The 144,179-nt window shown below is 35.2% G+C and overlaps 1 protein-coding gene across 3 annotated transcripts; it reads right to left on the bottom strand.

The window, feature by feature from the left end:
• Nucleotides 1–78,434: 78,434 nt before the first annotated feature.
• Vgll3 (vestigial like family member 3) lies at nucleotides 78,435–126,187 on the bottom strand. 3 transcript variants are annotated; one of them, XM_047565078.1, is made up of 4 exons: nucleotides 125,678–126,187; nucleotides 114,431–114,713; nucleotides 105,110–105,643; nucleotides 78,435–84,555 (listed from the first exon to the last, which is right to left on the bottom strand). In XM_047565078.1, exons 1-4 carry the CDS (start codon nucleotides 125,801–125,803, stop codon nucleotides 84,512–84,514), a joined length of 987 nt encoding a protein of 328 aa, XP_047421034.1. In that variant the 5' UTR covers nucleotides 125,804–126,187; the 3' UTR covers nucleotides 78,435–84,511. The 3 variants fall into 3 exon arrangements, with proteins under 3 accessions (XP_047421034.1, XP_047421033.1, XP_047421035.1); XM_047565077.1 differs by having other exon boundaries at nucleotides 114,431–114,716; nucleotides 125,678–126,184; XM_047565079.1 differs by having other exon boundaries at nucleotides 78,436–84,555; nucleotides 114,431–114,548; nucleotides 125,678–126,185.
• Nucleotides 126,188–144,179: the final 17,992 nt, after the last annotated feature.

Here is a 144,179-nt window from a genome sequence, read left to right as displayed (position 1 = left end):
TAGGAAATCTTTTTTGTCAACCTTGTAATTGATTTTCCAAGGTCAACCCAAATTCAATTAGTCTTATAAAATGTGAGTTATTCATATTCATCCAATTTCTAACCTATGTTGATCCAGAAGCATCTAGAACTGATGACAGGTTTGTAGAAAACAGCAACTACGCCTCAGGTTTTCCCAGCCCATTCCAGTTAATGAACTTCAATTACTGCAAGAAGAATTTGCTCTTCTAGAGAAAATTTTAGCAACTGCCAAAATAAAATAGTATTACCCCTTAAATCATGTTGGAAGAATAATCAGTGTTTATTTGTACTTGAAGACAAACTTTATAACATTATTTTCATTGGGGTTTTTATAAATTATGAATAGAAAAAAAACAGTGCAGAAATTAGAACAAAAAATTCCCAAATTCGAAATAAACCATTATTTTTCTTATTTTGTATTTAGATACTTTTAAAACAATAGTTTTAGACATTATTTTTCCTTACACAATCAAATACTCTAGAAATACTGAAAAAATTCTTTATGATTTATTGTGCTTTCACATTTGAAATAAAAAATCTTCTAAATGAGAAAAAAACTACAAGTAGCCTCAAAATCTTCTTGGAAATGTAAGGTACTTTTTGGTGAAACTTAATTAATTAGTATTTTATAATAAAAATTATATTTCATGCTATTCCCTGAATTGAATTCCCTTCCATAAAGATTTATAGGAAGCTATAACTACAAAAAAATCAGCAAGGAGGTCTTTATGGTAGGAAATTGCAGAGACTTTTTTTTTCTACTAAGTCAAGCTGATTAAGAAAGTAAAAACAAAGAGAGTTTCTTGTTCATGTTCCCACTAACAGTTTTACGTAGGCTGAAAAATGGACTCTAATGCTGTGACTGTGCAAGGCACTTTTGTTTCTGGTTGCTCTCCCTCCCAGCCCTGCTGGAAAATACACACGGTTGGACAAAATGCTCACAAACAGTGATCTCATTGTGATGTCCCTAACTCGGGCATTAGTACAGTTAGATGATTGAGAAGCACAACATGCTCTGCACATGTGCATACCGTGTAATTCTGAGCTTCCTCCAGGAAAGAATAGGCTTTGATAGGCTGGAACTAAAGCTCTTCTAAAGGTGTAAAATAACCATGAATTTCCTATTACTATGGACAACTATTTCAGATATTCACAGCCAATTTAAGCACTGTGGTAGCTAACAGCTGTTCTAGGATCGTGGCCTTATAGTACATGTATCTTTTAATAAGAGTCAGGGGAACATTCCTCACTCTGCCCATAAGAAGTTATAATCAGGCTACTCGTGCTTCATATCTATCTGGTGCTCTTGATTTGCTGAAATTTGAAATTTATATAAATGTTTTATAAATTATATGAAGAAACATTCTTTTGTGAAAATTTGAATTAGTTTCTCTAAATTGCATTTTTTTTTTAGAAAATTTCTAGAAATATAAGACAAATTTGTATTATTTACAAAGTTTGTGAAGGTAGCTTTCTAATTTTTCCTAATTCTTCTAAGAAAAATCATTTCAACTGTATAGGTCCCTATCCCCAAAGATGCAACCCACATATATTAGGGTACTTGCCAAATTTCCTTTTAATTATTATAATTTATGGAATATTAGTTCAAAGATAAAATTGAATGCAATGGAAAGGAAAAGTACTTCTAGACATAGTGTTTGAAGATCTAGTTTTTTTTTTTACTGAATACATAAAATTTTCATTATTTACATATGAACTTTCTCTTTTGACCAAGAGGCAACTTTGATAATAAGCATAATAAATTCTAAAATGAATTAAAATCTGAAAAATTGGATTCAATCTGGGAAATTTCAATACCATAGATAACAAAAGTTTAGGATTACAATGTTCTGAACATATTACTCAATGAGAATCAGCAGAAGATGATGGGAGGGAGTAGTAAGATTTGATTGCTGGTTATAACTCTAATGTGAATTTCTGGAAATAGAAGTCATGCAATACTAGTGGGTATTTTTCCTCTCCAACATATTAATCTTTCAATGTGGAAATGAATTGCCTTGGTTTCAGGTATGATTTGTACCCATACCTGCTGTACATTGGAAAAATACTTGTATACTTAACTACATGACTAAGTCCATTTGCATATTCTGCAAATTATTTCATTATCAACCCTTCAGTTAATTACTCTTTACAACTAATTGAGAGAAAATACGAAAACTGGGGCACTGTAAGTACTTAAGGTAGTCTTTTATTTGGAAGCCTTTTCACTGGCTTTCTTTGGGAACTCAAATTGATGAAATTAAAAACTGCTATTGTTTCTTGGATGATCATATTTTCATGTTATGATCAAGAATTATTACCATCTCATAAAACACACCTAATTACATGATGCAACAAAATACAAAATGCAAACTTAGATTCAATGTACTTCTATTCATAATACCATTTTCAAAAAAGTGGATTTGTTTTTGTTTTGTTTTCTTTCTCAAGAGAGAAGACTATGATAATGGAAGGAAGACTACCTTTAAAGTATTTTAGCAATGATGTTGATACAAAATGTTGATAAATTTTAATTTTAAAAATCATTAATTATAATTAATATTGAAGTATAATTTTTGTAGAAAACTATAAATGCTCATCAATGTTACTATAACTCATTTGTATGTTTCCAAAATTAGCTATTTCTCCTAGAATATTTACCTTTGGGGTTATCTGAATTTTAACTCACCTCAAATTTAATGTTACATATTTAATGTTATTCAACTATATGTTTCAGAGTTTTGCATATTGCTAATAGTATATTAATGAATAATATTTTGTTTCATTTTGATATGCAAACTTTGGTGAGATTAAATTATATATAAAATTATCAAGCTATTTAGAACTAGGCAAGGTTATGTTGATTTCTTCAAATGTCAATGACATCACTCCCCTTTAAAAACATTAAATTTATAATAACAGACAATTTTAAAAGTTTTAAATATTTATAATTGAGTTTAAGTATAAAAATGTTTTGTTTGTTCTCAGATAAATGAACAAAATTAAGCCTTCATACAGCAATAAATTCAAACACTGTAAGAAGAATCATAATGTCAAATACTACTTTCCCATACCAATGATAATAATAATAACTAATACTGATATAATTTAGTACTTATTCTGTACCATACATTAATCTCTATTTACCATATGTGCATATGCACATAACCTAATTCTTACTACATCCCTGTGAAAAGCCCTAATATTGGTCTCATTTTATAGATGAGGAAACTGAAGCAAAAGAAAATTAAGTACCTTGTTCAAAGTGGCACAGCTGGTAAGGGACAGGGCCAGGATTCATAATCAGTATGAATTGCAGAGTTCATGTTCTTAGTCATCGCTTTGTTCTACTGCCTCTAGCTATGCATTATATTGCTGATGTAACTAGTAAATTTCTCGAACAGAAAACAGCCCTCTTATATTTTGCAAATTAGACAGTTGAAAAAAAATCTGGATTTCCCATTTTTTACATCAGGGAACTAGTCAGTGGAAAGGAATGCTTTGTAGCTTATATGTGTGTCCTTGTATTTGCACAGATTTCATTGCAATCAAATTTACTTGCTCATAGCAGCTACCTTTCTCTTTGGGGGCATCACTTGGTTTATTTTTCTGATAGAAGTACAGGAAATGAAAACATTAAATGGGCCTCAATTCTCTTGCACTGCCCTTTCAAATATATCCTTTAAATAGCTTGGTTAAGTCCCTCTCCTGTCCTTCTGTGACTATACTCTTCAAGACCACATTCTTGATAAGGACAAAAAGCTTTTAAAAATTGAAGCATTTTGGATGTTTTGGGTAAAGGAAAAGAAGGAATAAAGATAGACATAACCAGGGGAAGAAACTGAACATTGTAATGCTTGTTTAAAGAATCTAGATTCCATTAATAATCAAGCATTGTAGAAATAAAGTGCTTTCAATGCCAACTAGGCCTTCTTTATTTGTTAACCAACAAGGTAAATGTAGCTTTCACCTGGAGGCCATTTTTATTTCCCACCAAATTTAAACCTAAATAAAGAATCTCTGTGTTTAAGAAAGGAAAGAAAATGATTATAACAAAATCTTCACAAGGAATTACAATCTGTTTCCTTTGTAAATGAATATAGTAATTTCAAATATTCTTTCTAGATATGAAATTTTTCCAGATTTGTTTTACACTGTTTCAGATCCACCTGAGAGCTATAGATCATTAATCTGGTTTGGATACCCTTTACATGATGCAATTCTTTCATGTTGATTTAGAATGCTTTATTCAATATCTCTCCAAAATTGTAGAAACTTGCCTAATATCACTAAATGCTTGCTATTTAGATCAGTTAAAATTTTTATTTCTCTCCATATTGTTCCTCTTAACATAGGAACCAGAGCTGTGTGGATATTATATTTGTAATTTCGATTCAACCAATAATTATTTCATATATTGTAGGAATTGTGGGGAATAACAAAACACACTCACACACAAAAATACAACTTCTTCACCTTCACCTTGATGGCAGAAAGGTAACACCCCTTTAAAGAAATACAAGATAATGTATTATCAATTAATGGGCTGTTGGAGACAAATATAAGTACTATGCGAACTGAAAGTTTGAAATGTCCCTGAGGTTGACCATGAGTATTCTTCAAGGAGAAAGTTGTTGTAGAACAAATCACATAATAGTGACAGAAGGATAAGAGGAGAATATACAATGACAATCATGCAATGGAAAATGTGGTTCTTGGGAAGTGAAAAAGGAAAACAAAGGAGAGAGGGGCAATGGCAGAGGTCATCTTACACAATAGTATGATATAAAGCACTATTAAGGACTGAATGCCTTGTCTCTTCCCCTAATTCATATGTTGAAACTTAAGTCAGGATTCCATAATGTCTGAAGATGGGCCCCCTGGTTATGATGGAGTCATGAAAGTAGAGCCCTATTCATGGATAAGTAACCTTATAAGAAGACACACAAAGCTGGGCTTGGTGGCTGTAATGGTTAATTTGAATTGTCAGCTTGATTGGATTAAGAGATGCCAATGATTGAGAAGCTTCTGGGTGTGTCAGTGAGGGTGTGTTGAGGAATGATTGGAATGTGGGACAGCCACTGAAATGGAGACCCTTCTGAGCATGGACAGCACTGCCCAATAGGATGGTGACTTGGATGAAATAAAAGTGGGAAGAACAAGGAAGCAGATGCAGGTGCAAGATCGACTCTTCTTGACTGAGTTATTGATTGCTGCTTCAATCATCTAAGCATGTTGGACTCTTGTTTCTTCACTCTTTCAAGGCAGACACTGCCAGTGATTCTTCAGGTAATTTCCAGAAGCCTTGGTCTCCGACTAGGATAGCACTGTTGATCCCTCTTGTTCTGGGATTCCGTCTCTTGGACTACACCGCTACTGGTTCTTCAGGCTCTACAGCCTGCAGATGACCATTGTGGATTATCCAGCTTCTGGTCATGTAAGACAATCTAATAAACCCCTTTTTTATAATCTTACTTTCTGTTGATTCTGTTCCTCTCGAGACCCTGACTAATACAGTGGCAGACACCTGAAATCCCAGCAACTCAGGAGGCTAAGGTAAGAAGATCATAAACTTGGGACCAGCCTGGGTAACTCAGCAAGGCCCTGTCTCAAAATGAAATTTAAAAAGACCTGGGTGTGTACCTCAGTGATGGAGCACCCCTAGGTTCAATCCCTGGTGCCAAGGGAGAAAAGAGAAAGAGAATGTGTTTGTATGCTCTTTCTTCTGGCTGAAAATGTGAGGATGCAAGGGGAAAACAGAAAGAGAGCCCACACCAGACAGCACATCTGCTGATGCCTTTGCCTTGGACTTGTTAATCTTCAGAATATGAGAAATCAGAGTTCATTGTTCAAGTCACCCAGTTTATGGTAATTTGTTATAACAGCCTAAAGAAAGACAAGTATGTTAGGAGTAACTAATAGATGGCCTGGTCTGTCCGATAGTACAGAGATCCTGTCCTCAACAAACTTTTACTCCTTACATTCTAAGAAAAAAGTATATTTTAAAGTTTCTCATTTGCTCATTTTAAAGAGTATTACCTTATTTACTGCCTTACAGATTTCCCCTTGTCAAGTTGCTATTGACATGCATTTCATTAATATTTTTAATTAATTATGGAAAATTCAAAATAAAAAAACTCACAAGAATCAGGTTACAATGGGATCTGACAAGGCATTATTCAAAGTAAAAGGGGATGTCTCTCTTTGAGCCCCTAATGTTTCTTTTTCTATGACTTGTATGATTCTGTAAGTTTCCTTGTGCCTCAGTAGTCTAATACCCTTTTGCTTCCCCATCTCTGAGATCCCAGAGGGAACTGAAGGGTTATGGAAAATAATATTACTACAAGACAGCCCCCAGGAAGAAGAGAAAGATGATGTGGCTCGGGAGGAGGGAGGGAAATTAGCTAAACATTAAACCTCTTCCAGTAAATCCTTTCCCAGTAACAGTAGGCCCTTAGGGAAAGAAACCAAACTTTCATCCCTTCACTGGTTCATCCTCAGCATTTCCACCAAAAGCAAACATCCATCCCTCCCCAAGTACAAATGGGTCCTGAAGGAAGGAGGCAGGTACTGAAACACAGGGCCCTGAACTTTTACCTTTTCCCATTGCGATGAGTCCTAGAAGAAGAAAAGCTTATAGTGAAGCTCTGGGTAACAATGGGTCCCAGAGAAAGTAAATAAGTAATGAACTCTGAGTTGTGAGCTTTTCCCAGTGACAGTGAGTTCTGGGCTTTTTACAACTTTTATCCTGACTGCCCAAATCAACACATTCTGCCTCAGTCTCCAATAATTAAACCACCCTCATTGTAAACTATAAAACTCAGACTCCTTCTATAACCAACTGCCATTTTTGTGCCCAGAAAAATGAGCCCTTCCAGTGCCTGACTGATTGACTTTGCTGCAGAATAAAGGAAGGCTTGCTGATTCATTCAAGGTGTGCTTCTTCCTGGTTATTTGTGTTTTCATAATGGTGCTGAAACCGTGTTGGTTTTTTTTTGCTTTCAGGAACTAACTGATAAATTGTTACAGACTTAATGTCGTTTCTCCCTGGAGTACATTATAGCCCACATATAAAGAAATTCATATAATTTCCTAAATTTCCCAATACTGCCACTATAGAAAGACAAAAATGATGAAATTGAAATGAAAATAATTTTGCTAAAATATTTATGCTTGGTAATCAACTATACTCTCTCCTTCGCTCTCTCTTTCTTTCTCTCTCTCTGTTTTGAGTAATTTGTACATAGCCACATGATATATAGTCATGAATTATTTAAACTTTTAACTGTCACAGGTGTTGAACTCTTGGAGTCACTTGCTGGTATACAGAATACAGAGACACTATTGCATTTTTATTGTATATGTGGTCTCTGAAGAAGTTATATTAAGAAAAAGGGGAAAAACAGAGTAGGGAGAAAAGAAGTTTTTATCTTCCCTTAAAAATACTGTTATTGTGATGAATCACAATATTATCTTTCATAATAGCTCAGAGGATGTTATCATAGGAAAGAAAAATCTCAGGAGCTTGAACAATTTTTTCAAAATTTAGATTATTTTTAGGAGAGCATCTATTTAAATCAGACCATAGATTGGCATGTAAGCCAGTTTCTACCAAAAGAATCTGTTTACTAGACAATACTAACTTTGTGAAATCAGTATTATTTTGAAAATTATACAGTAAATCTAAAAACCATTAAAAACAGAGATAGCCTAATTTATCTCCCAAAGAACCCCTTTTTTAGAAACAAGTTATTGTTTATTATTTTATTAATTAATATACATTAGGAATGCCCTCCTTCTTCCTTATCACACTAGTGTCAATACAGGAAGGTTCAGAGGAGAAATGATTGACTGAAAGAGTCTTAACCCAATCAGTGAATTAATCCCTGATGGGATTAATTGAAGTGGTAGGGTATGGCTGGAGGAAACTGAGATTGGGGCATGGCTTGGGGTATATATTTTGTATCTGGAGACTGGAATCTCTTTCTCTCTCTCTGCTTCCTGATGATGCAAGCTGCTTCCCTCTGCAGCACTCTTCTGCAGTGATGTTGTGCCTCAGCTGGAGCCCTGAGGAATGGAGTGGGCCTTCTATGGACCTTATAAGACCTCTGAAATCTTGAGACTTCAAATAAACCTTTCATCCTCTATAATTGTGCTGGTCAGATCATTTAGTCACAGCATCAAAAAAGCTGACTAAAACAAGGAGTGTTCCTATATCACCCAACCTGACCTCATACTCCCAGGTTCAAGGAATCCTTATGCCTTCACCACCCAACTAGCTGAAATTGCAGACATGTACCACCGTGTGAGCTACAGCAAACTAATTCAATATGCATATACAGTAATAGTAAGTAACCCTGATGTAGACATATTTTCATTGGTATAAGTCATAGTTGTTAGTAAGAAACATCATGATATGATCCTCAAAAGAATTAAGTGCTATTTTATGTTAATTTTATAAAGAGGAAACTATCATAGAGGGTCTCAATAAATTCAGTCCCAGAGATAGCTCAAAAACCAAAGCCCAAACTCAGAATCATTATGCTCCAAAAGCAACTGCTAAATTAAAATAAGTAAATAATATTCAGTTTTATGCACATGCAGTACTTATTGTATATCAATAAACAAAAGCATGAAGTCCCATAGCCTTTGTTGAAAAAAAGAAAAGCCATATAGACTAATTTAATCATACAAGAGTTCATGTTATCAGATCTATTTTTACAAGACCTTTTCAGTACTCATTTTCATGAGGAATGTGTGTGACGCATGCAGTTTTTAGAGCACTAAGAGTTGTTTTTAGTGTAGCCTGGCCTATAATTTTGAAGTCCTTTAGGTCATCAGTTCCAAGTATCCATTGGGTAATTCCATGAATGCAAATACAAAGTAACTATAACTTAGAAGGTAATAAAAGCTAAGTAAATTCGTCTGACCCATGACTAAAATGTTCAGATTTTCAATTTAAAAAAAAATATTTTTCAGTTTGCTTTCATAGTTTGATGAGAAGATTTCAAAAGTCAAATATCTTAATTAAATTATTTTAACAAAAGTTATGGTTTGATAATTTGGACTACTGTAGTCCATTGTTGACAGAAGCCCCAAGGGGTATAATAAATTGGAATAAATGTTTAGCATTATTTACTTGTAGATAATTTTATCTAATGAATAAAAATAGCACTAAGCCATTTGATTATGTAATGAAATATTTTATATAGATTGAGTGCTTATGAATAATATATGCATAAATATTTTGAAGTATTTCCCTATCTTATATTTTTACCCATTATATATTTCAATAAATATTGAATTTGAAAATCATAATTGATAACTAACTGATAGAAAAAAGATATCAAAAAGAATAAAAGATATTGTAAAAGAATTCCAAGGGAACTATTTTAGTTATGATCTACTGCTATGTAACAATATATCCTCAAAATTCAGTGGCTTAAAAAATAACAGCTGCTTCTTTCTTTCCACTTCCACAGTCTAGGTCTTATCAGAATAGTTTATTTCTACTTCAATGTGTATCGGCTACAGCAACTAGACCAGAAAATAGTGCCACTCATTTATATGTTGGTGCTGGCCATTGGCTCTGAGTAAAGTTTAGCATAATTAAAAGATGAAAATGTATTTTTGGAAATCAGTATTTCTATGTTGGCTATATACATAGATTAGATTTAAAATTTTTACATAGTTCAATGTTTTCAAAAAAAATCTTTAAAAAATTTACAAATTCTACTTCTTTGGATAATTAAATTTTGTTTCAATTTGTTGGAATGACTTTCCTTTTCTTTTTAATTTAATTTGTCCCTTTTTGTCTTGCCAATTAGTGTAAATATTTATATATTTTGATATATATTTTAATTCCATCCTATTATATTTTAATTTATTAAAAAATTAATTCAAATTTTAAAGTAACATTTAATTATTAAAACATAGAAAATATGCTTGTCTCTGAATATAGTTTTAGAAAATGCTTACAAATTTTATATTGATATAGATTATTAAATAGTCTGTAATTGTTGTCTTTTATTTTATCCATACTTCCTATTTTGTTGATATAAAGAACAGAGACTCTGAATATTCATCTTTGGGGGGAAAAAGTTGTGGTTTCGTTGTGAAATGATCTAAATTAACTTTTTTTAAAAAGTTTTTCATGAACTCTTAAAGTTGTATTCTCAGGTTAGTTACAAGGTTCAATGATTCCCCTTTCATATAACCTAGTAATTATTTTAAAATTTTGCTTTATTCTAGGTATTTTATACCAGTTCTTAATTAAAGTTTTTAGTGTATAACAAAATTAATATACCCTGATTGATGGCTAAAACTGATATAACATTCTAAAGAAATAATTACTCATCAAATTACTCATGGTAAGGAAGTCATTATTCAAAGAGCCTCAAGAAACAACTGCAGTGGGATTTTGCAGCAGGAAAGAGAAAAGAAATTCAATTCTGAATATATAGCAAGGAACAGTGGAGATGTGTAGCTAAGAAGTAGGTCGAGGAGATCAGGGAGTAGCATATTATTAATAGTGCAGAGTGATTCTTCATGAACTGATCTATCAGAATTCTTGCTAAAGGCAATCTGGGCTGATCAGACCTCACTTGAGGGATGACAGTCATGAAAAATTTGGCCACATATTAGGGTGTTCAGATACAGGGAGAAGGGGATCTGGCTAAACTAACTTAACAGAACTTTTGCTAAAACTGGAAGCGATAAGAGCAAGACCACAGCCCAAGTTCCTGCCTAGTTGAACAGAGGTTTCACAGGAGCTTGAATAAACTTCCATCAAGTCCAAACCTAGAAATGCAATATTTTGATACAAAGTAATGGTCTGTCATTGTGCAATTGATTTTATTTGCCAAAATGTAATCTGAATACTTTATTCATAGTAAAACCACACAAAAAAATTAAAAGGACATTCTATAATTTCATGATTCCTGTGAGATAGATAAAATGTTAAACTTTTACATAACTGAATCACTCTGTACTCTAAGCAAATTAGATATTGCTGAGTTATAAAAGTTATATCTCTGAATTCAATTTATCTTTTCTTAATACTAAAAAAAAGCTTTAAAATTATATTAAGACCTAAAATGACAGTGAATTATTTTATTCAAAGTATGCCTCTTTCCACACATGTGGCACCTAATATTTAATAGTATAAGTCTGTCCATGATAAAATGCATCTTAAATACTCATATTTTATGGCTACATCAATTATAATCATTTTATCTACCTGAATATAAAGCATAGAAAAAAAAACTATTAATCATATCATTAACAGTATTGCTAATCTGAAGATGTTTACTGAAATTATCTGAAGATGTTTACTGAAATCACATTTCTTCCCTTTTGTCTCCTGTTGGTGCAGAATAGACAACAGGATTTATTTTTACTCTGTTGATTTAATTTTGGTTGACAAATATTTAGTACAGTTAATATTTTAGCATAGCAACTAGTGAGTAATAAAATTTTCTAAAGGTTCTTCTTGATAAGTTAGAATGATCTATTTATATGAAATGTTATAAAAGTCACAACTATTTGACTTTCATCATTTGCATGCTAAAAAATGAGTCATAATTTGTTTCTATTACAACAAACATATTTTCTCTGAGAACCTCATTAACATAGGTATTTTTCTGTCTTCTTGGTTTGAAATTACACTTGTCATGCCATGAGCAAATTCAATGTGAAATAAACACTGCCTGGTTAATATAAATAAATATATTCTTGCAGTCAAGACTGACTAATAGCTAATTATTCTCATAGACAAACCTTTGTGGTAGAATTTGTGAGGTTTGTAGGTATATTAGAGTAACATTTCAAGTGCACCCCTGTAACAAGAGAATAATCCTAGATTGTGAACATGGTTTGCTGAGTACCAGAACTATTTGAAATGTAGATGATAACTGATTTTTTTTCTCTATGCAATATTCTTATTCTGAATTCGTTATTATACTATCATTTGTAACTTTGTATCTTTTATGCTAGCTATAAATATAAATTTCACCTTCATTCTTCAGAAGGACATTTTTTCTCCTCAAATGTAACTAAGGGCTATCTCAAAAAGTGAATCATTTGCATTGCCATCTATAGGAAAACAATGTACTACATATAATGTCCCCAGGTAAAGAAGTCATAAAAGAAATATAATTTTATTACAACCTCTTTTTTAGAATTTAGACATGTACTTTGTTAATATTGCTGTTGTTTTGTTAAAGACCCAACATCCATGGGAGAAATTTTAAAATTTCCCTCATACTCCTTTTAAATAAATCTGCACATCTTAAGTATGCACATACAAGTATGTGCATACTCCCCTCAGTAACTTGAAAACTTAAACTAAATATATGTTATCATGTACAATGTTGTAAACTGGATCTTTGATAGTAGATCTTTTGATCACTATCCTGTGTTCTTTATTAACTACTGGTTTATTTCTTTGCAAGCTATTAAGTTGTTCTAAACTTTGCAATTCTTGTCTGTAAAATGAGATTTTACCTAGGTCTATTGAAAAGATTTAAGAAGGCAATATACCTAATGTGTGGTGTATTCCTGGTGCCTAGTAAACTCTTACTATAAGTTAACTAGTACTTTTTAAAAATTTTATTTGTTCTAATTAGTTGTACATGACAATAGAATGCATTTATACATTTTGATAGATCTACATAAATGGAGTATAATTTCTCATTTTTTCTGATTATACGTATCATAGGATCACATCAATCATGCAGTCATATGTGTACATGAGGTAATAATGTCTGTTTCACTCTCTATCCTTCCTACCCCCATAACTACTTTTATTGTCATTTTTTATATATTAGTATAATTTAAAATGTAAGAACTATATGCACTTAAATATATGTGTCTTGTAAAAGAAAGTAGCTTAACGTAAGTATATGATGGTTGACATAAGGAAATCAAAACATGCTCTATATAGTTCAAGAAGATATGATTTTTAATTGACATTTTTAGAAAAAACTTCATGAATGAATAATTCCCTTCCTGGTCACTGACATAGAAATCTACAACATTTTGTAAATTTACAAGAATTTAACTTTTTTATTGATATAAAATATATGGACAATTGAATGATAGATCACTGTCAATAACACTAGAATTAGTTCATATTTTTAATTCAAAAGGATTTAATGTATATAAATTAATTATTTATTATATTTGAAATCTCCACATGTATTTGAGCAGCACAGTAAAATTGTTTTAAAAAGTCACAGGTTAAAAAGTATGTGAAATACTTTTTGAAAACATTTCAATTGGTTGCCGCACAGATAATAAGCTTCAGCATGTGGTTGTGAATTAAATGCAAAATAACATCAGGAGCCCTGCTTCAAGAAATAATTAGGCCTTCTGCAGAGTCATTCAGTAAAATTACATTATTGTGTTCAACTGAGAGGAGCTGTGTAGAATGTATTTGTAAAATATAATTGCAGGGACAGCTGGCCTGAAAAAGGAAGAATCTTAATAATATATGTTGCTGAGGTGGTTGGTTGTTTATTTCCCATTATCAGAGTGGTTGATAAGAAGAACAGTCATTGTTGCATGGGAAAGAGAAATTAATTCGGGAAAATAATGATGTAGCTTCTCATGTCATTTAACTGAATTTTAAAGTGAAATGTATTGTTAGCCATGCAAGCAGTGTGCCTGGAGGATTTGTGCTGCTTAGGCTACTCCAGAGGCCTCATATCTTCTATGTGGCTTTTCTCAGTTGGCTTCTTCTTTTATTTTCTTAACTTCCCTCTTGTAATGTAAACATGGGAAAGAGAAAGTGGTTGAAGAACAAAGGAAGAGCATACAAAATAGCTCCACTCCCTCTGCATAAAGCTTTAATAGGGAAATGGTACCACACTGAGATTTTATGAATAGATTGATAATAGTGTGTTCACTTAAACCAAAGGGGGAGCCACTATATGTTTTGCCATTTAAAAGTTTATTTCACTTTTTCTTAGATGCCTTTTAGATTTTTTTTCTTACTCTTTGTCAAGAAGGACAATTAATTTTATCAACATACTCTTTCAAAGCCATTATAAACTCATGTGTGCTAAAATAAATATCTTGAAACTCTAATGATCATGAATTACACAAATTATCACAAGAAACATGAAATTCAGTATTTCATATACAATTTACTGTCATGTAAATTATACACAAATCAAGGGAAGATAAAGAAAAAAATTAGATTATTATCTCTGGAGAGAACTGTGCTTTAAGGTTTCAGTGATAGTTAAAAGCTTGCTTAATTTTTAAGTGACTTTTATTTATAAAAATTTAGTATCTATAATAATTATCTCTCCAAAAAAAAATATTGATAAATATATATATTAGTCATGTTTTGGACACTGTTTCTTTTTTTAGACAATGTCAGAATATCCTTCTCTTTAATAAAAAAAAATTATAGAGTTGACTTGTATTTCATTTGTAAACACAAAGTTGGTAATGTTCACATAAAATATCTGATGCCAAAGTTTTATCTCTTCAGCAAACAGATATTGAGACCACCATGTGTTAGTCACTATTCTATACGGTAAACAAGTAAGAGTAACTACATTCAGAAAAGTGATATGCAAAAGTAAAGGTAGACATCACAATATCAATATCAAAAGTGATAAGTGCTATGAAAGAAAAACAGTGCAAGCAGATTATTCAATGAATATAATTAATGAAGTATATGCAATTTAAATAAGTTGGCTAGGAAATACCTCTCTGAGGTGATGTTTAGACCATCTCTTTCTTTCTTCATTTCTTTCTTTCTTCCTTTCTTTTGAGAATCCTTTAATATATTTATTATTCTGAAATTGAGGAGGAACCAAAGTTTTCCCAAAATTGTAAATATAACTATAGGAATTGTGTTCTATTTATTAGGGAAATCAAATCAGCGCCCTCAACTATATACATTTGAGTTTGACAAAAATACTTTTATTGGCTTCCCTTATGTAGAAAACATGGATTTAAGTGAATTATTCAGAGATATTTAGAGTTCATCTTTAATTTATTATATCTCATGATCCATGGGGTCAAGAATTCAGTCAGACTATTGGACTATTCTGTTTCATGAAGTTTTTGTAAAACCATTCTAATATTCAGCAGCAGATGGACTGATGAGAAGATCCAAGGCAGCTTCTTTCACACATAGCTCCTTGGTGGAGGAGGCTGAAAGACTGAAGTTGGTCAAAGGCTCTCAATTCCTTCAGCACAACATTCTTCTCAAGTCAGAATTCTTATGTGGTGGTTCGGGACTGCAGAGAGGGTTCCAAAAGATAGTCAGTAGAGGTTTCTAACCTCTTCAGTCCAGACCTAACACCTGTTATGTCATTTGAGCTGCACATTATCCAGGAAAGCAGTCATAACATTCACCCAACTTCTAGGAGTGTGACATAGGCTCCATCTCTTCACAGTAGTGGAGTCATAGAAATGGTAACTGTCTTTAATCTGTGTCAATTCCAGGGCTGCAAATGCCCCATTATACTGTTTACAAATCCCAAAGAAAGAACTTTGATAACTCAGTGGAGAGAGTTTGGGGCATTGTATTATATACAGTAAAGGTTGGCTAGGATAAAATGGAGAGCAGCCCCACACCTACAAGCAGGGGAAGAATATACAGGATAGATTGAATGCCAGCTGTGCAGAGGAGTTTATTTAGATGTTTTATGAGTACATAACTTTACTTCACAACTAAGAGCATTCTGGTTTTATCCCCACCTAAAGACCGAAGATAAGGGAAGTATATGATTTTTCTCCTCCCTACCCTCTCTAACACATTCTTTGGAGTCCTTCCTAGTTCACCTTCAGGACAAACTACCTTCTATGCACTGACTTGTGTTTAGCCCAACACTTTACCCCTTCAGTGCCTCATAGACCCCTTAATGTCCCTCACATTCTTATGCCGTCGGTATCTTCCACAAAACCCTTATAAGAGGACTCCAGAGGAAACACTGCATCCACATACCACAGCAACAATACAAAAAGCAAGAACCAATAATCAGGCATGCTAGAGTAATTTAAATAGCAGAGAAAACATGAAGCCATGTTGAAGGAAGGCAAGTTAACCATCTAGAGAATCGATCGATTGAAGGGCATCAATAGTATTAATTTGTTTAGATACTTGGATTAAAGCATGGGTGAAACTGTGTTCATTATCAGGTATATACACACAACATTCTGTCCCTAAGACTCTGCATACTCCACCTTGGGAAGCCATGAGCATATCTAATGCCATTCTATTTTGCAACACTATCTTTCTCCTCTGGGTGGTTACTTCGGTCATTAAAATGATGGCGTGTTTAATCTGATTGACACCTTGACAGTGAACTTAGACCTAAATTTCTACATCAATCATGACAGCTTGTGGGGAAAAACTAGCTAATGGATAGAACCACTAGGAGGTATGGCACTGCCCTGTGTGTCACACTTCAACATTACTGGAATTACTAGGTGTGTATGAAAACTCTGGCTGGGATATAGGGCCTTTTCACTGTCCATCATTCTGTTCAATGGTTAAGTAGGTAAGGTCATCCACAGGCTCACATATCCACAGTACGTCCCTTAGCAAGGGGAGTTCCATGAGTAACGCTGGGTGATGAGGTGAGGATATTTGTCGAATTGTCTGTGTTCTCACATGGAGAGTGTGGAGTAGCCACACAAAGGCCATTGTCTTGTTAAAGTCCACTGTCTTGATAATGATAATGACCACATTGGGCAACACAACTGAAAGCTACCTTTTTAACTGTCACCTGAATTGCCCCCTTCCATGAAAGTCTATTCCATCTATAACTATACCCAGGCACTCAAGAAATATTCAGTGTCTCTCTAATTAAAGTAAAAAAAAAAAAAAAAAAACTTCCGTTTAGTGTAATTATATGATGGCCATTTCAGCAGCTGAGTGTCTTCAGTTCACTTCTGTTTCAACTAAGTCCATTCTGTCTCATTTGCAGGTTGTACGACCTGGGAAAGTCTTTATGCTGCAATCACAGGGGGTTCTGAACAGATCCAACAGTTAGATTTGTTGGCATGATGTGCAATCTTCACGGCCTAGTCCGGGGAAAGAGTACTTTTTGCTAACCTGTGGAGACTATCATGTGCTTCATAGGCACCAATTATGACAAATCAGTTTCATGAGGCAGAGTACCTGCCACTCTACAAACTAGTGTTAGTAATGTAACCTGCACAGTCAGTTCATCCTGGCAAGTGTACCAGACCAATCTATCCATTTGGGCTTTGCAAATATAGAAAGAATAAGATGACCCTGAAAGATACAGCTGCCACAAACTGATACAGTGTTCATACAACAGAGTGTATCACCCAAGGGTAACTTGTAATTGTGAGGGCCAGGTTCCTAACACACTAGGTTTCACTTACTGAAGTTGAGATGTTCTCCCTCCCTTTATTAAGTGGTTAATAAAGTGAACCACCATGGTCGTACTTGCACAGTCCATAGTCAACTAAGGTTTCTTTTCTCAAATGAGATACCTTGAGGAGCCAGCAACAGTTGTTACTTGTGCCCCAGGCCAGTTTGAGAAAATGTTTGATAGATTCTTCCTTTATCTGTAATCTTAACACTGGGGGCCATGGGTGCCTTAACATAGAAATGGCTGCAGGTCATTGTTCTTATTTAATGCCCTCATTGCCTCAGGTATATGAAGAGGCCACCTCTGCACATAGAATTATTTTCAGTCTTTAAGGCTTGTTTCAGCAGGTCATTCATTCGTTCAATTATCAGCTCCTGTTAGATTGTACAACAGGTGGAAAAATCCATAACATGTCCTGATGTTAAGTGCACTGTTAAATGTCTTGACCTGTGAAATGAGTCCCTTGGTCAGTTATCATACATGATATTCAACTTGATCAGTCCCTTAATAGGGCCCTTTCACGGGATCTTCTGGGAATGGTTTGCATAAAGCCCATAACTGTTTTTATGCAAGTCAAAGCATGTTTGACCCCTTCTGATAACAGGAGAGAGTCAATGTACTATCCACCAGTGCTGAAGAGGGACACCACCTTGTTTGATGTGCCCACAGATCATATTCAGCAGTCGTGGATAGTACTGGTCGTGGGTAGCAGGCAAAACAGTTCTGGCATGTGGCAAAGATGTCAGACATCTTTTACAGGCAGTCCTCAGCATGTCACAGCTGCCTTTAAAGTCTTTTGACCTGCATGCTGTAGTCTGTTGTAACTAAGTGGAAATTTCCTCTGCTGGGGCTTCTACTAGCCATCTTCGCCAGTTGCATGACCTTGACTTGCACTTCTCTGGTGATGGGCTCCACAGCAAGAATGGCAGCATAAGAAGCACACAGGAGTTTTATCAACAAGCTATAATGTTCTTCCACTTCCTTCTCTAACTGACCAAAGCCCAATAGGGGTCTTCCATTCCTTGATTCAGTGCCATAAACCCAATTCAAAGTCATCTGGATGACATGGATGATGTGTGTAAGTGCTCCAGGTATTTGGCCTGATTAGATGCTTCACTATACAACTCAAATCAGTCCCATACTTCACCCCTCCTACACAAATTATTTAGGGGTTGTAGTAACTGAGCAAGATGAGGAGTGAAAACCCTCCAACAAACCAGTAACCCCATAAACTCTAGTACTTGCTTTACTGTGCTAGGAAGGGGAAATGCCTGAACTTTCCTGATTATAGCCTAAGGTAAACCTTTGTCTTACCTAACCATACAAAACCCAAGAAAAAATTTCAATGACAAGCTTCTCCTTTGCAAATGAGTCAAAAGACGGGTGCAGTTTCAGTGAGCACTGAAATAGATTCCCCCTTGAGCATTTTGTAAACAGTTTTACCAGGAGGTGGGGCCTAGGTTTGTTACCACACTATGACACACGGTGGAGCTATGGAGATGTTCTTGAGGTAACACGGTGAAAGTCCATTTCCACATGAAGGTAAATGGGTCTTGACTCTGAAGGGCTATATCAATGATAAATCAATGATAAAGGAGGTAAGCAAGGTCCAGTATGCAATGATACGTAGTTGAGTACTAAGCCATTCCAGAATGGCTTATGCTGGGAATGTCTTCATATAATGAAGGGATCATCTTATTTAATTTTTCCTAATTCACTGTCATGCTCCAAATTCCAACCAGCTTTCTTACAGGCCACACAGGGGAGTAAAAAGAACTATGGGTTGGGTGAATTATGTTTACTTTAGCCAATTCACGTGTAATCTCTGTTATTTCTTGATGTCCACTGGGGATCCAGGACTGTTTGGTGATGACTGTCCAGCCAATGGAAGGGGGTTTAACATGCTCTCTTAATATTGGCTTTACAGTTGACACATGCTTAATTTCCAAGCAATGCAATTAGAACTTCCCAATTATAGTTTACAGGTATTTTCTCCATGAGACATCAATACCTATAATGAACGTAGGGTAGCGGGTAGGCAGCAGGTATCCAAGCTGCCATGTAAGGATTACAGATTGAACTGTCACTGTTATTTCCCTATATTCATCAAGAGAGTTAATTTCCTGATAATTTGTCAGGGTTTCCATGTGTCAATATAATTCAGCTCCCATGTCTACCAATGCTGTTACTCTGAATATTTTCTAAAGAGCAATGCTTTCCTAATTCAATATACGACTTCCAGTACAAAGACATGGTTTAAACTCCTTAAACCTTGACCTCCCCTTAGTCATCCTGCAACCAAGGATCCAAAGACTCCTCAGGGGGAGCCATGGGCTCTTCTTTCATCATATCTCCATCATAGGAGAGTTTTATCTTTATCTCCCTTTGAAGTAGAGTCCATTTTGTCTTTTCCTTCTTAAAAGGTAAGAGCTGAAATATTTCGTCCTTTGCAATTATTTTTATAATTGTATCAGAGTGGCATTAGGTTGTTTACCTATTTTCTTTTCATCCACTCTTATTAAGTCCATTTACATCTGTTTATGTGGGACTCAAAAAGGTCCTTCCAGTTTGGGCTGGGTTTTATAGATTTCTGTTTTCTGCCAGTTTTCTATTTCCCTTGATTATTCTTGTAATCTGTAGAGCTGGGCCTGAATGACTAACTCCTAGTCTGTGGCTAATCTTAATGTACAAAGCAGGAATTTACTGCCACTACAGTGACATTCTTTATTTTCTTTTGCTTTCCCATGACTATTTTGAATGATACTTCCAACACTTGCATCACCACTAGGCATTTTGGGGATGCCCATACTCAAGAAATGGTCCCTACTCCTCCAACAGGGAAGCCATCTCGAACCACATCAAGGCTTGTGGTCATTTCACTCAGGATTGTCCCCACAGACCCCATGTCTTTTTCTGACTCCAGAGTTAACTCAATGCCCTCCTTGAGATCCTGCTGGTGAAATCAACTGTTCAACCCAAAGTCTACAAACATCCCAGTTCACCATTTACTGATCCCAAAGAAAGATCTTTGAAGACTCTAAGAAGAGAATATGGATATTTTATTACGAACATGCTCCTTGGTGACAGCAGGCCACAAGAAAATGAAGTACCACCCTGCACCTACAAGCCTGGGAAAATAACACGGAAAAGATTTTGTGCCAACTGTGCAGAGGGGTTTCTTCAGAGGTTTTATGAAGACATGACTTGACTTCACAAAGTTTGACCTTCACCTAAAGAATGCAGATAATGGGGGTAGTCAGTTTCCCTCCTCCAAATCCTTCCTAGCACATGCTTAGGAGACCTTCTCAATTTGCCTTCAGGAGAAACAAACTACTATGCATTGACTTGTGTTTACTGCAACGATTTGCCACAGTGCCTATGAAAATATTAAAAAGTTTTCAAATACAATGACCGGAATACAAATTCACCTCAAGTATTTGGACACTTCTATAGAATATATTACATAGTGGGTGGGTTTCAGAGAATATAGGACAAACTGAATCCAAAATGACATAGGTATTATAAGAATATGATTTTTCCAATCTTGTACCGCAGATTTCATGAATTAAATTGTGATCAGAGAAACGTTTCCTTATAGGTTGAGGATGGTGACTTGAATCTGTTAAATACCACAAAAACTAATGCACTATTGAATTTTTTCTTATAGAAAATGCTTCATGAAAAGGTTTGTGTTTTCTCTATTGATTTATTTCTGTATGGTACCTGTGATTAATAACAATGTATTACAGTTTTGAAAATCACCAAGAGGGTAGATTGTAAATGTTAATAGCACAAAAAGTGATAAGCATGTGATATAATACATATATTAATTATCCCAATTTGGTCATTCCACAATGTAAACATATTTCAAAATATCATGTTGTCAATTGTGAATACACACAATTTTAATTTCTCATTTAAAAATAAATCAATTAAAATATTTAAAAAACACTACTAAATAATACTTAAAATATTAAAAATAAAAAAATAAATAAATCAAATTTTAAGACTGGAGGTGTGGCTCAGTGGTAATGCATTTGCCTAGCATGGATGAGGTCCTGGGTTTAATGCCCATTACTACCAAATTTAAAAAAGTCAAAAATATATTGATGCTAGCATCCTATAACTGTTACATAAAGAATACAGCAGACATTCATGCCAACATGGTGATCTCCTCCATTTTTAAAATCCTACTGACAGTCATTATACAGTAGATATATGTACAATATCAAGACTATTTCATTTGACCCAATTTGACTAAAAGGTTGTTTTGTGTGTACTTGAGAATGAACTTCAGAATTATTCCTTTGGAAGCTCTTAGCTATCAACACAATCAGTATACCACTGCTGTGGGATGTCTCTTTTGGCAAATAACTAAGATTCAAGCAAATTATTGGTCCAACTGTTAATCATCTACAGTAGCAATAAATCATTCTAACAATTTTCCTTCCTAAGGTACATTTGTCATTAATTTCCTTCATGAGGACTACCTTAATACAAAAGACAAGGTCACTTAGACTATCTTCAATAGCCATATAAACCCTTAATTTGGAGCACTATATGATCTTATAATAATTGGTATATAATGGAAACAATGAGTTGATATTCTAAAATTAATTTTATTTTCTGTGTAAAAATGCTTCGTCTATGATACTTAACTTGCCAACTTTTCCTGTAACTTAAATAAGAACACATGAATTTCTGGCAATAGTGTTGGCCAGATTATGGCAATTTTCTAATGTTCAAATTTATGGTCTCTGTGAACAGCAAGAATTGTAGTTGTCCTAAAATGACACGTAGGAGGGATTCTTATTTCTGTACATACATCTTCAAGAAGAGCTATATGTACTATTCACCTTGATGCAGTATACTTCACTCAGATTATTTTCTTCACCTATCTGATATCTCCTGCTATTAGGGGTTATTAGGAAATATGTTAACCAGATAGAATCTCCAATACCTAAATTTTAATTTAAAGTGATGGAAGATATGTCTTCATGAGCTGGAAAACAAAACTCCTCTTGCATTTTTGCTCATTAAATAAGCACAAGTCAAACTACCAAATTAAAATAAAATAAAATAAATTTATAAGAAAACTACTTACTGTTCTAGCACAGAACTTTGAAAATAGTCTCACTCACTTTTTAAATATATCTGTAAAGTTTGACCTTGACCAGGAAGTTAAGAGAAGTAATCAGGATGAATTATGTTCTCTTTGAAATGGATGGGTCTGCTAGACAACTCTCTGGCATCCACACTCTTTGGTTGTACAAATAATTAATAACTACTTTATTTCCTTTCTTGAAAAGCATGTTTAAAAAGGATACATTGACATTTAAATGTCTATCCATATGATCACCTGGAGATGAGAATAATTAGCTGCCTGACTTGATATCACTCTTATAGAAACATTTAGATCTATATATTTGGAGATACCTGAAAATTATATTTTTTAGTATTTTATCCAAATACTTTATATATCTCCCCCCCCTGGGCATTTAGCATTATTTGTATCTAAATAAAGATATTTTGATAACACTAATTTTTATAATAAACACTCAAACTTTTAAGCAATTCATTGGAAACACTCATAACATTGAATGTTTATTTTATTTTATTTTTTATTTTTATGTTTCACAGACTGCATTTTGATTCATTGTACAAAAATTGGGTACTTCACTTGATTTCTATGGTTATGCATGATATAGATTCATACCATTCGTGTAATCATACATGTACATAGGGTAATGAAGTCTGTCTCATTCCACCATTTTTCATACCCCTTACCCTCTCATTTCCTTCTACATAATCCAAAGTTCCTCCATTCTTCTCTCACCTTCATCCCCCCACCCTGATTATGTATCATCATCCACTTCTCAGGGAAAACATTTAGCCTTTGGTTTTTTGGGATTGACTTATTTTACTTAGCATGATATTCTCCAATTCCACCCATTTATCTGCAAATGCCATAATATTATTCTTCATTTTGGCTGCAAATTCAATGCAATTCCAATTAAAATCCCAATGACATTCCTCATAAAAATAGAGAACACAATCATGAACTTCATCTGGAAGAATAAGAGAACTCAAAGAGCCAAAATAATCCTGAGCAGGAAAAGTGAAGCAGGAGGTATCACAATACCAGACCTTAAACTATAGTACAGAGCAATAGTTAAAAAAAATGGCATGGTATTGGCAGTAAAATAGACAGGCAGACCAATGGTACAGAATAGAAGACACAGAGACAAAACCACATAAATACAGTCACCTCATACTAGACAAAGGAGCCAAAAACACACAATGGAGAAAAGATCGCCTATTCAACAAATGGTGCTGGGAAAACTGGAAATCCATATGCAATAAAATGAAATTAAACGTCTATCTCTCACCCTGCACAAAACTCAACTCAAAATGGATCAAGGACTTAGAAATTAGACCAGAGACCCTGCACCTAATAGAAGACAAAGTAAGCTCAAATCTTCATCATGTCGGCTTAGGATCAGACTTCCTTAACAAGAATCCCAAAGCACGAGAAATCAAAGCAAGAATCAATAAAGGGATAGACTCAAACTAAAAAGCTTTTTCTCAGCAAAGGATACAATCAAGAATGTGAAAAGAGAGCCTACAGAGTGGGAGAAAATCTTTTCCACATGCACTTCAGATAGAGCACTTATCTCCAAAATTTACAAAGAACTTACAAACTTTACACCAAAAATACAAAGAACCAAATCAATAAATGGGCCAAGGAACTGGACAGACACTTTACAGAAGTCATACAGGCAATTAATAGATATATGAAAAAGTGTTCAACATCTCTAGTAATTAGAGAAATGCAAATTAAAACAACTCTAAGATTTCATCTTACTCCAATTAGAACGCCTATTATCAAGAACACAAACAATAATAGATGTTGGCATGAATGTGGGGAAAAAGGCACACTCTTACATTGCTGGTGGAGTTGCAAAGTGGTGAAGCCACTCTGGAAAGCAGTGTGGAGAATCCTCAGAAAACTTAGAGTGGACCCACCTTTTGTCCCAGTTATACCACTCCTCAGTTTATACCCAAAGGAATTAAAATTAGCATAGTATAGTAATGCAGCCACATCAACAATTATAGCAGATCAATTCACAATAACTATATTTTGGAACCAACCTAGATGCCCTTCAACAGATGAATGGATAAAGAAACAGTGGTATATATACACAATGGATGTTTATTTAGACTTTAACAATTTTATTTTTGAGAAGTCTGGTGTCCTTTTCATAGCCATGTTTCCATAAACATTAAAAAATAAGAGTTATCGCTTAATGAGCACTAAGTCAAAACCAGGTGTTTCTTCTCCTGCTTCTTTGGGTTTTGAATCATTTAATGTCCATGATTTCCCTATGGGGAAAATACTACTTGTGAGGAGAAGGGAATGTCATACCCTTTTTCAAGTGAGTGTTCTGTCCCAGAGAAGTTCACAAAACCAGTAAATGCAGAATCTGGATTTGAAACCCTTCCACTTGGTTTTCCTGGTCCCTGTTATTTTTCTTTGATTTTCTAAATTAGATTTAGGAAGAAATTATTTGTAAAGGTCCAGTGGTCTTAAGGTAAGTCATAGCAGACTGTATATATTCTAAACTGCTTGACAAGAGTCCTTGTGGAACCTTCAAGTGTTCAGGCCTATGGACTCTGTTGAACTCACCACTCAGACCATGTAGGAAGACCTGATCATAACTTCATTTGGTGGTTGACACTCTACCTCTTCTCACGTGCAATACGCCATTATCATTTGGACAGTATACGAATTTTAAAAGGAGGCATTGTCGCTACTGACAGATTTTAAAATAAAAATTTCCTTCAGAGCTTACCTTGCTCTGGGGAGTATCTAGAAGGATAAAAATACAATGACAATGAGAAAAATCATGATTTGGAGCTATTTTTTTTCTAAATTAATGTTCTACTTTTAGAGATTTCAAGTAGATATTCCAGAAGATGCAGAGGTCATATTTAAAACAGAAGAAGCATTTTATGTATTTTGATGTTCAACAGCACACACTAAAGTATTGTTAAACAAAAATCAAGGTCCAATACCAAAATAATGATTGCTTCTCCATTAATAGTCATAGTATTTAAGTGAAATTGGACTTCATAGATATGTAAAACATAAACTATCAGATATAATTGACTGTAATTTCAGGAAAAACCTCTATCAAAATTCTCTTCATGAAATTTCAAAAACGATTTAAAAATCATGGTTGTAAGATAATTTTTAATTAAAAATGATCATGGACTATGGGAAATTTCCTAAATAAAATAAAATGATAATATCAAGATAAAATATTATGCAATTGCTGTTTATTATGTTCTTACTTGTTAAGACAAAGTTTTCTTGTAGAATCAAAAAATTAACCAATGAGCATAGCATGTTGCTAACTGGAAGTGTGCGTAGGTAAAATTATTCTTACAGTCTACTTTGGTTTCTGTCACACTGTATAATTTTTCTGCTGTAAGGTTTAGGTCTAAAGTGTAAATTCAAGAAATTTTTATTTTAAAAACATTACTAGAGCCCATAATATGTTCTCCTTATGATTTCTTCAGAAGTAAACAACATTTTCCAGACATTATTTAGCTTTAGCATTTGGTCAGTGAATTAGTAAATATAAAAGGTTTAACCTCTGTGGGTATCTGAACAGAACTGATGTTGGCTATAGATGTAAGAGAACAAGAATTTCTAAGGCATGATCTTGGCAGTACTTTGCAAGAACCCTGAGACTGAGCCCAGATGGTTTCTATATTGAGTTTAGCACAATTTCTGACACATAGTAGGCAGTTAAAAATATTTGTTGAATGGAAAATGACTGAATAGCTTAATATTCTTAACTGTTCCAGTTTAACATTTAGAAGTTATTTTTTAAATTGTTAGAGTGATGAATATACTCATTGAATACAGCAGCAAATATTTTCCTTTGATAAATCTCCAATGATTTTTGATAGGTATGCTAGTTCGCAATAGTGCCAAAAACTTGCTTTTTTCCCCCCACTTTTTAAAAATATGCAAACACCATGGAAATATTTGGTTAGACTTTAAGAACTTAAAATTTGTACTTACAGTTGTTCTCTTTGTGAAAATGTTAAATTACATGTTGCATTTTCAATTATTTAAAACATTATTAATAGTTTTTTTATGTATCATGCCTATGATTATATGCAGGTTTTCTTTAAACAATTCTATGAAATTACCCAATTAACCATCATTTAATTTTTTTGAGGGGGTACTGGGGATTGAACTTTGGGGCACTTGACCACTGAGCCACATTCCCAACCCTATTTTCTATTTTATTTAGAGGCAGGGTCTCACTAAGTTGTTTAGTGTCTCACTTTTGCTGAATTTGGCTTTGAACTAGCCATCCTCCTGACTCAGTCTCTCAAGTTGCTGGAATTACAGGCATGGGTCACTGAGCCCTGCATCATTTAATATTTTCAAAATTATACATAAATCTCACAACAATCCTAAGATATAGTATTATAATTATTTTTCCTATTAAATTAAATCTAGAGATGTTAAGGAATTTGCCCTAGCTCATTCTAATGGTAACAGGACCAGACTTGACCAATCCTAAATTGTTACCTTTATGCTATAGTCTTTGCAAATGTATTTTTTTGCTGACATTGAAGAACATGTACCATATTCATTGAGCATTACCTTTCTCTTTCTCTCTCTCTCTGTCTCTCTGTCTCTCTCTCTCTCTTTCTCTTTGTATGTTTCCATTGCTCAACAATTTAGATTTCATATTTCAGCAAATTAATTATCTTCAGCTAAGAATGAAAAATACAATTGGAAATGTCAATTTTCGAAAGTATTTTTATACAATCTAACTTATTATTAACGGTTTAAATATTCAACATTTTCTTTTCTGCATTCTCAAGGACAGAATATTAAATTCTGAGGAATAAAAACAATTTATTCATAAGCACAAGTTTGTCTTTCATACAGTTCTGTTTTTGTCTACTTGCTTCCCCATCTCCAAATATTTATATAGTCATGCCTCCATACAGGTCTAGTTGTTTATGATATTCTAGGCAAAAGCAAGTTTATTTTATTCTTTCAAACTGCTCTTGTATTGATTTAAGTAAATATGCCACTAAAAATTCTATAAGAAAGACTGAACTAGGGAGCAAATCAGAATCCATTATTGCCCACAAGTGAGGAGAAAACACATGTATTTAAATTACCCAAAAAGTGCCCATATTACTTCTTCAATTGGTACAATTCAGATATAAGTAGTGATGGAACATACTCTCTGAGAGCTGTAATTAAATTCCTATTATGTCATTTGGATGCTCTTAGCTACTGTGTATTAGAAGACACATCATGACCACAGAACAGATTGTTTCTTGTGAAAAGCAGCAGCACCATAATAGAATCCTCCATGAAAAATAACAGGCAGAGCCCTGCCATGTTAAGGTTTTTGCATTTTCCTTATTTTTATGAGCTGCCTATATGTTCAAAGTTGAATGTGAATAAAGGTGATTATTTCCAAAGCAACAGAAATAACTATACAACTAAAAAGTCATTTTCATTATTATAGAAACATATTAACTCTTTTAAGTTAAGTCAATATGAAATCCCAATTCTAATGTAATATTCTTATAACCAGTAGTTTTGCTTTAGATGGACAAATACATTGATCACTTTAATCAATATATCAGTTTGATTTATAAGTCAATAAGTAAACTTTAATTGAAAGACATCCCTGATCTTGTATGGAAATGATCAGTCTCTTTCACTTCATTTACACATTTGTTGAATATGTCAGAAAATAAACAAATGAACGGATCCTGTCTCTGCTGGTTATAAGGAACTGAGACAGTGATGCCTTGATGAGCAATCACAGCCATCCATTTGAATATTACAAGTGCTAAAAGAGAAAGAAAAATACTTTGTTTATGGTGATGATTAATATTATGACTTGAAGACCAATTTTAGGACTAGAGGTGTGAATGCTGGTAGGCTCTGCCATCTAAGGCCTAATAACCCTTTCCCAACTGTTTTAACCACTTTGAATCCCACTTTCTTCATGGGAACTATTAAGCTTTGCTTTACTTATATAACTTCTGGAGACTATCAAAATCTGAAAGATACTGTTTTTAAAAATCTGAAAAAATAAATAAAAACCTAAAAATCACTTTGCAAACTGTAAAGAAACTTTCTAATAGATTTTCCTTATTAAGAGAAACTTGAAATTTTTCTGCAATTTACTTTATTTAGATGGAATCCCAGGTCCCATTAACTGGTTCCTTCTTGAACTTTAAGAATTTTCCAAAAGTTCAAAAATAACAAACGGAAAGTTTTCTGGAAGGGTTCATCACAGAGATGAAGAAGAAGCAAAGTGTGCACCTGTCATAGGATCATATGACTAAACTGAAACTATCACTCCAGATTTCCTTATGCTCTCATGAACACACAATAGTCTTGTGTATATATGTGCATGTATATACACTCATAAGAGCTGCTTGTGTGTATATTTGTATTTTTGACTTTAAAATAAATCTTCATTACACATCTGTCAAATCTTCAACTTCTGAGTATTCTATAACATACAGAAAATTTTCTGAGCTAAGAGTGTATGACTTTGAGAAAACCCCTCACACAAAGAAAATAGATATATGTTTCCCACTGGACTGCAGAACAAGAAGGCATTATACATGAGAAACAACCGGTTTATCCAAAAGGTACAGCCTTAAAAAGATACATTTTATACTATTATGAAGAGATGATGAATGATCCTCCTTGCAAATGGGATCAGATGGCAGGGGAAAAAAAAGGAGAATTTCACACACTTTGACTTTCCTCTAATTAATATTTCAGCTACACAGATAGCATAAACTTGTTTTCAAACTGGAGATAAACATTTTCCTAACAAATCAAACCAGAGATAACACTTTCCAAACAACTCTAAATTACATCAAGCAAATGCAATAATATTCAAAAAAGAATATGTTTTCTAGCAATTAACTGAAATAATCTATACTATTTTTCTTGTTGCAAAAGTAGATTCAGTTTTGAAGTTTAAAAATACAATTTTGTAAAATAAAAAAAAACAAGAAACTTATGATCACTACAGAGAAATAATCTTTTTTTTTCTATTAAGAAAATGAGCGTGACTATAAATACCACAGGGCTCCAAAGGCTATGAGTTTGCTAGAGTAATCAACTATCTAATTATACTGGAGTGGTGGTGGAATTATTTTTGTATATTTTATAGCTCAGTGGGCAATATACTTAAATTAGGTCTTTAGAACTTTAAAAAATGGAAGTAACAGTTTAATTTTTTTAAGAAAGATTTTTATAAGCTGATGTAAACTATTTTAGTATAAATTTTGTTTATTTTAACTATCTACTTCTCTATTGAAGAGTTATAAGTAAAAATAAAATAATTTAAAATAAATTAATAACCCCTTCTTTAATCACCACATTTAACCCAAGGGGACTTCGGCCTCTTTCTCTGTCTCTGGTAAGCAACTTAGCTCAATCACATGCTCCCCACCATGATGTTTTGCCTTGCCACAGGTCCAAAATTAATGAAGTCAGCCAACTATGAACTGAAACCTTAGAAAATATGAGACAAAATAAGCCTCTTGGTTTCTTTAAACCTGATTTTCTCAGGTATTTTGTCACCCTGATAGAAAGCTAACTAACATAGCTGATATTATAATATCATGCTGATATTTGAATTCAGTTCAATCCCAGATAAAATTTTGTGGTTGATGCCATAACTTGACCTGAGCTTTTGGATTCATTATTTTCTACAACAAAAACCTGAATTGCTTCAATAATTAACTGTGCTTAAACATATATAAGCAAACTGGCATCCAGTATAAGAAACATCTTATCTTTGAGTTATCTAAAGAAGTGAAGACCCATTTTCAAGAAGCTCAACTCTATCGAGATAGGCTTCACAAGCTAGAATACCTTTTAAAACTTATAGTGCTTTATATATGAAAATGTAGTATACCACATTTTGATGATCCTATTTTAAATCGATTTAATTTTTAAATTACGTTGTAAATATAGAAACAAATGGCTCATGTCTTATTTAATTTAAAAATTTTCTCCACAGATTCTTATAATTTCTGTTTCTTTTCTCCTTTTTCTTTAGTGCTAAAAAAGTACCGATCTTTGTATACAACTCTAGGATCCCTAAAATTTCACTTATTTCAACCAACACTAATAATAATATTCTTATGTCATTAATAATATTATTAACTCAGATTCATTATTTTACATTAATTAGACATTTCCATTCTGGAAAGTACATAGTAAGATATTTTCTCCATCAAAAAGAGGGAAATTAAGACCAAGGGGATACACAGCACAGAAGACAGAGCTGGCATTCAATAGACTTTGCAATCTACTCTGGTGGATGATGGCCATGAACACAAAGAAGTTAACACAGAGATCATGGCATAAATATAACCCATTCAAGCACTCTGTGGAAAACAACAACAACAACGAAAACCCTTGCAGAGAGGGAAGAGCATGTGACACTATTTGGAGAAGATTAGAAGGAACTAGCCTATGATGCAACTTGAAAGAATGAGTAAACATCTGAACATGGGAAGAAGAATTGTTGAGGCAGAAGAAACAATTTGAGCAAAGGTTCAGAGATGTGAGAGTGTATGGTGAAACAGGAAACAAGCAAGTCATATTATGTGATTCTGAAGAGGAAAGCAGTTGGGTCTTCCTGGTTTAGATTCATTGCTCTCAATCGATAAAGTCACTCTGTAGTGAGTCCTGAGTGGGATCAAGAATTTTCACTACTAGCAAGTGACCAGGTGCACTTGTGATTTGGACTCAGGAAGAATTACTGGATTAGAGGCATATGACGTGCTATAATTATTGCCAAATTAAAGTCAAATGCAGAATGCAGAAAGATTTTTCTGCAGAAAGGTTATAGAAAAGAGGATAGCCTGTTTTGTCCTACAATATTAAAATCATTTGTGAAAGGATAATTAACTATAATCTTGGGCTTATTGGAGGAAAGATTTATAACAGCAGAGTCTAGAGTTTATATGACTGAGTACTGGAGTGTCTGCAAAGAGGGGAAGCCCTGTTATTACTGACATAAAACCAAGTTGTATGTAGAAGCAATGATTAAAATAACAATCAGTGCCCTGGTTATAGTAATGCATAAGCAATAGCCCCCAAATAGAGACTGTTGTGACACAGATGTTGTATTGTGTATGGTAAATTAATGCCATGTAAGAAGGGTATTCACAATGTCACTGTTTGAAAGACTCATGACCTGGTATACAGTTCAAGGGTTTCCACCTAAAAGAGACAGAGAAAATTAAAGTTCACTGTCAATTATTACATCCTGGTACCTGATGTTGAAGCAGGAGTACACTTTTATTCGCACAAAATAATCATCTGTACAAATAGTAAATCCCTTTTCTAATTCATCTCCCCACTTCAAAACTCTATGTTTTCAATCAAACTCAGTAAGCCAAAAAATGTAAGCCAATTGGTAAGTTCCTAAATGTGAACAAAAAGCTACCACATTCATACTGTGGCTACTGTGGTGGCTAATAGTGGCCTTGATTAAGTGTTTGAAATCTTCTGGGCTACCATTCCCTAAAAAAGTAATTTGAAGGAATTGAAATAAAATCTAAAATTCCCTTTCATCTCTGACATTTCATAATCTGTGCTTTAGAATAAAAGAAGACAAAATGTGAGTAGAAAAAATATGGACATTGACAGAGGTACAGTCTAAGCTAAAATCTGCATTCAGAAAACCAACCTACTAGCTAGATGCTTCAGATACACTGATCTCTGAATTTGACTCGTTTATGAAATGAACACAATAATTCTTACTGCACTAGGACAAGAAAAACTGAAAAACACTGAGTTCTAACATGAATATTTTCTTAAAATCATTGCGACAAAAACAACTCTCATTATTTCTCTTCTTTTAGTAAATAAAGAACTACGTAGAGAGAAAATTCACACCCACCACATCTAAAATCTCCTGTCTCTCAATCCTACAGAGCATACATTTACAGACGAATTAAAAAGAAAGGTAAGAAGGGATGGAAAAGGAGAGGAGAAAGATAGGAGGAAGGGGATAGACAAAGAAGAAATATCTCTTGATTCTAGAAAAGAACTCTTTTTCTTAAACCAAAATGACTAAATCCAATTATAGCAAGAATATATAAAACCATATGAAAAGTTGCATACTACAAAAATTAAATTGTCAACAGCTGCATATGAAAAGTATGACCACAGAAGACAACAAGCATTGGCAGTACAAAAATTATTCAATAGGCATCTATATTTTAACGGGTGTACTTTAAGAAGAAAATGTCAATCATCAAGATTTCAAATTCTCAACTGTCTTTTAAAGATTTCCAGAATGTGCTGGAAACTGTGGCCCTGGATGCTCAGACTAAATCCTATTTTAATCTTGATTCCAACACCATACTCCTGTAGTATGATTTTGGGTCAGATATTTACCTCCCAACCTTAATTCTGTCTTCAATCAAATGAAGGTAATTCTACCTACTTCTAGTGACTCTGCTGCTAGCCAGGTGATGGCATGCCAAAACTAATTTAAATACTTCAAACCCATTTCTGAGCTTTCTCTAAGTATTATATCTTCTGAGGATGAAATGACATAATGAATTTGTAGTACTTGCACAGAGTAATCACTCAAAAATTATTAGGTTTATTAATATTAAAGGATTGACATAAAAGTGTTTGATATGTAGATTAAAATATTCATATTTGGATACCATTGTTTGAATAATTTTAACATCTCAGGCTGCTAAAATCTCTGTCAAATTAACCTAAAATATCTGTGTTTTCTTGGACAACTAATAAAGACTGTGACAATATAGAATGATTTGCCACAGATTCTGCTACTTTGGGGTCAAAAGTGAAAAACAACACCTTAAGTTTCACATGTGTCATACAAGTCAAGTCATACCACTACCATTTCTGAATGTTGGTCAACTTATCCAAGAAGCCAAAATAGAGTAGCACAAGCAGTACTTGTCTAAAACACAAATGAGAGTGTCAGCCCTTGTGAAGACAGATTTTAAGAAATCGTAAAGAAATAGTAATGCCCCACCAAATATCCTTTTATTTCTTGGAATCTTCTTTCTTTCCTTCTAAAGTTGTAATTCCTTCTATCATATTCAAAGATCATAATTTCCAATGTCATTGTAGCCTTCTCTGCTTACCCTCAGATATGATTGTGATCATGACCATCTTCCTCCCCTGACACCCTCAGTTCCACAGTTCTGGTAACGTTTCCATTTTTTTTTTTTTTTTTTTGGTGGTTCTGGGGATTGAGCCCAGAGCCTCATTATGGCTATGTACTACAATTCATCCAGTGTGAGACTATTTGGAGTTATTAAAGGGCACTAATAGCACTCAGGTTACAAATTAAATCATTTCTCCTGACATTTTATAAGGAAAATGTCATTAGGCATATTGTACAGATTTTGAAAAATGCAAACCAAAATCAATGAACAAAATCAATATCACTAAACATTTAGAGGTTTCCTATATACATAGCAAGAAAGATCAGTGCATACTCTGCTACTTTCATATATCATAAGTATTTTCCCAGGAAACTAAATGTTTTATAAATAAGTAGTGGGTAAAACCCATGAGTGAATAATACTCAAACTTCTTGTACTATAACAAATTTTCAAAACACAATTTTGATGATAATTTTTTAGTGTTGCCAATAACAAGCCAATAAATCTATTTATAAATATGCAAAATTACTTATTTAGAAGATTATTCAGAGGGTTAATTCTGATCTAAATTTAATAAAACATCTGCTTTTTGTAAGACATACATTTTGTTTTTCATGAATATTGTACCAGTCAACATTTAAAAAATAGCATTATTCTTTAAAATATCTCCAGGATCATATCTATTACTTTACATATCACATTGTATATATTAGACACATATATTTTTGTCAATTATACCTCAATAATATAGAGGCAAATAAATAAAAATAATGTTTTCAGTATCATTTATTCTTAGTTCAATGGGAATATAACTAATTCATGTTCATAGCAGAAAAGTCAGAAAATACAGGAAAAAATGCAAAAGACTACTGGAAAATTTTACCATTCATAGTAAGTGGCTTTCCACCAGAGCTTCCATGTATATTAAATGTATAATTTATAAAAAATAATAAATAGTTTCAAGTTTTATTTTCTTTATCTCCTTCTAGTGTAGGATAACCACTGTTTAATTTTTTTATTTTCTTAACTTCTTCCATGTTTCAGATAGTCACCACGATCTACCCAATTATCCTAATCAGAGCTCTGGAAATCACTACTCACATCTTTCTCTGTGTAATATGATAGCTCACCAAGCCCTACAAATATCCACCTCTAGAATAACTCTCCTAAACTTCAGTTCCTCTGTAATCCTCTGTATTACTGCAAGTGTCTCCTAGTAGGTCTTTCTCTGTTCAATGTAGCATCTCATAGCCTGTACTGCATGATGCTGTTGGGATTTTTTTCTAATATTGAATAAAACAATGTCATTTCTACAATATTATGATTCATTTAAGATAAAATTCTAGTTTTTCAGTATGACGCTGTCCCCTTCACTTCTTCAGCTTCATTTATCTCTTGACATTGTCCTTAGGGAATGTGAAATAATTTGCTCTTGACTGTGTGTTGATTTTCTGTGGTAGCTTCCATATAGAAAGCCACATGATGGGACTAAGATAGGGGACACTGAGATGTACCACCTATATTTAAGTCCCAGCTCAGTTAGTTGTTGCCTTTGGGCAATTCACTTAATGTTTACATTTTTCAGTTTCTTCACCTATAAAATTAGGAGGAATTCAGTGCTTACCCATCCTATCGTAATGAGAATCAAATGACATTTGCAATGTTATTTGTAAGGTGCTTTGGATAGTAGCCAATACAAGTAAGGGCTATGTAAATATGTATAAAATAAAGGCTTTCTGATTTGTCTGCTATAGTGTTTAACTTGTGCAATAAAACTTTGAAATCTTTCCAAAAGTTTTTCTTCTGAAATTAGATGGAGATCTTGCCTCAACACTTTTCACAGTGTTGAAGTTATCTACACTGGTGAGTCCCCAAACTAACAGTTGTTTTGTCTGTGTGTAGAGTATGGCTATCCCCTCTTTATCACCGGTATCTAGCACAAAGTCTCAGTAATGCCTTACCAACTAGTAGTGGTCTATCAGTATCTGTTTTGCCAAGTACCAATATTTAATAACTGACAGTTTTGTTTAAGGTCTTGTTCACTACTTGTGCTTTTTGTGGGTAGTTTGCTTTCAAGACATTAGTTAAATAAAAAAAAAAATCTTAAGAGTTAATTAAGTCTCATATAATAATTAATTACAAACATGTAATCTAATTTTACAAAGACAGTCAAAATCCACTTTTGTCTGTCATTTTACAATATGTTTTCATGAAGAAACAAAGTAGCACATGTCATATAATTAATTCAGTGGAAATTAATAGAGAACAAGTCATATTTTCTGAGATCATAGGTTATTACAGTTAGAACCAAATGATGAGAATATGGTGAGAAGACATGAAGAAAAAAGATACAGATCCTATTTGCAGGATGCCTGTGGCTCTCTTGGGTTTCAAACCTATTTCTTTAAGGTTACTTAGGAATCCTAGAGAACTATAACAGGGTCTTATACAGAGAATAACCAAAGTAAAACAATGTAGCATCCATACATATATGGAAAACATAAAAGGAATAAGGAATAAGTAGGACAGGAACTTTCAGTTTAACAATTAACTATTTCAGAAAGATGTTTTAATTCATACTGCAAAAATAGACAAGCAATATATGACAAGACAAAGCTAATATAGCTAAGGAGATGTCCATTACATTTAAAGTCATGAAAGTGGAAATGAAAGAGATAAAACTGAAAAAAGTCTTTGTGGAAGATGTAAAGTAATTGGCAAATTCCCTCTCTTACTGATGGTACATCAGAAAATGAAATAGGCAGATACATTACAAAATCTAGATGTTTCTATCTAAACATCTTTAAGGATGAGTGAGGCAAAGAACTTTGCAAATGAAAATGCTAGCAAATGCACATGTTCCTATACTACTACTGGCATTACCATTAAGTTTAGAACAATAACAAAAATAGTAAATAATAACAGTAATAATATTAGGACTATGGTAATGATGAAGATAATTATCATTATACTAATAGACTAATGGATATAAGATTGAAGGGAAAATGTAAATATTCTAAATTATACTATTTGCATAGTTAAAGAACTGAGCACCTTGGTATCTAAAATGTATAACAAAGAACATGTTATTCTTTTTCTAATAAAAAAGAGCTTCAAGGAAAAAGAAATAATTTCCAAAGCCTTTCTGGTCACCAAGTTGCTCTTACACGAGAGGAATTTGATGAGTTAAGTGTAAATGCATAAGAGACATGTGGATTGAATTTTCTTTAAAAATACACAAGGGTTTAAAAATTAAAGAGAAAAAGTTTTTGGCACAATTCATTTTTGGTGAAGCCAAACCAGAAACATTCAAGACAGTTTCAGATGGTAGTATGACCTTCAACATTTCTATATTAATCTAAAAATAAGCACTGTCTTTAGGAAAGAGAACTAAAGCAATAAACCCTACACAAAGGTATGGATTTTAATGGATAATTTTATAAGGATTTAACTGAGTTTCTTTCTCTTTTTAAAAATAATCTCCCATCCCAAAATTTCAAACAAATGTCCACCATATGTGTCATGCTCTGTGTCTATTCCATTATTTCTTCATGTTGTTTCTATTTCTCATAGAGGAGACAACATCTGAATATGTGTAAGAAAAATGTCAACCCTCCCGAGTGGTAGGATTAATTTAACCACAACTTGTATTTTTCAATTGGTTCAAATGAGTTCCGAACTTGAGTCAGTTTTTAATACACTTAGTCCACGTTTAAATCTAATATCTCCTTACATATTTGTTCAAAAAACACTTTCTAAGAATGACATTTTATTCCTGTAAATAGGCAAGAATTGTTAAGAACCTTGGATGCTGGGTTATGTTGAGATTTACTAGTGGGTGAGTCAGGCAACCTCCACAGGGACAGTCTTCAATAAGTGGAAAAACAATGAAGTGGGAATACAAAGATCAGTTGGTATTTTTATTGTTCACTGGTTACCACTTGGTATCTCTCATCAAACACGGTATTTTAGAAACTTGGGTTCATTGCTTTATTTTTCTTGTACCGAAAACACCAAGCATTTTGCTAATCCTTAAGCATCCCAGTCATCATGATCTATCCCTATCTCTCATTCTATTTATAACAAGTAATGAGTCTTACAAATTATTTTCTACACCATTTCTCAAAGTCATCTCCTATGGTTTAGATATTAGGTGTCACCCAATAGCTCATGTGTGAGACTGTGCAAGAATATTCAGCGGTAGCTAAAGGCAAGAAAGGTGTGACTAGAGGAGGTGGGTCATAGGTGGCATGCCTTTGGAGTGTATATTTTGCATCTGGTGGGTGCAGTCTCTCTCTCAGCTTCCTGATCATCATTTGAGCAGCTTCTCACCTCGAGCCTTGAGGAATGGAACTGACTGTCTATGGACTAAGACCTCTGAAACTGTGAGCCCCAAAACAAACTTTCCCTCCTTTAAAATTGTTCTTGTTGGGTCTTTTGATCACAGCCATGAAAAAGTTGACTAAAACATCGTCCATTCTTTTCTATTCCCATTATCCATTTCCTAAAGTAAATTCTTACCTCTCCAACCTTCTCCAACTGCAATTATAAAGGAGAAAATCACTGATCTCTCTGCTAATTTGAGTACACTCCGTATCATACTGAGAACAATGTAACATTTCTAAAGGAAAAGAAAATTGGGCTTGGAGGTATTCCTCTGTGTTAGAGCACTGTCTAGCATGGGTTTGACTGTCTAGTCCTGGGTTTGACTCCCAGCACCTCAAGGAAAAAAATGATTCTACTACTTTTCTACTTTACAACTTTCTGTAATATCCTATTGTTCAAAAGTTAAAATCTTATATCAGAATACTAGAAAGCAGTGTTGACTCAATAAATATTTTCAAAGAAATAAATTTGTCCTTTTTTTTCATGGTCCTCTAAAATCTATCTCCATACCACCTCCAGTACTTTTTAAAGCACACTAACCAAACTCTTTGTGATAGATAGAATGGTCCTTCAAAGCTCTCTTTCTCCTAATTATTGGGAAAATAAGATATATTGCACAGAAAAGGGACTTTCAATATTTAAAGTTATGTTCATTAATATAGGGAGAGTACCTATTACCCTGGTAGGTTTGGTCTAATTACCTGAGCCTTAAAAGTAAACAAACTTTTTAGCTGGAGGCAGACAAAAGTTGACAGAGGTGAAGCAAGAGATATGTTGGAGGAAGAAAAAGTCAAATTCCAGACAGGAACAAATTGAATAAGTGATTACTGGCTTTGAGACAGAGTGATCCACATGCAAAGGCCATAAAGACCACTAGGAGCTAAAGGCAGCCAGCCAGCAAGAAAACAGGGGCCTCAATCCTACAACCACAAGGAATTGAATTCTGCCAAGAGCCCAAATGAGTTGTAAGTGGATGTTCCCCATATCTTCCTGATAAAAGCTCTGTTGACCAATCATTTTACTTCAGACTTTTGAAAGGCTGAAGCCTAGAACAGTGTTTTATGCTAAGTTTGTGATAAAGTCTATGGTAAGACAATAATAAACTAGTAGTCAAATAGGCCTTGAGCATGGACCTTGCGTTATGCCCATGTTTATCATGGCTTCTTCACCTCTGATTGGTATGTTGTTCTTTGACAATAACCTTCTATATTACTTTCCAGTTCAACCCTAATTCACATAAACATCTTTAAATTATTTGTAATAGTTCCCTCTTAGTACAACACTCTTATTTAAGTTTTGAAAAAGAAATTACTTAAGAAAATCTACTTGATTAGATTGAAAAGAATAATATACAAGCAAAGGAGTAAATAAAGGGGTTTAAATGCCCCAAGATGAATCCATCTCTCAGTAGTGCTGAGGAGTTGGGGGTGAAGGTCCCAGGCTCTTGTTCTTCCTTCAGAAGTGCCTTCAACAGTTTTGTTGTTGTTGTTGTTGTTGTTTCAAGAAGATTCAGGTTCACAGTGGGACTGAATTCCAGTTGTTGTCAGTGGTAACAAACTTTTTTTCCTTTCTTGTGTCATCTTCCCTATTCCTTGACTTCTGCTTCCTGGAATTATCTCCCAAATAAACTAAATTTTCATAAGTCCTTGTTTCAAACTCTACTTTTGGCATTAGAAATACTCTCATCTGTTTGCAGGTGGGTTGAGGGGCTAGACAGAGGAAAAAATTGCCTCATGAAGTTAGCTCCAATAGTTTCACTATGTGGAGATAATGGCAATTTTAAAGATCATGACTATGTATATTGTAATTGCATTGACAATCTTGGGAAAAGAAAATGTTGCCCCAAGTCAGAACCATCAACTCAGGGAATATTGGGAAGACCACAACAACTCTGTGGAAGTTTCTTTAACAGATCTTCATTTCCTTCAGGAGGGAATATGAGACTTTGTTGAAATTTAAACCTAGAATTTATTATGACAGGTAGCAAAACTGCAAAGGATACTGAATGTTCAACCCTACTGAAGTTTCTGTGCTGAAATCATGGCAAAATACAGAAGAAATGGGAGACTGAGGTGTGAATGGGGATTCTTGGGCTGATACACCCAATAAGGCATGTTTTAGTGTGAAGAAAGCCTGCACCTTAGAAAAGCTCACTGTGCCTGTCCTATGAAGAACAGAACTGAAAGGAGATGATGCCACGAGAGAGGTTCTTATTTTCAACAGTATGGTTTCAGAATAGCAAAGACCCTGTGGTAGCACCTAGTCATCAGAAACACTGTAGATATCATTACTAGAAAGCACAGCAATGCCAATTTGGCATATAAAGGAGTCTTGAACCTATAGGAAATTATGATAATAGCTAAGAGACTATGGAAAGTTGGGGAGTAAAAAAAAAAAAAAAAAGAGCAACTAACAGGGTGTTGCTTGATGTGTATAATCTGAAAAGACAAAAGACCTAGTAGCACAAGTCTTATCTGCCTCTGGAATGAAAAATCCCTATTCCTTGCCCAGTTCCTAGATCAGAGCTAGCCTCTGACACAGGGCCCATTCATCACAAAGAAGACAGGTTCTCTTGAAAAAAGACCAAAAGCATATATAATAAATGTTATACCAGTCTCTCCTCAAAGGGATCTATGACCTTATACACCAGAATAACCACATATTGAAGAAGAACACATAAGCTCTTTCATGAGACATTGAAAACGGAATCTTACTTCATCTTGAAATTTAAAAATGTATTATGGCCAGGGTAGTAAATGGATTTCTGATAGAAGCCACTCTTGTAATGGTCTAGTTTTTCCATGGACTCATGCTGTGGTCATTTGCCAAGATTCTGAGCTTCTAATAAGGTCACAAATATTTGGCATCTGGTAGAACCCTCATAGGAGGTTTGTGATCTGTGGAAAAAGAGACAGTAGTGTAATATTAAGAGTGGAACTGAGGTTACTCTACCTTCCCACAGTCAGGACAGTTAGAAGTGATGCTACATCTCAGGTGGACGTGTATGGTCACAGAATACAGACAACCTAATATAATGTAAGAGGAGGTTCTCAGCTAAATTGAAAAGGGTCTTGCTGAATTTTTCAAGGCTGGTCTCAAACTTGGGATCCTCCCGCCTCAAATGAGAATGCAGGTGTGTGCCTTCCACCCAGTTCACTCCTGGGACTTTAGACTCTGAATTTGAGATCTTAAACCCCAATAGAGAAGTTTCCCTTCTAGAAAACACACTGAGGGTTTGCCAAACCTAAAGCTTCAACTTTGGCCTAGTCATGTGGGCTTCACATACATGTAGATCAGCAAATAAATGGAAGAGTTACTAAATCCATAGCATTATTGAGCCTATCATGAGTTTCTACATTTGTTGCCACGTAAAGGAGGCATGGAGGAGTATGCTAGACATTGAGGGGATCACTGTGGCGTTCCACAGCGTTTCTAGAGTTTCTATGCCCAGTGATAACAGAAAACAGGCATTTGCACTAACAGTAACCTGATAAGGGGCAAGGCAACCACGAACTCAGGCACCTAAAGATTGAAAGTCTGTGTTTCTGTTAGATAATCATCCACGTGGAGTCTGGAGAGCTGACCCAGAGTGAGGGACTCTTGAACATGTGGCAGAGTGGATAATAAATATCAGTGTAGCTTTGAGACCCACTACTAAAGCTTGCTCTACTAGACCTATTTTTAATTCTTTTTCCAATAGGTGTTGACCAGTCGCTACTTTGAAGAATTGTTTAAAAACTAAACATAATGTAAGGTGGTAACATTTTTCTTTCATGGAGTACTAGGGGATTGAACTCAGGGACACTCAACCACTGAGTCACATTCCCAGCCCTATTTTGTATTTTATTTAGAGACAGGGACTCACTGAGTTGCTTAGTGCCTCGCTTTTGCTGAGGCTGTCTTTGAACTCTCGATCCTCCTGCCTCAGCCTCCCTTGCTCCACTGTGCCTGGTATGTGGTAACATTTTTGAGCACTGAAAACATTTGTGCTTTGTGTTAATATCCCTACACTAGCCTACATTTTCAGCCTCATTAGGGGGGAGTTCCTGTTCCCTCTGTCAACATCTCATCTCATTTCTCTGCTTTCTTACTTTTTGTAGATATCACAGGAAGTTTCTAACTCTGCACTGCACATAGCGTAACATAGAGAGGGAGAAAATTTACTCCCCTGGGATAAAACTTTCATCAGTAAAAACCTGATGAGAGCATGGTTAGGATAAAAACCTGAGTTTTCTCTTTTGGAGAGAACTACCTCTGAGGTTCCACAGCAGGACTGAGCCCCAGCTACCCGCAGTGCTAATCCAACTTTTGTTGCCATTTCTTCCTTTCATGTTCCATACCTTTGGCTCATTCAATACTGCTTTCTAGAATCATCTGCCAATTTAATCACCAAATCACCTGCCTGAACAGTTCCCATCTCTAAAGAAATAAAAAGTTGGTTTTGTTCTGTTTTTTTGTTTTGTTTTGTTTTGTTTTTTGTTTTGTTTTGTTTGGCACTGGAGATTGAACCCAGGGCCTTAAGAGTGCTAGGCAAACACTCTGTCACTAAACTACATTTCCAGTCCAGGAAACCTAAAGCATAAATAGATTTAAATTGCCCAACATCCTGCTTGGTATGTATTTTGCACTCAATAAATGCTCTCATCCTTTTCCTTTGCCTCAATATATTCATGAATCTTTGGAGAAAATAATTGTTAAAATGAAGTATTATACGTAACAATGGTCATACTCTGCAAACGTGGTTACTGTCATCAAGTCAGGTACTATGTCTCCAATTGATATTTTTCAGTCATACTTCAGAGTTTAAGAGGCAGAGTTTTGTAGCAATAGAACAGGTGCCTAAAGACATGGGTTTTTGCCCTGCTCTATTTTAGTACTTGGATTCTATTTTATCTTTTAAATTTTCATTGAAATATTTAATACTAGGTTTATTATCTTTAATATGTTGCAATTCCTTTTAATTACCTAGATGATGTGAAATTTGAATGAGCATCTGAATGCAAATATGCTTTATAAAATAAAATACCTTAATGCAACTATGTATGTTCTCCATCACATGATGGAGAGATCATGTCAGAGATGGTTCTTATTTAACTAGCTAATCCAATATAACATTTTTCTGAAAAACATTAAATGCATGCTAATTTATATTAGTTTCTCATTATTTCTAGAAAAAAAACTATTTTAAGGACAGCTGGTTGTACTTTTTTGAGTTTTAGGCAATTTGAAAGATTTGTACAAACTAAGTATCCCTAATCCAAATATCTGAAATCCAAAATGTTCCAAAAAATCCAACGTTTTTGAGACAGCATAATGCCACAGTGGAACTTCTCCACCTAACCTTATGTGTTAAGTTGCAGTCAAATTGTATGCATACTAAAAATATTCTACATACTAAAAATATACTACACAATTGATTTCAGGATTTGTATAAAAGGTTGACATGAAATATCAGTAAATTTAATGTTTAGATGCAGGTGCTATTTCAAAAGATATCTCATTATGTATACCCTAATATTGCACAATCTGAAAAAATCCCAAATACAAAATGTTTCTGGTCCCACAAATTTTGGATAAAGTTTACCCAAATTATAACAAAGTTGTCTGTTAGCATATTTCAAATTTATGCACAGATAGCAAGCCACTTTCTTTGAGCTGAGAGCTGATCTTGGTTTGTCTGACTTGCTTTCTTTGAAAAACAATGCCAAGTGCTGCTAAAAGTCAGGGGTGAATTCTCAGCATCGAGCCACAGATTTGCAAGAACTAGATGTAAATCTCATGGAGACTTGGCAAGTAAAGAGCAGTTAAGTTACAGTCACTTATCCACTGATGCCCCAACTGATACTTCTACTGGTGTTACAGAACAATCCAAGTGAGATATTTGTTCATGGAGTTATCAGTATACCAAAAATGCATATCATACCTTGCTCTACCAGTTCTAGAAGGAATAATTAACTCTTTCAAACAATAAGTTAAGAAAAGCATTTAGAAAAATTACTTTCTCTTCCTATCAAAAATAATACTCTTAATAAAACTGGAAGCTGGGTGCAGTGGTACACACCTATAATTCCAGTCACTTGGGAAGATGAGGCAGGAGAATCTCAGGTTCCAAGTCAACTTCAGCCATCTAGTGAGACTATAAGCAACCTATTGAGACCCTGTCTCAAAATAAAAAAAAAATTTTAAAGGGCTGGGGATGTGGTTCAGTGGTTAAGTACCCCTGGATTCAATCTCTAGTAGCAACAAAACAAAATAAAACAAAACAAAAACTTGAGCCTACCAAACTTTTGTAATTAAATTATTATTCGGGTAGCACATTTCCAGTCAGTACATTGTCCTTTCTTCTTTCACATTCGCTTAGTTGTCAGTTACTTTTTAAGGTTAGCATAACCTGGGATGGAACAGAGGATGTTGTCTCCATATTAACCGGGGATCCTGTTCCTTATTAGTGAAATGACATGACAGCAAAATATTCATAGTGCTCCATCACTCAGCCTGTCTTTTATCACTGCTTCTATAATGGCTGTATTGACAAAAATCAAGTGTTGCTAGGTTCTTTCATTTCAGGAATACTGCAGAAAGTTAAAACCCCAAAAGAAATGCCTGCCCTTTGCTATACAGCATCACCTTCCCAGGAACAGTTACCCAATACAGTGCATTTTAAAATGTATAAATCTAAAGTCATCAAACATGGTATAAAACTTTTATTTGAGATGAAGTCAGTTAGAGCTTAAACTTTCAGAACTATGAAATTCCGGATTCAAGGTGACTCCTACCTAATTGGTTCTATTTAAAACAGAACCACTTATCTCAAGAAAATTAACTTGAATAAAATGATAAGTAGGAGAGCATATGAATAGGCATGCTATGTTTAATTGATATGAAACATAATCATTTTATCAGACTAGAAATGTCCAGTGAATAAATATGAATAGTTAGAAACTTTCATAAAATTTCAGAAGAAATAATAGGTATTTTTATATATTACTTCTGCATATATTACATTCAAGGACTCTAAGAGAAATCCTAGGATCACAGACTGTTAGTACAGGAGGAAGTACTGAGAGTGTCCAATTCTATCCTCTGCTCTGTCTTCTTGCCCAGGAAACCTGTGTAGTATTGAGGATGCACATGCAGAATCTGGAGCTAAACAACCTTGACTCTATCCCTGGTTGTGACCTCCATCTCTGGTTCTCATCAGTGCAATGAGGATGGTAACAGTCATACAAATTACAGGGTTGTTGGAGGATTGGCTTAATATGTGGGACATTTGAGAGGAAAATTTTCACACACTAAGAAGATAATGTTTATTATTTAGTAGCCATTCCTCCAGCACCTAGTATATATACTCATCCACCAGGCACTGGAAATGTATAGATTATCTTGTGGTCTCTGCCTTCAAGATGCTGAGAAGTTGGAGATGAATGCAAGACTATACTGGACACTGGGCAATATATGAACAGATTTCCCTGGTGCAGTCCTTACAGATGAAATGATATTCTAATTAGATCTTGCCAGCCAAGTAGGAGCTTTCTAGGTAGTTAATACTGTTGATGACGTTAAAAAAGGAACAAATTAGTAATATGATCTTTAGGAAATTACTAAAATTTACCAAATACTTACCATAGACCACACAAATTCTAACAATCGAATGTGTTATTTTGTTTAATCCTCAAAAAAAAAAAAAAAAACCTCATGAGTTAAGTTTAATTTTACCTTGTATCCTTGAGTTCAGGAACCTGAGGTCCAAAAAGATTATGATGATTTTCTAAGGTTACTTGGGAATATATGGTAGAGCTGGAAAGTGGTCACGGGAAGCAATGCATTTTAAGCGGTGAGTTAGGAAGTGGAAAACACATGTGAACATGGAGGCATGACAGATGAGAAAATGTTCAGAGTGACTTGAGCACTGAGCATGTGCAGATCATGGTGGCAGTTGGTGAAAAAATCCTAAGTACTCTCCTAGAAAATCAACCATAATGCAGTAGCACCCAGAAAGAAAAAGAGGACCCTGTGGAGGTTTAAGAGAAGAGAAACAAGTAATTGCTGCTACCAGTACCAAAAATTAACATCCATCCATTATCTCACTTAACACTTCCCCCAAAACTTGTGGCACATCTAATAATAGTATCTTTTAAAAAAATGTATTCATTTTTTATTTATCCTAATTGGTTACACATGACAGTAAAATGCATTTTGACACGTTGTACACAAATGTAGTATAGCTTCTCATTTCTCTGTACATGGTGCTGAGTCACACCAGTAGTATAATCATACATGCGTGTAGGGCAATACCGTCTGTCTCATTCTACCGTCCTTCTCATTTTACAGCCCCAACACTCCCTTCACTCTCCCTATAATACCTCTTGAAGTTAATGTTCAGAGGTTTGTCACTTTCCTAAGAATTTTGGAAAGATTCCTTTGGCAGCAGTGGTTGAGACATATACAATTCAAGGGAAGAATGAGAGGCAGGAAACTATAAAGCTGGCTTCAGGCGTAGGGTGCTAGGGAAGAAATGATACTGTTAAGTAAGATTTATAAGAAAGCTTGAGAGGTAAAGGAGGACATCAGTAACTGGGGCTTTGCATAAAGATCCTGTGCTGATTTGGGGACTTCCTCTTGGTAGACTTTTTAGACAGGCACTGGAAATATGCATCTAAATTCAGAAAGAACACAGATAAGAATAACAATGGAATTAGCTATTTTAAAATGTATGAATGACCTTTACTCTTTTTAGATGTTCATATTGGTGTATTATAATCATACAAAATAGTAGGATTCATTGTGACATTCATATGTGCACATATTTTGATCAGTTTAAATCCTTAGTTCCTCCCTTTCATTTCCCTAGTTTACCAGATGGGTAAGATTAAAGTGTAGCCACACGCAGTGGCTCATGCCTGTAATTCAGCAGCTCTAGAGTCTGAGGCAGGAGGATTGAGTGTTCAAAGCCAAACTCAGCAACTTAGTGAGGACCTAAACAACATAGCAAGACCCTGTCTCAAAATAAAACATTAAAAACAAAGGCTGGGGAGGAGGCTCAGTGGTTCAACTTCTCTGGGTTCAATCCTGGGTACCAAAAAAAAGATGGTAAATATGGTAATATTTATCATGGTAGTAGTACTTTTGTAGCAAACATGCTCTTAAATTCCAACATTATGTAGAAAAATAAAGTTTACTTTTACTTCTTTTATTTATTTATTTATTTTATTTTTATAGACTGCATTTTGATTCATTGTACACAAATGGGGTATAACTTTTCATTTCTATGGTTGTACACAATGGAGATTCATACAATTTGTGTAATCATACATGTACATAGGCTAATGATATCTGTCTCATTCCACCATCTTTTATACCCCTGCCCCCTCCCCCCTCTCATTTCCCTCTAAGTAATCTAAAGTTCCTCCATTCTTCTCTTACCCCTTCCCCAATTATGTATCAACATCCACTTATCAGGGAAGACATTCGGCCCTAGGTTTTTTAGAATTGGCTTATTTTACTTGGCATGATATGCTCCAATTCCATCCATTTACCTGGAAATGCCATAATTTTATTCTTCTTTATGACTGAATAATATTCCATTGCATATATATACCACAGTTTCTTTATCTCTTCATCTGTTGAAGGGCATCTAGGTTGGTTCCACAATCTAGCTATTGTGAATTGAGCTGCTATAAACATTGATGTTGCTGTGTTACTGTGGTATGGTCATTTTAAGTCCTTTGGATATAAACCTAGGAGTGGGATAACTGATTTCTTTAGTTCTTATTTAGAATATGAAGAGCTTAACTAGTTGTTTTCCAAAAATTAGAGATATCAATTACTCACTGAGTTTAGTATAGGAAGGAAGGTGACATATGATAAACTACTCTTCACTCTAGCCTGATGTTTGGTTAGAGAATGAGGTGGGGGAGAAAGAGGGGCTGTTCAACTTGTGTCTCAGTACCACTCTGTACTTGATATGAAAGTAAATAAAGTATATTAGATAGTTTGCAAGAAGTGCTAAATTCAGGGGACTTGTGATTCACTCCCTGTTCTGAATTAATTTGGGAGGAATTGCTATGCATGCATCCTTTGCTATCACTCAAGGAATCCCAGTCTGGTAAAGAGGATGGAAAGGCATGGATAGAAAGAAATGCACTTGGCACACTCTAGCTCCTGTCATTCTCTAAGGTTGGGAGACTTCATGGGAAGTTATCAGGTCTATGAGCAGTTCAGATAGAATTGAAAATTAACCTTCATTTATAACCAGAGAGTAAGAACTTCTAGGAAGACAGAAATCATGGTAGATTAAATTAAGGGGAGCATCGCACATCTTAGTTATGATGCATGTTGAATATGGAGGTGGGAGTCATATGTGATGGTTATAGCTGAAACCACAGTGGATCATATCCAGGGAAAGAATGAGCACTGAGGGGAGGGAAACCCTGAAGCCATGAGCGACATTAATATTAAACTTCTAAAAAGCACAACCAGCATAAAATTGGGAAAGGACAGAGAGAGGGTAGAGGTGAACAAAATTCAGAGTTTCTCCTCAAATTACAGGAGGAGGAACTTTCAAAAGGAATCTGAACAAAGCTTAGCCAATATGTCCAAGATTCTAGCCAGTTAGTGCACAGAAATTTCTACTTTGACTTCTTTTCTTGACTATGTTTCACATTAAAATCATCCTTGAAGTAGGGGAGGGGTTGGGTAGGCTATGAAACACTTCTTACAATGCTTTTGAGGGCTTTAAAGGAATGAATTTCCCAGTTTGCTTCTGGAAGCACTGAACTAGATGAGTGATAGCTCTGTGAAATATTTAGAATCAGAAATGTTAACTCTTTCCTTGAAAATTATATCCCAAAACTCTAACATAATTTATTAGAAAATATGGGTATATAAAATGCTATTTCATCTATAGTCTTTACTGTTTGGGGGATATATTTGTAAATAAGATATTTTTGTATTAAACTCAAATAAATTGAAAGTGTCCATGTGAACAAAAGAGACTAGTCCAATAAATTGATGATAATAATAAATACTAATAATCAAATAACTTTCACATTGCTAAGGAGTTATAATGGAAGGCTGAGAACAATAAAACTGCTGGGATAATCAGGAAAATTTTTCTTCAGATTATGAGACTGACACGCTGCCTACTGCGCTAAGGAGGCAGATAGGAAAAATTTTCTTGATTTTATATAAGATCAAACTGAAAATAATAGGCACAATAATAGGAGGTAGTACTTAGGTATATTATATTAGTGAATTTGTATTAGAGATGATTAGAGATGATTAATTAATTGGCCAGAATCATTGTTAGTGACTATTATGCACTGTATTGCATCTCACAGAACGAATGCTTGATACTCTATCTCACTGAGCCTCAGAATGTGTCTGCAGTTGGAGACAAGGTCATTAAACAAATGATTAACAGAACAAAGCCCTTCATGTGTGTCCTGATCCAATCTGACTGGTGACCTTATGTGAAATTTGAACACTTCAGACATGCTAGGGATATATATGCACAGAAAACCATATGAAGACACAGTGAGAAAGAAGCCAAGGAGACAGCCCTCAGAAGAAACCCAACTTGCCAACAACTTGATCATGGACTTCTAACCTTCAGTATGGTGAGAAAATTGATTTCTGTTACTGAAATCAGCCAGCCTGTGGTGTAAGGTTTTGGCAGCGCTAGCATTCTAGTACAGTGGGGAAGCCAGAATTCACCCCATGCACTCTGACTGTGGCATCCATGATCTTTTCCAGTATATTATCACAGTTTGGAGAGAAGGGTCACGTATTTGATTGAGCATGCACATCTGTCAATGAAAGAAAGAAAATTTCACAATAGCAAAACACTAGTCAAGCTCTTCTAATTAGATGGTAATGAGCTCAACCTGAGTATCTTAAACATTCAAAAGGACTTTTGCTGGGATCTGGCAGAGAAAAAGGAAACGAAGACCCTTCTTCCTGCTGTAGTGCTTTTCTGGTCATCCATGTGTAGGAAATACACCCCTGGACAGTGCCAATGAATACCCCAGCCCAAACCTGAGAATCACAGGGGAGTTAATGCTGCCCTCATTGTCCACACATGGGTCTTCACAATCTCCATTCCAGACCAGTGCACTAAAGGGAGAGAAAATACTTCCCAGGGGTTATGTGAGAAAACTATTGATTTGAAATACATAAAATGATAAAATGTTGATGCCCTCATCGTAGAAGTATGATCACAGCATTTCTTTAAAAAGGCTTGTGACTGGGCGCATCACAAGAGATATACCTTCCATTGAAGAAACATATTGCAAAAACCTTTATTAGGCACTTAAAATGGAGGAAATGCCAAAAGAATCTATTTCTTAGGATGTCAGGTAATGGGAGGCTACAAATTGCTAAAGAGAAGTAAATTAAAGAAACGTTCTCAAAATTTAGATCCCTATGTTTTGTTCTGTAAAATATTTCCAGGAACGGCAAACGATGTTGAAAATTCCAAAACTCTCAACCAAAGCCAAAAGTTTATAAAATGATTGGCTCACATTACCTGCTACAGAGTTTGAAACTATGCTGTAAAGCATCCAAGGATATTCTTTCGACTCTCTGAACTATTAGTCGTAGGAGTAGGTGTACAAAGGAACAAGTTTGCAAAAGAATTTAATATTTTTCTTCCTATTCCCTAAACAAGCATTTATTTAACTGCCATAAGGAAAAGAAAGATTCTTATGTGAAGATGTGAAAAATTGTTTCATGAGTGCTAGCTTACAATATTTTGACATTGTCTGGAAGTACATCCCTGAAATAGGAGCATCTTCTGAAGAGACTCTACAGGGAATTTAGAGAATCTTGACTCTGAATACAAGTATATGTAAACTTAAATGTTTATAAAGTATGAGACCTGAAGGTTTTATTGGGAGCATCAAATAATGAAAGAACTCAAATGTTTGCTCTAAAGTTAGGAATCAATATAAATTATACTGTAATTTATAAAATAAATAACAGAATGAATCAAAAACTATTACCCTATGTAAATGTATGATTACACAAATGGTATGCCTCTACTTCATGTACAAACAGAGAAATAAGATGTATCCCATTTGTTTACAATAAAAATGAATTAAAAAAATATCTGTATTAGGTTAACAGCTTTTGCATTTTACCTTGATTGAAGTCCTTCTTAGTGATTCATGTCTACACACATGAATTATAATGTACAGGACAGTTTAGAGATGATAAAACAAAACTCAGTGAGGACAGTATCAGATTTACTCTTCACTAACAATCAAATTCTGGTTTTAAACCCATTTCAGCTTTACAGAAGAGAAAATAAATAAAAGCCTGTGTTTCCAACTAACCTGTGCTTCTTGGTATGACCTAGTCAGTCTTCTAACATACAGGAGTCAAATAATAAAGAAAAATTGAAGTTTGGTAGGATGGTGAGGGTATAGGGTACTTTTCCCAACCTTTCATATTAAAATATGCACTGGTCTCCAAGACCACCCAATTTCTTCTTTATATGATTAGCCCTAGTGTATTTCTTTTTGTCTTGAAAAATTTTTCTTCTAAACTTATTTGACAATCTATTTTAACTTTGATTGGTTTTGACACTGACATGGACTTGTTATTTATAGATTTCTCTTCTTTAATTTCCTGAATCCAGCAAATGGGTTCTTGGATTCTGTATTTCTTTTTTGCTCTAAGGCTTTAATTTTCTACAGCTTAGTTTTTTTTTTTTTTTTAGGTTTTTTTTTATTGTAAACAAATAGGATACATGTTGTTTCTCTGTTTGTACATGGCGTAAAGGCATACCATTTGTGTAATCATAAATTTACATAGGGTAATGTTGTTTGATTCATTCTGTTATTTTTTCCCTTCCCCCCTACCCCTCCCACCCCTCTTTTCCCTCTATACAGTCCTTCCTTCCTCCATTCTTGCCACCCTCCCTAACCCTAACCCTAAACCTAACCCTAACCCTAACACTAACCCCTCCCACCCCCCATTATGTGTCATCATCCGCTTATCAGAGAGATCATTCGTCCTTTGGTTTTTTGAGATTGGCTTATCTCACTTAGTATGATATTCTCCAATTTCATTCACTTGCCTGCAAATGCCATAATTTTATCATTCTTTATGTCAGAGTAATATTACATTGTATATATATACCACAGTTTCTTTATCCACTCATCAACTGAAGGACATCTAGGTTGGTTCCACAATCTGGTTATTGTGAATTGAGCAGCTATGAACATTGATGTGGCTGTATCTCTCTACAGCTTAGTTTTAAGTGTTTCTTTAAAGACAGATTTATGTTTGATAACTAAAATTTTACATTTCCAAAATGCTTTTCAATTCTCACCTTAACAGTTTTTCCCAGATTAGATATTTTTACTAATATCGTTTATCTTAGAAATCTAAAGCCATGTCCATCATCTAGCATCTTCTGATACATAGAAATATGAGGTTCGACTTCAGACTAATCCTTTTCTAGTTCACTGTTTACTTTAATTCTAGTTCATATTTGACTCCTTCTGTCAGTCAATGTGAAGATCTTTTCCTCACAGAAACATTGGGTACAATGGTGATTACCAGGAATTGGTGGCTAAAAATTTCCACTAGTCAGTAGGATTTAGTTCAAGAGATCCACTGTACAACATTATGTCAGTAGTTAATTACAATGTATTGTATGTTTGAAAATTACTTAAAGAGTAGATTTCAAGTATTATTGCTATAAAAAATAAGTACTTTAAGTCACATATGTTAATTAACTCAATGTAACCATTCCAAAGTGCATAAATTTATTTCGAAACATCACGTTGTATACTGTAAATACTATATATGTAAAATTTGTATTTGTCAATTAGAAAGAATCTTACTCTAAATTTTGCTAAGAAGTATCTTGTCATGTATTTTTGTTGCTGTTTTTGTTGAATGTTGTATATTATGGATTCACTCAATTTTAAAAGTACTATTTTTGTCTTATTTTGTTTTTCTTTGGGAAATTCCATTCTCATTTTTCCCTTATATCATTTTATTTATATATTAGTTTTCAACTGCTGCTGTAACAAATTACCACAAACCTAGAGGCCTAAAACAACATAGAGTTATTAACATATAGTTCTGGACGTTGGAGTCCTAAAATCAAGATGTCCATAGGACTCATTGGAGGCTCTGGAGGGAAACCATCTTCTTGTCTGGAAACAGCATCAAGAGGTTACCTGCCTTCCTTCTCTCGGGGTCCATTCCTTGCATCCCTCAGAATTCTGCTTGTGTTTGCATGTCTTCTCCAACTCTGAGCCTCCTTCCTTCCATCAGGACCCTAGTGATTACTCTAGGCTTACCTGCATAACCCAGAATAATCTCCCCATCTCAAGATCTTTCTTTGATAACGTCTTCAAGTCCTCTCAGTCATGTAAAGCAATACATTAGCAACATCAGGGAATTAGAACAGACAACTGTGATAAAGTTATTCTTTCTACTGCACCTCCCATTTTTTCCATTCTGTCTTTCTAGAATTTCAATTTTGGAGATGTTGACCTTTTCAGACTAATCATCTATATTTTTCATATGATTGTCATCTCTCTTTTTGTCTATATTCTGATAATTTCCTGGACCTACTCTTCAGGTTTAATTTTAGTACTTTAATTTTATTACTGCGTGTATGCTTTTTACCCCAAATATTTGAACCATAGCAGCTCATTTATCTAGTGAAGTTTTCTTCTACATTGGTCCTAATCTTTAGTACTTTTCATATGATTTTCCAAATAAGTTCATATCGATTTCATTATTCCAAAATGAACTAAATAATTGTTCTTATAATGGCCTTAATTTTCAGCTCTACTTTGGAAAGTGAACCTTATATGTTAGGGACCTCATATCAGCCTCAGAGCTACAACTGTATCAGAACTATAGATTTGGACAAAATTTTGGCTTCCTGAATTGATCTTGGATAACTCTGACGATTAACACTCAAATTATCAATAACTACAGATAAAGCATGTTAACCAAGCAAAGTCTCAAGAGATGTGCCAAAATTTATTCAAACAAGAGAGAAAACTCTGAGCCTGCCTTCATCAACTACTCTCAGACTGTAATTGTTCTATTCAGGGTGCCAATCCTAAACTTAGAATCTGTCCCCACATTTAATCAGTCCTTGCTACATAACTATTTGAAATATCTAATAACATGCAGTATTGGTTGTGGGTTTGCTCTGTGGATCCCGATGGTCTCCATTTGAATTCCAATTCCTCTGCTCAATGGCTGTGGGATTAGCTTGAACATGTTACTTAACTTTTTTTTTTTCTCTCTCTCTCTCTGAATAACCAAGATATAACAAAGCACATACCACCTTAGGTTATGTAAAATTAAAAGACTCAATATGAGTTAAGCTCTCAAAAGAGTGCCAATAAAAGAAAATAAACACTGCTATCCACAGTTTCTTACCTCCTTTCCTTCGAGAAATTAATGATGAGTGGCTAATCACCTATCTTTATCAATATCAATGGCTCTTGTATTTATAGCTAGTTTTACTTTTGTTTTAGTAATAATGAAGCTTTCAACACAATGAATTTCTCTGATGTTCTTGGGCAGACATCAACATTGCCAACTCATAACCAGTGGAATTGAAGACTGGAGGAAGTTAGACCCTACTTAACCCATTTGCCACAGATTCTTTGGTACAGAGTAGATCTGTACCTGTGTCGCAAGAACATATGCAAGGCCAATCACATATTTTCTATGTAACAAGTTCTTTCCTTTGTGGGTTCCCATTGTCCTTCTGCCTACATTTGCAATAATGACTCTTCTTTTTATTTTTAAAGTTGTAAGGATTAAATTACTTTCTCATTCTTTCTCTGAGAACTACATTGAATTCCACCCTCTTGATGAAAAGGGACTCTGCCCTTAAATGAAAGGCAAGCTTGAGTACTACTTAGTCATGATAAATGGTGAAACTTAAGCCCACAGGACTTTTATCTTTGAACATATTTTTACTCTGACATCTTGAAAATATTATATGATGTAATTATTTTCACAAGTATTTTAAAACTGTTTCTCTATTCCTAATGTAACAATTCAAATGGGACCTCAAATTATGACCATTATCATCATTTCATGAACTCCTACTCTGTGGAAGGTGCTTTAAAGATATTTTAAATACCGAGACATATGTCAAAGAATCTTGGCCACTGAGAGGTTAAGGACCTATTTCAGGGAAATTGTATAAGCACAGAAATATTGTAATTCTAGACAAGATTTACCTACCATCTGGCTTAGAAGTGCATCAGATAATAAATACTATGTGTAAAGCAGAAAATAGCTTAAAGAGTTTTAAAAAGATAAGAAAGATTGAGACAAATGATGGGTGTAGAACACAGCATCCTCAACAGGGAGTGTTGTATTAAGCACCCATGTGGAGCTGGGGAGGTATGTTGCATGTCTGAGAAAAGATAGTAGAACAGTTGGGCCTCAGTAAGGAATTTTAATATGGAATCATTTCTCTACCAGCAAAACATATAAAGAGTTTATAGGGAAAGAGGAAAACAACCTCCACATGTCAACAAAAACACAGTATGAATTATGACTATTAGGTAAATGAACATTCTTATTGTCAACAATATTTTTATCTTCTCATCTTTTTGATGAGAATGTTCTTAATATTCTCAGAATCCATTTGACTTTAGCTAGCTAAAAGAGATACCAAGCAAACAACACATTCATTTCTTTATACCAAGCAAAGGAACAGAAAATCCAAATAAATAAATCCCCAAATGGTGGTCACCTGAAGAAGGTAGACACCGAGAAGTGTCTGGGTGGTGTAACCATAGGAAATGAGTGCCTATCTCTCCAGAGAACTTCTGTCTCTACTCAGCTTTGTTTTGTATCACAAAACACCCAAGCCCTCTGGTGTGTTGGACTCTGTTATTTTTTACTCCCCTTCAGAGGTTAAAACAAACAGGAGAGTCCGAACGTGATGATCATAACAGGAAGAATGTGGGTGTAGGAGGTGTGATAAATCAGTGCCTAGAGCCTGACTTGGCTCTTTCATGAAATGACTGAAAAATCACAAAGTGGCTTGATGACCAGGAAAATACACAAAGATGGTGAGTAGAATCTGTGGTCCAGGTCCATGGGAACATTGTTCTGCAGTGATGAACCCAGTCGTCATTTAAACCACAATTGCCAAAATGACCAGCCACAAGAAGGACACCCATCTCCTGCCAAGCCCCCACCCTGGCCCTGTTTCTTTCTCACAGGATGTAGTATTGCCTGTTGCTAATGAACCATTAGGACTGCCTCAAACACACCCTGACAGCTGCAGAGTTTTTGGTAACAGTCCTAATTCCACTTTCCCTTCCATCTGTCTACAGATGGTTTAAATTTGACCCTTCCAAAAAAGAAAAGTATTCTACCAAAAGTTAATTATTGTGCTTAGAGATTTCTCACAAGAATTGACAGGACTATGATTTTGCAGGAGAGTCTGGTAATTGTGGATTATGCTGAAAGTTTTACACTCACTCTGAACATGGACTTTTACACTGTTTAATACTGAATTGCTATATTCCATTTAGAATTATTCAGACTGTCAATTATAATGACATAGATAATAGTCAGAAATGTCAGCCATAAATACTGAAGGGAGTTAGTCCGTTCAAAACTATTAGGTCTGCTTTTATTTTTCTTTTTCAAAATATCTTTCAACTACAACAGGATGATACAACACCAGAATGTTTCTGTTTATTATGTGCCATCTGGGTTTCCTTTATTAATTAAATAATTTTTTTTTTTACAAGACCTTTCTTCTCAGAATTGCAAAGCTTTTAAAGACATTACTTCAATACTCATTGTACTTTAAAGAGATTATCTCAGTATAAATAACAGGCTCAAGCTAATTTAGGAGAAATGAAAGTGTAAAGAGGGTTCTAGATATTTCAAAGAATCACAAATCTTAGATTCTTTGCAGACTTAAAGTTCACTAGTCCTAGACTTTTCTTTCTAGGTGCAGAGGCTGTTGACATGCACTGAGTCATTCATTTTATTTGCCACACAGGCAGAAGGAAATACCAGTTCTCCTGATACCCAATTCAATAGTATGCACTTTTGACACCCAAGGCACACATAAATCACTGGTCTTACATAAATCATTTTTGTAATGGCTTCATTTCTATAAAAGTCTCTGAACTAGAAGAAATTTCATTTTTGATATATCAAGGCAATACTTTAGCACACTTGCTTTATGCACCATTTTGTACAGCCTACAAAGAAAAAACAAGGGCCCTTTTCTCAGCATCATGCTTAGGGGAGCTTATCTTGAAGAATGAATTCCTTCACATGTAAAAGGCAATTAATGTTGTAAGGTTGTGTATGGAGCAAAAAGAATGGCACAGCAGACTTGGGGGTGAGCAGAGCTTCTCCCAGACTCTCAACAGGTGCTCAGCAATGCTTATAGAGTTGCTCTGAGCTGCATTCTCTTAGAGAGCAGTGGGTTAAATGAACAATGGCACCTACTAGCTCCTGTATGAATTCTGTAGCTTAGACTAAACAGTGGACATATTTAATATTAGACATATTTAATATAAATATTAGACATATTTCATTGTAGAATGAGATTGGAAAGATATTTGTGGTTTTTGCATCTACTATAAAAGCCTTTTTGTTCAAAGTAAAGAATATAGCAATATGCAGGAAAAATCTTCCTTCAAGTATTTTTCTAAGTATTTTACCAATGACTTTTGATCCATAATGGTTGATTTTATATGTTACCTTGACTAGGTTACTGTACCAGATAGTTTCTCAAACGTCAGTGTAGATGTTCTTTTAAAGTATTTTTTTTCAGATGCAATGAACATTGAAATCAGTAGACTTTGAGTAAAGCAAATTACTCTCATGATGTAGGTGTAACAGAGAAAGACTGACATCTCCTAAGGAAAAGGGAATCCTGACAGCAGTCTGCCTTTAGTTTTGAATTGCAATGTGTCTCATCCTGGGTCTCCAGCTTTCCAGCTGCCCTGCAGATTTTGGACATAGCAGCTTCCACAATTATGTGAGCCAATTCCATAAAATAAGTCTCTCTCTTTGTGTATATATACATATATATATACACACACATACATATACACACATATAAACTGTATATACAAACATATATAAACATATACACTGTATATATGTGTATATATATGTAATTTGTCTTTGTGTGTTTTATGATATGTAAAAATATATATCATAAAAATGACATATAATATCATAATGGCACACACACACACACACACACACAAACATCCTCTCAGGTATCGTTCGAAATGTTTTCTTCCCTTCAACACTCATGTTGAAAATCAACTGAAATTATAACAGTATTAGAAGGTGGGACTTTTTAAAAGTGACTTGGTCATTAGTATTCCAGCTTCCTGAGTGTAAACAGTGCCATTATAAAAGAATGAATTTGTCCCCCTCTTCCTGGTTTCTCACCCTCTCACCTTCTGCTATGCTATGACGTAGCATGATGCAGCATCTTGATGTGGAACTTTCCAGCCTTCAGAACTGTTACCGATACATTTCTGATCATTAGAATTATCCATTCTCATGTAATCTGTTACATAAGCATAAAATAAACTAAACCCCATTCTCTTTTATATATCACTATCTACCTCTTTCTCTACATATATACACATATATGTGAAAAGATACATATAGTATAAATAATATATAAGTATATGTTATATATTACATATGTATATGTAATACTATATATTTTACAAAATTATACACTCACATACATATATATATATACACATATAGAGAGAGTGAGAGAGAAAGAGAAAATATGTCTTAGTTTCCTTTGTGCTGCTTAACAGAATGTCTGAGACTAGGAAACATAATATAAATATTACATTTGTTTGTAAAAAATATATATCTAATGTATAAAATGCCATTATGATATTATATGTCATTTTTATGATATTTGATGTTATGATAGGTCATATATACGATATTGTATAAAATGTAGATGTATATGATATTTGGTATTTTGCTATATTAAATAAACATACAGAGAGAGAGAAGTGGGAAGTATATGTATGGAACATGTCATAACACTATATATATATACATATACACCAATATGTATAAACATAATACCATATTATATATTCCCACACCCCATTGTTTCTGTGGTGAACCCTGACTAATGAACCATGTATTCACGTATCCAATAAAACACCATCAGAATGGGCTGGTCAGACCAGGCACAGTGGTGCATACCTTTAATCCCAGCAGCTCAGAGGCTGAAGCAGGAGGATCTCAAGTTCAAAGCCAGCTTCAGCAAAAGGGAGGCATTAAGCATTTCTCAATGAGACCCTGTCTCTAATAAAATATAAAATAGAACTGAGGATGTGGCTCAGTGGTCCAGTGACCCTGAGTTCAGCCCAGGTATCCTCCAGCCAAAAAAAAATGGGTTGTTCAGAGGAAGATTCTTCTCCATGCTTTATCAGGAAGCATGAGAGTAACATAGGAATCATAAAGGATTATCACTGTAGCATCTGGCTATTGCCTTGGCTCATGGTGATTGTCCAACCCCTTGTAGAGCTGGAATAAAGCTTGAGGTTGAGGACTACCAAGTACTGCTTTGAGAGGTGAAAGTGTTCAGGTGCTAGACTGAACCTTTTTCACTATTTTGTGGTTGCATGCTTTGAGTAAGTCCTTAGACCCTCTGAATCCTTGGTATATCATTTTAAAACTATAATTGATTTTTTAAATCACACATAATAACTATATATATTATATATAAATACAGACATTGTTTTTAAAAGAAAAATCTATAATTTTTTTCTTTTTCTCTGAATTGAATTAATATTTGTGTTTTGGAGACTTTGGAATAATTGTACCATGTCATTTGATGATTGTATTATCCTTGAAGAACTCCTGGGAGCTAATGATAATTAAATCTCATTCTGTGTTTAGCCTTTTGTTCAGTGAGATACACATGCAAAGATACTCAATAAACATTTGTTATTGTTGGTGATTGTGGCAGTAAAACATTTACTTCTTGCCCACATTTCCCCATCTTCTTGCAACTGAGTAGGGCCATGTGAATAGTTTGAGCTGATTAAATATGAGCAGAGGAACATTCACAATTCCCAAACTGAATAATTTTTTAAATAAGAAACTAAAGAATAAGTATTCTAGATATGGCAATCTCCAGAAGCAAAGCCTTTCATATTCTGGGTTCTGGAGTGTCTAAGAAGAATACAGTCTCCTGTTGAGCCTATTGGAGTAAAAACAGTGTTTATATATTGAACCCTGAGGTTTGTTGATTGTTATCTCAGCCTGACTTTTCTATCCCATCTAAAACTGTGAAGAACCATGATTATCATTCAATACGAGTAATCAGACATTATTACCTCATGTACATATATGACTGCATGACTGATGTGATCCTATAATGTATAATCAGAAAACTGAAAAATTATACTCCATTTATGTATGATTTATGGAACTGCATAAATGCATTCTTACTGTCATGTATAACTAGTTAGAAACAAATTAAAATATTTTTAAAAAGAGGTCATCAGTGATGTTTTCCAAAAAACTACAGCCTTCCAACCACTGTTTATATTGTGTGACCCATACATATACTATATTGTCCAAATAATCTGTGCTGGGTAAACAATATTAGAGTAACTCAGAGCAAAAAATACATTTTATTTTCTTTTTAGCATTTTGTTTCTTTTGTTTATATTTTAAACTTGACACTCAGGAAATCTATATACTCCACATAAGATTTATTTGAAACACTTTATAGAAAGTTTAAAGAAATTTGAAGAAAGAAACTAATGTGTCTTAAATTCTAAAATTACAAAGTGCATTTTAATATTTAATATAAACTCTTTCTTCCATAAATATTCATCAATGTAGGTCCAGCATAGTGAAGTATCACTTCCACTGTTAACTCAGACATCACTGGAGAATATGAAGGACAGGACACTTTAATTGTCAGAATAGTTAGACTCTATCTTGAAACTAAAAGATAATTTTAGTCATCTCTGATGATGCTAAGAAGAGTCTTACAAATCCAGTAAAGCTAACTCTAAAACTACTAATATAAAGAATATGACAAGGGGGCTGGGGAGATAGCTCAGTCGGTAGAGTGCTTGCCTTGCAAGCACAAGGGCCTGGTTTCGATACTCAGCACCACAAAATATAAATAATAAATAAAAGAATATGACTAGGATATATTAAAATATTGTATTAGTATTGTATTAGTACACTTTTCATTGTTTTAATAGAATACTTGAGTCAGGCTAACTTTATGAAAAAAGGGACTTACTTAGTTCACATTTTGGAGTCTGAAAATCCAAATATCATGGTACTACAGGTTCTAGTGAGGGTGCCCTTTGGTGAAGTTGCATCATGGCAGTTGGCAAAGGCAGGAATGCATGTGGGAGGAGGAGATCACATCTCTAAACATGAAGCCAGAGAGACAGGGACCCTGCAATTCCTTCTGAGGGTACCACCCAATAACCTGTTGACTTCCCATTGGGCTCCACACCTTAAGTTTCCAATAACTTTCATATCACCACACAGGGGACCAACCCTCCAAAACACGAAACTTTGGAAGACACATTTAAACCATAACCAAACCATGATAAGCAGTAGTAGGTCAATATCTTAATCTCTGATATATTATTTAATCAAAATTATTTTTAAACATTGATGTGGCTGCATTACTGCAGTATGCTAATTTTAAGTCCTTTGGGTATAAACCGAGGAGTGGGATAACTGGGTCAAAAGGTGGGTCCATTTCAAGTTTTCTGAGGATTCTCCACATTGCTTTCCAGAGGGGCTGCACCAATTTGCATCTCCACCAGCAATGTAAAAGTGTACTTTTTTCCCCATATTCACACCAACATCTGTTACTGCTTGTGTTCTTGATATAGCCATTCTATATTTATAACAGCTCAATTCACAATAGCTAGATTGTGGAACCAGCCTAGATGCCCTTCAACAGATGAATAGATAAAGAAACTGGTATATACACACAATGGAGTATTATTCAACCATAAAGAAGAATAATATTATGGCATTTACAGATTAATGGATGGAATAGGAGAATATCTTGCTAAGTGAAATAAGCTAATCCCAAAAAAACCAAAGCCCGGAATGGTTTCCCTGATAAGTAGATGGTGATATATAATGGGTGTGTGGGGGGAGAGCAGAATGGAGGAACTTTAAAATTGCATAGAGGGAAATGAGGCGGGGTATGTAACATGGTGAAATGAGACAGACATCATTACCCTATGTACATGTATGATTATACAAATAGTATGAATCTACATGGTGTGCAACCATAGAAATGAAATGATGTATCTCATTGTGTACAATGAATCAAAAATGTAGCCTGTAAAAAAATTTTAAAAACTATTTTAAGCTAACAAAATTTAATTAATTTAAAAATTTAGAAGGAAATATATTAAACCTAAGGAAAAAGATTAATTTCTTAGACGTTTTTAAATATTCTTATGTTGTGTGTGTGTATGTGGGTATGAATTTCTAATTATAATTCTCATTTTAGTAAAATGGCATAGCCAAAATAATTTGTTAACTTTGTTCTTCAAATATCCAGGTGGACACAGCTAGTTGTTTTCAACAAAAAAATTAGCTATATCAATAATAACACTAGGAATGAGGATCTAAAACAAGAACTATTAGAAAAAAGTGAAATGTTACTTTCATAAAATTTTCCATATGAGTATAATTTCAACTTCTTTACAAAGGCCATGGAGCATGGAAAGTTAAATATAAAATATTAATGTGAAAAAATTAATTGGCAAAGAACCACATTATTTTCAAAGAATATCTTCAGAAAGATCTATAAATAAAGTATTTGAGACCCATAAGTTAGGTTATGTAAGAAAACACACACACACAAACACACCACACACCACACACACACACACACACACACTCACACACTGAAACAGAATGGAAGATTTTAATAAAGAAAAAAGTTAAAAGTCAGACAGGTTTGCATAGGCAATTACATGGGTAACCATCAGTAAAGTGCTCTTATTAATTGGGTGACTATTTGAAGATGTGACCAGAAAAAGTAACAGTAGCAGTTTATTTGTGTATATCATTTTTAAAACCCCAAATCATGGGAGATGCTCTTTGTTAATTGAGAGTATGCAATCACAACCTGTAAGTCATGAAAACATAGTCTGTCACGAATAAATACTTAAAATTAATTAACTATATAGGTTTAATCTTTGATATAAGCTAATAAAAAGATGTTAAGATAAATACATAAGAATAAAGATAAGCTTACTTAAACTGTGTACTTGGGAACTAAAAGACTGTGGCATTATTATCTCCATGAAAGATGGCCATTGTTTTAAAAAAATGTAAAATCATTTAAGATGAAACATGAGAATTTCATTTACATTAAATTCCTGCCATGAAGCAAAAACACAAGACAAGACAAGGTTCATAAGGGAATATAGCCCAGAAAAAAACAAAATGCCAGTGAGTGTATCAAAAGGTGTTAGCCTAGATGAGGAGGCTCCATCCTAGTTTAGGAAAAAAAAAAAAAAAATCAAGTTATAATTCGGAGAGATCCTGGGCGCTAAATCAAAAATTATGACACAGAGTCAGAATAAGAATCCATGTGGCTAATTTGAGGTTGAGAAAATCAGGAGCGAAAGTGAGTTTTGAGTGAGGGGACATTCATCATGGATGGTCTTAATGAAAGTACTAAGATCTTGAGCGCTTCTCTTATATGATATAGGATAGAAGCAGCTGCTTCAGGAATTATTCTGAAATGATCCTCACTACAAGCCTTAAAGATAAGAGCAGAAAATTGAATATACTTCCCTGTTTTACAATTACTGAGATCTTGTGAGATGAATTGGGTCTGAATCACTTCTCTCTTCAGAGAACTAACCTCAAGGAGTTACACAAAACAGGAATACCTGTAACACCAAGCCTTCCATACATATTATAAACCAGCCCTACCATGCCTTGGTGCTCAAATTATTTTATTTAGCCTTCAATAAGAACTTAGATGGCCAGGTATATCATCTGCTGCTCAATACAAAACTATGTGTGAAGGTCTGAGTTCCTGGAGCCTTATTAGTATTATCCTGGTTTCCATTGATCTTTACTATGAAATATGGATGTAATAATATGCATGTCCTGAAGTCCATTCATATTTCTTCTGTTCTCATTAGCAACAATCTATTTTCCTTTTGTCTTTGTAACCTCCCTCCATCCCTATGTTCAGTGGTATAGGGAGTTCAAAAGAAAAGATGTTAGTTTCCATTCCCAATTCAATGAAATAATTATCATATTCCCTAGTGAAACCATTCCTTCCTTCTGAATTAAGGGTCTATAGCAAAGTGGCATTCAATTTTGCAGAAAGGCAAAGTGGATCGTTTGTTGTAAGTGTTTCAAATACGCACTAAGAGCAACATTAGGCATACACAGAATTTATCCAAGAATATGTATATATAGTATCTATTGAAGAAAAACTTCAATTACAGAAGTAGATCAACACATTCTGTCTCCTAAACTCATTATTTCACAGCCCAGGCAGGGTATAGATGCTCTGAATATAACCTGGCTGCAATTCTACCAGAAGGGACCTGCCAGACCAGAATGTTGGAAGAGACTGAGATGCTGCCATGATGGTGAATGAGCCTCAGGCCCACACTACATTACATATCTCTAAGTTAGCCTAAGAGGGGTTATCAACCACCTAGTTTCATGAAGAAATGAGAACTATGTGAAGATTGCTGTTGCCCAAGTGTGATTAAAGAGAATGCCTAGAATGACATCACTTCCGTCGGGAAAACCTTGCAAGCAGGGATGTAGGTATTAGTCAAAGGTCTTCTTTCCCTCTGTAGGTGCTTAGTCCTACAGCACCTACATGAGCTTCAGGGCCATGAGAACTTATTCTTAATTCATAGGTACAATACCAAGAGGGGTCACTCCTGTCTTGGTCTGTTTTGATGTTGCTATAACTGGATCCATAGACTGGGTAATTTATAAGGAATAGAGATTGTTATAGTTTGAAAAGTTGGTGTCCCCCAAAACACATGCATGAGACAATGCAAGAACGCCTGAAGTGTATTGATTACATCATGAGATTTGTAACCTACTCAGTGATTAATCCACTGGTGTGGGTTAACTGAGTGGTTCCTCTGGGCAGGTAGGGTATGGCTAGAGGAGGTAGGTAACTGGGAGTGTGCTTTTGGAGTTTATATTTATTTCTAGTGAGTAGAGGTCTATCCTGACCATATTCTGAACTGCTTTCCTCCACCATGCCCTTCTGCCATGTTCTGTCTTACCTTGCATTCCAGGCAATGGAGTTGGCCATCCATGGATTGAAACCTCCAAAACCATGAACCAAATTAAAATTTTCCTCTTTTGTGTTTGTCTTGTCAGGTATTCTAGACATAGTAATTGGAAAAAACAAACTAAAACAGAATTTATTTCACTCAGAGTTCTTAAGTCAGGGAGGAGGAAGAGTACAGTAACAGCATCTGCTCAGTGTCTGGTAAGGGTCTCCTTACTGTATCACAACATGATGAAGGGCATCACTGAGGAAGGGACAAGCAAGCCAGAAAGAGATCATTTATATGACAAAGCCACTTGTTCCATACCCATTAAGCCATGAATGGATCAATCCATTCAAGAGGGCAAGCCTCTCTTCATTCAATCACTTCTTAAAGTCCCACCTAGTCCCACCTCTTAATTCCTCTTAATAGGAATTAAATTTGAAAATGATTTTTGATGGGGATACTCAAACTGTAGCATTTTCCTGACATAATTTCAAGACCATGTTGTGACTATGGGGGGAAAAAGGAACTACTTTGTCAGTCACTATTTCAAAGTAAGTCCTACATCCTGTTGACAGAAAATCCAACCTTGTAGGTATTATCTCTTTGGTGACCCCAAAACTGAATCTTCAGTTATCCATTCTTCTATCAGATCTACTAGTAGATGGGTCCATTGCCACTTTTCTTAGGCCTGCAGATTAGAAGCAATGAGGTGTGGAGCAGGATGATGTGATTCAAGCACTCAGCAATTGAATGGATTGTAGTGCTGGAAGCAGCAAGGTACCAGAGAAGGCAAATGCACTTCTGAAATATGTATATATTTCTGTAAAAATAAACTTTGCTTCACAGAGGTTGTTCTTCTTCTAGAAGGCACATTATTCAAGTTGTAGCAACTTGTATTTCACATAAGAGAAATATTCCTACATATCCTTAGAAATTTCACTGACATGGCAAAAAGGATGGGTTTTGTTTGGTTTATTTCCTACTCCTTACACACAAATGACTTACTAAACATTGCAAGTCATTCTTGTTACTCCCTCCTAATGAGATTGAATCAGAATTAATGTCAGGGACCAATGGTATGGGTCTATGGATGTTCTGATCAAGATCTTGAGGACAGAAAAAAGGTGAAATAACTCTAAAAATATGGCAGAACCTATACAATGTATGGCATATGCATAATGCTCTAATGCTTCTGACAAGAGTAAGAAAACTGCACTAAACCCAATGACTGCTTTGATTTCTCATTTTCAGGATATATATCTGGAACTGTACCTACATTGCAGTAAACCATGAAGTTAAATTTAAGACAATTTGCCGTCAATCTCCTTGATCCCATCGGCTTTTGTACAGATTAATTTTGGAGGACCTAGAAATTGTTATTTCTGCATCTTTGAATATTTTTGGAGGAAAATCCCCAAGGATTTATGTTCAGCTGAAAGTCAGTGTCTGGGATTTTTCCCTGTGTTCCAGTGCAGAGTCACAAGCAAACTGGTCATCAACTCCTTCAGCTACTGCTGGAGGAAGATTTATATTCTGGAAACGTGACAGTGTTGCAGGACCTTCCTTAAGGGGTTGTGATCTCCTCTTCATACAGGGGAGTTCAGGTTTATGCACTAGCTTGGTTAGAGGTATTGGGTGAGAGGACGTAACGTCAATGGCAGGGATGCAAATAAAATTACCACTCTATAGTTTAAGTGTATTCTCATACTATAAATCAATTATCTTTTGATGCCTATTTATTTTATTCATAAGACCTAGTAATCAATTGTCCACAGACCGGAACTGTAAAGGACAAAACACTAGGATAGTAGACTCTATCTATGGTCAGTTATGGTAATTGAGCCATCCTTGTCTCTGATGCTTAAATACCACCCTCACCTAGCCTCTGTCACTCTCTCGGTCCAACAATTCCCATTAGAGTAATGCAGAGCACTCTAAGGATGGCAACTCCCCCATCAACTCTAATCTACTAGCAAGTAGCAAGGTTTTGAGGTTGATATTATTTCCTTAAAGCATTTTCAATGCCCCTCAGATGAGTATGTTTTCTGTAACTTATAGAAAGCATTGTCAAAGAGAGAGAGAGAAAGCAAGATTGTATGTAATTTTGCTCAAATATTCCTGCATTTGTAAATGTGCTAGTTTCCTTCCTCAGAACTACTAACAGAAAGTTCTGTCATCTTAATGTCATTACACATAGCCCTCTATGGAATCCATGCTTTGGTCAGTCAACCAAGCAGATGTGAGGGTCATTTCCTGCTACTTAAGTTAATATGTTAAATCCTGTATCTAAATATACTAACCTATTTATATATTCCATCTCCTTTATCTTAGATTAACATGCTTAGCATATATTCACGTATGTGATCTGCAGATTTCAAATGACAAACATGAGAAAGTTCCTGTAATCCTGTGCTATAAGATAACCAGTGAATCTCCCCTGGTGTATTGAATTCTGACTCTGGTTTGGGGTCTAGTGGCAATGAGAGATGGTATGGGTGGACTATGCAAAGATTTGGTTCTCCAGCTTTATCTGACACCTACATGCTTGTCCCTGGGAGTTAGTGCTTTGTCATTAATCCTAATATCTACATAAGAAATTTAGCTGATTTATCTGACCAATTTGCTTCAAAATTCTTCAAACTGTTACATAAGACTTCAGTCCTGATCTTCAGTCATGCTTTCACAGTGTCTATAATGGATTATTTTTAATTACTTTAAACTGTCATGAAGTTCTCTGATATTCTATTTGTGATGTGAGGGTTGAAATCCTGTGGTTGACTTTTTACATTTTTTTTCTGAAGTCCTTTTGTGCTGTCTCAATATTTTCTCAACCTCAGTGAGACTTGTAAGCACAGTCGCTCCTATAGTGGCAGAGTATAAACTTTGTCTTAACTTTCTGGAGGCTAGATGGTCCAGGTGGTTATGATACTACAGCATTACACAGGTGACAAATTTCTCCCTTCTGTCTGCAAATGGGTCGGTCCTATTGTCATGCTCTAACTCTGTGCCACAATTATTTCTGAAGGCTTTATTTTGGGGGGAACCTCTCAATTTAGGCAAAATCCTATCAGTTACTTTGGAACCAGCTAAACAAAACTACCCTGAGGTTTTGTTTTGTTTTGTTTTGTTTATTTAGCTTTTAATTTTTTACAGACTGCATTTGATTCATTGTACACAAATGGGGTACATCATTTTGTTTTTATGGTTTACACAATGTAGATTCATACCATTCATGTAATCATACATGTACATAGGGTAATGATGTCTGTCTCATTCCACCATTTTTCATAACCCCCTCCTTCTCATTTCCTTCTACATATTCTAAGTTCCCCCACTTATTCTCATTTCCCACTCCCCAACTCCATTATATATCATTCTCCACTTATCAGGGAAAACATTAGGCCTTTGGTTTTTTGGGCTTGGCTTATTTCAACTTAGCATGATATTCTCCAATTCCATTCATTTACTTTCAAATGCCATAATATTATTCTTCTTTATGACTGAATTTTATTTCATTGTGTATATATACCAGAGTTTTCCTATCCATTCATCTGTTGAAGGGCATCTGGGTTGGTTCCACAATCTAGCTATTGTGAACTGAGCTGCTATAAACATTGATGTGGCTGTATTACTGTAGTTTGCTGATTTTAGGTCCTTTGGGTATAAACCGAGGAGTGGGATAACTGGGTCAAAAGGTGGGTCCATTCCAAGTACAATCCTGAATAGAAAAAGTGAAACAGGAGGTACCACAATACCAGACATTAAACTATACTACAGAGCAATAGTAACAAAAACAGCATGGTATTGGTACCAAAATAGACAGGCAGACCAATGGGACAGAATAGAAGACACAGAGACAAAACCACATAAATACAGTCACCTCATACTAGACAAAGGAGCCAAAAACACACAATGGAGAAAAGATAGCCTATTCAACAAATGATGCTGTCAAAACTGGAACTCCATATGCAGTAAAATGAAATTAAATGTCTATCTCTCACCCTACACAAAACTCAACTCAAAATGGATCAAAGACATAGGAATTAGACCAGAGACCCTGCACCTAATAGAAGACAAAGTAGGCCCAAATCTTCATCTTGTTGGCTTAGGATCAGACTTCCTTAACAAGACTCCCAAAGCACGAGAAATCAAAGCAAGAATCAATAAAGGGATAGACTCAAACTAAAAAGCTTTTTCTCAGCAAAGGATACAATCAGGAATGTGAAGAGAGAGTCTACAGAGGGAGAAAATCTTTTCCACATGCACTTCAGATACAGCACTTATCTCCAAAATTTACAAAGAACTTACAAAACTCTACTACAAAAATACAAAGAACCAAATCAATAAATGGGCCAAGGAACTGGACAGACACTTTACAGAAAAGGACACACAGGCAATTAATAAATATATGAAAAAGTGTTCAACATCTCTAGTAATTAGAGAAATGCAAATTAAAACAACTCTAAGATTTCGTCTTACTCCAATTAGAACGGTTTTTATCAAAAACACAAACAATAATAGATGTTGGCGTGGATGTGGGGAAAAAGGCACACTTTTACATTGCTGGTGGAGTTGCAAATTGGTGCAGACACTCTGGAAAGCAGTGTGGAGAATACCCTGAGGTTTTAAAAGAGCCAAGTCAGTGTGGGAAGAGAATTACACAGCGGCAGAAGAACTAAGGATATGGTAAGTAAACTAGAGATTAGCAACATGAGGAAGCCACTACCACCCTTAGGGGGAAAGTGGAAGCAATATTGTGGGAATCCAAATGCTAGAGTACCTATAGGTAGTTGAGAAAATGTGGCAGAAGCTGAGACCACAGAGAAATCATAGTCTCCAGAGGACACAGCTTATGCCAGAGATGCTGTCCAAAAGCAAAACAGGAGAAGAAATACCCTTGTTTCTTCCTGCCTCCTGGTCTCACCCCATAAATTTCATGCCAGTGCCAGAAGTCAATATTCCTTTGATTTACCCTGGAACACTAGAAAATCTAGAAAGGGATCAATCCTGATCAAATAGTTCACATAGTTCCTGGGTCTGCAAAGAAACAGATGTGTTTTACAGAAGAGCGATTTACTCAGGAGGCAGAACAATTCCCTCCATCTCAGAGTGGAGTGCTTTGGTCACAATGAGAAATCACCCCTGTGCCCAGTGAGCAGGACATCGGATGTGCTATCTCCATAAAATAAAGTTATCAGGAGGATGAAGTTGGATTGAATATACCTTAGGATATTTGATGAGGAAGGAGTACTTGAGAGGAAATGGACATTTGCTTAAGAATATGTCACATGATTAATATGACCAGATTATTTATAGAACCTGATAGAGATCCAAACACAAACAATCTTCATGAACAGCCAGACCATGCAGATTAAGGATGGTTTCAGAGCACAGGAGCCATATCCATTTAACTTGCTTTGTTTAGCACTCCAGATAGCATCATAAGCAGGTGCTGAGTCGTTTGGGGTTTTCATGATAAATTGTTCTTCCCGATGAAAGTGTGAATGACTGAATAATTACCCGACATTTGGGAACAAGGGAGTTAAATAGTTAGCAAATGCAGAAAAATAATATTGAAATTTATCCAATTATTAGATTCCCAGTGGAAGTCATAGAAGCCAGTGTGCATTGTTGACATTAAGCTGGACACATCACTAGGATTCTGTCTTTTAAAACAAGGCCGAGCTAAATGAGTAGGTGGCAGGACTGAATAACGTGTTGTGTCTTCAGTGATGTATCTGTAACTTTGTCTACTGTGCTGCACATAATTAGTAATAGGAATGCTGTGAATGGATTTTTCCCCCTACATTTCTATTTTCCATCATTGAGTAATTTGAACCAGCATGTGGGACACATGGGATGAGCAAAAATCTAAATTACACACAGGTTTGAATATTGGCTCCTTGAAGGATAAACTGTGTTAAAAATACAAATTCCAGGACGTCAAATCCTTAAGGGAATTATGTCTTTCTTGCTTATTATTATTTTTTCTTCTTTGTATTACATAAATACCAATGGCATTTTGTTGCAAAGAGATTCTTTGGAATTTCTCTTTGTTCCACTTTGCACAACATTGTCATTACTGAATTTTTATAGCTTGGACTTCCATTAACATCTAAAGAAGTTGTCAAATAATCTTTTCCAATTAGATTATTCTTTCCAAACTATTCTAACTCCAGGAAAATATTAATTCTGATGCCTAAACAGTGTATAGTATTATATTTAAAGACAATATACAATCACAGAAATTTTTAGTTCCTAAAAATTATCCAGTTTTATTGTCCCTATTTTATTGATGAGAAAACACAACAAGGAAATTTAGTAATTTTCTGCCCCCAGAACACGTGTTGTTAATGACACACTAGGTCAGGAATACATTTTTTAAGTAATCCAGTGTGCATTCTTTCAGTAATTCTTCATCATTCATAAGACTTCATTATTTTAAGTATGTGATAATAGTTCCAATTCCGGGTCACATATAGTGGCAAATACCTATATTTATTCTTAAGTAAAACAAGACCGTTTTAACACCCGGGGGGCAACTCATTCCTCCCTGTGCTTAGCTTCAGGTTATTTGCACATAAATTCTTCAGTTCAGAATCATCTTAATGTTTTTTCCTTGTTTGTCTGTGTAAAATTCCTTCCAAAACATTTTAGCTTTCCCTTCTGACTTCTTCCTTTAACCTGAATTTGTTTTTAAATCTTAGCTATTCAGTTGTAATTCTCTTATCATCTGTGAATTTGCAGTTTAATACACTCCAACAAATTGAAACCAGAAATTAAACATTCAAAAACCACAATCCAATGCTGTTTGCATGTAGAACTTAATTTTTTAACATGAGGAATGTGTTTAATAACATGTGCATAGACAGATTTGCTATAAAACTAGTGATACCAAGCTTCAGGGTCCCCCTGCTTGAAATGGCACCTTCCTTGACCTTGGGACAAATCTTAAGAGATTATGTGGACAATTTTATCTTTTGTACGGAGGATTGAATTCAGGGATGCTTAAACCATTGAGCCACATCCCTAGATCATTTTTATATTTTATTTTGAGACAGGTTCTCACTAAGTTGCTTAGGGCCTCACTATATTGCTAAGGCTGACTTTGAACTTGTGATCCTCCTGCTCAGCCTCGGCGGTGCTGGGATTATAGGTGTGGGTCACTATGCCTCAAGGTATTTCTGTTTTTAAAATAAGTTTTTTAATCCCTGTGGTTTAAGAACACTGTTGCTTTAACTCAGCCGTCTCTTCTATCACACATTCCTTTGTGGGTCCAATAGGTTTAAAGCTAAGGGAAAGATGAATTGGTGGATACATACAGTTTGGTTTATGGGTATATTCATGGTGCTCTCAAGGACATCCTTGTGTAATAAAGTAATCCTACCCTAGTGTGTGAAAGATTGCTAGGGATGCTTTAACACTTGAATACCTTCCCTGCTGCTGCAAATGGGCCTGAGACTATATAGCTCTATGAACATGTTCTGTGAATATTCTATCAACAAATGTAAGAGGGCAGCAATAAAGAAATGAGTTTGGAATGTGCAGAGGATTAAACCAGTTTTTGGGAAATGTACTATGCTGTATCATCCATGTCTCTTTAAACAGCAAATTCATTATAAATTGTATTATTTTCTGAATTTTGTGGTATTAGCTTTTCAAAATATATCAGTTGTGGCTTCTCATTTTAAATATTCATTTTCATACATAACTTAGGACTCACTCACCTTCCTCCCAAATTTATAATTCCAACCCCCACAAATCCCAGATCTGCCCCTGGGTGATGAACTTTCTAAAACTAAGTTTCATAGGTTTCTGAGGAACAGAAGGCCTTACCTGGAGTATACTTGGCTCATTCCAAGTATACTTACTAAAGTATACTTGGTAAAGCTTACCAGAACTGGGACTAGAAAGATCAACATCAGAGAAGCTGAATTCTATCAACAAGTCAAAGAGGATATAGCTAATGAAGCCAGGAAAATGGAAAAGTTCAGAAGACTCAGGTCTACAGTGTAGCGGAAAGCAAGAAGGAGCTGTCATACCTTCTAAGAATATTTCTATTGCAAAGCTGGCATTTCTAAGACTTGATTTTATGAATGTGCACTGACTAATACATAAGATGGCCTAACCTAATTCAAGTAGTCAGTACAGATTCTACAACCTACCATCTAAATTGTAAAGGAAGATGATTAAATATCCATTTGACTCTATCCATGAGTCCTAGGGATTGACATCACAACCTGGCTTTACTTGCATTAGTATTGGAAAGATTAAACATGGAGGAAAGAAAAGTTCACACACACACACACACACACACACACACACTCTTACACACACATCCCAGGGATACAGAGATTACTTCTGCTCTGTTTTCGTGAGACTTGGAGAAAGAAGAAAGCAGGGATTATTTCTCTCTCTCATAAATTTGTAGCAATCTGATGTCTGATGCAGAAGTTGAAATACATTTTCAAACTACTTATCATGTTCTTAGTCTTTTTGCTAGATGACCAGCAATTAAATTAGGGATAAAGCAAATCTCAATTTTAAAGCCAGGCTTCCAGGTACCCAGAGTAAAATGTTTACACTCTTGCTTTATAATGCATTTAATATGTGAATGTGAGCAAATGGAAGACACTCAAAATTAACTATTAATAAGATGGAGAGGAAGGAACATGAGCACAGAAATTATGCATACTGAGCATTCAATGCTGATTCTCCTTTAGACAAGTTATTTAAAACCTCTGCAACTCAGTATTCTTCTCCATAATATGAACAAAAGGACACTTACATTGGAAAGGTTTGCTGAGTATTCAGAAATGTGACTTGTAAAGTTCAAGGTTTATGAATGTGTAAAAAATTGAGGTCAATATTAACCAATTCACAAATGGATTTGTGAAATTCTAAGCTTCTAGGAAGTCTAGTATTCAACAAGTATTTACAAATTATCCCATTAATTCTACATATCTCTTCTGCAATGTAAGTCTTTCTATCTATTTTAATTAATTTTCCTGTATCATACTACTGGCAAGTAGAAGGTAAGATGAAAATAATTTTCCTTAAACCTCAACTTTGTAACAGAGAAACTGTGAGTTGAGATAATTGTGCGTTTTTAAATAACTTATTCTATTACCTCCAGTCTTGTCTCAACTCATATTTAGGGTGTGAGAAATGAGAATGCTTGAAAATATTTCATTATAAAAACTAAAATTAGGATTAAAATAAAGTTTTGACTTTTTAGCAGATAAAACAAGAGCTCATCACTTAAAGAAATTAATGATTGCCAATTTAGATGAAAAATAAAATATGTAAATTCAAAGAGGTTATAATTCTTTCAACCCATTATGCACTATTTTAATAAGATTTGAAGTTGACCTTGGTAGAAAAAGAGCCATAATCTTTCAGACTAGAAGAATATGTGGAAGGAATTGATTTTGCGTCCCCAAATTGAAAATAATGTTCTACAATTCCAAAGCTTGCCATAACTCTATTTGGCTCATAAAAGTCACATTATTCTTTCATGCTCTTCCAAAGTACCCCATTCTTTCTGACCATTTTTAGTACTTTCTACTCTTTCATTTACTCTAGTTAGCCAAGAGATTATTAAAACTTGCTCACAGAAAATACATTTAGATGGAACAATAACAAACACTGTTGGGACAGTGTGATGCCCTTGAGATTCTTGTTAGACTGAACTTGGGTTTGAACCCTAACTCTATCACGTGTAGTTGAGTGCCCTTAGCGAGTCCTTAACTAATGACTTTCCCAATTACTGAAAAAAAGAGTAAAACAGAAGCACTAGCTCTGCTTAGTGATAAGTAGGGTACATGCTCTGATTAGTCCCTCCAACAACTTTGTATGAAATATTACCTTTAATGCCTTCATTTTTTAAAAGGACCACTCTAAGATTTAAAGAAGTTAAGAAAATTGTCCAAGAACTTATATGTTCTAAATAGTATTGCTAAAACTCAAATCTCCATTATTTATATTGCTTAAAGTTTTTCAAATAATGCTATCTACATACTGCTACTCATGAGATTTGAGATAAATCCATATATAACATGGTATGTAGAGGCGTTTTGAGAAGTATTGGTTCTCATTTCTTTGTATCGGCACAGTACTTTGAGTTTTTCAAAAGCAGTTAAGATTTCTTCTTTCATTTGGTTTTCATTGACAGATGAAGAAACTAACACAGTATGGGACTAAATGATATCAATAAATTACCATGGGATCTGTTCCTAGGATCTGGGCTTTTTCTCTTCACATTTGTTACCTTTTCTTCTCTAAACCTTCAACCTATCTAAATACTGTAATAAGACACTTTCATTTTTAATATCTTTTGAATACTCCCTTGCTTTCTTGGCTCTGAGGAGAAAGGCATATGGTTATTTTCATAAATGAATCTGTGCCTCGGTGCTACAGAATCTGATAACACACTGAAAATGATTATTCTGTGATCCCTGGGATCATCATTGCTGGAAGGCCACTTACAACAGGACTTTCCTGCCCTTTGCAATGACAAGCATTAATGGAATCTAGCTAGTGTACCATCTGGTCTGTGTATGAGGCTGGTGTCAAAGTGAGTCCAAGCAAGTTCTTCTGATGCACAGCCTTTACAATATCTTATAACTCAGAAATGTTCCTTCAAGCCACCACCCACCTTTCCCAGTGGGAATCTAGTGAAACCATTCTCTTGGAAATAGCATACATGTATTGCGTGGGTGAAAAATCCCTGCCTTTGGAGGAGATTGTGGAGGAGTGAGTGGGTGGTGACAAGGCAGGGTGGGGGGGGATTTGAAAAGCAAAGATGGAAAAAATAACCACTACTGCCACCAAAATATTCTGCTCATGGATGAGGGAGTACACCCTACAGCTGTTAGCACTGTGCAACATATTTTGCATATTTGCATATACCAAGTATTTCCAAACAGCCTTGTGTTTGTTTAAACTCCCCCAAGGAGATGTCTGGTAAAGATGTTATTGTAGAAAGCTCTTTTTTTGGTGAAGTTTGCAAATTATTTTCAAAATGATTATATATATCTGAAGCTGAGAACAGCCATTGTCATTAGCTACATTATAGAGAAGAAATATGGACAAGTTCTTCTACTCATCAAATAACTCTTAGAACAAAGCATCTAGGTTCTAAGAGGAAAGAAGGCACCTCGTTGGTTGAAGTTAATTCTTTTCAAAAAGGAATTGTGATTCAATTCAAAATGAAACACAGAATATCACCCAGTGATGGATGCTGGTTCTTACTGAAGGTGTCAAAATGGGATTTTCTTGGTTGCTGTTAACTCTCCTCTTTGACTTACAAGTATTTTCTCCTAGCTTTACTGAGGAATGATTAGCAAATAAAAACTGTATATTCAAAGGGTACATGTTAATTTATTATACACACATTGTACAATGATTACCACAAATTAATACATCCACCATTAGAAATATTTCATTTGGTAAGAAAAATGATAATACTGAATAGATTTCTCATGTAGCAGTTTACTTTTGGAAACATAAACCACTAGGAAACCACACATAGCTCATTTGAAAAAGACTAGTGAACTTTCAACAGAAGGAATGGGGCAGTTTAAAACTATATTTTCCTTTTAGCAGGATCCACAAGAAAAGGATAGAGTATCATGCTTAAAGGGAAACAGATTTTGTATTTTTTGGCAAGATACTAAATCCTCTGTTGCTATATTTGGTTCTCTGCAAATAGTCTCTGCACAAGTGCAAAGCAAAGATCAATGCTGGTGTTCTTCATTCAGCTATAGCCAAACTTGGTATGGAAAGTAAAACAATTGTGTTCGAGTGTTGTTTCTAACAAAATTTTGCTGCTCATTTATTGATCAGTAGCATCGCATAGTATTCATTTACATCTATCAGAACATGTTTGCTTTTCTGTCACAACTTTTCCACTGCTTAACTGATAACAGATGGAATGATTCAATCTGGACAGAAGTGTTAAAGCTCTACCACGTCAATGTGGTCATCTATCACTATTGAGTCAAATGTGTATGGGCAGGTCAAATGAGATGCTTGGAGACTTAGGACATCACAGGATGGGCATACGTTCCCAAAAAAGGAAATAAAACAATTGAGTTGTAGTTGGTTGTCCCCAGAGAAAACACAGTTCAGCTAGGAAGAATCTGCACTAGATGACTGGCTTTCCAACTCTGAGTGCCTGTCTTACATAAATACCACAGAACCCAGTGGATTCCAAGTCACCATAATAAATATATGAAACTTTGAAAAAGCAACAGGAGTTTCCTTTATATGCAGTTGTTTAAGTGAGTGAAGATGAACCTTGCTAGTTGCAGTGAAACATTAAGTCCTCCCTGATTATGAGCTGATAAAAAAAAAATGCCTCCATTTCAGAGTCTGTAATAATGACCCTTAATGATGTTCACATTCCATCCTCAGAAACTGTGAATATGTTGTCTTACAAGGAAAAGGGGCTGGGAGATAGGGAGATTGTTCTGAATGGTACAGAAAAGCCAACACAGTCACAAGGGGCCTTAAATACCTAAGTAGGAGACAGAAGGGAAGGTGAGAGTGAGACCCTGTAAGAAGGACTTGAACAGCAGTTGCTGGCTTTGAAGCCAAAGGAAGATGACCATAATTATGAGGACGACTCTAGAATCTGGAAACAGATTCTCCCTGGGAGAAACAAGACAGAAAGCAGCCTGTTCTTCTAGCTTCCCAAGTCAAAACTTTGGTCAAATGTCTGCCCCACTGAATTGTAAAAAACTTAAATTTGTAGTAACTCTTTACAGCAACCATTAAAACCTCATATGCCCATCTAGCCTGATATGAGGGACAGTTAAGATGGCCATGCAGATTATTTCACCTGGGATACTGGAGGGTATACTTATTTAAATATTGATTTCCAGACTTCTGCATTTTCACCTTAAAGAGTCACTAAGAAAATAGAGGGGCTCATTTAGGACCATATCTAGCTTCATTCAAAATACAAGTCTTAGAATTCTTCAGGGGCAGTTGTTCAAGGTCAATGAATCATAGAAAAGTTTTTGTCAGTTGGCCTTTTCATATTGCTTAAACAAAGTTCTGGGACAACAACCGCAAAACAGAACAAAACACACACACACACACACACACACACACACACACTCCACTTCATGTATATATATGTTTTTCCTGAAGGATCAAATGAATACCTCAGAAGTACTGTTAAAAAAATCTTGATTCCTGCTGTTAGGTGTTTAGCATAAACCATTCCACTTTCTCTTCCATTGTAAACATTTGTTTTCTACACCCTCCACACTATAACATATAAATGCATTGACTCTAAATATTAACCTCTTATTTGAAAACCTAAGATGTAATTTTGAAAGATATTTATAAGTTGTTTAATTAATAAGAAGGAAACAAAAAGGTGTTTAGTTAATTCTTTAAAAATGCAGACCAAATCAACATGCTCCATTAAAATATAAACATTAAATTCACATTAAATTATTTATTGAACAATTGAAGATAATGACATCTGTTTTCATTACAATATCTTCCATCATTTTATATCATTGACACAAGGTATGAGTCCTGCATTTGAAGAGTGAATAGAAATAAAAAGTTTCTTCCCCAACTTCCCACAAACAAAAAATATGATTTCATAATTATTTTATAAAGCCAAAAGTTCTATGAATTACATAATTTTGTTAATTAAGAATGAAAGCACAACTAAGGTTAGTTAACTTCCCTCTTTGAAAAGGTAAAATTAAGGTAGAATAATTGCTGACAGAACTAACAAATCTGGATTTCATTGTATTTCAATGACATAATATTTTTGTTATTAGTTTTCAGATAACCTAGTCAAGTGACATAAAGTGTAGCATACTATTTTTTCTCTATGAAAAATTTGACTTCACTTATGTTTATATGATAACAAATTTAATCCATATTTCCCTTTAAATATATGCACTTTAAAATTATACAAAGAATTCACGTGAAAACATTTCCCTATATTGTATATCCTGGGGAAAAAAACTGGAATAATATTTTTAAGTCAGATAGAATATTCAAGATTGTACATATCCTAAGAAATTAAATCAAATGTGTAAATAACCATTAACTTTTGCTCTAGCTGCAACACAGAAAAATGTACAACTCTATTAGTATAAAGAGATCATTAGAAAAGTTCACATCTTATGCCTATACCAAAACAATTAACCAAAGAGTCTTGTATCCTAAAAGAATTATCCTTAGACTAAAATTTAGTAGTCCAGAAATGGTTAAAAAAGAAGTGAATTGATGATGACCAGCCTTTTTCTAGAGGGTGTCCTTACACAAAGAATTGGTGAATTATACTTAAATGTATTAGAATTTCATGGAATCTTAAAAAGAGATTTTACATAAATTTATTGAATCAAATTGATCGATTTCAAGTGAATAGTAATTTGATTATTAGAAATCATAAATATAGTATTCAAGCAAATGAAAAGCATAACAGAAATAAGAAATTAAGATATTCAGCAATAATGGCTACTCTATAGGCTTAAAATCCCCAGAAACCACTAAAAGAAAAATCTTAATGCAAAATTCTAAAAAATGTCTGTTCTTGACCAATCTCTACGGCCACATAACCAAGATATTATCCTTTGGAAGCTACTGAGATTAATGTTTCCTTGCAGACTCCACTCATATCCCATTACCAGAGCCATCCACATTTTTTATAACTTATATATCATTTTCAACATAAATTTTGGATCAAAACATGACCCTAATTTTTCCAAAAGCATTTAAACCATAGTTTTAATGCTTTGATAATGGATTGAAAGGGTTCTCAAGTCTTTCAATGTTTCTAGAGAATAAACTGTAATTTCTCAAACAGTCTTACATTTTCTGAAAGATATGTATCTTTTATCCTGCTGGGAAGAAAAAAAAGTCTGAGTCTTTAGGGTTCTGCCCATTAAAATTGGCAGGCTGATTTCAGTGTGGGTCCCATTGTTTCTACTGTCCTGTCAGCTGAGGAGGAGATTCATCCAGGGATTCTAACTGCCATCCATACCCTTTGTAACTGCAATGGTTCGAGTGAACTCTTCCATCTTTAATAACTGACACAGTGTCAACATCTGCTTCTAATAAAGTTGTTTCTTTTTTTCTCAAGTTGAGTAAATTTGCTGACTGAGATCTTTAAAAGGTTTGTGTTTTCCCCCCTTTTCATGGGGGAGATTTTTTTCCACCATATTTTGCAACTTTTCCTCCAAAGCAAGTTTAAAAAAAAAAACACTTGGATAACTTCAGAACACACATTCTTATTCCAGGTGCCAAATAAACCCAAAATATAACTGAAATATATAACCTTTGGTAATTTAATGTCACCGTCTTCTTACTTTTGGAGATAGCAATACATAGAGTCCTAGATGAATAACATTTTGAAATATGTGGGAAACCTTCAAGTTGGGCCTATATACCACTAAGAGATAATTTGTATTCCTTCAGAAAAGCAGTCATGTATCGATTCAATTGCACAGAAATGGATATGGAAAGTAAAGAGAAGGGACATTTATCAGGTCAATTAAATGACCTATTTACTCAATTCATGGACATTTTTTGGTAGCTGTCATTTGTTGAGCATCTAGCATGAACTAGCTTTTATTTTTATATATGTATGATTTCCAACTTCTGCAGCCTTTTAGATATTAGTATTCCATTTTACTTAAGAGGTAAGTGAAGTCCCAAATCACACATTACATTGTGGTTAAGCCAGAATCCAAAGAATGGCCTAATATCCAAACTCTCTTCCATTAATTCATTCTGCTTCCCTATTCATCTCCCACTCAAAACTCAAACATATGTACTTTCCCTTTCCACCACTTAATGCCACTGCTCCCACTGGCTTAATTCAGCAAATACTATTTAACAAAAGGACACTAAGGAATAGAATGCAGCGTCTTAAAATGCAGTTAAGATTGCCACTTTAAATTACAAATACAATGTCAAGCCAGACAGAAACTCAGACTAGATTCTGTCACATATTCTGCAATCTCAGAATAGAAATGGACAAACACTATTTGCATAATAAATAACAACCTCCTTAAGGGCATCTTTTATAAGAGTGTCTAGAATTCTTTTTAAATGTTATAAAGTCAAATAAATCAATTTCTTCATTATTTGCAATTCACTAATTCACATTTTGCACATTTTTGAGCAATCTTGGCCATTTTTGCTTAACATAATATAAATAATCTTGTGAGCAAGAGTAAGAGAAAAATTAGAGTGCAGAGTTAAGAGAGGGTGGCTGACCTTTCTAAGAAAACACACTAGTTTTTAAAATTTTACAATCTCTTTTCGAATTAACAATGATATATCAAATCTCGTTAGGATCCTAACTTGCCAACATTATGTTGTTTCTTAACTCCTGATAATTTAGTGGTGGAAGCATAGATTAGATTTAGAATAAATGAGAAGATTTTCCATTATCTACTTCACAGAGTTTTAGATAGCTTAAATGTAGCATCCTTTGTAAAACAGTCAAGGAAGTTAGAGAGACCACTGGTAGTCTTCAGTAAAGCAATTTGGAAACCTAGAAAATCAACCTTAGCATTTTGATGTGAGAAAATCAGCCCCCCAAATACTATCATTTTAAATGTAAAGGAAATTCAGATTATTGTGCTGAATTACAACCTATCCCATTTTATAACTTCTGGTGGTAATGGTAACATCACAGGACTAAGGGATGCCAAACAATTATAGAGGATTTGTAAGTTCTGCCTCTTTCTACTCAAATTTGGATCTACTCCTTTGGTGGCAGTGTGCTAAAAATACCTGGACTTGTTCTTAATGAAAGAACTCAATGACAAAAATTTTTCATATGTAAAAAAGAATTGGGGTTCTTCACTTTCTCAGATCCTCACAACCAAGAAATCTTTTGTCCAATATTACCAGGAGGGATGTAGTACAATGTCTAAATTCAGGGTGAAGCCACCTATTTATCAGTTCTTTCTCTTTCAATTCAATTCAGTGGAGAAAAAGGAAAGAAGCAGAGATAATGCTTTTTTTTTTCTTCTTCTTAACTGGGAAAATCCAGTTGAATGATCTGAATGAGTTCAAGTATGATATTGTTCTAAGAGAAATTGCAAAGGACTTTAATAGATTTCAAGGGAAGAGAAGGTAAATAAATAATCCCCAGTGAGTCATCCCATGGGAACTACTGAATGCTTGCTTTTGAAAACTCAGAAGAACCCAAGACAAAATAAATTTTATAGGTTCATAAAACCATGTCCTCCACATATTTGGCAAATTATAAAAACACCATTGCATCAAATCAAATTATAGGTCAAAATGTTCATAGTTTAATCAGACCACTTCCCTGGAAATTGAAGTTTATATCATGAGTGAGTGGAAGTCACCTCAAGTTTGGTAAAATGTGTATATTGTTAAGGAGAAGCGAAGCATGGAGTGATGAGAATACAAAAGAGTGTACAGGTTTATAACTCAAAGGATGCACCAGCAAAGAAAACCAACACACAAAACAGCCAAGATAATATCTGAAAATTATCTATGAGAATTCTGCCTACCTAAGTATGTTGTCTTTTCAATGTCTAAAATATTCACACATCACACATGCAACTGAAGATGGCACATATCATTTCACTGAACATTTGATTTCTTGTTGGTAGTGAGAGATAGGAGAAACTTGAAAAATCCTTTCTATCAAATGGAAACATCTATATTACACCAATCTTTTGTATCAAGCCCCAGAAGCAGGTGAAAAAAGGAGAGGACTTTGTCTTTAAATTCCTTACATTATCAATAACTGCCATTTCTTAATCTTTCCCTAATAGTGTCATAATGATAATTTTTACTTCAAAATTTTATTTAGAGCCTGAGGGTCATGTCAAGTTGAATCCGCAAATTTTTAAATTTTTGCTTAATTTCAGTAACTGTGGTATAATCATAAATCCAATATAAATTTTATTTTGCCCTAAAATTTTAAGAAGATTAAATCAAGTAAAACTAAATTTAAACAAAATGGCTTGCACAATGCTATTTAAAATATTGCATAATTTTTTTTCAATTTGCAATGATGAGCAGCATTATCAGAAATAAACAGGGTTTTGTGATATGTGTAGTACATTTCTAGATATTATTCCTTCAAATTACAGGAAAAGAATCACTTAAAATATGACTTTTGAAATTGTCTTGAATGAGTAATAAGAAACAGGGAAAGTAAGTCACTGGCACTCACAGGTCGCATGATTAAATGCATTTTTTCCCATATAGTAGTTGTGTAAAAACTGTGTTTTCATTTATCAAAGCTGGATGGACTAGAAAGAGAAGTGTACTCTAGGCAAACTTTCCATCTAATGAAAGTTTGTGCAAACTTTCTTCTTAGTCAACCTCCAAGGACTCTTTGGGAGAAATCAAAGTAAAGAAATACCCTTTCTTTAGTGTGTCCCTCCCTCCCACAAAAAAAAAAAAAAAAAAATTCCTTTCCAAGTTATACATATCACTCAAAATTAAGTGAGCTAGCATGGCATTAAATATTCACTGAGATTTAATGTAAAAACAATACTGTATTGGTTTGGCTGTAGTATAGCTTCTTTTGTAGAAAGGAGAAAATATTGAACACTTGAGGTAACCTAGAAAGCACAGACAGGAGCATATCACACACATTTGAAAGATAAGCATTTAAACGTTTTTGCCAGTGCTTCTCTGAGAGCAAGTTCTTTAAACAGAACTCAACAATTTTTACAATATTAAAAAAAAAAATACATTCCCCCAAAATAGCCCATCATTGCTAAACCAAACTTTCTATATTTCTACAAAAATAGATGCACGCAGAACTACAAAATTGTATTCCTGAAAGAATTAACATTTTCCTTTGTGGTTCTTCTTTTCCTGACAAGGTGGCCAGTTCAAAAAGAAAAAATAAAATGACACAAAAACTATCCCATGTACTGGTAAAAGCAAGAAAGTAAGGAAGAGTTGCACAGTTGACAAAGGCTCAGATGAGGGAAAAATTAAAACTGCTTTTCTTCAATGACTAGGACCCACTCTGCTTTCTCCAGAAAAGGTTCAAAACCAAAGTCAAATGCCTGCCACTTCTGCTGCTTCTTCCACATTTCTTGTGTTCCATTGCAGAATGGAAAATTCCAATGGCATCTTTCTCCAGTGGGCCCTTGGATTCAGGCTGCAGCCTGCCTTGCTAACGCTGAATGCTTCAGTACCAGGGTGATTCCTTGCTCTTGTCTTGATGCTGCAGACCTAGAAAAGAGGACAATGGATATGAATACACACTGTTGTCAAAAATGTGCGCAAACTGCAATGTGTTGGATATAAAAGCCAAAAAGACAATCCAGGCAACTGTGGGAAATGACTTCAAAATAACCTAGTCTCTAAGCAAATCCTGTGCTTGGATTCACAATTTTCAAAAGGCCAACCTAACACAGTATGTGACAAAAACTCTAAAGTAGAAGTGTCATTTGTACAGTAATATATATTATAAAATATATAGATATATTAGTTTTTTTTTTCTCTTGGTGATGAGTGAATAATACATCCAATAAAATAAATAAAAATTTTATTTTTAACTTCAAAAAGAACTCATATTAGGAAGAAAAAATGACAGCCAAACTTTGGGGTATTTAGCAGTATTTTAATAGTTTCAGCAACTATCAAAATGATACTTCAAGACTAAAATGATGAACAAATTCTATAAGTATTTCACAATAGAATTAGTATAAATTATGGCTAAAAGCCGGGCCTAGTAGAGCACCCTTGTAATCCCAGGGACTTGGGAGGCTGAGGCAAGAAGATGGCAAGTTCGAAGACGGCCTCAGTAACTTAGTGAGGCACTTAGCAACTCAGAGAGACCCTGCCTCTAAATAAAATACAAAATAGGGCTGGGGATGTGGCTCAGTGGTTAAGCACCCCAGGGTTCAATTCCCAGTACTGGAAAAAAAAAAATTTTAGGTAGAAATGGAGTTTAGGATTGTCGGTGAAATTCATTCATTCATTCATTCACCACTAATATAGGTTTGTGCAGAAACCTATATTCTATTTCTGATTTTACACATTTTAACCCCATCTTCTTTTAGACATTATTTTAAGTGGGTTATAAAAATCTGTACTACATAGCAAGAAATAAAATTGGAATATGTTAAAAAATAGTAACCAAAAGAAGATAAACATAGATTTATTCCAACTTACAGCTAAAATTAGAAAGTTTATCAAAGAATATAAACAGAAAATATGACTGATGTGAGTCTAATGCAGCTGACAGATTTCTGATAGGAGCTATTATAATGCACAGTGGCTCCAGCTTACACCCACTTGAAGTCATTTTAATTTTGTTTTGCATTTTTCTTTCCAGATTTATTGAAGTATAATTGACAAATATAAATGTGTATATTTAAGGCATACGTGTACCACAAAGCTTTGATGTACGCATATACTGTGAATAACTACCACAATCAAATTAGTTAACACATCCATCACCTCTTTCAATTCCCTTTATTTTTGTACCTGAGGCATATTGTTTGGAAGACTGAAGACCCCAAACATACTCAAGTCCTTTAGAATCAGATATCAAAATATAAAGTGAAGTCTTTGAAACAAGTGGGGAGGAATGAGATTTGACTGCTGATGTGTGGGTATGAGAGTCTCAGGATATGCTCTTAACTCTTCAACCAAAACTGTTATAAATCTGGCTGGACATCAAAAATTAAAGAGTTAAATAACCCAGTATGGTTTTAAAGTTTTATTATTACTAGAACATTTCTTGTCTCTCAACTTGTTAAAGGATTTTATCAAATAATTCAAAACAAGACACAATCAGTCATTGAATGTAGGCCTTCAGACACTGGACAAACAGGACAACAAATAAGAAATCAAGAGACACACACAGAATTCCAAGTCTGCTCATATTCTACTTTGCATTAGGGTACTGGGAAAAGAAAAGGCAACACTTCCCAAATGCAAAAAAAAAAAAAAAAAGGAAAAAGAAAAGAAAAAGATACCATCTTTATTTTTATTTCCTTAGGCACACTGGTGTTATGTTTAGATGCATAATCAAAAGTTTTCTTTTCCAATTTCAAAAGAGAGAGGAGGATGAAAGCAGAAGGGAGAAGAAGAAATAAAAAGGATCTGGGTTGTATCAAGTCACTCTAAGTTTGCTTTACTCATTTTCAAATGATTCTGTGGTTAGAATAATTTGCAACCTGACATAGTCTCTGTTGGGTGACTATTATAATCTAAACCACCTTTACTGACAATCTGCTGACTACATAAATATTTTTTTCATTATTGAAACGTCTCATCTTCTGTATGACTCAGTGTTTCCACACTTGAAGACTGCATCAATCTATAGGATGTCAGCACTGCAAGTCATGAATATTGTTGTAATCATCAAGTGGTTTGACTATCTTTTTTTCTTTTTAAATAAAGGCTATCCTTGGTTTGCTTTGCAAAGACATATGACTCCTTCAAAATTGCATTAGTCTTTTGCCATGCACAAGTATTGAATTACTTAAGATAGCCCCAAATTTTCCAACCAGAATAACAGAAGTCATTCTCTCATTTTAAATTCATCTCTTTAGTTTTTGTTTCCGTATCTCTACAATAATACAATGTAAACCTTTAATAATCAATTCATCTGTGGCTCAAAAGGTAATAAATATCTAATAGATCCTTGTAGTTCAGACTCTTTTGATGGTGGGACATAAATCAAATCTTTGCTTTAATTACCAGGAATTCATATTTAACTTTCAAACCAGACATGAGTAATGCACAAGAAAATGAGCAACCTGAAACAAAAGACCCTACTAAGTTGCAACAGAAAAGCAGGGTTTATAATTTTTCTAGTTAAAAGACAATCACTAAGGGTAGATTTAAGATTATATAATGGTTAGCTAGTACTTTTAGCTTTCCCCAGAAAGGAGGGGACAAAACTGTTACACAATGATCTTTGTGTGGTCCACATATATTTGGGATTTTCCAAAATGTTCTTGCCAGAATAGAATCCACTCTTCTATCAGTTTTGCTCTTATTTAGGTTTTTGTTGCCTCCTCACTTCTCCAACTCAAGTCTCCATGAAATTGGTTCATAACCCTTCCTGAGACTTTTCTACTAGCTGCCTGAAATCAACCATGTTTCTTGTTTGTTTTATTGGTAATTCAGTTGTAATTTTATTGCTTAGCCTGTGAGATTTCTAGGAAAGAAAATAAACAACATAAAAATGATGTTAGCTGATACTTTCTTAAGGCCTGAATATGCCTGGTGTTGTACTATGTGCTTTACATGAAATGTCTTTTCCAATGTTCTCAACCATGCCGGGATAATATTCACTTTACTTATGAGAACTCTGAAACTAAGAGAAGGGATGCAACTGTGAGATGGGAGGGCAGAATTTAAAAAGAGGTGCCTGGGGCTGGGGAGATAGCTCAGTTGGTAGAGTGCTTGCCTTGCAAGCACAAGGTCCTGAGTTTGATCCTCAGTACCGCAAAAAATAATAATAATAATAATAATAAAAATAAAAAATAAAAAGAGGTGTCTGATATCAGTGTCAGCAGCCCTAATCACAACATATATGCTCACGTATATGTGTATGTTGGCTGTGGCTATGGTGCTGCCCCAATCATCTCCACTCCTCAAAGAAGAAAACTCCAGAATCAATTCAAGAAAAAGTCAGTCTTTTCTTTTTTTTTTTAAATTCCTTTTTGCACTGTTTAGAAACACCCTCATTTAATAGTACTGACACAGAAATTAACAAAATAGGTCTCTTACTGATTTTGAAACAGTTATACATGTGACTTTTTTTCTAAGATGCAATAAATGATACACAGTAATTCATTATACTTCAGATAAAGGTCACTTCAGTGATATAATGGGATATGCTGCATCATTGGATGTGTTTTTCTATGTGTGTTTCTTTAATGTGACCATCCTTCCACCACCAGACTTCACCATTGTGAACTTTTGAAACTGAGAGATTATTCAACTCATTAGGTATTTGTCAGAAATGAACTAGGGAACAAAGATACCAAATTGTTGACTTCAGAGTCTGAAGTTCAGTTTAGAGAAAACCCTGAGAGAAAATGAAAGCTCATAGAGGCATGTCCTCACTTCAAGTCTAATACCACCAGCACGATCGCCTGACCAACAGAAAAGGAACAGAAGAAAAACATAGACACAAGAAAAGAAACTTGGGAAAATTAGGGACAAGAGGGAAATCTTGGTCAAAGATGATGTTCAAAATTGATCTCCTTTCAAAATTTGGAAAATCTGAGTCTTGGTCTCTTCAGGATGCTAAAACAAAACACCATAAACTGGGTAGCTCATAAACAACAGAAATTTATTCATCATAATACTGGAGGCTGGGAAATCTAAGACCAGAGGCACCTACAGACTCATATCTGGTAGAGGACTCTCTGGTTCAAAGAAGGCATCTTCTCAGTGTGCCCTTACACAGTAGAAGGGGTTTGGAGTTTCTTACAGTTCTCTTTGTAAGAGTGCTGATCCCATTCCCTCACATGGGCTGTTTCCTCAAGGCTCACTCAACTCCCATAGGCCTCACCTCCTAATTCTACTCCCAAAGGGGAAAAAATGTTAACATGTGAATTTTAGAGAAGACATAAACATTCAGATTATAAAATTGACAATGTATAACAAGTTACTATTACTGGGAACAGAGATAAATCATAAACTAGTTTTGATTTTAGCAGGCTACATCTTCACAGATTAGAAAAAGGTTATAGGAATAAGGATAGAGAATAGCAACAGGTTGTGTCTAAGCATAAAAAGCTTGGAAACTTCTTCCTCTTCTCCCTCCTAGGAGTTTTGTGAAAGCATCCTAAAGTTCCCAAGGCAAGAAGGCAAGAAGGGTATAGAAGTTGACTCAGAGGGAATTATGGTGGGCTTGCCAATGGTTTCCATGGCATGATATATGTACCCTGGCACAGAAGAAATGGCATAGGCCACACCAGATGAGCATTTTGGAGAGATCACAATCACAAGGAAACTGAACTCATCATCAAGTTTAATAGGGGGAGACACTGTACAGAGAATGCACAGAGAAACAGATGGAGGAGGAAGGTAGATTGAGAAACAGGGCCAGGATAGGAATGAAATGACCACACTAAAAAGTAGACAGTAACCTATTAGTTGACAAGTTTTTCAATGTAATAACTTCCTAGAAATACAGGGGCAATCCCAGGGAGAGGATGTGGGGAGAATTTGAGAAGAGGTTTCAGCTATAAATGGGATATTGTTTTGAACTGAAAGCAATGGAGATATCACCAGATTGGACCAAGATTAACCAGAATAAATGAAGTGAAGTTTTCTGCAATTAGATAGAAACAATAAATTTGGTAACTAAAAAGTTGCACCCCAGCACAGCTGGGTTGTAGGGACTATCTTGATTGTCAGAGTCACATTCCATAGAGAAACATGACCACAGCTCTTTACATTGAATGTGCTTCCAATTATTTTTATTGCTGTAGATAAAAGAAGTAACCATAAAATGGGAAACATACTGTTGATAAAATAGAAAAGAAATAGGAACATAAACTCTGGAAGTGTGGGTAGAACATTCCATGACCTAAAGTGAAGAAAGCATTTAAATGAATAAATATAAACCTTCAGGTTGTAGATATTAAGAGCCTATATGCAATTTAGATAAGAATGCTTGCCATTAAAATAATAAGATGAAAACTCACTTCCTGTACTTTAGAAAAATGAATCCCCTGCTTTACCCATGTTTTAGTAAAGATAAATCATACTTAATGCAAACTTAAATAATTCAACACTGTGTTGGATGCTGCATTAAGATATCCAACCTCGGGCTGGGGTTGTGGCTCAGTGGAAGAGGGCTTGCCTCGCATGTGTAATCCTGGGTTTGATTCTCAGCACCACATATAAATAAATAAAATAAGTCTATTAACAAACTAAAAAAAAAATTTAAAAAAACATATCCAATCTTCACTAGCAATCTGACAGCTCATAATGACACAGTGACAAATAATCACAAAGACATGCAAGAGACAGTCATAATATTTCCTATCACTTTATGAAATTATTGTTGTAAATGATCCTACAACTGCATTTATGTCTGAGCCTGAGGGCAATCGGTTTAAGTATGAGCTAAGAATTTCTAATTAAGACCGATGTGAGCATAGCACCTGACTACTAACTTACGGGTGAAAAATAAAGAAAAGAGTTGTCCATTTTGGCAACTATGATTTCATTATAGGTGAATGTCAAAACAGATCAGGTTTACCCACCATGGAGATATTCTTTGAATATTTTTAAAACATCATTGTTTTTTGAATCTTAAAACATCATAGAAATCTTGTTTAAAAATCAAGATAAATAGTATTTAGAAAAGAAAAACTCTACATAATATCCCCTGTCATCAGACAACTTGCTGAGTATATTTTGGATCTATGTACACACACCGCTATTTATACTGTGCTGCAGTTTATTTCACCAGCAATATTATCTTGGAAAACCATCACATTTCAGTAGCACAGTTCACCTTATACTTCTGGAAGGCTTCATAGTATTTACTCTACAGTATGCCATAACTCAATTTTCCATAACAGTACATCATTTGAATATGCCCATATACACACATATATGTATATACATATACACTTATAACTTGTGTGAATATTTTAGTAATTATAAATTCTGTGGAATATATTTGTATCATTGCCAAATCCAAGCATACATTTTTTTTTTGGTTCTTTTTAGTTATACGTAACATTAGTATTCATTTTGACACAACTATAAAGACATGGAATATAATTTGTTCTAATTTGGTCCCCAGTACTTCCCTCCCCCTCTCTTTTTCCCTCCCCCATTCCCTTTCCTCTACTGATCTTTCTATTTTTTTATTCCCCTTTATTTTGAATTAGCTCCTGCACATCAGAGAAAACATTCGACCTTTTAATCTATATATTTGCTTGTGGGTGGTTCAAAGTATGTTTGTACCTATTCCTATTTTTTTACTACTTATGATTTATATAAAATATCTAATTGTTTCACTTGCATTTCTTTCACTATTAGTGAAGATAAGACATTATGTGATTATGGTGTTTCTTCCTTTGTACTTTATCTTTGGTCAATATTTTGTGCTTTTTAAAAAGCAATTTCTTCATTGGTTTCTAAGTGTTTTTTACATATTAGGTATGTGAGAACTTTTTCTCAAGTATTACAAATATTTTTGCCTATTCAACAATCTATCTTCATACTTAATATGTAAATGATGGACAATAATTGTTTTCAAAGTCATCAAAAATAAGATGTATTCCTTTTGAAACAGACCAAAGATACAACTTTTTATTAGACATTTTAATCATAATGGCTTTCTACTAATTATAACTCTTGCACACCAAAATAATAAAAGATGCGTAGTTGTGACTGCATAACTTTATAGCACAGGACATTTTTCTGTCTAGAGATATTTTCTCAAGGCATATTTAAAATCCACTAAAAATCTCCAGGTAGTAGTACTGTCAGAAACAATGAGGTGAAAACTGTCTGAACTTGCCAAAATGTCTTTAAACTGGAATTCAAAAGAGGAGTAGAAACTTAAACCCCAACAAACTTGACATTACTAGTAGGCCATAATTTACAATGTCATTGTGAGTGGGCACCTGCACACCTGAGGCAAGCATTACAGGTGACAACCCTTCACTGCCCAGGTGTTTTCCACTAGTTCTTGTTTTCCTAGGTCTAGACAGCAAGCCTCTGTCATCTGTCTCCCCTCTCAGAACCTCCCTCCCTCCAAACCATGAGCCTTTCTAAGCACAGAATCTTCTAGACTTCACCTTTAAGCATCAGTCACTTCTCAGACTGGTACATGCTCAAATGTGCAGCTGGAAGGTAAACTGGCAAGTACTTAAAGCATCGAGGTATGGAGTTACTAATCAGAACAAGTCACTTGAAAACTTGAAAACTGAACTTGTGGACAAACATAAAATATAAATCACACAGTGAGGTGGTGGCAATTTACCAGGCTCAAATTTGATTGATAACCTGCTGGGTGATAGAATCACAGGATCATGAGACACAATATGGAATGCAACTACTTACCAATTCAGTGACCTCAACTTCAAAAACAGATACAAAGAAATTTTGAAGACAGAGACAAAGAATGAAGAAAGAAGGGAATGGGGAAGAGTGAAACGGAATACTCTCTGTAATTTCTTCTACAGACTTTCTCCCAGAACAGAGAGGAGCAAGACCCAAAAAAAAAAAAGTTTGGATCACTTATTGTAACTGAAACCACAAGTTATAATACTCTCAAGAGATTCTAACTATTCAGACATCTGTTGGATAACAAATGCAGCCAAACATGCATCTTTAAAGAGGTTTCTAGGTTATGCAGTGACAGCTTTACGATTCAGAAAATAGATAATCCAACCAGAGGAAGAGCTAATCAGGATTCACAAAAATATTGTTAGGGATACAACAGCCACACAGGAAACACAATACCTAGGAGTATGAAATATTTAAAGACTTCAAAATTTTAAAATTACTTCATAACTGCTGGAATATAAAAATCTCTTAAATGTGCATTTGGTTTAAATAATCACTTTCTCTAATCCCAGTGACTCAGGAAGCTAAGGCAGGAGGATCACAAGTTTGAGACCAGCCTTGGCAACTTAGAAAGACCATGCCTCAAAACAAAAAATGCAAAGAACTGGGCATGTAACTCAGGGGAGAGTGCCCCGGGATTCAATCCCCACTACCAAAAAAAGAAAAAATAAATCAATCTCTTCATTAAAGCACAGTTTATTATAAAAAAAATTCAGTAAGAATGAGGTAAGTTTTATATTTCAATTCCTGCTCTGACATGGTTAAATTTTTTCTCATTTCTGTACGACATGAACACAAGATTACTCTCTGACAATTTCCAGAAGAGTTTGTTCAATCCTAGCAAACATGAATCGGGCTTCAATGATTATGAAAAAGCTAAGCATCACCTGATACAGCACAAGCAAAGCCGGCATGAAAATAAGCATTAGAACACATGCCTGTGGTCAAACAAAATTTATGAAGTCTCCAGTATATCAGGCTGCATCCAAAAGGAAAAATGGCATATTCTGCCTTTCATCAGTCTTTGCAAGACTTCTTTTCTTTTGGGGGCGGGGGGTCATCTTTTTGCCAAAGAATTTGGAACATGTTGGCCACAGACAACTGTTTGTGAAACCTTATATTGTTGATAACTGGAATAATAAGAGAAATGTTAGGCAGCCTGAAAGGGAAAAAGAATATCTGTAAGTTCTTCAGGCCACGTAGAATTCTTGTGTGTAATCTTTGCAACCTATTTGAAAACTGATGCAAAATTGCAAACAAATTCTGAAACAGATCTCTTCATTCAAGCTGTTCTTTTAAATGATCCCCTATATGAGATGGGAAAAAATAGTGTACAGATGATTTACTGGTACAGAAATACCCTGACATACATTCCAAAGGCTTGTGTGGTTTTCCACTAAGGGTCACACCAGAACTATCTCACACACAAACAAATCGGTTTCTTTTAGGAAACCATGGTGTCATTTAAAAAGGCCCCAAGTTCCAACATAGTTAGTAAATGACAACTCCTTTAAGAAATCAGTCAAGAAGTCTCTAAACATAACAAAATGATAAGAAGATGAAAATGCTAATTACCCTATTCATCCGTACATGTTCTATATACATTTGCAGATATCATATTGTGTCCCATAAGTCTATAAATTACTTAATCAAAAATATTTTTAAAGAAAACAATCAAAAGATAATAGTATTGCTTAATCTCACGGTTTTTGAGAAAATGTTTAAGAAAGCAAGAGATGCTATCCAATTTACACAACAGATACAGCAAGCATGTTTTGAAACTCATTCACAAAATTAATGCTAAAATACAGAATGCACTAAAAGTTCACAACTTTGAAAGATTAACAGGTATTAATGGAGTCCTGTGGAGTCTAATTCCTAGTCTAACTTTCTTGTTCTGCACATAAACTTTCTGATCCATTTGAGTGAAAGGATGAATATCCTGACAATACATAAGCACAAAGAGATGGTGTCTATTTTTTATTCTCCTCTCATTCCTTGTGACAGAGTGTTCTAGAAGAACTATGTTTAAAAATGTCTTGGAAATATATAAAATGATGACCCCCTCAAATTGTTATCATATTTATGTATGTACATATGAATATTTTATTTTTCATTCTTTACCACACTGTGTGCCCAACCAGTAGAAAAGCACCCAGTATTCACCCTGTAGTCAATTTTACTAGTAAATACCACTACTGAGAAATTTGGCTTCGACAAATCTCACAACTAATAGTCAAGAACAGAAACTAAGTTAGATACAGTCAAAACAAGAAAGAGGTATTTAAAGCTTGCATATCAATTATTCCTGATGCTTTCACACCTCTAGTGTGATTTCTTCTTCTGTTTAAAATGCACCATACTTATTAAATATCACAAGAACTTTCATTTATATTACTTGTCATCATCTGGAAAACACCACCATGTGCATGGGTTTATTGGAATCTCTTAGCTGGGTCATGTCAGAAAGTAACATTTTTGCTTTGAATCCAGGGAAAAGTAGGAGCTAAAAAGTTCTGAAACTTGCTCAACATAAAACAATTATGAAGTGGTGACATGGGTTCCAGAATCTTTTTGTTCTTTTATTCCTAGGCACATCTCTGGACACACATCTCTGTAAAAACCCAAAATCCCTACACTGACTATTATTTTTACGAGCCACTAAGTGACTGAGGGGGATTTCTAATAAAATTAATTCTGTCTGTTCTTCCTTGTTTATGTCTTTCTCTTGGAGACTGAGGGTATAGAGCTCAATGGTGGAGTGCTTGTATCAGTCATGCACGGGGCCCTGACTCAGATTCACACACCACACACTCCACACACACACACACACACACACACACACACACACACATATTGCTCTCTATCACAGATGTACTTATGTAAGTGTTTTTTTTTTCCTTCTTCTGAACTCTCCTTCTTTCACTCTCTTCAAAATTGTATTAGTGAGCCCAGTATTATTTTGGAGCCCCAAAAGTAAACATGATTTGACAAATTAGTTTTCTCTGCTTTCATTAAATTACATGTACATGAACACACCACACAGACAAATGCACAGGGTTTCTTTTAAAAAACTTTTTTAAAGAAAGCACATATATATGCTTTCCTGCATTTTTTTCCAGTCAGCAATACCACATGGAATATAGCTTACTTATAGATCTTCCTCTTGGTGACAATCACTTAATTCTAATTTTTCTTATTATGAACATTACTAAAAGTTTTTATTCATATATCTTTAAATGCTTACACTTATGTGTAGTAGACTCAGGGATTAAAATGTTGAGCCAAAGTTTTTGAGTACTTTTGATGTTAATTCATTTTCCAGGCTACTTTTTTTAAAGGCTACAACTCTGTAATTTCCCACCAATAATATATATGGAAAATAGAATTTTCCCTTAACCAATATATCCTACAAAGATTCAAATTTATACATGGACAATTATTTGAATTACTATGCAAATACATCCTAAAACATTCATAATGCTCTCAGAAGGCTCCTGAACTTGTCCTATCAAGCAAGAGGAGGATCTGCGAGGCAAATTCCCAGGCACTGGGCATCATGACATGATCACACCATTCTATGGCGAGAGGCCCAGGGAAGAGCGCAGGCATGATGTCTACATGGCTCTGGGAGAACAGGGGAATTTCATTAAAGTCCTGCAGAATCCAGCCATGGATACTTGAAACTGACAGCAGGGCTCTGGAATACATTTCTCCCCTCTGATTCACCACCCAGTTGCTTTTCATGCACATCTCACTATCTGGCTGGGATCTCCTGGCACTTTGCATGCATCTCAAAGATGGTTTCCATTACTCTTCTGGTCACGAAATTGTCGTTCTGGATACATGCCCTAGTCAACTAACACCATTCAAGAATGTGTAAATATTTTAACTTATCTGTGTTAGTTTTTTTTTTTTTTTTTTTTTAACTCAGTGAAAAATAGGTGTATGATATATGGTAGGCAGGGGGAGCTTTGTAGGAAGGGTGAAGCAATCAGTTGTTAATTACTACAATCTTTATTGTTACCAAAACATTAAAAACTCAATAATTACAAAGGTTCAAAGAAAGTATTTCCATTAGTTCATAAATGTCTGCCTAACATATATATATATTTTTTTTAATCTGTGACTATCGTCTTGTGATGCTTTAACTTTCCTAACTGAAATAACACATTCAATGTAGGTATTCAAAATTCTATAAATCATTACCGAACAGCATTACTGCCATTGAGAAATATTGTCTCACACTGGCTTCTATATGGATATGCCATTTAATCTTTCTATCTGCTGAGAGTGAATGTTTAGAAATAACTTCTATGCCTTTTATATGCCAATAAAGATGATTTTATAAAACCAATAAAGAAAATTTCATAATTTCCTAATCACTGATAAAAGTTACTAATATTGTCAAGAATAAGAATAGGTGTTCATAGGTTTATAATTCATATGGCTAGTACATGTTCCAAGGGAAGAGGTGAAATGAAAAGGAAAAATGATTTTAATGAAGCATCTACATAACATTTGTTACTTTGATGCCTTCTCTTCACTAAAGTTAAAAGTACCATAGAGCCATGATATTTTAATACTAACTATAGTAACCTCTAAATTATTGTGGCTTTCTGATAATTCCTCTCCAAATTTACTACATCCCTCTTTCATGGTAAAGACTGGAATTTGAGCATAGTGATATTAATAAATATCCTAGCATCTTAGGTAACTTGTTATTTTCTTTAGTCCTTTCTTATCAATGAAAATGTGTAAAAAGAGAAATTACCTCCAAAATTTTAATTCTTTTAGTAGGATTAAATAACAAAACTAGAAAAAATTTTAAAAGGTTTTTTAAAGAGGTTATCAAGGTTATTTTGAGAACTTTCAATCACAATCTTTTTGGTCCAGCTTCATTAGAATCAGACCAGCTACAAGCAAGCATGGCTCTCAGGATATGATCTAGAGATGGCAATTCACAAGGTGGATGAATAAGCAATGGCAACTAGACGTCCATTGGTCTCTTTTGCAGAGAAAATGTTCTCCATTTACTGCTATTGTACATTAGCTGTTTTTCATCTTGCTTTACTGTTTCCTTTGTTTAATAAATCAAAGATATTTATGTTTCTGCAAATGGATTTCATTGCAAAGCATTCTTATAGCACTGAATACCATGATCTTAACCAGTGAAGGAGTTCAGCCTATTACAAAGGAAACACTATATGCTCTATAGTAACTTTTTAAAACATTTTTCTGAATTTTGTTTTACTGCTGGGTGTTGAACCCAGGGCCTCGTACATAGTAAGCACATGCTCTACCACTAAGCTACACCCTGAGCTCCACTATGTAACTACTTTGAGCAACAATAATTCCCACTTAAATCCCATTACAATTTTTTGTCATTTTTAAGCATGGATCCTTTGATAGAATATTCACATTACAAGATTCAGAGTAAACTAGAAGTTTGTTTTTAAATGTATTTTGCTCCGTAAGTTTTCAGAAATCCACTTAATATGATTTCACTTCAATGATTTATCAGACACAAATTGTCCATGAAGAGAAATGAATAGATAAATAAAGACATTCATCTACTTCTAAATTCTCCAGTGATACCCAGTATTCCCTATCTAATATGAAAATGTAGGTCCTCACACAATTTTTAGCAGATTTCCTACTGGAGCAAGTCCATTCATAAGCCAAAGAATTAGGCCCACTGACAAGAAAGTCTCTTCATAAATAGTCTAGTTTATTCTTCAACATCTGACATAGTATTGGAAATACTTTTCTAAACTTAAGAAAAATTTCACTATCTGAATTTCACAAGTAATTTTTAGATCTGGTAACTATTGTAGTTCTGTTTTCCTCTGCCTGGAAAACCAATGTCCTATGATACATAATCTTGGTATCACTTGGTATCTGAATATATCATGGTCAGTGAGAGATCAACCAGATAATGCTTATGATCTAGCAAACACCATAGTTGGGAGCAGTCTCATGTAATGATTCCCTCATTGAATCTACTACTCAGAGGTTAATCACACACATTTATGGCTAACACTCTTAAGGTGGGTTTTCTGAGAAGTCAGAATAATATCAATATGTTTTATTCCATTTTAGCTCCAGATTTCATGAACTATGATATAGTAGAGAATGTTGTTTTATTTTGTGTTTTAATTTTAGGTTACCTAAATGTATCTCAGCAAAAAAGAATATGTGGACCTCAACTGTAAGCTGTTTATATATATTTCATATTGCATTATCATATTCCTCAAAGTAAAAGAGAATAAATTCACAACAAAAATTTTAGCTAAAATAACAGGAGGTCTACAAAGAAAAATAAATCTGTGGATCTACAGATGAATACCATCTCAAGGCACAAGCAGCTTGTGTTTACAGAGAATAAGTCACATCACAAAACATGACTCCTTCTACTTTTGGTAAGTTTAAATACGGAGAATGAAGAGGAAGTTATAAATACAGTCAACTTTGTATTTTAGTAAAAAGAACTCATTGACAAATTTTTACTTGAATAATTAATTCAAACTGGCTGGGAAATGCAAGACTGAATATCTTACATTAGGTAAATTGTGGCAATAACAGAAAATAGGAATGACAGCATTTCAACAAAATGCTGTGAATGGTTATGACCAGTGAAAGATGAGTATTAGATCAGAATTTAATTAATGTCACTATGAAAAAATCTGTGAATAAGATGCATATTCTTGCATTCATATGCCTGTCTGATAATGTATCATACACAACCACAAACCCTCCCATATTCATTTAATGATCTTTCCAATGCACACAGGCCCACTTAATAACCAGATGTTACTTGAAATTAGTCCTCTCATCTTCATTTTAACATCCTACCCTCAAACTAAACCTCTTCATAGCTGCTTAATGTGAGAGGAAAGTTATAAAAGTTGAAAGCAATGGCTCTTGCCATGAAGAAATATTAAGCTAAGTGAGTCCAAGAGCTTTTTTTCAATTAAGCTCCTATGCTAGAATCACTGCTTCTAAGGAGATCACAAAACCTGTTTTTCAGATTGCTAAAGGTACGGGGAGAAAGACTAATATAAGATTTGTGTTAACAACCTTTTGTCAAAGATATATTTTCCCAAGAAGGGCAGATATCATATCAACACACTGATCATTGCAAGGTAACAGTGAGTAATACCTGTTCAACAAGAAAGTAATAAGTGAGAGTAACCAGGCATGCGAGATAAATAGTGCCAGGACAAGGTGAAGGGGAAATGGCACCCTGGACACAAATTCTAAGGAGGTATGCATGCACACAACCTGACAGTGAGAAGGCCTTTACATTTTGTGCCAGAGGAACGTGACCAAACTCACTGTAGTTCAGTTCTTCAGAAATGATGCAACATTTCATTTCATTCTAATGGAAGAATTTTACTTACCAAACTTCAGAGCTCAATTATGAAATGCTGGAATTAATTTTTAAAATTTGAAACTTCTAAATTTTTAAAGAAAATTTAAATTAATTATAGATATGGTAAATGCTTCTTTAGAATAAACTTCCAGGAATAGAGAAACATAAAATAAAAAGTGAGTCTCTCAATCCCACAATATATAAACTTAAGAGATTTGAAAACATGTATGTATATACTTGTACATGAGTGTTCATAGCAGTATTATTCATATTAGTCAAAAAATAGAAACAAAGCAAATGTTCACCAACTAATGCTTGGATAAACAAAATATGGCACATCCCTAGGATGGAATTGGATCCACCCCTTGAAAGAGGTACAAACTGCTGATACATGCCACAAAATGGATGAAACTTGAAAACACTGCTTTAAGTGAAGGGAGACACAAATGGTCAGATATCCTATGAGCATATTTACATACAATGACCAGAATAGGAAAATCCACAGAGGCAGCAAGTTGACTAGTGGTTTCTGGAATAGGAAGGTAGTGGGGAATAAGGAGTGATTCCTAACAAGTACAGAAGTTTTTGCTGAGGTGATAGATTGTTCTGGAATAAAATATTGAAAAGGGTTACACAATATGGTGAATAGACTTAAAACTACTGAATTGTCTTCATTAAAATAGTGAAGTACAATTATGAGGTAGATCAAAATAATTTTTTTTAAACTTAAAAACAGTGAGTCTGTTAACCTTTCCTTATATAACTAGAATTTAGAGAATATGTTGTTGTGTGCCAGGGTATTTGTGAATGTTTCACTGAAATGACTCATTTAACCCTCTAAATAATCCTATTAGGCATCTTTTTTATGTAAGAAAGCTGAGGCACTGGGAGAGGTTAAAAAATTTACTCAGAGTCTGCTTTGTTTTGTTTTATAAGTAACTGAGCTGACTTTATGAAATCAGGTTACCTAACTTTCAAACTCAGATCACATGCTAACTGACCAAGAGTAACTACCATTAACAGTTGGGAGAAAATACTTCTAAATAATTTTTACTGAGGAAGTATGCTATAGTTTGGTGTCCCCAAAAGTTCACATGTTGGACCAAAGCAAGAAGGTTCGGAGATGAAATGATCAGATTATGAGAGCTTTGACCTAATCAACGGATTAATCCACTGATATGCATTAGCTGGGTATTAAGTGTAAACAGTCAGTGTGTGGCTAGAGGAGGTAGGTCACTGGGCATGTGCCTTTGGGGTTTATATTTTGTCTTTGGGGTTTATATTTTGTCCCTGATGAGCTAAGTTAGTCTCTCTCTCTCTCTCTCTCTCTCTCTCTCTCTCTCTCTCTCTCTCTCTCTCCATCCCTCCCCACTTCCTGCTTTCCATGTCCTGAGCTACTTTTTTCCAGTCATTCTACCATGATGTTCTCATGTTTTCTGCCTCACCTTGGGACCAGAGGTATGGAGTGGGCTATCTATGAACTAAGACCACTGAAACCATGATCCTCAAATAAACATTCCCTCTTCTGTTGTTCTTGTCAGGTCCTTTGGTCACAGTGATGACAAAGCTGACTAAAACAGAGTACATCTTCATTTAATTTTTGACTGTGGCAGTTTTGGCAATACAAAAGCAGAGCCAAGTAGTGGACAAAGACCACAAGATCCAGCAAAACATAAACTATTATCTGATCCTGTACAGAAAAATTTCACCCTTGCACTACTCTGTACACAATACTTCAAAACTTTCTTTTATCATTTAATGCTGTATTACTTTGAACCTTCTAGATTTCCTAGATTTCATTACTTTCTTCAAATATCATCAAAATAAAAATGTACTCACAGTTATTAAATAATTTGCAATGAACTGAGAGTTTATGCCCTTCCCCAAATTCTCATTTTGAAATGCTAACCTGCCACAGTAGTAGTATTAGGATATGGAACTTTCACATGGTGATTAGGTCATTGAAGTGAAGCCCTCATGAATGTAGTGGGTTTTAAAAGAGGTCTCAGAGTACTCATTTGCCCTTACCACCACCATATGAAGTAACAGAAAAACAATGGTCATCTGTTAAGCACAAATCAGGACCCCACTGGACAAGGCTCAGCAAGTGCTTTGATCTTGGACTCAGCAGTCTACAAAGCTAAGGGGAAAAAAAACTCCTGTTTTTTAATGCTATATTATGACATTATATATTGTAGTCACCAAGTCTATGTCATTTTGTTGTAGCAGCCTAAAATGAGTAAGATCACTCCTCTATTGTAAAAGGTCATGTGAACACCATAGTTAAGAGAAATACCATATCATTTAACAAACTACTCTCAAACAGTTGGATTAATTTATTTACCTTCTAATGGAATATGAAAACAACCTATATTTTGGTGATCTAGAGATCTAGACATTGAGAAGTGTTATGACTTTCTCACCTGAATAAAGCCTTCTTCCTTGGCTATTCAGAAACCCTCCAACACTGATGCTGAGTCCTGAGCTGCATAGTCAGGTTCATGTGGTATAATCACATAGAGTGAACCATCCCTCATTCTTCTCATCTACCCCTTCCAAGCTGATATCTTTTACATGGAAACTTATATTCTTTTGCAAGTAGTTGAAGGGTGGAAGAAAAACTACTATCCTTTTTGTTGTCCCTTACAGTGAATACTGTAGTATGCCTTTTGTAACTAAGGTATTCATTCTCCTGACTCAAGAGTTGATTCTTTGGGAATTACCTTCAGCTCAATGAAGAAAACTTTACCCAATATTATGGCCTTTACCCAGAGGCAGATCACAAGCAGTAACTGGTGAATGCAGAAATAGGAAAAGCCAGTCCCCTGGGTCCAATGGCAGTGATGGAGTGCCATTCCAGCTGCAGAACTCTCTGTGAATTTTAAGGTCTGTGTTGATCTCCATCACAGCAAGACTTTCTCTGCTCAAGCCTCCTCTCATCCCACAAAGGTGATGACCAAATACACTACCCCATAAAATGTCCTGTGGAAAGTGGTCCTTCTCTAATGCAGGTGATAGTTGACTTTATGTCTGAGTTTAGATGAAGAAAATGACCACATAGGGCTTAGAGCCTTTCCAATTTGGGCCAGTTCCATGCAGAGAGTCCCATGCAGTTCAACCTCCTAGTGCAAGGTTCATGCCTCAAATTACACTTTTCAGAGACAAGTCTGAGCAATCACCAGTTTCTTTTCCCAGTAATGGGGTTCTGAACTGGGTGACAAAGATGTCTATGGGAATCTTCTCTGAAGTTCAGATTTTCCCTGGGATTACATCTTCCAAAATGTAAATTTAGCTGAAGGTAATAAAACGTCTAGTTGTAGCAGTTAATCTAATCTAGGATACAAGTCTACCTGCTTAATGATTTTGCTAAAAATGTCATTTTTATTTGCTTGATTCCTTTATTTTCTCAGTTGAGTCGAAACTCATGAGATAGGGATAGATCATGATCATGACCCTAAACCCACACTGACAAAGAGCAACACTACATGCGTCTAGTAAGGAAGTCTTCATTCCTCACTATGAACTATTGTGAGAGTCTTAGTTATCTAATTTTATCTATAAACACAAGGAGTTGGTACCCTAGCAATCCCTTAGAAAAGGGCAAGTCTTGATTCAAATTCAGTTGAGGCACAGGACAATGTTATTTAGGCAAACAGGTTTCCCAAGTCTGGATATATACAGATCCTCCCAAGACTGGTTTTTGGTTTTTTGGTTTTTGGGTTTTTTTAGTTGTAGATAGACAGAATGCCTTTATTTTATTTATTCTTTTAATGTGGTGCTGAGGATCAAACCCAGTGCCTCACATATGCTAGGCAAGTGCTCTACCACTGAGCTACAGCCACAGCCCTCTCTTAAGACTTTTCAGAGAATTAAAAGAACTACTCTTGTTCATTTACAAAAGGTAAGAGCCAGACATTTCATCCTGATGAGACTATTTCAAGTTGGAATTCTGAACAATCAGTGAACCAGACTCATACCAGAATACACCAGTACAAAAGTAAGTAAGATGACAGAGAATTAGAAACACAGAGCAAGTAATCAGGGCCCCTTCTTTGATGGCAGAAGGCAAAGAAGGAAGCAGTGCTAAGAGCATTGTTACTCTGTCCCTCAGGACCACAGATGTGAGACAGGGAAGACCCTGGCTGTCCATGACGGCAGCTACTAACTTGGGACTCCAATAATATCTGGCTCCAGGCATCAAACATGGCAAGAGTCACCCTCATTCTGCTAGTGTGTGGCAATGGAAGAACAGCCTGTGAGAGCCAGCTCCACAGCTCACCCTTGTCCAGGAAGGGATAACCCAGCTCCTTCTTTGTTTAGAGAAGCTACTTGAACCCTAAGAGTGGATAAAAAGATGAAATGGGTAAGGCAGGGTACTGTCCAACACCGAAAAGCTCAGAGGTGAGAAGCTGACCAAGATAAGAAAGTTCGACTCATACCAGGGTGAATGCTGCATGAGGCTGGGTATTTCCTACTCTGGAGAGTTCTCGGTCATGAGACAGCATGGGATTAAAGATACTCCCCACTGAGGAAAAGTTAAAGAAGGAAAAATTTCTCTTTGATGGAAAGAAAGTTCTAGTACATCACAAAGTGTGCCAGGGAAGGAAGCTGTGATTGGGGGTGGAGATAGGTGACTTGGAATGCAGACTCTGGGGACAGATTTGCTAACTTCATTTTTCTTTAATTTTTTAATTTCTATTTTTCTTTAATCCAGTCCCTGTGGTTTCATGAACTCAGAACTAGGAATACTATTAATATCACATTTGGTCCAAAAAACCAAGCTCAAACATTTAACACCATTACCTTCAAAGCTAGAGAGGAAATGAATGCTTGAAGAAGAAATACTTTTCTTGCCATATTTTTATCTGTTGAATGGAGATTTTATAGCAGTCAAATTAAGTCTTGTGTTAATGAAATCAGAGTAGGGAAAGGCATGGCAAAGAAGGGAAGTGAAGAAAAGAAAAATTGAGTAAAGTTTATTACTTCTGAATTCTATTCGGCATTACACAATAAACAGCTCAGATAAGGAAGATTTAAAGAATGTGTTCCAATCTCTATATACCTAAGTTACCAGAGATTCCAGCGCAAAGGAGTCAATTACTAGCCTAAGAGATGGGAGAAAAGTTATGAGATCTTTCTCAGGCTGCATTTCATAAGCTAGTCATACCAGTTTCTGCAGGAATGTAGGAATTATTGCAAAATGGTTAGGTTCTATAAACATATCATCAAAGCTTCACTATACATAGAAAAAATATTTCAAAAAATTTTTTTTAATAATCCATCTTTTTTAAATGCCTTAACTTATTCTTGTTTGTATGGAAAGGAGGAAATCTACCAGCTCACCTGTATCAAACCCCACACTTGGCACTATGTCCACTGTTCCATGAAAGGCTCCGGCCCACGCTGAGGTAGCAGTGGTGACTGTAGTCGGATCTGTCTTTGTGATGTCACACTGGGGAGCAGGAATCCTGGCTGCTCGCACTGACGGCATCAGCAGGGGCCCATATGATGGATCCAGGGCAGAGCCAGCAGCAGGGTGGTGGTGGTGATGGTGGTGGTGGTGACGGTGGTGCATGTGGGCATGGGGGTGATGGTGCCGCATGTACACATCATGCATGTGGCTGTAAGATGGGCTCACCTGAGATGCCAAAGGATAGTGCCAGGACTCAGACACGGGCGGGGGAGGGGCTGGGCCAGTCTGATGCAGGCCATGTCCAGGCCATGGGCTGGGCTCGGCAGCAGTAAAGGTGCCAGGGGGTGCAGTGACCTGGAAGTCAGGATGAACTCCCCCCAAACAGGGTGCAGGTGGGGGCTGGTAAGAGCTGGTCCAAAAGGAAGTTGGAAAACTACTCCGCTGGCTTGAGAGAGCTGAGCTGTCTGAGAAGACAGAAAACACATTATTTACATAAGATTCAATTCTGGGATAGACTTGCCTTTACTTGTCTGATAATGTTTCACAAGCAGGTGAATCAGCATGCACTCTTCCTCTCCCCACACAGGGGTGAACTGATATAACGTTAGCCTGTGGGATCCTGTGCCAAGACAATGGGCAGAATTCAAAGTGCTGAATATCCCCCTTCACCTCCAGCATTTGCCTTCTTAGTTTGTGCTGTGGCAGTCTGTGCTGAGGCTTGCAATTTGGGGACTGAAAAGCTTCATTTCCTCTTGGGAGGTTTTCTGCCCTTAGGTCTGACCACAGGTCATGACTACATTTCTCCAGTAAAGAAAACTTGTGCCATAGATGAGTCGTGTATGAATTGGAAATGATAATTTTTCTAACTTCTTTTAAACAGAAAAACGATTTTCACTCAAACCAAACATTCCAACACCAAAAGTAATAAATGTAAGTAAGATTACACTTTACTATGCTCCCTATTTAATTTTCCTTTATGAAAAGTGTATTTCAACCTCTTTTTACCCACTGTACAGAACGGGGAGTCTTTGAATTGAGATAATAATGGTTAACATTTAATGAGAGTAAACAAATACTCAACACTAGGTCAAGAACTTGGCATGGATGATCTCGTAAGATCCTCACTCTAGTCCCATGAGGTAGTTATTTTATTATCACAATTTTAGAGATGAAGAAATGGAGGCAGAGAAATCTAAGATTCACAGTAGTAAGCAAGAAGCTGGGCTTTGAAGTCAAGACATCTGCCTTAAGAATCAGTAGCTGGTACACTTCATAATGTGCCACAAGAAGGGGCAATTATAACCACAACCTGAACATCTGGCATTTGTTGAAAATTCCAGGGAAATCATAAGTGGAGGAGATTCAAATAGAGTTCATGGATCTGAGGAGGTGTTTGAAGGGATGGGTAATATTAGAGAACACCACACAGAGATGGAAGCTGGAGAATCCTCCTCAAACTCTGCATCAATCCAATGATGCAACTGTTGTGACCTATTTCTGAATGACCTACTGTGTGCCAAATATAGAGGGGTCAGGGATGACTAGACAAATGTCATTTTTAATCACAATTTGGAGAAGGACAGTGAGTCAAAATGCATGCACACACACACACACACACACACACACACACACACACAAGACATGGCAGGCATTCTCACAAGAGGAACCAAACCAACCTAATAAAGTGACAACCCAAAGTTGAAAGGTTGAGAGGAAGCTAGTTTTGTGAAGAGGTAGGACAACACATTTTAGGAAAATGCACAAGCATGTGAATAAAGGCCACTTATCACACGCACATGCACACAGCAGCAGTTTTAGTAGCAGCACTAGAGGAAAAATGAAACCAGTAGGCAGAATTCGAAAAAAGAAAGATACTACAAAATATGAAGGACCAGATGAGTGTTTTATGGATTATTTCTAACTAATGATACAGGTTGCTAAAGACCTTAGATATGCATATATATATATATATATATATATATATATATATATATATAAAATAAGATAGCATTTTCATACTGAGTTCCACATAAAAGAATCTTGCTAGATCTTTCCACTGAAGAAAGGATATCATAAATACTCTGAAAATTATAATATCCAAAGTATAATGAATCCACCCATCGTCTCACTTCATTAATTTCCAGAACACTGTTTTCCTGCATCAGGAAAATAACTTGAATCAACCACAACATATATCAAGAGGCAAATATAATTAGTCTATCACTGTTATGTTCAAACATTTTCTCCAACTTCCCTGAAGACACTGGCACCAGCAGGGCAAGCCCTTCTACTCTCTTCCCTGCAGCCAGAACCAGAGCTACTATCATGTGCCCCATTTATCCTGTGAATAAACAATCATTTACAGTCTCAAGGTCAAGCATCACCATCACAGGACCACCACAGTTCTGAAAGTTTGGGGGAAACTGAGGAAAAGACGTACTTCAAAAGACAAAGGATGGAGCTGCACATTCGTCAGGTTTTCCCACATTCCCAGAAAACCTAATGGAATGGCTTTGCTGTCACAAACCATTCAAAAGATAGCACTTAAAAATCAAACTCACTGGCATTGTGGCAAATATACTTTAATTTATCATTGTTTCCAATTATGAAAAATGTCGCTAATGATACAAAGGAAAATCATATAAATTGTGAGAAGAAAATTCAATTTGCCTTAAGGGATGGCCATTTGTAGCACATTTTTGTCACACCTACAATGAAAGCCACCAATATTTAAAAATTTAAAATTCACACAAGGAATTTACAGAGAGTCCCTAAATCACATATTGCAGCTTTTCCACCACCAATCTTTCACTTTGCTGTAACAACTCCCATCTTTAGGATCAAATCATTCTGCTCTCAAGCTTCATCTCCTGGTGTGCCAGAATCCACACCCCATCCCACAAATATTTGCCAAAGACAGAGTTCCCCTGAATCAAGTACCCTATCAAAATCCAAAATTACAGAGTGTAGACTGGTTCTCTAGATGCTTTCCTTTTGTTTATTCTCATTTATATAGACATGGAACCAATCTTACTTTTTAGATGCCTAGACATTTTGGATACTCATACACAAATGTGAATAATGAACTAATTCCCTACGAAAATATCATTGTCCTATTCATGAAGTATTAGGTTGTGATTAGTGAACCCATTATCATGGAAAGGAGAAATCTGTTTTTACAAATACACTCCATAAAGATTGAATAAAGTACTAAAATGCCCAGGGAAAAATAAAATTAAAAGCAACTTAATATTTTCCCAATCGGTATGTCTCCTGAGATCAATATAAAGTTTGCAAAGATCTATGCAGCCTTTTTTAAAAACACTGTTGCATTTTACAAGTAAGTGAAACAATATTGAATGGAAAATATGTTCATGAAAAAAATATACTTCAGAATCACTATTTGGTATCTTTTTTGAAGAAAAAAATCTTGACACAAAGAAACAGATGATATGCTTTGCTTTATGCTGGAGAATCAGTGTGCTTATTTCATATGTATGTAAATTTTTTTCATTACATGACTCTTTGCTTACGAGTACTTAATCATGGCCACATTTGTTGGATGAGAAAGCATATGAAAAACAGCACAAGCTATTTCTGTGCCATATTACTTTTCAGGTTAGTGGAGACCATTCAAAACTGCATGACATTAACACTCCATGTGACTTTGGATTCAATATTATTTAATATTTGGGTGATATTAAACAATATATGAATGATGTTAACCCTGATAGCCTAATGCATATGAAAAGCCAAAAGATAATTTGGTTCAGTTTGCATTTAGAATTAAAGAATCTCTCTCTCTCTCTCTTTCTTTCTTTCTCTCTCTCTCTCTCTCTCTCTCTCTCTCTCTCTCGCGCGCACACACACACACACACACACACACACACACAAAGTTTATTTCTAAATAAAAAAGAAAATGACAAAATTGATATATTTTTGTCCAGTGCAACCCACTCAAAGCATACCATACAATCTATCTGATTCAGACCAGAAGTGTATCTTAGAAAGATGAAGGAGTTTCTTCCAGTATTTCTTCCAGTTTCTTAATAGCTGTGATGCACTTTATATTAACCCCAATTGTTACTTAAAAGAAAAACTAATGATAAACAACTAAAGAGAAAATTTGAATTTTAATTTAAAGAATTAGAAAAAAATTTTTACTTAATTTTGAAAAAAACTGAAAACAATATTAAAAGACAAAATGGACTAATGAAATGCTGAAGGACCTCTATCTTGAGTCATCTTAATCTCCAGAAAACAATTCTTAGAATAAATATTGATAAAACACATCAATGTTAAAAGATAATATTTATCTGCTTAATCTCAGTAAAGAAAAAAAAAATTGGCTCAACTCCATTCTTAACCTAAAGGAGTCTTGATAAAATCCAAGTGCCATTCTCCTGTTCAGCTTCTCATGCACACACACTGTCAGGTCAGAGGTGAAATGATACATGTTTCAACATTTTCTGTCATTCAGGAATTATTCATCACCATTATGTTTAAAGATTGCCCTCTAGTTACTTTGTTGTGCAGTTACTCAAAGTGGGCCTCGTGACTCTCCAATGAGAGTTTTAAAGAGTGACATCAGATGCCCATACTCCTTGGGGGCAGAAGAATGAGGTAAGTCAAGCCTTGCTTCCTTCTCACATGTTCCTCCTAAACTTCCCAAAAGCAACAATCTCCAGAGCCTCCTGGAGATTCTGCTTAGCTTTGTCCTTTCGAGTTAGACTGTTCCTGAGATATGCCCTCCTTGTCCTTTTTGCCCAAACTGAGTTGCCCCAAGTGGACTCTATGTAGCTCAGCTAACCAAAAGAAAATTTGCTTTGCAACTACAAGAAAAGGAGAACAAAACACCAGTAAGTTTTCCATTCAGCACAGTTTTAAGTATGTGATGTACTCTGCTGTCATTTGATTTAACTTACCCATTTTTACAAACACACACACACGCACACACACGCACACACACACACACACACACTCTTTCTATGAAAATTAATGCATAGACATTTTCAAAGTCAATGTTTTTATTTGGATGAGGATAAGGGTACAATTAGATTCATTAGATTTTCTTAACTGAAAATCTCTATTTAATTCCTGTTATAAAATATAGTAGGATTAAAGGTAATTGATGAGATGCTTTGTGAAATAATGCACAAATACTTCCTCTAATTAGTTTAAGCACAAAACACCTGAAGAACTTGCATATCTTCATTAGAAGATACATATTCAAACTATGGCTGTTGTTTGATTATTAGCTGACATTCTTCATCTAAAAATTTACTATGGAAAAATCTTCTGTAATCAGACATAATTCAGTTTTTAAAATTCATTTGTAGCATTGTAGCATGTCTGTAGCACTGCAATAACTCCATGCTATAATCTAGACTCTTCAATAGAGCTGGTCAGCAACTCCTTTGTAAAGTGTTATAGTTGCTGCTATTAACATGATCAATAGCCTTTAGCAACTATTATGTCCAAAATACTGTGCTTTGTGCCAGAAATACAAACTTCCAGAAAACAATGCTTCTGGATAAAGACTCAAGATTGGCTTTCTATGTACAAATGAGTGGAAATTTACTTAAGGAGAAGAGAAATGGCATCTGACTTTCATTGAATGCCTTGATTCAAGCTCTGTGCTAAATTACTCATAATCATTATCACAAAATCTTTATAATAACCCTAGGAGTTGAGTATCAATAAACACATATTATAGTTGAGCTCAGAGAGATTTTAAATTATTAATCCAAGATCACATTGCAACCAGAAACTAATAAGGTCTGGACTTGACTCCAACATAAATAGGCTCCAAAGACTGCATTTTTCAATTTTGTGTAGTTTTGTTAATTACTATTAAATTCTTGCTGGCACATACCTATAATCCCAGCTACTCAGGAGACTAAGGTTCAAGGATCATAAGCTTGAGGCCAGCCTGGGCAACTTAGGAAGATCCTGTCTCAAAATAAAAAAGGGCTGGGGATGTAGCTCATTGGTAGAATACCACTGGGTTCAATCCCACTACTGAAAAAAAAAGTCACCAACTATCTTCATTAGATATGTGAATCTCATTTTATTTTATCTTCTCTTTAATTTTCTGTATCTTCAATTACATTTTGGGGCTCTCCTATGAACCTATCCAGCATTTTTATGTTTATTTAAAATGGACTAATTCAGAACTAGAAACAACAAAGGCAAACTTTGTTCACAAATAGAAAGTAAATCATGCATCTGAAATCAAAGAATTTCACAGAACAAAAGATTTTTGACAATTACTTAATTCACTGCCTTATCTTATAAATAAGAAGAGTGTATCCAGAGGTTTCATACAACTTAATGCAAGACTTGTTTCCCTATTGAAGACTTGTTTTCTAATCCTGAGAACATAGTATGAATTTGGTTCCCTTAATTCAGTCATTTAATCACTTAATTCATATTTATTTTAGAGTTTCCTCATAGAAACGCATTGTCTTAAGCATCAGAGAAAATGATGTGAGATATCTAGGTGTGATATTTATAAACTTAGTGGGACAGGAAGAGATTAAAAAGCTCTAAAATATGTGTTCTACATCTATCACTTTTCCCTTCTCTCTATATACACAGAAACTTTTGCTTCTCATTGACCAGGCTAGGCTCAATCTTCTAAGCCTTTGCACTAGCTGTTCCCTTTGTATAGAATTATTTTTCCCTGAAAATTCATATCATGAATCCTTATTTCCTTCAAGTCTCTGTCTAAATGTAACTGTTTCAGAAAGAGCTTCCATTATCACCTGCAGTAAAGTAACACCTTGCATGTCATTTTATCTGTATTACTTGTTGCTACCACTGAAACATTAGCTTCATAAGTATGGAGTTTGAGCTGCCCCATTACTGATAAAGTTCCAGTACCAAGAACATTGCTTGGAATATGCTAGGAACTTGATAAATAATTGTTGCATAAGTCAGTGAATAGAGATAGATTTGAAGACTGAATTTAAGATGATGCCAAGAAAATTCTAATAATGATATTAAAGTATTACTATTATTCACCCTTTATATACTAAAATGTCACATCTGATCTGGGGTCTTCTCTAATTGTTCCAATGAATCATGAAAATATCACAGAGTTTTTGCACAAATACAACATCCCCTTTAATACTTTTCTGGCTATGATACTATAGACAATCACTCTAGACAATTTTGGGCCCTTCTTTTTTCCAGTTTAAATGATTACCAGGTTGTATATGCCAGTATGCTTAAAGAAGTAGATATTGTAGTAATTATTATCCTGGAACTAATTAATCTGGTAGGATTTATTATTGATACATGACATTGTTTTACTAAACAATCTGATTCACAGAAGCATTATTATTTTCATTCTCTAAAAATTATTTACCATGTGCTATCAAATAAGACATTGGATGGTTTCGTAAGTATCTTAGATTTTTCAAGGACTAAGTCTCAGCTCCTGTATGAAATCCATAGTATTTACTAATCAAATAAGCAGTATGTTTTCCAACTCACTTCTATTGAATCTTGCTATTTGACTGTGATCCACCTCTCCCTATGGTCACAACAATGCAGTTTATGTTTGTTAGAAATAAAAAATAAAGAGGAAAAAGGAAAAAGGAAGGAGGGAAAGAGGAAAATGTAAGAGGAAAGAAAGGAAAGGAGAGAGAGAAATGGAAGGAGAGAGAAAAGGATTAAAAGGAGGAGGGGTGAAGGAGGAAGAGTGGGCAGGAATAAAAAAGGGGGAAGAAGGGAAAAACGAAAAGCACTGTATCTACAGATAAGGCCCAGCAATTCCAGGCCAGTTTCCTGGCTACAATAGAGCAGAACCATTCCTCTGACATTGAGAAGGATATTAGGCACCTCTCACTTGACCTGATCACAGATGGGCAGCCTGTCCTTATCAAGGGGATCACTCAGGTCACTTGTTAAAGTGTGATTCCCATTGCTTTCTCCAGAAACTCTGGTTCAATATATTACTATGAGTTGACTCAAGCAGCCTGTGATTTGTCTTCAACAGCACCAGATCAATGATTACCAAATTTGAGCCTGCCTCTCAATCACAGAGAGGGCTGGTTAAACACAAGTGGACTTTATCCCAGAGTTTCCAATTTAGTAGATTTGGTGGTGGGAGAGGGGTGGATAATTTGCATTTCTAACAAGCTCCCTTGTGATGTTCAGGGTCCTGATTAGGAAACCATACTCTGAGATCCATTTTACCTTTCACTTCTTATAACTAGGTGAGCTTGTAAGAATCATCTGTACCATATTTCTATGAAGCTACCATTGGGATGATGCATTATTTTCTTTTCTGGCTTTGTAATTACCATGAAAATATCATGCACTGATTTTTTTTTTTTTTTTTTTTTTTTTTTTTTGGTGAGGCAGAAATCAGACTCAAACAAATCTCTGTGCCCTCCATTTTAGAAGGAAATAAGCGGACACTCAATCTGCAGTTTTTTTCTTTATTGTGGTGAGACACTATTTTAAATCATAACAATGCTGCCAACAATGCCTACATTGTACACTTTAAAGAGTTAATCCAAGCCAGGTGCCAAGGCAAATGCCTGTAACTGTAGCAGCTTGGGAGGCTGAGGCAGGAGGATGGAGAGTTCAAAGACAGCCTCAGCAAAAGGGAGGTGCTAAGCAACTCAGTGAGACCCTGTCTCTAAGTAAAAATACAAAAAATAGGGCTGGGGATGTGGCTCAGGGGTGAAGTGCCCCTGAGGTCAATCCCTGGTAACCCATCACTCACACAAAAAAAGAAAGAAAAAGAGAGAGAGAGAGAGAGAAAGTGTTAATCCAAAATCAGCTGAAATCAAGCTATGGAGAGAACACAGGAGGTTTTCAGTCTGCATCAGACTCAGATCTCCACTATGTCACCACGAAACACCTACAGGAATGGGCAAGAGCTAACATTTTTAGAAGAGATTCCGGCACGCCTATTATTTAGAGATCCAAATAGGGCCATCGGGGCTTCAGGAATGGTGCTTTGCAGTTTGATTCGGCCACTATAAACTCAGGCCGGTTGCATTGCTACTTTCCATGAGGAATTTAAGGGGTGTGACTGCATCCTTTCCAACCCTGCATTCCACATGTGACAAAACTGATCCAGCTGTTTGTCTGAAAGAAATTCCTTGCTGTCCTTAAAAATTAAAAAGCAAGTGATATCCGTCCTCCAGGGGCAAGTCTCCAGCTGGAACCTGGTACAGGCAGTTGCGAAACAGAGACAGTGCCCTGGAGAGCATCTGCTTTTGAATTCTTACCTCGCCATAGGGGGGTTAGCCCCATCTTGCTTTTTGAAATGGCAGATTCTGGATGGAAGGTGCTGGCTTGGCCCAAAGCTCTTGAGAAGTGTTCATCCACTACTGACCCAATGTCTCCCTGGAAATAAGTGAAAAGGACACAGCGAGAGTTAAGGTACTCCATCTCGGCAGGCTGGTCTTTCTCCTCCTCCTCCTCCTCCTCCTCATCCTCCTCCTCCTCCTCTTGTTTGCTGGGAAGGGTGACTTCCAGAGAGTCCTGCATCTTGCTGTATACCGCTAACTTCTTCTGGGATGGAATAAACAAAACACAGTATCAAAGACCATTTGTAAAAAAGCATTAACCAGTTAACTTTTCACTTAAAAAAAAAGAATCTAAATATTAACATATGTTTGCAGACTGCTTGTTCTTCATCTACTTTATTTCATCTTTTCCCTTCCCAAACCAATTGCCCCTTTCCCACACTGAAAAAAGGTCTGTTATTCCAAAGTTGTTAAAAAAGAAAAAAAAGAAAAAAGAAGAAAAGACATTTTCAAATTGTATACTTTCAGTGTCAGAATTTCATTATTTTTAATCCAGTTGTAGAAAAAAGAAATCTTTTTTTTTTTTTTTAAGTGACAGATTCCTTTTAGTTTTTCTTCCCACTTTTGATTGACTTTTAAAGATTTAATGTACGGTAGCATTATAGTTTAAGACAGGGAAGAACAGGGGATAGGAGATCTAACTTAGGGCAGGGTGAAGACGAAAAGCGCTTTTCATAAAAGAAATAAACTAAAATAAAAACAGGAATGTAGCATCTTATAAAAGGATTTGGCAGATGTGCTGAACTCATTTCTCAAAAATCAAACTAAAATGACAAAATAAGTCTGTGTGAAGATCCATTTTGCATGGAACATATTTTTCAGATGTTCCACTTACCACCATTACATAGAAAGAAAAAAAGATTTTACTGTGGCTTACTGAAAATAATACAAAATGCTGGCAAGGACTAACTTTCCAAATAAAAATGAGAAAAGTCTGATAATTTAAAATATTTTGAAATATATGTTCAAAACAACAATAATCATTAATATATATTATGCCAGATACTCTTCTAAAACCCTTGTGTTTATTTCCTCATTTAATCTTGATAATTCTATTACATGGTTATTATTAATATCCATCTTAGACAAAAAGACATTAAGGCATAGAGAAGTTAAGTAACTTCTCAAAAATGCATAATAGGACATCCTGGGAGAGATGTGCAAGCATATGCATTGTGGGGAACAGGAAAGGGATATCTAGGATAGGAGAAAAGTCACCAAAATGTTGTATTTGGTATTGTTTTTCTGAGTGGTACCTTACAGTTAATTTTTATTTTCTTATTCTTGCCTTTCAAAATTTCCAAATATTTTTCACTGAGCACATATTACTTGTATTATCAACTACTTCAATATAAATTAAATATACATTGTAAAGTTCATAAAATGCATTATTTCAGTGACCAAATAAGCTTTCCACATCATTTACTTATTTTTAAAGCCCCATCCCTTCTCATACCATTTTTCTTATTTCAAAAAAAGCACATGAATATGAAAACTAAATCATTCCAGAATAATACTCAGTAGTTCTGCAAATGTTATTAAAACACATAACCTAGATTCTATGTTTCTAATGTAATTACTTGTTTCAAAATCCATAGCCCCAAATTACAAATGCTGTTGTTATGTGAGGTGGGTCCTGAATGTTTAGGCATATTATGAGGTGTGGTTACTATGTTGGAGCACTTATTTATAAACATGTGTGTTGTTTTTTTATTTAAAATTTGTGTCATTGTGGTATCATTTGTTAATGAATAGATAATAATAATCTACTTTTGCACATATTTGAACATGTTTATATTTAATGTCAATAGTAAAAACAACATAATAACATAGATTATGTATAAAAGGAGGGGATTAAACTCAATCAGCTCTGTTACTCCTAGTTTGAAATTCCATTAAAAAATTAAACAGATATTGTGATTAATTAATCAAACCACAGAGCTGTTTCTCTGTGAGTGTATTTATCCAAAGCATGTATTGAAGGATATGCACACACTTTTTCCTGAAGAGTCTGGCATATTAGAAAGAAGGACCACATTTTTATGGAAGGGAAATTAAAACTGATCTCTAGAGCAGCTTCACTGTCCATAAGTGTTCATTCTATTCTATGAAACTGATTCTCAACATAAATTTCTGAGAATCAGGCTATGCATATAGTAATTTCTCTTGCACTTGTTTAATTCTGACATGAAATTCTTCAAGTAAAGGAACTTTGGCTGTGTTAATTATCCAAATAAAGGCAAGAGTTTATTTTATCCTCAATTAACAACAATTGATTCTTAAGTGAAATAAATTTAAAGTTATATATACTGAAAAAATTCAAAAACTGTATATCCTGATACAAATGTAAAATACTGTGACCAATAACAGCAATCATAAAATATTTTAATTTGTAATTGATGGCCACTGAATTCAAGATACAGATTTTCAATCTATTTAAGATTACACAATTTCCAAATGCTGCACTATTTTGTGGGGTTTTTTTTCCTATCAGATATTGAATGATTGGACACAAATAAGTTAATCTTTGAATTCATATACTTTTCAATACATGTGCCTGAAAAGTAAGCAAAATCTGCCCTTTATCAAAACAGCTGTCCATTTAGTTTTTTAAAATCATTCTTCTGTCCATGCATGCATTGATTCTCTATAGCCTTTATATTTAATACATACGTAATATCTCTATTTACATTTATATAAATGTGCATGTCAAAATATTCCATTTTGATATTGCAAACACCTGTGGTTCTATAAAAAGGGAACCTATGATGAACCTATCAATAAGCAGTATTTAAGAATGTTTATTACTTTTTAAAAATAAAGTGGACTAAATTTTCACAAAATATACAGAACTAATTTAAGTATATCTCCAACACTCACAAATTTACATCCTCACAGTCAACATCACTGTTTAAAAGAAAAATTTCAAAGTATCCAATTGACCTAATAACTAGCTGGAATGCTAAATCTGAATTTGTATACATTTTTTAACATTAAGTGTGAGCATGAAGAATTCAAAACAAAATTTAAATAGAAATTGTCTCATATGCTGACATTCACAGCACCCTAATTTCCTTCTTCATAGACTTTTGAGCTTCAGCTACTTTCTTATATCTGTGTTTTGGTGACTATAAATCAATTATTTGCTTTTTTTTTTTAAACTTAGCATATCACTTGTGTGTGCTTTTGCCATATTCTGAATTCACCAATGTTTACTTTTTGGAATAAAATTTCCCTAGGATTACATTCTTTCTTGGGACTAATATATCAAATTTAAAACACTGATATGAAATCTAAAATGTACAGAACCTAAACTTCCGAAATCAAATTTGAAATGCAATCCACTTATATTTTTTCTCCAAATACACAATGACTTGCTAATAACAACCAAATCTCTCGTAAGTATTCATACTTTTCTTATAAGCCCCTGAAGAATTGTTAACAAAAATCAAGAAGCTGCCTTAAACAATACGATCACTTTACCTAATGCATATTTACGTCTTACTGTCACTGCCTAGTAATGACAATATCTCCCCAGGTAATATTTATTACTCTGGAGTTAGGTGAGACAATGAAGGGGTTAACAGACACACAGTTGAAGCTAACTCACAAAGGTGTAAAGCAGGAGAATGATGGAGAGTTGGCCCAGGCAGTGCAAGCCCTAGCCACCACCTCAAGGCCTGCCATTAGGCACAACAGAAAGAAACTGCAGCAGGAATGTGCAGGGGAAAGGATTTGTCTGACAAGAGAAAGACTTCCATGTCAGGAGCCAAATACCACTAACTCCCCAAGGCTTAAGCCTGAAAAATGCCAAATGATTACTGTGCATATGTGGAAACTTTTTTCCTAAGGAAACAAAAAGTATTTTAATGAATCACTGCAATCATTGGATATTTAAAAACAGCTTTTTCTATTTCTTTCTTTCTTTTTTTTTTTTAATTTCTTCTACTGGCTATCTTTACTTTAATAACAGATTTTTTAAAAATATCTCAGAGAGTCTTGAAGTTTTGAATCTTCATCTGTTTTGAGGTGAATGAATCAGAAATGCAAGGTTGGGTTAGGTTAGCAGAAATATGCCACAGACCTTTTACAGATTTTATTTCACTTACTTTCTTTCTCACACACCCAAATACTTTGCCAGAATAATTATTTGCCAGAATAATAAGTTAAAAATGGTTAACTTAGCCAGGATCACCTAAGTAGTAAGAGGCACACATGGGATTAGAACCTATTTCTGTATGACTACAAATCATGTGCCAAGAAAGCAGACCAAAGAACGTGAGTCTCTATAAGAAAATTTATTTTGTTGGACTAAACAAATCTAACCTGACAGTCAACATGGCACTGCAAGTCAACCAGAATAGTCTAATGATACTTATAGCATTGAAAATTAAATTATAAGGGGTATAACTATTAAGTAGTGCAATGGTCTTAAATATATATGCGTCTGGATGTACTATCTAAAAATGTACTGTCTCCTTGGTAATCAGACACATAATCCACTGGCCTACAATTTTTCTGTAAATCCTATTTTGGAAATGTGAGCAGAGTCAACTTATGAGAAACAATTACACCTCAAAATTCTGTTGCTTTTATTTACCTGGTTTTTTATTTATTTTTCTTAATAGTAAATGCTATTATTTAGCATAATGAGCTACTTTTGAGCACGGTGCCTCTAAATGATTCTGGTCATTATCAAAACTCCAACCTAAACCCTCCAAAGATGAAAACTTTTCCATTTTTATGATGTTCAAAAAAATGTGCCACAGGCTTAGAAGCAATTTCAAAATTTGCATTCCCAAAATGTTTTAAGCAATGATCACATCATTAGGGTATGTGTTTTTTCTCAAACCAACTACTTTGAATGAAACAACAGTTTCCGTGTATAAATTTCTGGTATGTTTGTATAATCCTTTGTCTAGACTTAGTGTATGATTTTTAAACAAATTATCTATTATTCATTAATTCAACTAATTGTCCATTGATTCCTATTTTGTGTCACTAATTGCCCTGAGATTTGGAGATACAAAGATGAAAGTCATAGCCGGTGCCTAAACTGAAGTTGCTCATAGTGGTTGGAAGAGATTTTAAGGACAAGAGTTAGTAAAGAGGGCCTCCTGGTTTACCTACATAGTGGACTGTGTTATTTCTCCAAATAGCTAATATTCAACAATAAGAAGAGTAGGGAAGTAAACCTTGAATTTTTCTCCAGTTTCTAAGGAGGCTGACAAAGAGGATTTAATCAAAACTAGTTCCATGAGTCTGAGCAAGTCACTGAGCCTTCTGGCCCTTAGTTTGGTTTTCTGAAACTGAGGAATTTTTGACTTGATTTCATCTCATAGATCTCATCTAATACTATAAGATAATAAGCAACACACTGGAGCTCTAGACAGATTCACACTTAATTTTGTGTCTTACATTGGCTACCTCCTCTGATATTGCAGAACACTTGCCAAAAAAAAAAAAAAAAAAAAAAAAAAAAAAAAAACTACAGATCATTGAAAACTATTTAATTCTAGACAAGGGTTATCTAGCCCAACTCCTAACAATTAGTCTTGGTGCCTCCTATGTTTACCTACATATAAACAAGAAAGAAGATGTCTTTAGAATCCTCCTACGCCAGTCCACCAAAACTAGTGATTTGCATGCTAAATGGCCTTTAAGAAGAAAGGACACCTGTTGAGTTTAGGTCATTTTTTTTCTCTATTAATATTATGAGACAAGTGAAAAATAGTTCAGTTATCCCAGTTCAGACCACACTTACAAATTACTGGCACAAATCTGGTATCCACTGAAATATCTATAAATATGGCATTTATGAGTTGTTCTAGCAACAGCTGTTTGAATCTAATGGTCTGAAGCACTCTGAGGGTCTTCCTAAATGAGTAGTCACAGCAGAAAAACAGCTGTTTAAAGAGGTGCATTTTGAAAGGGCAGAGCTTTGCCCAAAATCATTGCCTTTACGGTCTTTACCAAAGCCTGAAATTTAACAATTAGAGAGCCTTTGTTTTCTTGAATTAAAATATTTTTCTGGAGATACCTTAAATTATTATCTATTAACTGGATATATTCCTTTAGGGATTAAAAAAGTAACAAGTTAACTAGAAACAGGGCCTGTGGAATGAGATCCAAATTTAGCACCATGTTTTAAAATTATAGTCATCTAACTGATAAACATGCTTAAGGATCTGCCCTAGGTAGGCATCACATGCATAATTGTTTTACTCTTATTGAAAATTCTCTTTGTACAGATGGATACAAGACAGAAATACACATACTGCCTAGTGAGGTCAGCTCATCTCTCTCTGCAATAGCCTGAAGAGCTGCTGAGCAGAAAAGCAAGGTTCTTGCTCTGAACACCCACATTTCCCTTGCTATGGGTCACATCCGTATCATCTTAAACTTTTTGAGATTTGATCAAAAGTTAGGTGAAGTAGGACTCCCTTGCATTTAGCCAAAGTACCCTTCACTTAAATTTCTAGGATCACCATGTGGTAGTATCTGGCTTGTTAGCCAGCATATCCTCTCTCTACATAATTTTATAGATTTGAACCTTCCTCTTTCCATAATTATTAAAATCATCATTCTGAATGACCACCAGAGCCAATAGTTCAGTTATTTTAAAGTTTAATTTTTCTTCCAGTTTTGAACTTTTCTGACTGGGAAGCTACTGGGAACCCAAAGCCATGGGAGAGTTTAAGCTTCTAAGTCTTTGAGTCAAGTTAATTTTTGTAGTGTGGAATTATAGGGGCTGTTTTTTCTCAGAGGAATCCTGTATGAATTCTTATAAATTCACTTAAGTCTTTGCTTACAGTTGCAAGAAAATTAAATCCTCTGCCTTAAATAAATTGACTGTATACTAAAACTATTTAAGTTATAATTTTATTCTTTCTTTTTAATGAATATAAACTTATGCTCAAATAGCAATGAAATACGAGGCACTTAAAACTGTTCATACCACAGACTGTAATTTATTTTAAATAAATTCATTTGCTAAGTGAATATCCTATCTCATAGACAAAAGATGCAACATGGATAGTAAAAATCATTAGCATAATACAAATGCTTGCAAAAGGTTTTGGAATGCCTAAACTTTAAAAAGTACACTACCAAGGACTTGGAAAGAATCTCAAACTTCAAGGCCAAAGAATCCATTGCATATTAATCTTCTTTATCAAAAAGTTGATTGGGGCACTAAAGACAAAAATAAGTCTATTGTGCAATAGCAAAAGGGGTGGGGAGCCTGAGAGACCACATGGCAAGGTGGAAAGATGCGAAACTGAAGAGAGGGGGATCTGGTGGTCTTGATTTTTTCTCCAATCAGCTTTTACATCTCTAGCCAGGCATTTCAACTCTGTGAACATGCATCTTCCCATTTGTAAAAGGAGAGGTTGAAGTATTTTTTCCAGGATTTTTCTATGACAAACAATCTCAGAACAGTTTTATGACCTAACCAAGGTGGCAGAGTCCAGAGAAAGAGTTTGAAAAACTCCTTACAGGCTTATAACCGGAGCTTTGCTTCCCAAGGGAACTCTTTTAAGTGAAAGCATTCATGCAGATTCACCCAGCTGTTACCCTTGAAAAGAACAGAGTAAATATGTTCTAACTTTTACAAAGCCGGAAGTGTGATTGTTAAAAACTTCTGAGCATAATTAGAAATTTGGTGATTGTTTTCTGCGTTTGTCATCTCTTTATAAACTACTTAATTCTGAAACCTTTCCTTTAAGTATCTTTCTAATGTGAACATTATGAATATGGTGGGGAGAGGGGGTAGACAACAGACTGTCTGCATTTAAGATGAGAAGTTCACTGGGTATGAAGGGAATCTATGACTTCAAATCATTGCCTTCAATTTTTCCTGACACATATTTCGAAATTTTCTGTTGATTCCTACTGTCACTGTTGCATACAAGTGCATTCCTTTCCACACACGTTCTGCAGTGTCATCAGCCTCCAGAGCATGTGCTAAGAGACATGAGTCAAGAGTTCTCTTGAGGAGAGATAGGATGGATGAGTGAAGGTTGTGCAGAGACGATGGGCATGGAGAATAGGTTGCTTAGCATCCCTCAGAAATTCCTGGCACTGTGAAGCACACTGTAAAATGTATGCACAGCATGCAATTTCTAGGATTTATTGTCAAGGACTATAAAATTCACTCTTCAAACACTTACAAATTACTTTGATTCATTTGGCCTACCATATGCCTCTGTAACAGATTGTAGTACAGCCTATGTGAATGCATAGCCTACGTGAATGTATACCTACAACACACAATATGTTCTCTAAAAACCTAAACTTAAAACGTCAGCTGTTAGGGGAAAGGTTGAGAAAACACTTGCCTGGTAAACAAAGTTCTATTATTTCACAAAGAATTTTCAGTATATGATCATGCATTGAGAAGAAATATATACTATGCTTCAAATTTATTATAATGATAATGAACCACTTGATACATTAATTTACAAGGACTTCAGGACTAGGGGTGTAGCTCAGAGGTAGAGGACTTGTCTAGCATGTGTGAGGCAAAAACAAACACTCAAGTCCTCAGAGCTATGCAGATTTGAAGGCAAAAATCAGAGCAAAGATACATTATGACAACTGGATAAAGAAATAATGTAAAACTTTAATGTTCTCTCTCCTAGCATTTTATAAATGACCATTAAACTTTCTTAATTATGCTCCAGATTTTTTATTCCTTTCCTTTTTATTTCCTCAATAAATAAGCTTTTCAAGTGCAATAGGAGTTCAAGTCCTGATTTTTGTCTCCCAGGCAAGATGCTATTAGGGGTCACTTCCCATGTACGGTGAAAACAATCTTCATGGACAATAATGATAAAACCTTATGGAATGCAAAAACAACCAAAATATGTATTCTCAGATGACTGCATTAGGGCCAAGTCAATATTAGTCCCACTTCACCCACGCACCGCATAGTCTAAAAATGCTGTCAGCCTGATAAGAATTTCCTGATTTACTCTTTTCTCCAATAGAAAATATGGGTCATCAAAATAAACTCTTGACAGTAAAAGAACAGTAGTTACACTGTCAAGTCTCTCCTTAATTCCCTGGCCAGTCAATTGCCAAAAAGTTTCTTTACTTAGGGAAAAAATGAGAGAGAGAGATTTTGAACAAGACATTTTAGTAAAAGCAACGTGAAAATTTCCAAGCACCCCTTTCAACTCAATTCTTATGATCAACTCAACCAAACATCTACTTAAGCAATGTCTACAGAAGCTCAAATATTTTAGAAGATGACTATTGTACAACACCATTGTAGACAACTCAGGTTTACAAAGATTTTTTTAAAAGTTCATTCTTCAGTTTGTTGATAGCTTTTAGTAAAAGAATGGACTCTGGCTATTGCAAAAGTGAAATAAAAGCACTTTGATTCATTCTTTACTGAAAACTAAATTTATGATTGGTAATTTGTAATTTTTCAAATACTGAAGTGTATTTTCTAGCTCAAATAAAGTATTACAATACTAATCACCCACAGAAGTTCATATTTCAATGGAATTAATTTCACAACTCTGCAAAAAGATATTTGCAACTTCTAGTTCACCATTTTTTAAGAGGGGAAACTATCTTTCTGAATATTTAGTAAAGTTTGAGTCTGTTGCTTATCTACATTCCAATTAATTGAAGTACTCTATAGTCTCAGAGATGGAGGACAGAGAGCTTCATTCTGGACTAGATGTTAAAAATACCCAGGGTCTCCTTGCCTCACTTACCCTAATTGAACAGCCATGGGTTTCTCTATTACTGATATTTTGTGTAGACCAAAGGAAAACAAACAGCTAAACCAAATGTTTTAATCTGTCACCCTTCACTAAAAATTACAAAATACTTTCCCATCCTCCTCTTCAAAAGTAATTTCATTTTAAAATGTTGAAGTTGTTGAATAGTACAAATAAATAAATAAATACTAACAAGAAAGTAGGGCTTTTTCCTTTTTCACCCTTTCTGGTCCTAGTTAAGTTGGTTCTGTGTAGCAGAATCTGGGGCATGTAATCTTACAGAATCAGTTGAATTTCACAGCCCCTAAATTTTAAACAGAAAGTAGTGGTTTCTTTCCAAAGAAAGTACTATCTATCTAGGAAAGAGACAGAAAAAGAGGAAATATAAAAATTCAAGGTGCAAATTAACTGAAGGATCAAATCCTTAGGGTCACAATAAAACATGTTTCCTAAGAAACAAAAGTCAAGTAAATCAGTAAATTCTGTGAATGATAATGCCCTAATCATATCTAGTTGTACTTAAGACCCTAATCCCCACAGTCTGAAGAGGACCCTATTTTGGTACAGTCCCTTGACACAAACATACATTTTCTAATGTAGAGCTAATTAAACCTTGTTGTGTTCAGTAAGTAATATCCAAGGACACCTAGTGCTGATTCCACAGTGCCCTACTCTCCCTTCTCAACTCCTTGTTCTGAGTCCCCTTTAAGGACATTTTCAGTCTGGAAACTCAGCTTTCAGAAACTCAAGATTACCTCCTGGATGGGGAACACAGGGTTCAATAGACTGAACACTGTAACATGCTCTGTGATTTGATGGAATTAGAAAATGAATAAAGAACCATGGCATCACGCCGTCTAAGTCACAGTCACGGGGGAAAGGCTCTACGGAGAAGTTTTAGAAACATTTAATATATGTTGCATTAGGCCAATGTTCCACCCTAAAATTCCCTAAAAGTGCATGTCATAAGCTCACTGTTCAGGTAGCCTCTCATACTTCAGCGGCACACTTCGTTCTCCTAATCCAGAAAACCCTGGCACACTCTTTCTAAAGAAACAAAATATTTGGTTTAAAAGAAGTTTACTCACATAGTCCTAAGTCAGATGCCCTTGGTGAGCTTCAGAGAACTGAGTCCTAAGAGTCAGGATGGCTTTGAGGATAAGCCTCTGAGCTCTGGTGACAACAGCTCAATAAAGCCCCCAGTCAGGTAATACCTCTCATCCCACCCATCCACCTGGCTGTCCTGCCCTCCCCAAGCCTCTCCTCCTCTCTTCTGTTGGTTTTCTGCTCAAGGACGCTTCCGCAGGTCCCAGAGCATCCTCTGCGCCACCCGTCCCGGCCCGACGAGATGCAGCCGGAGGAGCCCCAGACCGATACTCTCGGTGCCCCTCGCCCCCGCCCCCGGCAGGTTGCCTGGTCGGTGACTCACCTGCTGGCCAGGTTGGGGCGCCGACTGATAGCAGGCTGTGGGGCAGGTTGCAGCTGCCACAGGGTTGGGCAGATACTGAGGCGCTCCATACGGCTGGGGGTGATACATCACCTCCGCACAACTCATGGCAGCAGGGGCAGCGGCGGCCCCAGAGTTGCCGCCGCCGCTCTACGCGCTGGCGCGAGGGGCGCCGCCGCCGCCGCCGCAGCTGCCGCCTCTGTCGCTGCTCCAGCTGCTACTGCGGCGAAGGCGGGTCCTCGGCGGCCTCGGGCTCCGCGCCGGGAGCGAGCTCGGGAGGGGCTGGCAATCAGCGGCGGCCCATGCGCGGGCACCTTCATCTTCAGCCCCTCCGGGTGCCCCCTTGCCCGCGCTTATATAGCGGCTCTGGGACGCAGCCGCCCGCCCTGCGACGGGAGCATGACAGTGCTCGGTTCCAGAGAGGGCAGCGGCGCCCAAGGCAGCGGCAGCCACAGACCCGGCCCGGGTTGGACAGCCCTGGGGAGCCGGGACACTGGTTTGCATATACACAATGCACGCCCGGGACTCGTCCTATCACCGGCGCTCGCGGCTGGGCGAGGACCGGGAGGCGGGGGCAGAGAGGGAGGAAGGCTGGGGAGGAGGGGGAGCACTGCACCTCCCCAGGCTCTGACGCCCGGCTTTGCAAAGTTCCTCCAACTCCGTCTGCGGAGGGCGGGTCGCCCAGCAGAGGGACCCTGGGGAGGGCTGGCTGCGGATTGGAGCGAAGTTTGCAACCCTCTCCGCCTCCCAGCATGAGATGGTGGTGGGAGGAGAATGGTATGCTGGAGGCTCCGCGCCCTTGGAGCTCCACTGGTTCCCACCCTGTGTTTGTCACCTGGACACCAGGGCCAGGGCTTCGCAATTCCAAGAAGATTTTACAGAGAGCATCAGCTCAGATGCTCCAAAGGGAGGTCAAATGTGCAAAGAAGTAAAACCTTGTGATTAACTCCTAACATTAAAAATACTCCGAAGTGAAAGTTAACATTATCCCAAGTGTTCAGATGCCAAGAATGTAACACGGTTTTCTACAAGCAATCCCGCTCTAAATTTAATCTTCATGGTTGGACATTCTTGTGGGATGTGTACCTTTTCTGGCTCTTACCACCTGGTTTCCATAGAGCACTAGAAAAAAAAAATTGATGAAACCCATTCAGCTACTATTTAAAGGTGTATTGATTTGCAAGTGGCTTATAAACCCTCTCCAAAATAAAGAAAAAATGTTTGTAGGAATGTAATTGTTTTCCGATGTAATCAGTAGAAAAGAATTATACATATTTTATAAATGAGCAAACTCAAGTTCTAACCTTTAACCTTTTTTTATAACACAACAGCGATCTCTTATTTTCAGTCTGTACTTTCTCGGAGGAAAGTCAATTTGGATGCCAAATGAACCTATTTTGTTATGAACTAAATAGAGTCCCCACCCCCAAAAGTTCATAGGTTGAAGCCCCAGCCCCCAATATGACTGTATTTGAAGATTGGCCTTTAAGGATACAATTAAGAAGTCATGACTTAGGGACTAATTGGATAGGACTGGTGTTCTAGAAGAAGAGGAAGACACCTCAGATACGCCCCCCCTCTCCCCCCGCCACTGGCAAAGAAGAAAATCCATGTGAAGAGTTAGTGCCAAAGCAGCTGTCTCTACAAGCCAAGAAGAAAGGTCTAACTTAAAATCAACACTGGTTGCACCAGGATCTTGAACTTGTAACTTCCAGAACTATGAGAAAATAAATTTTGTTGTTTTCATCTCCCAGTCTGTGGTATTTTGTTATGCCAGCCCCAACAGACTAAAACACATGTACAGTTCTAATATATAATCTTTATATATGTGTATATGTATAACTACACAGTTACACAGTTACATACATATCCTCTCACACAAATGCATGCACACACATACACTCAAAGACATGAACTATAATAATTGATAGGAATATTTTGCTACCCCATAACATCTCCTATTAATGCACTCATTTTATCATCCTTGATTAACAAAAATATATTTATTAAGGACTTACATTGTTTGAACTTTAAATTATGCTTTTTGTAGTGTTCTTACCAATAAAATAATACAAATTTGCTTCAAATGTTTATTACTATATTTTCCCAAATTGACACTTCTTGGTTTTACCCCAGACTTATCTATTGGCTTCTTTCTAAACTGCTCCACACAGGTGTTCCATAAGGAATTCAATCATGATAGCATTGATTTCCCCACATCCCCAAACTCAACCTCCTTTTTTCATGTCTATCCCAGATACTGACACACCCCACAATCAATGACCTCCGTTAGACATCTTAGAATCTTCACACACTCTTTTCTTCTCCTCACAATCTCCACCTCCAGTGTTGAAGTCTAGTTGATCCCAAATCTTATATTAAGGCCTACACTCTCCTCTCCTCTTCTTATCTCTGTTGCTATGATCTTGAGTTTCTCGGTATCTCTTCCCCAGAATCCTGCAAGAGACTTCTTGTTGATTTTCAGGCTCCAGACTGAGCCATGCACAGATCCTTTTTGCACCATTTTTATTTTTATTTTTTTCTCATCTGACCACTGCAAATCCAACAGAGCAACATGAGATTTTGTCCCCCTTTTTAAAAAAATCACAGTAGCTCCACAAAATCTATCCTTCCTCTTTTTAATTTTCCAATTATGGATTCTGCCTTTGTGACTACCGTATTATCTTCTGAATCAAGAGCTCCATGGAATCTTCTACTACCATCTTTTTATAGTTTTGCCGAACATCTGCTCCAATAGCCCTTACTGTCTTCTTCACTTGCAATTCTTTCTTGCTGTTCAAGGAATCACCTTTTTAAACATCCAGTGAAGGCTAGCCTTAATTGCCCCTATTCTCAGCAACTCCAGGACCCCACGGACACTGCTCTCAACTTATTAATAATTAATTACTTGATCTGAAACTGCTTATGTGTTTATCACCCCATCATGACAATGAGTGCTTAAGGGCTCAGATTGTGACTTCTACCTCTGAATCTCAACCCTATAATGTGTGGCTTAATAAACAGTCTTTGAATAAATTATAAAAAGAAATCTATGAATTTGTGGAGGATCCAAGTATATATGAAATCAGTGAATGTTAGAACAGAGTACATGGTTTCTGTTTCTGGTTTTCTCTCAAGAGAATGATAAGGTCCTGGTGATGGAAAAAATTCAGGACCTAGAGAAAAAAGTGACTGAAATCAACCACAAACCTAGGTTGTAAAGACAGCCTTTCAAAATACCTAATACCTACAACTTTTTATTCAGAAAATATAGCTATAATTAATTGTTTTTTACAATAATGTGTTTAATGTCCATCTCCTCTGCTAGACTCTTACAGATATCATGTATATATTATTTATTCCCATATTTAACATCTAGTATATATTTGTTGCCTGAGAAAACAGAACTAGATTAAAGATACGATATCCCCACTTGTGGTACTTTCCAAGTGTCCAAATGTCTTGCAAATATTCATTTTATGACAGAGATATTGTTCTTGGGTCCTAAAGTCATGGACACAAATGTCTGGAAGTAATTGATAAAATCTTTCCACAATGTAATATCTTTTTTCATAGCTTCCTTTTCTATTGATGATAGCTGAAAATGAGAAAGTAAAGATAAATTCTGTTCAGAATTAGAATCTAGAAGAAAAGAGAAAATAACTTGTTGAAGACTGCAGTATTAGTTGACTCATTAGTATAAGTTAATTCCTATTAGAACTAAGTTGGAGTAATGGTAGGATAGGAGATTTAGACGACTTATCTCAGATGGATGTTAAGAGTTTTAGAATGGAAAAGAATCTGATGAGTCATTTAGTTTAAAACATCTTGTTCAATAGATAAGTGAGCATATGACCTGATAAAGGTCTCATAAAGGACTGGTGGTAGAACAGAAACCAAAGCCCCAAGTCTATTGAATCTTGATTCAATTTTCTTTCCATCATAACATAATAAAGCTATATGAATAAACACCTCATAATAAGGATATAGGAATAAACACATCTACAGTCACATGCACACAATCGTATGCATGTAGGCATACATAAAAGAAGAGGTTTCCTATTATATTATCCTTTGGTCACTTTAGAATGTGTGTGGTGGGGGTGTAGACCAATTACATGTAGCTGTTACAGTAAGTCATTCAGATCAGAGAATACAATCTGATCACTGGTGCATTCATTGTCATAACAATTATGTACAGGTGTCACTACGGTTACGTGGAAAGAACAGCAATGAAAGGTAATGTGATTATGTGAACTTCTGAGCCAATGTTCCTCAAAGTTCATCCTCTGATATTTTCTTCTCTTTCTTTAGCATTACGTCCTCCCTCTCTCCTGATTGAATCTGTATATGGAACCAAATTCTACTGGTCTGATATTTATCCCTCTACTTTTTACTATCACTGCAATACTAATAAAACACCCAAATGTCCTGAAATGTTCCCAGCTCTTCAGATTGTGATTTACAACCACCGCACTTTAAGGCCCCACCTGCCAATTTTCCCAGAATGTTCCCAGATTTTACAGTAGGCATTTACTGAGGTTAACCTCCCGTTTTTTATTTATTTATTTATTTATTTATTTATTTATTTATTTATTTTAATTTGAAGAGGTTACTTGAACTGGATTTTTAATTATCTTTTGGGATAAATTAGGGTTAAAAATGGGGAACTTCTCTTTTTGAGTGATAATAGCCAGGCCTACTTTTAGCTTGGAGTCCCAACGTAAGAAAACATACAGGACCTTTGCATGGTTATCCTAGGCTAGGTATCCAAATCCCTCCCCACATGTTCCAGCCACCAAACAGTTACTTTCAGGCAGCCTCTGGACTAAATTGAGTCCACTGATAAAGCAGCTTGCTCTAGGCTCTGAGAAAATTGGTGTCCATCATTTGTGTAGAGTATCACTAGGTCTTGAGTATAAAATCATGGTTGTTTTAGGTGGAAAGATGATCTGTTAGAGTTTTCCACACTCCAATATCTGGAATCTATGAACACTTTATCTTACATAGTTAAAAGAGTTGGAATTATAGATGGAATGAAGACTGCTATGGAGGGAATTTTAAGATAGGAAGATAATTCTGATTATCAGGGTAGGCCCAATGTAATCACAAGGGTTCTTAAATAAAGGAGGTAGGAGAAAGAGGAGTCAGTGTTATATTGATAGAAAATAAGGTAAAAGACTCCATAGGTCATTGCTGACTTTGAAGACAGAAGGGAGTCAAGAGCAGAGGAACATAGGTAGCCACCTGAAGCAGGCCAGGGAGGAAAACGGAGTCCCCCGGAGCCTCCAGAAGGAATGCAACCTTACTGACATCAGTAACAAGCTGAAGCTTGGGTTTTTGACAAGATATGAAGACAAGATAATAGATGTGCTTTGCTTCAAGTCACCATGTTTATGGCAACTGGTTGTAGCAACAACAGGAAAATAATACAATAGTTTCATGGGGCAAGGGTCACTAAAGGAGCAAATTCCCTTTGTCCTACAGTTTGCCATGAGGAGATGCACAATAGGAAGATGGCTAGTGAGGGGGACTCTGAAGCTTAGAGGCCAAGGAAGGATCCTGATGCCTGGATCTTAGGGTGGTACCAATGCTATAAAAATAAAAATATGAATTCAAAAATGCACATGTAAATAAGACCTTTTTATTTAGTCGTCCTTCACACCCGCTGCTTAAAGAGTCCCCTTTAATGCCAACAACTTCATGCATTGCTAACATTCTTACCCACATCTTCTTACATCTGTTGCCTCCTGTTCATTCCACAGTTTCAAATCTTTCACATTTACTTTTGTCCACTTTCTTCCTTTCTAGAACACTCTTCTGCCCCATCTCAACCACCAAAAGTCAGTAAGGTCATGGGTAATGCATGTGTTAAAAAAATTCAAAGTTCATTATTTAAACCTCATCCTATTTGATACTTTATCAATTTTGATTTTGTGAATTAATCTCTCTTTAAATTTCTTCTCCTGGCATCTGTTCTTGATGTTCTCCTGTCTTAATCTGTTTTCCTCCACTCTGGCATTCTCTCTGTTTCCTTTGCTCTCTAAATTTTAAATACAGAGTTCCATAGTTCATAGTCCTTTCTCATCTTACTCTATATGCTCATCCTGAGAGATCCCATGCATCTTTAAATCATCCCTATATCCAAATAACTTAGAAAATTAGCCTCCCTTCCTCAGAGCCCACAGATCCCACGACTTAGAAGAGATGCTATAGGGGTTTGCTACTGGGGTTCTAAAGTCAATAAATAAGAGCAAATGAAATCATCCCTGGCTCAAATAACTATTTTGTTTTGTATGTTTATTATAGGTGTATAGTATATTACATATGATATAATAATATAATATAAATTGTAATTTATGTATATTATATTTGGTACTGAGATTGAACCCAGGGCACTTTAGCACTGAGCTATATCCCCAGTCCTTTCTAATTTTTATTTTGAGACAGGGTCTAACTAAGTTGCTATAGCTGACCTCAAACTTGTGATCCTCTTGTCTCAGCCTCTTGAGTCACTGAGATTACAGGCATGCGCCATCACACCCAACTGTTTATTTTATTTTATTTTGATTTGCTATTGAAAGTTTTCCCAATCCCTCGCAATGAGCTAAATACACCAATACTGTGTCTCAATAAATTCCACATGAATTCTAACATTGAAAAGACTGTCTTTTCTGGAATTGGTCACCAGATGAAACATTAGTTCATGTTTAGGAGATATTTATAAAAGATACATACTAATTAAAATTGATAATGCTAAAATCACACTCAGATTGGCAATACACATAATGTAGGAGAGGCATGGGGGAATTTAGATGACTCAAGGCATGACAAACTCACATCTCCCACTTCACTCTTATTCTCTGTTGAGTTCAATGGTGACTGCATTGCTTCTTTATCATAAATTTTATCTCCCTATTCTCTCATACCTGAACGGAGGTAGTAATATTAAAAGTGCTTTTCTGTAGATTAATAAATAATGTAGATAAAACTCATAGTGTGAAACCTGACCCATGTTGAAATATTAGCTTGTTTTCCTAATTTTCAAGTTCACAAAACTACCTTGGAAAGCTGTGGAATAGACAAAGGTCTAGAATCGTGCCACAACAAAAACTTTTTTTAAAAGCATAATCTGGAAATCTTTTTAAGAGTTCTGATTGAACTATTCAGTCTTGTGAATTCAAGGATAATACAAGGTTTAGGACTTGTGTGTTTTATGCATGGCACATGCCTACTGTTTTGCATTGTTCTTTTCTCTCCAGCCTGGTAAGATTTAATAGGTAAACTTGTAATTGTCTTTTAAAATCCACGCAAGTATTTCTTGGACAGTGCTTCTTACAGAGATTTATAATTGTACTCTGTTTCAAGGTGATATTTTTTCAAGGTGATATTTTTTTTTTCTGATAATTTTTAACAGTAGTAAAGTGGTCCCTTCTTTTATTACTTCCTATTATAATGTTGTTGCATTGAAGTACAAGGTGTTAGGTACAAACTGAAGAGCTCATCTAAAGACTTGGAGGCTTTAATAAGATTAATAAGATGTTCTTAATCCTCATAGTTTGATTTGTTTACTGAAAAGTGAAACTAAATATATCTTGTTGACCCAAGAGACGCAGCAATTTGCAGCCCTTACCTCATACAGTTCTTCACTTGTTGGGAACCCAGTCAGCATTTGTTATAACCTCTATCACTACCTCTATCTCCTAAAGGTATTCCTCAGCCAGAAACACGCTCTTTTTGTTGAGTGTTTTGTTGTTGTTTTGTTTTTTCTTTTGTTTTTGTAGTCTTCATTGAAGTTGCAGAACGTCATAGCCCTTCCGATCTAGAGTACTTTGTAGATATTTAATAACAAAAGAATCCAAGTTGGGAAATAATTAAGCAGAAGGAAAAAAAGTGTCAAGATACTACTTAATCTGTATCTTTAAAAGGTGGCAAAAAGTATAATGATGAATATGTTAATTTATCTATTTAATCATTCTACCTCATATTATTCCATATCATAACATCACTTTACACCCCAAAATATATAATTATTATTTGCCAATTAAAAATATTTTTTTAAATTTCAAGTTAGTCTAACAAGTGTTCAGACATCATTTATCCATGTGTTATTAAAAATTTAATTATCAATAAAATCAGTAAATAGGACATACTTAGCTGTATAATAGGGGCATTTGTTCTCATGGAGGATAATGGAAGACCATTAGTTCAATGTGTACCTTGAGTTTGTTGTTCATTTCTTTGCTAGGTTTCCTGGTAATAATGACAGATCTAGGCTAATTCAATGACATTCTCTCTGTCAGCTCTGACAAGTGGAATGCATTTGCATGAAGTCTGGCCTGGTATGAGTACAGTTCTGTCTATGGAATAGAACAAAGCTAAGTGGGCCAGGGAGGATTAAACCCTTGATCTTGGCATCATTAACACCGTGTTCTAACCCATGGGGCTAACTAGCCACAGACAAAGACCAATTGGACTAATAAATCACAGCAGCCAGAAGGATCTGGTTTGCATTTATTTCCCATTTTTAATACATTAGTTTTATAACTTGATTTAAATATTTTAGAATAAATGAAGCCAAAGGTCCATGTTGCTGTCATTCAGAAGAAAGCAAAAAGGAGAAGCCACTCCACACCAATCCCCAATAAACACTAGCTGCAAAGCGACACTGTGAACTAGATTCCCATTTACCACAAGAGATGTCAGCTGAGAACACTGAGAGAAAAATCACAATTCTTACATGTAATTTTTGTTTAGTAATCACAAAAGAGGCTTTGTATTTAAGGAAAACTTTTTTGAACCACTATGAAGGCCAGTAACTTTTATGAGAAAGAAAAATCACTTCTCTGTTGTTTCTGTGTCCAGATTTTCATGCTTTGTGTTTGATCCAAAAATGAAGTATGCATGTATCTTCAAATCTGAAAGTAACTTGCTTGGACCCATTTCATTCTCATTGTATAAATAGGTCATTGGAGACGATGTCTTAACTTTACTGTCCTATGCCTTTAGGTGCCTCCAATATATTCTAATCCCACCTACTTTAAGCAGTACATCTTAGCATCTGAAAATTGATTTCCTTGATAACATTATAATTTGCATTGTTTGCACCTCATATGTGGAGACTTGATTGTATGCAATTACATTATTGCTTACTTTAGGTGGCTCTGATCATTTCGATTGTGATAATTACCTCTTATGAAAAGATAAATTCCACGAGGGAAAGGACAGAGTTAGATACATCATTGGTGAATCATACAGCTCCAAAATAGGCACAAAGTATAAACCTGCTGAATTTAATGTGAATTTAACAACTCTGCCTGTGATTTGTGAATGCTTCTTGTTAATCTATAAATGCTCTTGCTTTGGTCTCTTTCAATCAAACAAGAAGAACACAGTAGCTAAGCATTTTTTTTATGTGAATTTTACATAGGGAATATACCTTATATTATTTTTAGCCTAATTACAGTCTCTTCTTTGATGAGTACATTTCATATCTTTAAATGGATATCTTTTTTATCTATCAAATAATGTGAAAATGTGAGATGTTGGGAAATACTTCTGACAATATGTTTTATTTTCATTTTCTAAGAATTTTAAAGAGTAAACCATTTACTACCTGAAAATCCTAGTACAACTGAAAAATATAAAATCCATTAGAATTAGCATTTCATAAGACATATATTATTCCCAGCAACTATAAATGGAGTAACTCATCCTCCCTATGTTAGTATCTTGAGAACTTGCAGAATCAAATTCATCCTGGTGGTATAGTGAAGAGCAAACCTCCTGAGGTTTCAAAACCATAATATTTTGATCAGGATAAGGGGATAAAATAACAGTAATGATAGTAATGATAATAATAATAATAATCAACCTCTAAAGTGCCTATAATACTCAAGGCAGGTCTTAAGCACTTTGCACATATTAACTCATTTATTCCTGACAGCATCTCATGAGATAAGAACAATAATTATTGCCATTAGACAGATTAGGAAATTGAGGCAAAATGGGGTTAAGTGATTTGCTCACCATTATCCACCCAATGTTTCAATAGCTCTTAACCAGTGGACACACTACTTGTCAAAGGAAGGGGGAGGACTTAAGGAAAGTTTCTGTATGATTTAGGCAGTTCGAGATCATTTTACTCATTCTAATATAAGAATTGACAAGCTCTTGTCTACCATTTCTTACTAACTGAACTGACAACATCATCTCTAGAATCTGCAGTGACATTTTGTACTCTAAATGGCAATTGTCTTCTCCAAGGGGCAAAACCATGGTTAATAGTACTCTATAAGCGCTACTTTCTTGAACTTTAAAGGAGATAGGGACTACAAGAATAATCAAACCAAGATAAACAGTACCTCTATTGCCTTAAAACTTGCCCAACTTTCTTACTTATAGTATCCAAATATAAATTTGGTTCTTTCTTAAAAGCGAATAACTGAAATAATGGCATGTCTGTTGCCAACTTTGTGGAATTAAATCTCATAAATTCTCAAGGACTGAACTGTTTGTTTATGCTTTCCCTGGAAGCACACCATGTTCTATATGGATAATAACAAATATTTAAAAGAAAAACCTAAAAGTAATTTCAGAGCATTTGATAATCAGGTCATAATATCATCAACTTCAGCTATGCTTAGAATAGGAGGAACTTCATGTGAACAGATGGGAGTGATAAAGTAATTCTTGAGCACTGTGAGATGTGATATTGAATATTAATTGTTACTTCAAGCTCAGGAAATGCAAGGAAAACAAAAAGTTCATTAACTAGAGAATTGCTGCTCAAAATGTAGTTTGTTGGCCATCAGGTTGGTTATCATCTCGGTTAGAAACAGATCATCTCAAGCCTTGTCCCACACCTAGATCTGAATCTGCATTTAGTAATATTCTCCAGGTGATTACTCTGCATATAAAAATTTGAGAATCACCAAAAGCCAGTATCTTAACACCCAATCAAATCACTTACATTACCTTTAGCCTGATTTTTAGACCATTGCCACTTGACAAAAATAAACTAATGAAAATATATATCTGACAATTTAAATATTACAAAGTACTCTCCAAGTCCCTTACCTCTTGGAATATCCTCATTCTGCCTATGAGAAATTCAGAATATATATATTTTTTACGCTAAGTTGTTGCTGAGAGAGGTTAACTATCATGAGGTTAATACATAAAGGTGATCATTTAAGCCTTGATCTTGTAAATCCAAATCCAGTAACTTTGCCATTCACGAGCAAACCATCAGCAATCATCAGAATATTTTCAAGTTGTGTTCTAGAAATGCTAGAGTTGATAGTCTTTTTTTATTTTGGACCTAACATCCTAACATTCCCTGCATCCAGTCTTCCTGGGGCATAAAAGGAAATTTCAGTAAAGTATGAATCAGCTCAGTAACCTCAAGATTTTCTCAACTTTTTTGAGAGAACAGAATGATTAGGAGTTTCACTATAGACCTTTCAGGTTTTCTCTTCTCCTCTTGCTCTAAATGATCTTAGGCTATTTGGGGATTGGGGAGCGCATATGTGAAACGATGACATGGAGAGGAAGCCATGATCGTCTCAAATCCTCAGTCCTGTCACCCTGTGTAGCTATCTCTACCTTCTTCCCAAGCCTTGGTGGAATTCTTGGGAGGCTGCTGCCTCTTGGCATGCCAGACATGGAGCAGAGGCACAGGTCACTTGTACAATTAGGAGTAGCTTCTGTTGCTCTTTTTCCCTTTGCAGGAACTGACTCTCAGGGTGAGAATGGAAGAGGAGTGGACAGGGCACAGGAGCCCCCTCACGAGCCCTCACCAGAGATGAGGTCTGTAGTTGCCTCTATTACTCCTTCCTATTTCTTCTAGTCTATTGGATTCTTATCACTTCAAAGGCAAGAAAAACTTGATTTTCAAGTATTGTACTATGGCTTTTTTTTTTTTTTTTTTTTCTTCTCCTTTTGAACGCTTAGAAGTCAGGAATTTGATGTTTTTGTTCTTTGGTTTCCAGAGTTGCCCCTCCGCCTGGAGGCACTGCCTGCCTGAAGTCTAGTGGCCTAAGTGGAGAAGAGGTGACAGGGTGAAATGGAATGAGGAATGGCAAAATGGTTAGCATTGGTTAATACTTTAAAATAGTTTTCTGATATTCTTTAGTTCTCACAATATATAAGTCTAGAGGAAGTGAACTCTTTAGAGTTTATATCGTGGGAAGTTAGGCTCACGCGAACCTCTTAATATGTGAAGGACTGAATTCAGTTCTTGGTAGCACTCTTCACATGTCACTGACAACCTAAGAGTGCTGAGAAGAAAAAGCTCAAAATTGTAAGTTATCTGGGAATGATTTCTTGTGAGACCTGATTACATTAGTTATAATTATTTAGAAAAATATAGACTAAAGGAAAATAAATATTCAAATATCTATCATATCATGTGGAAAGGTGAGTAAACTTTTGTTATTATTATTGTTGTTTGGTACAATAGATTATTTCAAAGAAATTATATGTGCATTCAAATTAAGTATGCCATTTTCATTTTACTCCTGGTAGAGTAATGTTATAGAAGTGCCCCAAGTCCTAAGCCATCACTTGATGGAGAAAATCCTCAGGAAGGCCAGCTTCCTGACTCATTTCAAATGCTGACATGAGTAGAAATAAAATTTGTGTTATGCAAGGCCATTCACAAATATCTTGTGATTTTTATGTTATCACAGCATAGTGTCTTTTATCTTGAATTATAAAGAAAGACTTGTAAGATAGATGTTTACCAATGAACTGAGTTTCTCATGTAGATGTACCTCCCTTCCATGGAAATTATCAAGTAATAAGAATACATTTTTTAAATCAATGTATTGATAAATTTATTCATATATCTATTAAAGCATAAATATATATGAATATAGTCATTGAGTATAAACTTTATGCCAGCTATTCTATTATGCACTCAAGAAAAGGGGTAGACCAGATGAGTGTGACCTCTCAGTATTGTCTAATAGTTTTGATTAGGTGATTCCTATGCTTGCTTCTGATTCTAAGATTTTTAGGGTCAATTAAGTACATTAGTAAAATATTACTATCCCTACACTTTACTGTACAATGAAGCTGCTATAGCATCTTCATTTTTCCACATACATGAGTGCATATATGCACACACACACACACACACACACACACACACACACATATACATTTCTGTGTTTAAACAGACATGCTTTGCATCTATGATTATTCACCTAATGTCAGGAATTTTAAAGAATATTTTATTCTGCTTGAAAGCTAACAAAATTAACTTGCCCTAGTTTCATAGATACTAGCAGAAGGAAAAGACTTCTGGATCCAAAACAGAGGACAATTTATTACATATAGCAATATCAGGAGCCAAATAAAAAAAAAAAATCTGCATTTGCACTGGCTGCCTGCGTCCCAATTCCATGAGGATATGAGGGCCAGGTGACACCTGCATATGCAATGGGTTGCATCAGGCAAGGAATCCAAAGCTTGGGAAATCTCTGTCTTCTAGAAGGGCTGCAGGCAAGCTGGCCCAAACGTTGCTCCAGAGGAAGACATTACATTTTATTCTTATTTTTTAACAGTAAAAAAAAAAAAAAATCCCTGCCTTTTCCTGTGAAGACATCATCTTCCAAGGTTACTATCTACACAAACCTGAATTCTATCTGGAAAGAGAAAACTAAAGGCTACAGTGTTTCTACTCACAAGACATGCAGAAATGTGAGAGAAACAGAGCTGTCTTGCAACAATGCCACCCACTAGACTTTAAGCTTCCATGAACCAGACACTCTTTTTCATTACCATACCCTCCGTTCTTAGCACAGTGCCCTGGTGCACCATATTAAGACCTAGCATTTACTGACGTCTAATAATACGCCAGGACTTTTTAAACACTGCATGCATTAACTTAATTCTAATAACTACTTTAGATAGTTACAAATATAACTTGGATTTTTATATATGAAAGTCAAAAAATTAATGCCAAAATATTAAGAAACTCATCCAAAACCATACAGCTAAGAAGTGGTGGAACCTACACTCGCATTTCTTGAAGAAGAAAATTGAATGAATTGATACATGAATAATTACAAACAGAAAAGAAGCCTTTGTGATTTTCTGTATCAAGCCAGACGGCATTAATTTGTTTGACCACAGTGCAGTTCTGTCTCTAGACCTCACATATTACTAAAAACAGAATGAAATCAGAGTCCAATACATATATTATCTATTGATTTCTACAACTGCAAACTGCTCCGTGACTCAACAAGGAAATCTTTGCTGTAACATCTAATTGAAGCTTTACTATATAGGCTTAATTGACCTAACGTGGTCAAACTTCATGGTACAAACTTACTGTCTCTGAAAAATGTGAGAATTCATTTCATACTTATTGTTCTTAGCAGTATGTTCATTGGCAGAACATTAAAAACGAGTAGAATTGCTCTGTTTTATTAGCTGTGGAATAAATGTACAATGGAAAAACTAGCTCATGACTAAAGCAGAAAGAAATAATTTCTATGCTATGTAGCTGTCCCTGGACGTAGATAGGATTATAGCTACACAGAGCACATACTGCCTTATGTCTTAGTTTTTGTGTTTTCAAAAAACAATTCAATCTTTTGAAAAAAAAATTTCTATTTTTCTTCTTAACTGAATGATCAGTTTTGGCAAGTTTATAAATGAAATAACGCATGTATTTTGGTGGAAGACTAAAAATATATATTTTTGAATATCAACAAAATTTTATGGAGAAGTAGAACAAAGTGGCAGAAAATGTTTAGAAATCCAGGAAAAAACTAAATGGACCCCAAAACTCACCAAAAAATGGAACCATTATCACATTAATTTGCATATAGTTTTTCAATGTTTACTTAATTATTCATCAGTATATTCACATGACATTTATTAAAGTACCTATCATGTGCCATATACTATAAAAAGTGCTGGATTTATAACAGTGTACAAGATGAAATAGATAAATATTCCTGCCTTAACTCCTAAAGATGGCTTTTTTAGGAAACATTTATCATATTTTGAAACTTAATTTTTATATTTATTATAATTATTTCACCAGTTACTTTTTGGGTTTTATAACAGTCATTTTGAAGATTGAATTCTCTTAATAGCTAATGATTAAAACTAGTTTTCTATGATTGCTCTAATTTTTGTTTTCAATTTTCTGTCCCCTCTCTCATTTTTTCATCCTCCTTCCCTTCCTTCTTCCCCACCTTCCTTCTTCTCTCCTCTTTACTTTCTTCCTTCCTTCCTTCTTTCCTTTCTTCCTTTCATTCCAAACGCCCCCATAATAAACATCTACATGTTTTTCTTCGTATTTTATATAAGCATATTCTTATAGCTCGTATTTCCTCTGGACTTGTGTCTGTTGCCTTGGGACGCACTTCTGTTCTTGCTTTGGGCAAGAGTCACGTTACAGAGTCTGAATGTTAACATGCTGAATTTTCTGCCAAAATAATCATCCTCGAATAATTTCAGAAGTGCCATTGAGTGATTTTTCTCAGCATCTTTTTCATTCATAGCTGATATCTGGAATTTTAAAGTTCAATTTCTTTCTTCATTCTTTTAAAATGTACATAACACTGCAGTAATATCTTGCATTGTTATAATCATCTACACCTTTATAAGAATAAAGAAGAAAAGAGAAGAGTTGATAGCATAGGAGGAAAGCAGGAGTCCACTGGCACCTATCATATCCTGTGCATAAAGTTCAGGTAAGTACATTTCCTCTCCCTACCCCTTTCACTTACTCACACACTTATTATATAAGAGTATGCAAGAGAGAGAAAAATATAGTTATATATATAAAATGTATACATGAATGATAGATAATGGTAGCTATTATATCTTCATCATTATCATGAAACACCTAGTACAGGGTGAACTGATATTAAAGATTTTTCTCCAAGTGTGTCATTGGCTGAGTAGAGGGAGCTGGTATGAATCTTTTCAGTGCAACATGTAATTGATTCCAGACAACTACATGTTGCACTGATAATAATTTTTATATATTGTTATAATGATTGAGGGTAAGAAAGAGTTGGGGATAGGGTAATTTCACATATTATTAGATCTTAATATAGCTAATTGATTTTCTAATGAAGGACTGAGAACTAAAGAAACTGAGACCTGACCAATTCTTAAACATAGTAGAATATTTCCATTCTAGTATTATTTCAGCTGTAACTGGTGAACATTTGAACATTTTATAATATTCTTTGAAAAACTCTAAATTATTTCTTCTTTTTGGAGGGAAGAGTAAATATGTAGATGCTCTCCTATGATTTTATTTTTCCCTTTTGACCTGGAATCTTGATAGTTTTTCCAAGTTGCTTTATGGGCATAATTTATGCAAATATAAATAGGAAGGTAAAAAAAAGATAAAAATAAATTTCAGAAAGAAACAACAATTTAAAAGTAAGTTGAGTGAACTAAACTTTCTTCTTTAACTCGTCACTATATAAAACTGCAAATTGTGTTTTTGATATAAAAGTTTAAGTTTCCTATGCGTTACCTTAGAAAGAGTCATTCAATATCTCCCGTCGGGGTCTTCATTCCCAGGACAAAATGAAGCATCTCCTTTTCCCTGTTGGGAGTTTGGCCAAGTATGAGCATTGGGTTTCTTAAGACAAAGTTCCCTCTATCCTTAAAAAAGGGTAAATAATTTTTTAAATTGCTAATGGATTTGGGCTTTATTCTGACAGACGATTATCCCTTACCCCAAGAGTCTGCTCATGAGAGGAAAAAGAAACAGATAAATACTTTATGTACTAATTTCTAAGGAAGCAAAAGGATATAATTGAAAATTCTTGGGGCAACTGAGGAAGTTGGGATGACAACTTAGAAAAGTAAAAGAACCAAATACAAAATGCCTCTAAGCAGGATCCTACAGGGTAGTTACTTCTCAGAAGACCTTCTTTCCTGAAGCAAGGAGGTGGGGACAAAGACTTTAGAAGAGATCTGCCCCACTCTGATGCCCAGGAGCTCTTCTGGACAAGAAACTCAACTTCAGCTGACTGTCCAGTCATGATATAATGGGAATACAATCCCTTCCTACTGTCAACTTAGACTTCAGGTGATTGGGAGCAATGCCCTGGCCACATCACTTCCATCTCCTCAGGTAACACACTTACTTACTTTATGCTGGGGTCCTAATGTTCATGAACACGAAAATTCACATATTGAGGACAACCACCAACATGATGGTCTTCGGTAGGTGATTTGGTCAAGAAGACGGAGCTCCCATGCAGGGAAATAATGCCCTTATTAAAAGGGAACTAGAGAGTTGCCTTGTTTCTTTTACTATCTGAAGACACAACTAGAAACCATCATTGTGAACAAGGAACTGGGCTCTGATTAGACACTGAATCAGCCAGTGTCTTGATCTCACATTCCCAGTCTCCAGAACCCTGAGAAATTAATTTCTGATATTTATTACCTACAGGTTACAGCATTTTGCTATAACAGTAAGAATAGACAGGACACTTTATAAGGTTGACACCTACAAAGTCCCAGGATATTTATATGCCAATATAATATGAATTACTTATCACTGAGAGGAAATGCAAGCCTATATTCAGGGGCAGAATGTGATATACAAAACAGGATCTGATACCCTTAAAAATATCTCCTTTCTCACTTTCTGTTAAAGTTTATCTTTTTTCACTATCAATATTTTTCTGAGAAGGTTGAAAAATACCTGGATAGAAATATATATTTGATGATTCTAAATGCCTTTCTTATTATCTCCTGTGGTCCTTAAATTGTTTGTGATTAGGAAGTAAAAGTGAGACATAAAATGCTAGATAGAGTGCCTATGTAATACACATGCTCTTAGGCATGAAGTGGTTGCAATGCTACTGATTAAGGTTGCCTAGGGAATGCTTAATGGTTAGACAGGAAGGGTCATGATACTGCACCAGTGGGGAGCCTGCTTTATATTCAGATTTCAAACAGGTCCAAACTCTTCCCACCAAGACACTTTGAAATCCCATACAAGATTACAGAATCAAGATAGGAAAGCTAGGGCATAAAATGTGTCCCCTCTGACAGCCAGTAGTCCTTAGTAATCAGGAGACAAAGAGCAAGAGATGCAGAAAAGAGTGTTACTCTTTACCTTGGGGGCTCACATGGAGAGACTCAGAAATGTGACCAGTAGGAAACTTTTTATATATACTTGGGCAGAGCACATGAGAGGGACTAATACATAGTCCTACAAGTGTCTAATGCATAATAGTCCTTGCTAAATTTAACCTCCACCTCACCCTCCCAGGAAATGCCAAAATAAGTCAATAATGTGATTTGTTTTTGTTTGATTTTATTTTGTTTTAAAGTATTTAAAAATCAATCTGGATATGTATCTTAATTCACCAGTTCTATAACTGAATTACTTAAATTATGTAAGACTCTATTTTAGACAGAAACAAGGCTTTGAACTATTTTTCTCTGTACTTTTAGAGTTTATTTTTACTTTTTACTGAAT

This window comes from Sciurus carolinensis, chromosome 9, assembly GCF_902686445.1.
Source record: "Sciurus carolinensis chromosome 9, mSciCar1.2, whole genome shotgun sequence".
Taxonomy (NCBI): Eukaryota; Metazoa; Chordata; class Mammalia; order Rodentia; family Sciuridae; genus Sciurus; species Sciurus carolinensis.
Note: the sequence above shows the minus strand (reverse complement) of the source record. Positions and strands in the feature narration are given on the sequence as shown.

Bases quoted from the DNA above. Each gene is read 5' to 3' on its own strand.
- Vgll3 (XM_047565077.1), bottom strand. From the start codon at position 125,803: ATGAGTTGTGCGGAGGTGATGTATCACCCCCAGCCGTATGGAGCGCCT. The intron at 114,717-125,677 runs GTGAGTCACCGA...ATTCCATCCCAG, and splicing joins CGCCCCAACCTGGCCAGCAG to AAGAAGTTAGCGGTATACAG. The intron at 105,644-114,430 runs GTAAGAATTCAA...CTGTCTTCTCAG, and splicing joins GCTAACCCCCCTATGGCGAG to ACAGCTCAGCTCTCTCAAGC.